Here is a 144179-nt window from a genome sequence, read left to right on the forward strand (position 1 = left end):
GCGTGTAGGAAGGATCTGACGGGGAGGGCCTTTCTCACCACCAGCCAAGCTACGTCTTGGTGCTTGTTGGAAAGTTCTGGCGATGAGGCATTCTGCCAAATGACTTTGACAGTCTGCTCGGGGAACCATCCCACAGGGTCCACCCTCTCCTTTTCCCTCAGGGCCTCTAGGACGTTACGTGCTGACCACTGCCTGATGGACTTGTGGTCAAAGGTGTTTTTCTGCATAAATTTTTCCACCAGGGACAGGTGGTACGGCACGGTCCAACTACTTGGAGCGTTCCGCGGCAGCGTGGCCAGACCCATCCTTCGCAACACCGGGGATAGGTAGAACCTCAGCACGTAGTGACACTTGGTGTTTGCGTACTGAGGGTCTACGCACCGCTTGATGCAGCCACACACAAAGGTGGCCATCAGTATGAGGGCGATGTTGGGCACGTTTTTTCCCCCTTTATCTAGAGGCTTGTACATCGCGTCCCTGTGGACACGATCCATTTTCGACCTCCAGATAAAGTGGAAGATGGCTCGAGTGATCGCCATCGCGCAGGAGTCTGGAATGGGCCAGACCTGCGCCACGTACAGCAACAGCGGGAGTGCCTCACACCTGATGACCAGGTTCTTACCCGCAATGGAGAGGGAGCGTCGCTCCCACATGCCCAGTTTCCTTTTCACCATAGCCACTCGCTCCTTCCAGTTTCCATCTCTGCCAGGCAGGCATCAGCACAGATTCTAGCACCTTGGTGGGAATTAAATCGTTGGCTAGTGTCCCGGGACACAGCGGTGAGGGCACTTCACACTTGCTTGAGGTGTGGGCGGAGACAGAGAGTGCCCATGGCGCCAGCAGTTGGAGGACTGCAGGGGGCCAGGAACATGCTCAGCCGGTGGCTGATGGTGTACCTCTGGAGTCGCCCCTGAGGCAGCAGATGCTGGAAGTCCAGCAGGGTGTGCGAGAGGATCTGGCGGAGATACATGAGGGAAGGTGTGGAGTCCGCACGGAGCATCACCGATGCTATGCTCCTCATGGCCAAGCACCGTGCTTCCTCCATGGAGAGAGTGGCGACTCTTGTGGATCGGCTCCCCCAGGAGAACAATCAGGGCTTCCTGGGGATGTGCTCTGACCTGCAAGCCCTCACAGCGGCATTGACCTCAGCTGGTCAGTACCAGTGTGTGAGATGGATTGGGCACCAAGTATCCCAGCTCGATGCCCATCCATCAATGGTGACCAGGGAGGTCCAAAGTGATCTCATGTCGGCACAGGAGCTGCCTGTCATCTCTGCGGGCTCCCCTCAGGGTGCTCCAGATGAGGGTAGCAGCTCCTCTGCCTTTCTGCCAATGACCATGGGATCCGATGAGGCTGCTGCGACTGGGGAGATGCCAGCCATAGAACTGACCCCTCCCTCCTAGGCGGAGCCATCAAAAGGCTCCATGGGCCAGAGGACGCCCGCCAAGATAATCGAGGCCAACAGAACAGCACAATGAGCAGGCTGTCTCAGATGCCAAGGCCAGCGAGGGGGGGAGCACCGAGACGTAGCACCCAGAAATGTACACTTAAGGCACCTTAGGCATACCATGGGCTTTGCATTGGTGGTTTTATGTTGCCCTGCTATGAGTTGATGACAAGTTGGTGTGATGCTGGACACCTTTGCATTCAGTTTCTTTTCTGCTTTATTTTGTTAATTCATTAAATATTTATATGTGAGCATGGCTCAGGGTGATTCCTACTTCTGCAGGTGGTTGGGAACCCATGATGTTATGAGGGACTTATGTGTCATTGAGCTTTATTGACAAGGCACATAGTTAATGTTCCGAACCAGACAGATGTTGCTCTCAGGTATCGAGTATGGAGCCTGCAGCCCTGACGTGTGTTGGAGGTCCATCTCTGGTGGGCTAGCTGAAGGTTCGTTGGATTAAAGCCTCCCATGTGTCCCTGCCTCCCTGGAGGATGCCTGGGTCAGCATCTACCCTCTCAGCGTTCTCCTATGCGTGCTCATCCTCCGACTCACTGCTGGACTCACCGTGTGCAGTCAGAGCATCCGCGTCTACATCTCTTTCTCCACTGCGTTGCCCCTTTCCAGCGCCAGATTATGGAGAGTGCAGCATGCAACCACTATCAGCGACACTCCATCTGGGGGGTACTGGAGTGCGCCCCCTGTACGGTCCAGGCATCGGAAGCGCATCTTGAGAGGACCGATGGTTCTCTCCACCACAGCCCGTGTGGAGCCGTGGCTCCTATTGTACTGCTGCTCAGCTTCTGTTCTCGGATGGCAGAGAGGCATCATGAGTCATCTTCTGAGGGGATAGCCCTTGTCACCCAGCAGCCATGCATCCAGCCTCGCTGGAGCACTGAAGAGCCTCGGCACCTGGGGGTGTCTGAGGATATAAGTGTCATGGGAGCTGCCTGGGTACTTTGCACAGACCTGCAGGATCTGCATCCTGTGATCACACAGTATCTGCACGTTCATGGAGTGGAAGCCCTTCCTGTTGACACAGGCACCAAGCTCACTTGCTGGCACCTTGATGACCACATGTGTACAGTCTATAGCACCCTGGACGCGGGGGAAGACAGCAATGGCCGTGAAGCCTCTGGCTCGCTCTGCCTGGCTGGCCTCATCCCAGGGATAGTGGATGAAAGTCAATGCACGCCTGAACAGAGCATCTGTAAACTGTTTGACACAAGTGTGGACAGCTGACTGGGAGACTCCGCAAAGATCACCCACCGACCACTGGAAAGAGCTGAAGGCACAGAATTTGAGGGCAGCCGTGACCTTCAGCGCCACTGGCCTGGAGTGCCAACCCATAAAGTTGGTGCAGATCTCAGGGCCTATCATCTGACAAATGGAGGTCATTGTCTCCCTTGAGAGGCGGAGCCTCCTTCGGCACTGCACCTCAGACATGTTGAGGTAGTTGCTATGCTGCCTGTAAACCCTGGCAGCAGGATAGTGGCGTCTTCTGCCGTCCCTTCTGCCTTGGACTACCTGTTGGCCCTGCGCCCCTTGTGCCTGCACCTCTCCTCCCAAAGGTGGCTCCCCTGGAGGCTGAATGTGGACTCCTGGCTTCCTCCCCCTTCTGGCCCTCCTTTCCTCCTCAGAGGAGGTCCCTCCAGTGAAGAGCACAACTCTCACTCCCAGGCTAAGGGAAGGCTTCCTGAAACCAGCAAGGCCCCAAAAATGATGGAAACTCCAGAGTCCTGCCCTGAATCCTGTTACTCCTGTCAAAGCAGCTGTGAAGAGTTTTGAAGTATTCCCGCTCACACAGGCAAGCAGCAGTAAGTTTAAGCATTAAATGTCTGACAAATAACGCTCGCAACCCCACTCACCCCTCTTATCCTGACTGTGGATGAGGTTTATAAAAATGTGGCCTACCCACCTGCCCGTTGCGCCCATGCGACGACCTGAAGATGGCACGGGCCCCGAAAAATCGGTGTCAATTACTGGCTCAAGGGCCTTAAGTGGCCCGTTAATTAATGGCGAGCGCGCAACGGAGATCATCGCATGCCCGTCAAAGAAATATCATGATGGCGAGCAGTGACATCGGGACGCTCGCCCAATGTCACCAACGGCATCATTTTACGCGCCGGTGTGAGGGGCCTGCACATGCTGACGTGAAAATTCTGGCCCAAGTCTCATTCCAAAGACTGAAATCTAGGCTTCCAACTCAATGCAGCACTGAGGCCTTGTCTGCCATCTCAGCTGGGCCTAAAAGATATAAAAGCACTATTTCGAGGAAGTACATGAGAGTTTGTCCCCAGAGGCCTGGCCAAGATTTAACCATCAATGATAATCACTATTGCAAATTATCTGGTTATTATCTCATTGTTGTTTGTGGGACCTCGTTGTGTGTAAATTGGCTGCCGAATTTTCTACCTTACAACAGTGACTACACTTCAAATGTACTTCATTGGCTGTAAAGTGCTTTGGATCATCACTAGGTTATGAATACAAGAGCAAAGGAAACAGCAGCAGGAGTAGGCCATTCATCCCCTCAATCCATTCTGGTCATATGGTCATGACTGGTCTTCTACCTCAACTCCACCTTCCTTCGCTATCCCCATAGCCCTTAACTCTAGAGTATCCAAAAATCTACTGATGCCTGTTTTGAATATATTCAACAACTGAGTATCCTCTGGAGTAGAGCATTTAAAGATTCACAACCCTTTGAGTGAAGAAATTTCTCTTCTCAGTTCTAAATGGGTAGTCCTTTATCCTGAGACTGTAGGCCCCTAGTTATAAACTCCTCAGCCAGGGAAGCATCTCTCCAACATCTACCTTGACAAGCCCTTAACAATTTTATTTGTTTCAATAAGATAACCTCTCATTCTTCTAAATTCCAGGGTAAAAGGCCTAGTCCACTCAATCTCTCCTCACTGGACAATCCTCTCACTTTGGAATCAGTCTAGAGAACCTTTATTGCACTTCCTCCTAGGCTACTATATGTTTCCTTAGGTAAGGAGACCAGATCTGAACACAATATTCCAGGTGTGGTCTCACCAAGCCCTATACAATTGTAGTAATACTTCTTAACTCTTATACTCCAATCCCTTTGCAATAAAGGCTTCTATACCATTTGATTTTCTAATTATTTGCTGTACCTGCACGTTAATTTTCTGTGATTCACATACAAGGATCCTAAATCATTCTGAATATCGATATTTTCTACCCTCTCACTATTTAAAACATATTCTGCCTTTCTATTTCTTCCTTCCAAAGCAGCTAACTTCACACTTCGCCACATTATATCCCATCGGCCATGTTCCTGCCCAATCACTTAACTTGTATGTATCCTCTGCAAACTCATGTCCTCCTCGCAGTTTAATTTCCTGTCTAACTTTGTATCTTGTCAGAAAACTTGGAGACTTTATGCATAGTCCCCTTATTTAAGTCATTCATATAGATTGTAAATAGTTGAGGCTCAAGCACTGATCCTTATGGTAACCCTCTAGTTACAGACTGCCAACTTGAAAATGACCCTTTTATTCCTACTTTCTGTTTTCTTTACATTAACCAGCCCATGATCCATTCTAATATTTTACCCCAGTCCCACGAGCCCTAATTTTGTGTAATAGCTTCTTGTCTGGCACCTTATCGACACTCTTTGAAACACCAAATACACTAGATCCACTAGTTTGCCCTTATCCACCCTGCTAGTTATAGGCTCAAAAAACTCTAACATATTTGTCAAACACAATCTCCCTTACATAAATTCATGTTATCTTTGCCTGATTAAATCTCTAAATGTTCTGTTACCACGCCCTAATAATAGATTCTAGCATTGTCCTCACTAATGCTGTCAGTCTTACTGACCTACAGTTCCCTGTTTCCTCTTTCCCTCACCTTTTTCACTAACTTGGTTATGTTTGATACATTTCCATCCATGGGGATCATTCTAGCATCCAGGGAATTCTGCAAGGTCAAAACCAATGCAAGCAAAATCTCTGTAGCAACTTCTTTTAAAACCCAAGGATACAGGTCATCAGGTCCAATGGATTTGTCAACTTTAGTCCCATTAGTTTCTCTACCAATGTTAAATAAAGTGAAAGGCAAAATATAGACACAATTATTTAATTCTTTTTAACAACATTGTTTATTTATAAGTACACCTGCCTCCTGGTCAGAAAGTGGTGGATTCAAACACCTCTCCATGCACCTTAGCACAATCTATATTGACACTTCAGTGCAGTAGTGAGGAAATATTGTGTTATTAGAGAAGATACTTTTCTTTGTACTTTATTAATGTACCAATCCAAATCCATTATATCTATAAATTACAATTAAACAATCAGATACGTTAAATGGTTATTCTTTGTATCATATAGGTAGGTGAAAGAACCCCTGGTGTTCGGAATGTTGATGTTGAGGTGGACCTCCCAGCAGAATTGTCCAGGAAAGCTAAGGAGCAGTATAATGATCTATCAAGGATCATTTTCATAATCTTTAATGATACAACGCAGTTTGAGGTAAAAATGTTTACAAACTGCACCCAAGTCTGTAAAAACGCATAATTATGGAACAAAATGAACACTTTTTGTCATCCAACATCACAACAACGCAATTCCAAAAAGAGAAAATAGAAAAGAGTTTTTTGTAACACAAGGAGGGGCCAATCAATCCACAGGCTGATGCCAGCCCACCATCTTATTTTTCTGAAGTATTTTTTGACTTTTCTTTCCATATTCCTGTACAGACAAAGTGAATGCTAATGGCTAACTGTTGTATGTCACAATTGGCTGGGGTAAGTAGTTGCCATCTCATTTAGTCTCCTTTTTATTGACTTTTAGGAGCATAGGGAGACTGAGGACAGGAAGGAAATCCATATGTTTGAAACCCTAGAGGAAATGCACTAGAGTAGGAGGCAATTTGATGAATCATAACTTCAACAAGGAGGAGCAAGCAGGATGTAGAGCGTACATTATGTTGTATTTGATGCTTATGAGAGGAAAATTAAGATAACTCCTGACCTAAAGCTTTCATCCAGATCATTGATAAAGATGTTCAAGAGCAATGGTTCTGACACTGAACCTGCAGGACAAAAAATAAATAAATCAATAGAGCAGGGGAAGAGGTCTGACTGGATGGACCAACATGGACTCAATGGGCTGCCTGGATTCATTCTGAACCATAATAACTCTATGACCAGTGGCCAGGCCCTATGCAAAACCATTGATGGGTACTTTCTGTCTATGAGTTGGCATCCAATTCCGTGCCCACATCAAAACCTGTTTGACATAGGAATCAATCTTATTAAGTAGTCTCTTATGCAGTGCCTTGCCAAATTAAGATGTACAATGTCACCTACATGCACCAACCGAGTAACTTCCAAAAAATTCCCTCAGTTTGATGAGATAGACCTTCCTCTGCAGTGGACAAGTTGGACCTCTATAACCCCTTCTCTGTCAGGGTGTTCAGAGTATTTCTAATGTTCACTTCTAACAACTTGCTTATAACCAAAGTCAAGCTAATGTGAGCATAATTTCCAGTTCAGATACAGTGCTGCTGTGGAATATAAGCATTACATTTGCCTCTTTCCAGCCCACGTGACATTCGCAGATGCCAGTAAGTAAGGTGCTTGTAGAATACAGTCACCATTTTTTTGAGTGTCCTTGAGTAAATATCATCAGGATCAGTGTCCCCTCCAAATTATTTCTGTTATGCCCAACCTGTTCATCTGAATGCCCGGTACCCTTAAATTATGTTGTGCATACGTACGTATATGTGCAATATCTTAAAGGGAACAAGTGAGCAGCCTGCACAGTGCACTCAGCTTACAGGGAACATTGGTCAGGGCTACATCCGCAATCTGTTTTGAGATTCCTTATTCAACCCAGGATTATATCAGTTTCCACTTTGACGCTTTCAAATTTAACATTGACTCTACAATGTACTATTAGTAATTCAGCACATTTTTCTGTACCAATTAAAATCTGTCACATTCTGGGAATCCAAATCACTGATAGTGACAGATAGATGTGAGAAGTTAAAGAGAAAAGATGAGCTTGCCATTAGTGAGGATATTGTGCTCCTTAGAGAATGTATAAATATCAACAATTATAAAATGATAGAAAATTAAAACTTTGGACTGTGTAAGGCTTACTATATGCTGTAGAAATGGCGACATGTGTGCATAAACATGTGTGCTAAAGTGCATGACAGGTACATGGATACAACATCTCCCTACTCCCCTAAATGCATGCCAGTGCATCCGAATAAATAGCAATCAGTAACTTTGTCACAAGGTCATAAAGTAAACCCGGATGAGAAAAGCTTTTCAGCTTATCTTAGCTCACAAATCTACCAAAATCAAGGGGGAGAATTTTCTCCCCATCGGGCAGGCTGGGTGAGAGCGGGCATGGGCAGGCGTGCAGCTGATCGCCGCCCGCAGTCAGCTGCACGCCGCCATTTTACGTGGGCGGGCCAATTAAGGCATGTGCGCAAAAGAGCGCAGAAATCTCCCTGAGGCACAGAGCTGCCTCAGGGAGGTTACTTTGCTTATGAAAAATTGAAATTAAAAAAAAAATTATTCAAACATGTCCACTCATGTGAATGTCACATGAGCTGGAGCATGTCAATGAATTTTAATAAAAAATTTTATTATATTTAAAAACCATTCATGAAACCTCATCCCGCCTGTGGATGAGGTTCTATGAGAAATGTGAAGGCTGGCTGGGCTCTTCACCTGCCCACCAACCTTAAGGTTGGACAGGCAGCCCTGTTAATTATTTTAATTGCTATTTAAATGGCCTTAATAGGCCCGCCCCTGCACACCGACCAGAAGATTCAGGCCAAGGTTCCACAAAGTATCCATCTCTTCTGATTCGAAGGATTGTGCCTCCACTTTTCCTGCCATGGGTCCACTGAAACTGTGATAATTCTAGGTATAAAGAAAAACCTTGACATTTGTCCAAAATGTTTCTTTCAACGGTTTGAATCTTTCACCTTTGCCCTAGTTTCACAGCACACTCTTACATAGTACTTCATATATAGCTTTTCTATATTGTTCAGTGCCTTGTAAACTCTTTAAAACTGCTCCAACTTGTCTCTATACAAGGCTGCATTGAGGGTCTCTTACGTTTTATTTGAAAGAAAGTCCATTTAAAAATATAATTCCAGGATAGAAACGAAAACTATGATCCAGATTTTCATCCCCGGGTTGGGTTTGCCGAGTGAGGAGATTTCCTGGCTCAGGAAAGAGGAAATGGGAATCTGGGTGGGTGACCCTGGAACTAATGTGGAGGCTGCCAAGTGCGGACTCAGCTTGGGTGCAAAACCTGCCTCTGAGCCCCAGCACTGTGTTTAAATAAATGAAAAATAATAATAAAACAAAAAAGATCCCTCCAGACCTCACCCATCACCCCACTGCCCTACACACTCCCTATGCCTCACGCATGCCAACCTATACTAACCCATGCCACCATCCACCCCATGGACTTTCACACTCCTATGCAAAGCGCCCATCAACCCATCTCCATTTCCACAAACCACCATGACAATTTAGTGCCAACTCATGCCAACCCATGCTCCCACCCACCATATTTGACCGTAGGCTCTCCATGGCAACTTACCTAGGATCCTTGGACAGTTCCTTGACGGCTTTGACACTTGCTGGACAACTTTGACAGCTGAACAGCTATTTAACAGTTCCTTGACAACTGGTCAGTTCATTGACAGCTGGACACTCCTTGATAGCTGGTCAGTTCCAATCAGTTCGTGCGTAAAAAGTGGGTAATCATGTTCACTTTTAACAATCTTAAATGGTGCCTTACCTCTCCCAAAGGTGTCCTGGGGCCCTATCCAAAGGAGTTCATTATCTCTCTAAAGGTATACGCTGGCTGTCCAAACTCATCCACCAAGTCCAGATCTCCTCTCCCCAGTTCTAATCTGCACTGTACGGATTCCACACTCCTGTTCTTCCAAAACCCAACTTTAGAGGAGGCAGCAGGTGATTTAAGTCACCAGCTGCCTCTGAATTGCGCATGCGCAAACCCCAGACTGACTTGAGACATAACCTCAACGATGGAAAATGACATGTTCAGGGGTGGGATTTAGAAATTTCAGGGTTGTCGTCACAACAGCGAGCCTCTCTGTTGTGGTGAAAATCCAGACCTAGGATTTTCAGGTAAATTTGGAGGGGTTAAGGAGAGATACGCTCATTTCAAACTAAATAGGAACTATATGTAGAATTTGGGAAGTACTGAAAAATCAGCAAAGAATGTAAAACATTCTTAAAATTTAACACGAAAACATGCTAATAAAGTCAAACATGATGATTGAATACAGGGAGGGTAATGGCCCAGGGGAAAAGCCAGCAAAAAACAAAAACCATATCATACCCACTGTGCATAGAGATCCAGCTAATACATTTTCCCATAATTTCACCCTCGGTGCGATTTACACCAACACTGGTTTGATTCTTTCTTGGTTATTGGTATGAAGATTGTAGGTGTAACTTTGCAAACAAGGCACTGGGTTTTTGGGTCAGGTAGATCATGCCACGGTGCTGAAAATCAGCAAAGGCTTCACCTTGACTGAAGTGTTGGAATGTTCCCATTGTGAACACTCTGCCATTAACTCTGGCTTTCAGAGATTCGGGAGCCTGGGACACTAACAGGGGCAACATACACTATTTTTTTAGGGCGGAGTGTGTGGGTGCTTTATCTAAGTGCACACTATCTTTAAACATTTTTGCATGACCACAGATATGCAGTAATTTAAAGGGACCAACTTGAACGTGGCCTACATGGGGACTTTTGGGTTACAGGGAGCATTGCTAGTAAGTGATCTGGCCTGGATCGATAACCCAGGCCTGGGTCCTCAGGTAGGTTCTAGTTCTGCCATTCAGTGGGTCAGTATAACTAGTTTTAGTCAATGTAACAATCGTAACTGATCTGTCCAGCTCTGAGAGCCATGGGATGTGGATACCCCTGTGATTGGGAGTCTTGGTCTCCTGAACTCAACCCCTCCTACACTAATGGCCTTAGTAACAGCTCATATTTGGGGTATGAAGAGGAGACTCCAACCCTTACAGACCATCAAGAAACTCCCACACTATTTTATCTCACACAGGAGTACACTAGGTTGGTCAGTGATATTTGGCCCTATTTACATATTCTAGAGGTGTTATAAGTGCCTGTTGTCATATTCTTCACCACTGTGCATCATTGACACTTCTCATGGCTTATTTCTCCACAGGATTTAAATGACACTAACCTTTTAAATGGAAATGTATTTGAAGTTATGGTAGGAAACTCAAGCTTTCAGAATCTTACAGAATATATGAATCTTACGATTAATCACAAGGAAAAGATGCTGGTAAGAAATCATTCAAGGATCAGGAAAGTCCTTTACATTGAGTTAATTTTATTTTTTTACCACACTAACAAACACCTGAACTGCTGCACTGTCTCGTACTGAAGCATCTCACTCAGGATGCAGATAGACTGCCACCTCCGCATTGATGTGAATCAGTTTGGACGTGCATCAAGTGTCTAGTTCAGACATTTTAGTGCAGTTAAGCAAGAGATTTCAGACCACCCAGAGTAGTTAGATCTACTCCACTTTACATGCACACTCGGTGCAATCGAACTCCAGCCCTATAAAACCATGTGCTCAGAAAGTTTCTCAATTTTCTGAGGACTTTCTAAATTCACTTTTGGTCTATTTGATGATATGAGGAAGTGTCCGTTGTTACCTATGATCATTTTATACATTCCTATTCTTTTGTTCAGTTTTGAAAGGTCCAAAAGTGACAGATTGTTCTAAACATTTATCACCCTGGGTAAAATATGAAGTAATGTTCTTGGTTGATCCTGTCCAAACAATTTAAGCTTCAAAATTCAGCTCCTAATCACCTGCTTTTTTGGAGCTTACTATGCTGATTTAGCTTCAAAATGGCATCAGTGCCCTTTGTATGCACTTCTGATATGAGTCATGTGAGGCACCATTTTAATGGTGGTGTCAGTGTGAACATAAGGAGCGTCTGCTGGAAGTTTGCAGAGTGCATCAATCAGCGTGTCAAGCAGATTTCCCACCTGCACGGCCATTTTGAAACAGAACCCTCCAGCCATCTCTTAAATACAGACAGCTGAACATGTCTTCAGCAGCAGGAAGGAACACAAACCAGTGCTAATTAAACTGATCATCAACAACTTACATGTTATTTGCTGATTCATTTCCATGAGTTGCTACAATTATGGGAGCATTAAGTGGCTTCTGAGCATCTGAGAACCTTGGAACATGGTCTCTGTCCAGTTGCACCATAATTTATTCTTCTTTCCCACACTCCTTCTACAACCAGATCCAGCACCTTATCCAACCAGAATGTCCCTTCTTTTTAAAAGGTGCAAGCTGGCTTTAAGTAGCACAGTTTGTCAGTGTCGCACAACATTGAGCCCCCTGCTGAGGATCATTCCATCTGTTTTTCTCTGTTGTAGGTGGCCTATTTATGTAAGTGCTCGAGCCCTTTCATTTTTTTTGCATGGCTTCATATGCACGTTAGCTTAAATGGGCCGGCCTGTGCTCGGCCTGCGCGGGAACTTTCCCAGCCTGCGTGGGTGTGTCAGTTAGGATATTAATTACATTATTTATGGCGTTGCAAAACCTGCACCCATTTTTGAGGGTTATTCAAATCATTCATCTCAATATTGTAAATACCTCAATGATATACCAATAAACACCTTCTAGGCTATGGGCAGTGGCCTTCTGAAACTTCTCATAATTTCCTTCCTGCACATCTGATGTGCTGCACTGCCTCGTACTGAAGCACCTCACTCAGGATGCAGATATACTGCCACCTCCGCATTGATGTGAATCAGTTTGGACGTGCATCAAGTGTCTACTTCAGGCATTTTAGTGCAGTTTAGCAAGAGATTTCAGACCACCCAGAGTAGTTAGTTCTACTCCACTTTACATGCACACTCGATGCAATTGAACTCCAGCCCTATAAAACCACGTGCTCAGAAAGTCTCTCAATTTCCTGAGGACTTTCTAAATTCACTTTTGGTCTTTTTTATGACATGAGAAAGTGTCCATTATTACCTATGATCATAGAACATTGAACAACTGCTAACCAGGGAGCAGAGCTCTGAAAATATGCCTGAGTATGGAAGGACATAGCTCAGTTGTTATTGATCCCAGTGTGAAATGCAAATAGGCAATATATTCCGGTTGTAGACTGAGCATTGTATTCAACAGACCTCCAAGGTGGTGTAGCTGTAGCTTAATAGACATTCCAAGAGCTTTACCGTAAAACACACACAAACTAACCAAACAAATGTGTTTTATTTCAGAATAATTGCTCTCATCGGTGTGTATCGTTGTCTGAAAATGAAGATGGTAAGCAAAAGGTCGGTTAAAGTCTTTTAGTTAGTTTTAGAAAACCTACTTAAACTGTAATTTTTAAACCATCAATTTGTGTTACAGATAACATAACAGGTCACTGGGATTCTGCTGGTTGTAAAACAACAGTGCACGATAATCAAACCATATGCCAGTGTAACCATCTGTCTTACTTTGCTGTGTTACTGGTAAGTTATAGACTTTTGATCATTGTATGTGATCTGAAGATGAGAAGTGGTAGTGTGTCTGTCATCGCCAGTCAGCACCTCAGTCTATCCCCTTAATCCCCTCAAACGTTTTCCTCATGTGAGCATTTCAGCCCTTCCTTCTAAGTCTTCATTGCCTACTGCTTTGCCAAAGTTTCTGTGAAAATATGTTGAGATTTGTGAATCATCCTACTCAGGCCCCAAGGACTGAACTTATCCTGGTAGCTCAGCTTTCAATCCGCTCTGAGACAACAATGTTTCTGAAGGTGCACCAGCTAAAATTGCACACGACAGGGAAGATATTCTCCAATGCAGTCGTGCCACTGGAAATGATGCAGGATGCAACTTCTGTCCATGGCTTTCAACTGGCAAACTCCCAAACCCGGACACAGGGTCATTTAAATTTCGGGGCGAGCATCTGCACCGATAGCAGAGCAGCTCACCTGGCAGAGACAGCAGAACCTCAGAGCTGTATCTTCCGTCCTGAGGGGAAAAGCCAGAGGTTTGTCCAGCCAAAGTCAGAAACACCCGATATTTTATAAATGGTAAATTCCATTGATATGAGGCACCGGTTACAATTAGCTTCAAACTTTCTGTTACAATTTGAAGCTAAAGTAGAATTTACATCTGCTGTAAACCTGTGCGCTTAGGAGGCAGGTCTGATGAGATTCATGGGTTAGCCCATGAATGCCCACAAACACATCCCAAAGTGGCTGATTGTCAGTGATGTGGCTAGAAGTGTCTACAATCACTCTCGCCAGTTAACTTGTGGAGGCTTTTGGATCCAGGTTCCACCACATTTCACAATTCCTCTGCAGGAATTGCCCCAGAATATGACTCCCAGAATGACCCAATTTCTGACTTTATACCCCAAATATAACTTCACCAGGGATTTGCACAAGGTTACGATACCTTTTCCAACTCACAGTTACATGCACTTGACCTGCTCCTAATATTCAAGTAGCTTTATCCATAAGTGTTTTGAACTGGCACCAGAAACAGGCGATTCTGAGTGAAACAGATTTAATCGTTACGCAGTGTTGTCTATGCTTTTGTTTCCCAAAGGACTTTCGTGAGAAGAACACTTTGGATGAGAATGTTTTGATATCTCTGATGTACATCTCACAGATTGGTTGTGGGTTTTCTGCCATCTTCTCAGCTGTCACAATAATCCTTTACTGTGCATTCAGGTGAGACACACAGATCTGTTCAAAGAGTACCATCAGGTTATCTCCAATGGGACTGTCTTCCAGTATTCCAATAACTTCAGTTCAAATATCAATTTCTGTGTTTTCCATAAAAGTTTTACTTATTGATCTATATATCATTAAAATAAATGGAATGTTGCTCAGTCCATCTGCATTCAAAGATCTGATTGATCCATGGAAGCCATGTGACTGCTGAATCTCCCTTGTCATTTTTGCTAGTAACTTGTTCTCATTGTTTAAATGTTTCAAGTTAAGGAGCCAAAAGAAAATAGGAAATTGAGACCTTTTTTTAGGAATAGGGTGCAACATTATCATCAGTGGTGACAGATTGGATTACCAGTTTTTGGGGAGGAGGGGTTGGGGTGGGGGCAGTGGAGACCATTGGACAGAACAGATTATTTGCCGGAGTGATGGAACCAAAACTATGGCAAATTTTCTTTTAAAAAATGATGGAATGAATTCCTTTAACGAAAGTGGATACTGCTCCAGGGGCCAAAATCTTCTGCCCGCCCCCCTAGCAGGCAAGGAGGAAAGCGGCGGGTTGGTGTCAGGACAGATACCCCGACACTTTCCTGCCTCCACTAGAAGTAATTCTGGGTGGGAAGGCTCACGGTCCAATTATCAGCCACTTAAGAGCCACTTCCCACGTCCGCTGCTGTCGTCCCAGCTCTAGGCGGGCTTGCCGACGTGCACCTGTACAGCCTGGTAAAACTGCATGGGCTGCAGGTCAGCTGGGGTAGGTGGGGGTATCCCTCAATCTTGCAACCCCTGCCCATGCTGCTGACCCGCTTGGCCCCCTCGTATCGTGACCCCCATCCTGCAAGACCTCCTCCCTCCCCAACAGCACTTACCTCTTTCCTGGGTCACTCTGTGATCCTTGGGCTCTGGGGGTGTGTTGTTCTGGCAACAGCCATGCCTCCTCCATGGCACTGCCAAGTGCAAGAGCTGCTAGCTTCTGATTGGTCTGTAGCTGTTGGCGGGCAGGAAGTCGATTCCGGGTTCCTCAGTCTGGAGGAAGGCCTGCTGCTGTCCAGTGCCTGATGGGTAGAAGATATGGTGGACATTCCTCCTCAGAGTTAACGTGGGTGTCTCACCACTTTTCAGGGAGAGAGCAAGACACCCACCAAGAATGGAACATTCTGCCCAGAGACACCAAAAGGAAACTGCAGTCTGATTTAAAAGGGTAGGCTTGCTAGACCAAGCCTCTTCTGCTGTCTAATAATAAAAGTGACTATATTCATCACTGTTCTGATTGTGTTCATCATCTATGATTGATATCAAATTTAGAGTTTACTGCTCCAAGCTCACTTTCTGACCCAAGGCCAGCCCTGCCAAATCTGGATCTGATGCTTGGTCTAAGCTTGTAACCTATCCAAGCCAAATCCATTAACCAGCCTGGTCTCAGAGTCAACTCATTCTGCAGCCTCCCCTGGGATCCATTATGCTAATATCATAGTCAACCTCAACCTGGGACCAACCAGCATCTTTTGGAACTGTCAAATTAAAGTAAATTCCACAAAATGCTCATTTCCCAATCAGGTTCCGAATTTCCAATATTTCCTGGTCTCAGCTATTTACATGGCCTGTGGGCTCTTTCCCAGACTGAAGCAAAATGTCAGTCATTGAAGATCAGGACCCTGAAATATGAACAATCGAAATAGGTGCAGAAGTAGACTATTCAACCTCTTGAGCCTGCTCTGCCACTCAATAAAATCATGGTTGATCTGCTTGTGTTTCGAATTCTACATTCCCATCTACCCTGGATAACCTTTGACTCCCTTCCCTAACAAGAATCTATCTTCTTCCACCTTAAAAATATTCAGTGACCCCACTTCCACTGCCTTCTGAGGTGGAGTTCCGAAGTCACACAATCCTCAAAGAAAAATATTCTCCTCATTTCTGTCCTAAAAGGGCAACCCCTAATTTTAAAACAGTGTCCCCTAGTTCTGGACTCACCCACAAGATGAAACATCCTTTACACGTCCACCTTGTCGATACCTTTCAGCATCTTATGTACTTCAAGCACGTCACCCTTCACTCCTCTAAACTCTAGTAGAAATAAGCCCAGTCTGTCTAACCTTTCCTCACAAGACAACCCACTCATTCCATATATCAATCTCATAAACCTCCTCTGAACTGCCTCCAACACATTTAGATCCTTCTTTAACGAAGGAGACCAAAACTGCATGCAGTGTTCGAGATGTGGTCTCACCAATGCCCTATATAACTGAAGCATAACACCATTATTTTTTCTTTAGCTCTGAAGAAGAGTCATACAGACTCAAAACGATAACTGTTTCTCTCTCCACAGAAGCTGTCAGGCCTGCTGAGATTTTCCAGCATTTTCCATTTTTATTTCAGATTTCCAGCATCCACAGTATTTTGCTTTTATCCTTATTTTTATGTTCAATTCCTCTTGTAATAAAGGATAGCATTCCATTAGCCATCTTAATTACTTGCTGTACCTGCATATTAACTTTTTGTGACTCATGCACTAGAACACCTAGATCCCTCTGTACCATTTAAGTAATACTCCGCTTTTTTATTCTTCCTACCAAAGTGAACAACTTCACATTTTCTCACATTATGATCCATCTTCCAGACTTTAGCCCACTCATTCAACCTATCTATATCTGTCTGCAACCTCCTTCTGTCCTTTTCACAACATACATTCCTACCTATCTTTGTGTCATCTGCAAACTTAGCTACCATGCCTTCACTCCCCTCACCTAAAACATTGATATAAATTGTAAAAAGTTGAGGCCCAACAAAGACTCTTGCAGGACTCCACTTGTCACATCCTGCCAATCAGAAAAAGACCCATTTATGCATACTCTCTATTTTCTGCCAGCTAGCCAATCCTCTGTCCACGCTAATATGTTACCCCCTACACCATGAGCTTTTATTTTCCACAATAACCTTTGACACGGCACTTTATCAAATGCCTTCTGGAAATCTAAGTACAGCATGTCTACAGGCTCCCCTTTATCTACTATGTATGTTACTCCTTCAAAAAACTCCAATAAATTGGTTAAACATGATTTACCTTTCACAAAACCATGCTGACTCTTCCCAATTACCTTGAGTTTCTCTAAGTACTCAGCTATAACCTCCTTAATGATCAACTCTAACTGTTCCCCACGAGAGATATCAAGCTAACTGACCTATAGATTCCTGTTTCCTGCCTCCCTCCCTTCTTGAATAGAGGGGTTATATTTGCTACTTTCCAGTTAACCATGAATAGTGGGTCCTCCCCTCAGAATTTTTCAGTCAATTGTCATTTTAATTTCCCACCCCACTCCCATTCTAACCTCTCTATTCTCAGCCTCCTACAATGTTCCAATGGAGTTCAATGTAAGCTTGTGATACAGCAACTCAGCTTTCAATTAGGTATTTTACAGCTTTCTGTATTTAACATTGAGTTCAAAATTTCAAATCATAAACTTTGTCCCTTTTATTTGTTTTTGGATAGCAGCTGTTGATGATTCCATTTTTCCCACTTATACCAACTCTAGTTCCATCTTCTGTTTCTATATTGGTCCCGTTACCAGCTCCCTTTACCTTGCACCATCAGCCCTTTTGTTATCTCTTCTGCCTTCTTCCCTATAACAGGCCTTCACTTTAGTTCTCCCCCCAACCCAGCCACACCTTTGTCTTTGTACTCACTTAAAACCTGTTACCGCTCTAACTTTTTCATGTTCTGGTGAAAAGTCAGTGACCTGAAACATTAGCTTTGTTCCTCAGATGTTTCCTGGCCTGCAGAGTATTTCTATCTTTAATCTCTACCCTCTGTTTTGTAAAGCGCTTGTTATCCATTCTGCAACTTGCCACCTGTCTCCACACGTTCTGACGAGTCAACTATGCTGCACCTTATCAAAGACTTTTTGGAAATCTACATATATCACATTTACTATGTTATCCTTATCTACCCTTTCTGTTTTCTTCAAAGCATTCAATAAGGTTGGTTAAGCATGGCTGTCCCTTTTCAAACCCATGCTGACTATTCTTTAGTATATTTTTAGTTTCTAGATGTTTTTCTATTGCACTTTGGATAAAGATTCCATTAGCTTTCCTACTTCTGTGGGCGAAATCATCTGGTCCCTTGGTGGCGAGCATCATGGCTGGTGGTGGGGGGCCAATTTGGTGTGAGGGGCATAAATCGGTTTCATGCCAGCATGAAATCACAGCTGGATCATCCGATGGTGTCTGCCATGGCAGAACGCCAATCCCACTGGACGCCGGCATGAACGCGATTTGCATTCCGGTAATGAGATGCAAAGTAAGGCCAGACCGGAATCATCCCTCACGCCCGATTTACCATTACGCTGATGGGAAAACTAGCTGACCCAGAACACGTCTGGTCAAGCAAGACATGCAGAAGTCAGGACTCACTTTTAGGGCCTTGCTCAGATCACGGACATCCAAGAAGATGATGCTGGAGCCCTACAGCTACCAGACCCTGGAGAACACGTGTATTGCATGCTGGAAGGATCCTCATGGACATGGCTCTGCCATGGAGCAGTTCTCGGAAGGTGGGAGGTCTCTGTTGGCACTTCGGGTCTACTTTGGAACATCACGATCTTGGCCACAGGCTGCCACAGATGATCAGTGAAAGGCGGGGAGAGGAAGGTCTAGCTGTGAGTGGGTAGGAAGGTGCATCGGGGGGGTGGGGGGTAGGAAGGTATAGGTGTGAGAGGGAGAGGAGGTTTCCCGGACTGGGGGGAGGGGGAAGTAAAGGTGTCGCGGGATGAAGTTGGGAGGGGGGGGACGAAGGTGTTGGGTGTTGGGGGGGGGTAGTGAGGTTGGGAGGGGGAAGGAATGTGTCTGGGGGAAGGATGATGTAACGGCGGAGAATGCTGCAAGTGGGGAGGTAAGTGTAAGTTGGGAGGGAGAAGGGGAGAAAGTGTCCAGGCGACAGAATGAGTTTGGTGGGCAGTGGGGGGTGGGCAGTGGGCAGTGGCAGGAGAAGATATCCAGGGGGAGGGGGGAGTTCAGAGAGGGGAAGGTGTCCCATGGGAGGAGGGATGTCAAAGAGGGTAAGATGTCCAGGGAGAGGAGTGATTTAAGGGTAGAGAAAGGCATAAGGGGGAGGGGGGCTGTCCAGGTGAATGTGCAAGAGAGGTGCCTGTGTAGTCATTAGTTGCCTCCTGGGATCAAAATGAGGGTGGGCTTGGTAGGAGGGAATGGTGAATGTGAGGGGGCACAGAGGGTGCGTCGGTAACGGTAGAAGGGATGGCAAGGGTGGGCGGTGGGGACTCGGGAGACAGAGACAGACCCTGGGGGTGGAAAGGAGCAGGTTGGGGAGGTCAATGTGGATGAGGGTGGGATTCTCAGGAAGGTAGGGAACCTGCACATTCACCTGGACATCTGAATTGACAAAGGTTCTGGTTGGTAGATGGTGGTGGGGAGGTGGAAGATGATACCACGCGAGTGAACAGTGATGGGGGAAGGTCATAGGTGACTGAGGGAGGGGAAATAACGGGAAGCTGACAAGATACTTGACCACAGCCATGGTTGTCAAAATTGAGAATGAGCGGAGTCTCGTGTTGGACGAGCACAGGTTCTGCATGAGAGTGCAATCAGTGGGTGGGTGGAGATGCAGGTCAGCTCAGATGGACAACTGAAAGAGAACCCCAGTGGGCAGCACTGAAAATGCTCAAGACAGTGTGATGAGAATGATGGATGAAGGATCTGTGTGCATGGGAGAGTGCTTGCACAAGGCTCTGAAAGACCCTGCCAATACACACTTTGCCCTGTAGAATCATTCGTGGGCCAGCTGCATGCAGCTGAACTCATAGTGGTAGGAGGGATGTAGTGAGAGGACTCGAAAAGCCTGTCAATGAAGCTGAAAGACAACATTACACTTTATTCAGTGGAAGTAAAAATATTTTCAGATTATAAAGCAACAAAGTGTGTTAATCCATGCAACCACTTGTGATCAGAATTTCTGAACTTTTCTAGGCTAACCATTTCTTCTAGGTGCTGCCCTGACATCCGCAGCAGGAGTGGAGAAAGCTTATGCAATGGTTGGCTCTGTTGCCTCTGATGACCTCTGGAGAGCAGAGACCTTGGGGGCCCCGGCTTGCTTTGGCAGTCCCCCTGTGGTTCAGCTGCTCCCTCCGCAATAACAGAGGACGAGGTTGAGGGGGTCAGAGGCAAAGTGGACTCAGAGGGAGGGGACAGCCTCTGAGATTCCTGAGTGGATGACCCAGGGGTGTCCAGCTGCCGCTCCTCCTCCCTAGTTGCCTGAGGGCCCCGGCCTGACTCCTTGAGGGGAAGGGACACCTGGAGGGGCATCGAGGTGCCCCATTTCCCTCTCGCGTTCCCACTGCAAGAACTCACCCGTGGCTACCGCGATGGAAGTGCAGGTCTGCGTGTAACTTTGTGTTCTGCTGGACCAGGGTCTACATGGCATCTGCCATCCTCCCCATGGAGACCGCCATACACGCACATGTGGGCACCACCCCATCAGAGAGCAGGCTGACACACGCCTCTGACTCATGTGCCAATCTGTTGAAGGCTTCCAACATCTCTGAGTGATGTTCCCCCACCTTATGCTGACTCTGTGGGATGAGTTGGAAGGCTGAGTCCAGAGGCTCGATATTTGACTCGGACCTCACAGATGCCTGATCCCCAGCAGTCCTCCGTGTGCCAGGGAGCTCACACGAACCTGCCTTCTGCTGTTGCAGACATGTGTCCATGCAGGGACCACCAGGTTGTGAACCCAAGTCTGCTCTAGGTCCCACGGAGATGTGTGTCTCTGCACTGGTAAAGGGTGTGGGTAAGCGTTGTAGTGGGTCTTCCAGGCTGCTTGTTTCCAGCCCTTCAATGGAGGAGGCAGCCTCTTAGCTGGAGGAGAGGACGTGGATAGAGCTGAGGGACTGACTAGCTGAGAGTGTCCATCGCCTGGCAGAGCTCCCTGTGAACCAAAGTAAGGATAATTAGTGCATGGCAGCAGAGTCAAAGGCAGGAGAGAGTGCTCACAGTTATGTTGAGAGGGATGATGTGGTGCAGGATCTTCACGTGGGTGTTCGTCGCCGACCTCCCTGTCGCCACAGGCACGGTCCATGTTCTCGCCAGTTGGCGCGATGGCACATTCCTCGAGGTGCATGAGGGGCCTAATGTGGGCCACTCCAGCCCAAGTCTGGGGCTGGCCCTGCTGTTGTGAACCAGCTTCTCCTGCACAAAGATGGAGAGGGTGTGAGCAGGATACATGGCACTGCATGGAATGTTTGTGTGGTGAGTGGGACATGGGCAGGAATGAGGATGTGAGCTCCGGAGGATATGAGCCTGATGGAGATGTGCGGTTGTGTGAGAGTTAGTGGTGTTATCCTTTGAAGTGTGAGATCCCTGTGGATGTGTGATGGGTTTGTGAGTGTGAGAGTTGAGAGTGATGAGATGGTTGACTTACCTGGTGAAATGGATGAGAGCATTCATTCTCTCCCTGCACGGAATGGCTGACCTCCTCTGTGCTCCAGTGGCACTGACCACCACTGCCACTACCTCCCAGGCCAGATTGGTAACTCTGGTGGACCTCCTGCGGCCAGAGCGAATTTAGATGACATCACAGCGGCCTTCCACTGTGTCCAGCAGGCACCCCGGAGAGGTGTCACTAAATTTGGAGACAGTTGCCTTCTTTGCTTTCGGGGCCATCCATCACGTGGAGCCATCCTGGTTTGTAGCCATGAAGCACGTTACGTTCTGGTGCACTTTAAATATGGCACCCAGAGCAAGGAGACACCGAGATCACAGCATGGAGGGCAAATCCGAGCCCAACCGCCTGTGATCTGGTTTGTTTCCCATGAATGCATTATCAATGAGGCAGAACTTGCCAGGAAGGGAACAATATGGCGAGAAAATCTGTCATTGCGGCCAGCGGGGTTTTTTCCACACCTGCTACCGCACTTAGTGCAAATCTGGGACAATTCCACCCTGCGACTTTATCTTATGCATCACTTAGTCACCCTATCTCAATGCTGGTTTTTCTTTTCCTATATATATATGTGTGTAGGATACCTTACTATCTATTTTCAATTTCCTTGGTAAGTTAATTTTATGGTTTATCTTTGTCTTCCTAAATTGTATTGAATTCTTTCCTAATCTTTTCCTTTTTCCTTATGTCACCCTTGCCTTTGTTCTCAATGTACTTAGAGTGTGCCATTTTCTTTAGTTTCAATTTTGTCCTTATTTCTTTATTCATCCATGTTGTGACTTAACTGGATAGTTTGTTCTTCTGTTTTTCGCGACATTTTCTCTTGAACTCTAATGATCAACATTTTTAATGTTTCCCACTGCTGTTCTAATTCTATGTTTGTCAGCAAATGTTCGAATTTACTTTCTCTAGCTCCATTCTCACACTCTTAAAAACAACTTTTCGTCTAATTTATTACTTTGGTTTTATTAACTTCTGATCTCTGTTGCCTAGATGTTCCCCTACACTTCTATCATTTTGGTTCATACTAATACTAGATTAAGCTCCTTCCCTTTCCTGTCCTTCCACCATCCTGATCTGCCTAACTCTATGCCAATTAGCATGTGGCTCAAGTAGGAATCACAGAATCACCACCCTCGAGGTCTATTTTAATTATTTTTCCCTAACTTCTGATAGTCCCTTTCCAGGATCCCTATTGTCCCAACATGCATTGCAACTATGGGATCCTCCCTCTCCCTTTCCAAGTTCTTTCCCAGTTGTTCCGAGCTATCCAAAGGCAGGCAACATGCCCTTCTGGATTCCCGGTTGTGACTGCAGAGGACACTATCCATTCCCTAATTACTGAATTCTTTATGATGACAGCCTTTCTATTCTACTCCCCTCCCCCAAAATCCCTTGGACTGCCTCCTGCTCCATATTGCCAGGGCACAGGCTGCATCCTTTTCCTCATAGGTAGCAGTTGGATAGACTGGTGTCTGTAGGACCTCTCTCCCCTTCTCCCCTTGGTTCCATTTTACCCTGTTAACTGAGTCACACTCTCCTTTTTCTGCACCTCTGCTTTCCTTTGAGATGTGACAACTTTGGAGAAAACTATCAAGAAATTCCACCCCCCTCCCTTATGACTCGGAGTGTTTCTAACTCACACGCCAACTCACAGACTCTGACCTGGTGTGTCTCAAATCAGAAACTTTCACTGTAGGTGTGAGAATACAATCCAGGACAATCTCACTGTCCACAAACTCTCACCTCTTACAATCCTGACACATTCATCATTCCCATTTGCTTGCAATAGCTCACCCAGACATAAAACCAAAAAGCTAAAAGCTACTGCGGATGCTGGAAATCCAAAACAAAAACAGAATTACCTGGAAAAACTCAGCAGGTCTGGCAGCATCGGTGGAGAAGAAATCAGTTAACGTTTCGAGTCCTCATGACCCTTCGGCAGAACTGAGTATAGTTAGGAGTCACCCCTCTCCTAACTATACTCAGTTCTGCCGAAGGGTCACGAGGACTCGAAACGTTAACTGATTTCTTCTCCACCGATGCTGCCAGACCTGCTGAGTTTTTCCAGGTAATTCTGTTTTTGCTCACCCAGACATGGTGGGTGTATCTTACAGAACTGTCTCCACCTGCAGGAAATCAGGATGCACATGAATTGATAGCAACGTAGTGAATTGTGTCTTCACTCATTTATCATCCCTACCTATACCAGTTACATTAAAAATCAGCTGAGGGGATGCCAGCATGTCCGCTTGAGCACTGTTGGGTTCTAATGTTCAATAAAAGCAAACTTTTGGCTCCCCTTGGATGTTTTCAAACATTTTCCTGGAACTTTTGTAGGAATTTTCCCAATCACGTCTCCTTTTTTTAAACCGATCACACTAATTCTTCAAGAATTCCATTGATCTTCCATAATTATCATGACTGGACATTGAAGCAAAGGTCTTTATACATGAATAGAGCTGATTAGAGTAATGTGAGCAGGGCGGTAAAAGTGAACTGTCTGCTTGCCCACATATATTGTACCATTATCGAAAAGGTGCCTGAAGTATAACTGTGTAACTACCCTCACATTGGGTAAAACATTGGTAAAACATTCTCTTTGTTTTGTTGTTGTTTTAAGGAAGATTAAAAGTGATCAAGTCACCAAAATCCACATGAACCTTTGCACTGCCTTATTTCTTCTAAACGTAAACTTCTTGACCAATGTATGGCTCAGTATGGTGAGAAATGATGGTTTCTGTAAGACCATTGCTGTTTGTCTACATTATTCGTTGCTGTGCACTTTTACCTGGATAGGAATCGAAGCATTTCAGCTGTACCTGATGCTGATCAAAGTGTTCAACACCTATATAAGCCACTACTTACAAAAACTGGCTTTAATTGGTTGGGGTGAGTAAGAATTATTCTCCTTACACTTTTTGTGGACTGATTTATTGACCCCATTTTGTGCTTTACATACAGAACATTAGCTGCCCTCATACAATATTTTTTGTAATCGTGTGAAGAGGTGAGGTGCCCAATTGATAGTTAAGAACAGGTATTCCCTAAAGATAATACTTTTATGAAGCCTACCCATCTCCCATTGCTATCACAGATTTCAGTTAGAAGATTACAAACCTTAGATGAATTGGTGTTATGTGAGACAAATACTTGTTACCCAAAATCATCCAAATTTTAAAACCAGTTTCATTGGCTTTTACTGGGTTATTTGTTATTATTTCACTACTGTTGGTAACAAACAGTGTAACATTTAGAGAAGACGGCTAAATTACAGTATGAGCTCACCTTACACATTCCCTGATCCGCCTGCTCACTTGCTCTGGCCTGCCCGACTTCAGTACTTCCCGAGCCACTTACTTCCTGCTGGTGCACAATGATATCTAACTTGTTCAGCCTGCCCAAGTGCATTCTCAGTTACTGGTGTGTGAAAAGATCGCAAGCAAGAAATGAAGGAGGAGCGCAAAAGACAGCAATGGATGAAGGTGGAGAATGAAAGAGGGAGGTAAAGCAGGAAAGAAATGAGAGCATTTATTTGGCATCTTTCCACATCCTCGGGAGGCCTCAAAGCACTTTACAACAAACGGATGAACTTTGAAACGTGGCCTGAATATTGCGCTTGACGGGTGCACGTGATCAGCGGGCCCGGGAGCGGGCGGGAAATGGGCCCCCGACCACGATTTCATGCTGGCTGGCCAATTAACGGCCAGCCAGTGTGAAACACACCCTGAGAAAGGCTCAGCATTGCCTATGGGGACGGGAAGAGGGCGGGCACCGACATCACTGCAGGTGCTGGTGAGTGCATCCACTGAACCCCCTGAAGTTGCTTCAGGGAACTGCAGACCTCTAAATAATAAAAGAAAGCACCAAAATGCTGCAAAAAAATGTCCATGCAGCACAATCAAGCACCTGAAAGCATGCCTCATTAAAGAAACAGTCCCCAGATATTTCTTATTATTTTATATCCTGGCAGAGAATTTCATCCCACCCTTGGATAAGGAAATGATTAAAACATTAATTCCACCCATCCATTTTGCCCATGCGATGAGCTAAAAATTGCACAGGCAACATAAAATCACGGTCAATAAGTTTTTTAATGACCTTAACTAACCCTTTAATTGTCGGCGGGCGCTGCTCCAACTCCCGCACGCTCTCACTGACTTCAAGATTGCACGTGTGTGCGATGACCTCGGGACACACGCCTAATGTCTTTTCGTGCTATTTTATATGCGGTCGGGTCAGGTGCGCACCCGACCTCAGAACGAAAGATTCAGGCCATGGTTACTGTTGTTATAGGCACAAATACAATCACCAATTTGTGCAAAACATTCAAATGATTGAATGAAGCATTATTGATTAAAGGAGCAATGTTAGTCAAGACACTGGGCAAACTGTATGCTCATCTTTGAAAATTCCTATGGATATTTTAGAATTAGTTCAGCAGGAACCAAGGGGCCTCAGTTTTATATCTCATCAAGTTTATAGTGCAGCTTTAATCCAGGTGGGGATAGCGCTGACAGGGGAGCGAGAAGTAATTCTGCTATCTTTTCTTTCTATCTATCTTCAGCCAGATCCCTTTTCATTCAACTCAAATTTGCCTTTTCCCAGTGCAGGACCCTTATCTTTGTCCTTTTTACCATATATGTTCTTATATTGAACCAAAGTATGTTGTGGCTTCTATTTCTCAACTATTCTCCTGCTCCACATCAGTTCTGTGATAGAATCTTTCATTAACACTGGCAACACCTCTTTTATCCCATTGCTATCTCTCCTGAAAACGTTATTACCAGCTTACTAAGTGAACCCTCCATTATACCTACAGTAACATGTTTCTCCATAGATATTAATGCTTCTAGCTATCCAAATTTGTTTTCAATGCTTTGTGTATTCATATATATACCGTAGCTGTACAAGTTGACCTTTGAAACCTTGAAATCCCTCCAAAAACAGTGGCCAACTTGTACGCTGAGTAGAAAAGTGAACCACCGGCATGGCTGTGGGTGATTACAATTTTGAAATGTCATCGGCATCCAATGCAAAGAGTGGTCATGCCTTAAACTCTTGCACATCTTTGCAACACAGCCCACATCACCTGTTTGACCCTTTACACTCAGTTATAAGGTACCAGTAAATAAAACATGCATTCGTGGAGTGAAAAATTGAGGCTGACTACAAATGCAAGTATAGCATGTTGTGCTGAAAAGGGATAAGACTCATACACTGAATATCTGCAAAACTATGATTTTTGGGCTGAGGAAAATGGGGTCATTTTATATGCTGGGTCGACTTATAAGCCATGATTTCTGGTATCTCTTAAAACTGACCTGCGATTTGGAAAGCTTACTATTATTTATTTCCCTGATTTTCCATTTGAATTTCTTCATATCCATGGCCCCTTATAAATGTGTTTTTAATTCCTCACTACCTCAAAGCTTTTTCCCTTTCCTCCTCAAAGATTGCTTCACTGGAGGTTTTTTTTCAACCTAGTGCTTAAACTTTTAAACTCTGCAAGATTTCAAATGTAATTCAATCTACACCATTGATTCTAACATGGGCCATGATTTTCAGCTGCTGTCCAACTCTTCGCAGGAATTTTGGACTGTTCTATAACATGTTCTATTTATTTTAACAAAACTTTGTGCTTTGTATTCTAACATCTATATTAATCCTCAAGTTCTGTACTAATAAGCGACTATAACTCTGTAGTCTTCACCCGGAGAATTAAGGTAAATGTTACTTTAATAATTGATGGATATCCTACTTACATATTCTACTGTAAGAATACTTGAAGTTAAAAACTGAATTCTTTATCAGCAATAAGATTGTAATTTTTATCCTTTCATAGAACCATTAATGTTGCAATTGACTGTGTCAGTACCTGTGAATTTCATGTTTGGTCCTTTAATAAACTTCCATATAGTTTAGAATTTATATTGTTTGACATAGTTTTCTGCATCACAAACTCATGAACCTGACACTGTACACTCTTTACTGGGGAGGTACATTACTGAGGAGAGATTTCCAGGTCCTCATAATATCCAGAATATTATAATCTGGCTGCAACTTGTTAAAAGGGCTATCTGGAGGATGGTAATACTCCATAAACTCCCTTCCTTTGTGGAGAGATAGATCAGTCTTCCAGACCTATTTAGCATCCTTAGGATCTGTCTTTCACAAGCTAAAGCTGAGAGGGATCATCTGAGAGGTGATGCAGAATTGTCCCAAAAAGGGGCTAGGATTATAATCCACCACAGTTTAAAATATGTTCCTTTCTTTTTAGAAATTTGTCAAGACGCTTTATTCTGCATTTAACATTTCGATTCTTGAACTGAAATTGAATGCCAAAGATCCAAAATAATTCTCTAGCACTGGCAACCCTCAGCTTGATGAACCCATCCTTCGCTAAAATTCTTAATAAGATATATACTGGATTGATGTTCTAAGAGATTTAGATGTGTTTGTACAAGGAACGCAGAGGGTTAGCACGCAGGTATAGCAAGCAATTAGGAAGGCAGATGATATGCTGGTCTTTATCGCAAGGGGATTGGAGAATGAAGAAGTCTTGTTACAATTGTACAGGTTTTTGATGAGACCACATCTGGGGTAGTGTGTGCAGTTTTGGTCTCTGCATTCAAGAAAGGATATACTTGGAGGCAGTGCAGCAAAGGTTCACTAAATTGGTCCCTGGAATGAAGGCGTTGTCCTATGATGAAAGGCTAAGTAAATTGGGCTTATATTCCCCGGAGCTTAGATGAATGAGAGGCGATCTCATTGAAACCTACAAAATTCCGAGGGGCTTTGATACGGTAAATGCTGAGAGATTGTTTCTGCTGGTTGGGGAGTCTAAAACACTGGGCCATTCATTTAGGACTGAGATGAGGAGTAATTACTTCACTCAAAGGCTTGTGAATCTTTGGAATTCTCTACACGAGGGTTGTGGATGCTCCATTGTTGAACACATTTGAAGCTGGGATAGACAGATTTATGGCCTCACAGGGAACTAAGGGATATGGGGAGCATGTGGGAAAAGGAGTTGAAGCACAAGATCAGCCATAATTGTATTTGAGTGGCAGAGTAGGCTCGACGAGCCATATCATCTACTCCTGCTCCTAATTCTTGTATTCTTTAAATGTTGATGAATGTAAACCATTTTCTTCTATTGACAGGTATTCCTGCTGTAGTGGTGTTTGTGTGTATTGGAGCGGACAAAGATAATTATGGCCTGTTTGTGACTGAAACCCAGGACAAGAACAACACTGTTTCAATGTAGGTTTTTCATTATTCTTTCTTGCAATGTGGCTGTCGCTGGCAAGACTAGCAGTTCTTGCCCATCCCCGACTACCCTTGAACTGAGTGGTTTGCTAGGCCATTGCAGAGGGCAGTTAAGAGTCAACCACATTGCTGTGGGTCTGGAGTCACATGTAGGCCAGACCAGATAAGAACAGAAGATTTTCTTCCCTAAAAGACATTAGTGAACCAGATGGCTTTTTATAACAATCGATGATAGTTCCATGGTCATCATTAATGATACTAGCTTTATATTCCAGATTTCATTAATTGAATTCAAATTCCACCAGTTACTGTGATGGGATTTGAATCCATGTCACCAGAGCATTGGCCTGGGCCCCTGAATTACTAGTCCTGTGATATTGCCACTACGCCACCATCTCCTCCATCTTGGTAAAAATGCCAGAAGCAATAATGTTGGTATTTTATTTTCTTCTTCTGCCACTAGAGTCCATTGAGAAACTGGGCCAGAAGTTCTTAGGGTCAATCCCAGATCTGTTGTGTGTTACCAGGTTGGCAAACTGTGCTTTAATTTGCCTGAACACTGTAATGATTAGAAGGAAATCTTCTAGTGCTCCTGCTTCTAATGGGTACCCAGTGAGCACTGCTGGGAAGGCATGAACCTCAGTAAAGACAGGAGCAGACTTCACTGTGATGGATCCTGCTGTCAGATAGTCTACTGCCACTCATTATCATGACAGGATATTGAAGGGTGAATGGTGTCTGTGCAACTGTAAGCTAATAAGGGAACAACATCTTTGTAAGGCAGGAAAGAGAAATTAGTTCATTGAAAAGCTGCATAGAACAGTAAGTGACTATTTCCTGTTCTTTGCAGCTTTAACAGGATTCAGTTTTAGATTGTGAAACACACTACAATTTCTGCTATTTCACCACTGAATAAATCGCACTGGTTGTGACTAATTGCCTGTGAAGCGACATGTAGTATATTGGTGTTTACCTGCTCAAATAAACAGTATTTTGACCCTATTACAAACCTACATTCGGTCTGAACCTACAAGGAAAGGATTAGGATGAAGCCTCAGCTGTCCAAAAGCACTGCTACACTATATCTCAGTTTGCAGTGTCCATGTGATGAACAAGAATTTGTCCAACAGTCTGCATGTGATTGGAAAATACATGGACAAGCACCAGGTAGAAACAGTGGCATGCAATGGTATGAAATCAAAAGTAAAGTTCAATATTGAATAATTCAAGGCTTCTTTCTTTTTGAACAGGTGCTGGATAACAAACAACGTGGTCCATTATGTTACAAACTGTGGCTATTTCAGCATTATATGCTTTGGGAATACAGCAATGCTAATCACTGCCTGTGCCAAGCTAATGCATCTGCAAAGAGGGAGCAGTACTGAGCAAGGGTCTGTTTGGAAGGATCTATGGACAGTTCTTGGTCTCTACTGCTTATTGAGCACAGCCTGGGCTTTAGTTTTCTTTTCGTTCGGACCGCTGCATGTGATTCAAATCTACCTGTTCTCCATCTTTAATTCCTTGCACGGTTAGTTAGTACTCTAATGCTAGATGCACATTTTAGTGGTCAATTAATGGCAATAAATAGTCAACGATAAGAATGTTTGTGCAATTTTGTTAATTTACTTCATCTAAATGCCCTTCTCAAGGGCAATTAGGGATGGGCAATAAATGCTGGCCTAGCCAGTGATGCCCACATCCCAACAACAAATTTTTTTTAAAAAGAACTTGGATTTTCAAATCAGGAGCAGGACACTTGGATAACTTCCTAGGTCTCAACCCTGAGTTGCATCTGTATCACTCACACAATGCCATTTTAGAATGTAAATATCCTAATTGGACTGGAGGTGAGCTTGGCACCCAATTAGTGTTGCTGAACGTAACCAGGAAATGAGAGCTGCCTGCAAAGCATGAGCAGCGAAGGCAGATGGCATCCATAATGGGGCCTGCCGTTGTCTTGAAGAAGAGAGCAGAGAATACCTCGGAGGGCCAGCAGCCTCACCAAACACAAAAAAGTGGTCAGACGGCCAAAGGGAAGGTAAAGCACAGGATCCAACAGAAGATCCCCCAGCTCCTGAAATTCTTCAGCATAAAAGAAAACATTAACTTCTGACTGCTTTGAACCCAACAGCTGTACACCAACCTGCACTGGACTATTTGGGTTCGGCCAATTCCATTTTGAGAATTCCTTTCTGACCCTTCACAGCCCAATTAACCAGCTCCTCAAGAAGTTTAATGGGCTGTTAATTGAAGGTGAGCAGGTTCCCTGTTCCCTCCTTCACTTGGAAAATTCCGTTACGTTCTAGTGGCAGCTGGATCCAGTGCTATCCTCTAGGATTGCAATTTTCAAATCGCACCTGCACCTACTCCTTGAAATCCAGTCCAAGTTCATTGAAATCAAATGGAATTAACTGGGAATGCCTTTTGTATTATGCAGTCCCCAGAAGCGATCTTTCCCTCAATCATCATCAGCCTTACATTTTCAGCAATTCTAAACAACTAAAGGGCAGCTTGTGTAGACAAATACAAAATGGAGTAACGAACACAAAATGGAGTAACTAATGACCCTGTCATTTTTTGAATATTTACAGGATTTTTCATATTCTTGTGGTACTGTGTGGTGAAACGACCATCCAAAGAGGAATTAAGCTTCACAACAACATAGAAAAATGAAGTGAAAGTGGAGCTACTTGTGCTCCATTCACCTTTCTAACGGGTTTCAAAACAAGCTGTTCTTAAAAGGCCCCAGTGTTTGTAAAGTATTTTAAATAAGAGAATAAACTTGTTTGTTCCATTTATGGTTTCAGCATGTCCACAGAATTTTCAACATCTCTTTGCTTGGAATTCGATTTATTCTGAATATCATTACCCATATAATTAAACAACTTGCATCAAGCATGCCTCATCACATCACACCCCATAGGAGAACAAGTGACTGCTTGAAATGAAGAGTTCTCTGTTAAATTACCAACCAAATTCCAGTTGATGTAACATGAGCAAAATCAGACAGTAAATACCAAGCAGCAGAAAGTTGAGCATTCAGATTCTTCAATTTGTTTGCAAGCTATACATTCAAACTGGAAAGTAGCAGAAAGCAGCCAAATTGTTCAAATACATTTGAACTGTCATCTCCAGTTTTTCACTGACCTGGAAATTTACTGAACAAAGTAACAATTACGTTTGTAAGAAACGTAAAAGTGAAAAGTTAAAACAAGTTGGAATAAGATGCTCATTCACAAGATTGCCTGCATATCCCAAAATATTTCCTCATATGTTGGAATATTTGCCTTAAATTTTGCCTCTATTTTTCAGTATTTTCATTTATTCTTTCATGGGATGTGGGCATTGCTAGCAATGCCAGCGTTTGTTGCCCATTCCTAATTGAGGGCTGTTAAGAGTCAGCCACATTACTGAGGGTCTGGAGTCACATATAGGCCAGACCAGGTAAGGATGGCAGATTTCCGTCGTGAAAATGACAATGATAGTTTCATGGTCACCATTACTGAGACTAGCTTTCAATTCCAGATTTTTAAATTAATTAAATGAATTTAAATTCCACAGGCTCCTTTGCTGAGAGGTGAATCTGTCCCCGCAGGGCATTTGCCTTTGGATTTGTCCAGTGATATTACCACCATGCCACAATCTCCCACTCCCTCTTGACTGTATTCTATGTCAATCACAACAGGCCCTCCTTTTTACATTTTGGCTGCACCAATCGCCTCTATTAAATTTATAAACCCATTCCTTTCAACTTCCCATCCTGAGTGAATGAGAATCAGAGTCTGTGAGCAATGCCATGGGATATTAAATATACATTACACCAAGCGGTGTAAAGATTCTCCTATTGAAGCGTATATTCTGACTCATGTGTGAGTAACATCACGTGAAATATGCAAGTTTTTTTTCTTACTTTCCCATAGAGTTATGATAGTTTACTTCCTTGTGCCCCTCTCCAAGGGGCATTTAATCAGGCGGAAGGGTAGTGGTTGAGGGCACCACCATCTCCTTGCCTTCACACCGATTAAGTCCTTGGCATGGACGACCTTCCTGCTCCACCACCAATTAAGGCCCTTAGTGGACAATTAATGCATGAGACTCACCATGTGGGGGGGCGGGGTGGGGGGGCATGGCAAGCAAATCGTGGCATGTTTACTTGCGGGCATCGAGAGGTGTCCACCGTTCAAAGGCACTCGGTGCCTGATATCCAGGGACCTGGCATCAGGAAGGGGGGCCCGCTGAAAGCCACCTCCTGCCCTTGCTGCAGAGGCCCTCACCCCCTACATTAGAGACTCCCACCCTGTAAACCCTTCCCGCCATCACTCAGCCATGCCCGAGTCCCTCTTTGATAAAATGCCTCGGGCGGATATAGCACTGGCAGTAGCAACTGCCTCCTCCTCTAATTGGCTGGCAGCTCTCAATGGGGAAGACCTCTGGCCCTGGGATCTTTGATTTCCAGGGAAGGTGCACCGCCGGCCTGTTAAGTGCCTGAGTCTCACAAGATGCAAAGGCCTTCTCAAAAAGAGGCAATGCAGGGGTCTCTAAACAGTTGCTCATTTGTCAGATGCAGCATGTTCTGTAATAAACTCAGGTGAAACCACCACAATTGAACCTCATTCAAAGTTGGTATGACATTGAGGCCTAACTTTAGAATGGAGCCAGTAGACAGCAGACAAGATAAAGAGTTCAAATAGGCAAAACTGAAAATTCACCGACAGAATAGTTGGCATTTTAAAAACCAGGTACTGTGGAAAGTTTTCAACTCTACTTCGTGTACTGAATAATATTTTATACTTTGTGTAATTGTGTGTATAACAGAGGTTCTCATCTTTAACATGCAATTAAAGTAGTGTGAGAAAGCATTTTCTGCAAGCTACTGTATAAATTATAGGAAGCATCAAAAGGTCTTGTCTGGAGATCATGTACATTGTCTGTTTGGTACATTCTTCATGAACCTATGTATGAATCTACTCTCTCCCTCTATCCAGTTGTTAGTTTGTGTTTATGAGAACATGACATGGGTATCATTCGTTGAATGTTTCTGCTTATCATGGAATGTGCGGGTGTGTTCTTCGGTGGCTGCTTTGCTTAAGAAATATTGAAATTGATTGGCCTGCTGTTCTAAAAGCAGCTAAGATCCAATAATGTAATGATTAATCTAAATAAGCTTTACTTAAAATATAGATTTTAGATTGTTTCTTGAAGGAAACCAGGCATGCTCAGGCGATTGCTAGGGAACTTAAGTTTGATCACTTTTGAAGATTATGATGTTAAGCAGGTTGTATCCCAATGACTTATGTAGAATATTGTAAATGTAACCCTTGTATTTTAGTGTCTTATATTTCCTGTAATGTGGTTGTTTTATAACTGTAAAGCATGTATACTTTGGACCGAAGTTCCCTCTAGTCTATGAGTGCCAAAGACCAAATCTAATATGCTCAGTGTCACACAGTAAGGCAACGCTGAGGGAAAAATAATTAAGGGCTGGAATTCTGAAGGAGGATTAGTTTCCTCAGTGTTCCATTGTTTCCTCAGTGTCTTAAAAATATTGGAACTTTAAGGCAAATAATGGACTGGGGATGGGGCCTCCTTAAGTAGAACTCCCTGCTCCATCCTATGAGTAAAAGTTCCTGTTCCATTCTGCAGCAGGAGTCCAGTGTGTGCGTAGTGGTCAGTACTGTTACAATTGTGAGGTTTATAAGATTATTATATTTAAAGAATGTTCCTTTAAATTTAGGGTGAATAGAGGGGTCATATGACCTGTTCAGCAGTCTGCCCTGACAGTAAGCCTGTGGTTGAATTGTTAGAGATCACAGGAAGACTCAGTTTGTTTTACTGAGAGGAAGGTGCAAGGTATTTTCGCTTAGAAACAATGACTACAGTCTACGAGTTTACCATGAATAAACCATGAGCCTCCCAAAGTCCCAGAAAGGTGTTATGGACTTTGAGTTGTAAAGTGATGCTGTAAACTATCCAATTATTTCTAAGATGAAAGGAAATCCGATCAAGAATAACTAATTAGCATTTCTACATAGATACAAAGCTAACATGCTTCCTACTGCCATTGGGAAGAGCGTAGAGTCAGCCATTTTAGTGATTAGGTTATGCACTTCCCTATAAACCCATGAATATCATTGACAGGCAGCATTTTACAGTTTTGTCTTGTGGTCTTCAGGCATCTGAGAGGTAGAGAGCAAAAGATAGAAGCTGCCAGGCCTGCACCTTAAGCAGATAAAATGCTGACTCTATTATTCACCATGCAGAATGTGGATGGAAGCTCGTGCTCAGACTGAAGATGGAGTTTGTGAGGATTTAAAGGAGGCTGGAGGATTTGCCTAGCTTGGAACTAGAGGAAGCGACCTACACCGTAACTGTCACAGTGAAAGGCAGTTCTGAGGTTAGGAGTTACCAAAGTGGGAAATAAAGAGGAAACAAACCATAAGGAGCTGAGATAATTTTGGACTGGTTCCTGGAGGATGAAGTCCACTTAAGGGACAATGTAATGAAAACCAGAGCAGGAGATTTTCAGTCATGCTATAAGTTAAATGGGGGATAATTTTTTCTGTTGTTTAAAGTAAAAGTTGTGTACAAAAAGAAAATGGTGTTTGGTCAATAGTGTTTCTTAACCATTTACTATAATAAAGGTTTAAAACCTGAAATTTTGATGTGTTATTCTTTCAGCTGTTAACTGAATCACAGAGCAGAAGAGGCCCTTTGGCCCAATGAGTCTGCAGTGACACATGAGAAACACCTGACCTACCTACCTAATCCCATTTACCAGATCTTGGCCCATAGCCTTGAATGGTATGATGTGCTAAGTGATCATCCAGGTACTTTTTAAAGGATGTGAGTCAACCCGCCTCCACCACCCTCCCAGGTAGTGCATTCCAGACCGTCACCACCCTCTGGGTAAAAATGTTTTTTCTCACATCCCCCCTAAACCTCCTGCCTTTGAACTTATATCCCCTCGTGACTGACCCTTCAACTAAGGGGAACAGCTGCTCCCTATCCACCCTGTCCATGCCCCTCATAATCTTGTACACCTCAATCAGGTCGCCCCTCAGTCTTCCCTGCTCCAACGAAAACAACCCAAGTCCATCCAACCGCTCTTCATAACTTAAATGTTTCATCCAGGCAACATCCTGGTGAATCTCCCCTGCACCCCCTCTAGTGCAATCACATCCTTCCTATAATGTGGCGACCAGAACTGCACATAGTACTCCAGCAGTGGCCTCACCAATATTCTATACAACTCCAACATGACCTCCCTACTTTTGTAATCTATGCCTCGATTGATAAAGGCAAGTGTCCCATATGCCTTTTTCACCGCCCAACTAACATGCCCCTCTGCCTTCAGAGATCTATGGACACACACGCCAAGGTCCCTTTGTTCCTCAGAACTTCCTAGTGCCATGCCGTTCATTGAATACTTCCTTGTCAAATTACTCCTTCCAAAGTGTATCACCTCACATTTTTCAGGGTTAAATTCCATCTGCCTCTTATCTGCCCATTTGACCATCCCATCTACATCTTCCTGTAGCCCAAGACACTCAACCTCACCGTTAACCGCCTGGCCAATCTTTGCGTCATCCGTAAACTTACTAATCCTACCCCCCCACATAATCATCTATGTTGTTTATATAAATGACAAATAATAGGGAACCCAGCACAGATCCCTGTGGTACGCCACTGGACACTGGCTTCCAGTCATTGAAGCATCCTTCTGTCATCACCCTCTGCCTCCTACAACTAAGCCAATTTTGAATCCACCTTATCAAATTATCCTGTATCCCATGTGCATTTGCCTTCTTTATAAGTCTCCCATGTGGGACCTTGTCAAAAGCTTGCTGAAATCCATATAAACTACATCAACTGCACTACCCTCATCTACACACCTGGTCACCTCCTCAAAAAATTCAATCAAATTTGTTAGGCATGACCTCCCTCTGACAAAGCCATACTGACTATCCCTGATCAAATCTTGCCTCTCCAAGTGGAGATAGATACTCTACTTCAGAACTTTCTCCAATAGTTTCCCTACCACTGATGTGAGACTCACTGGCCTGTAGTTCCCTAGCTTATCTCTCCAACCCTTCTTAAATAACGGAATCACATTAGCTGTTCTCCAGTCCTCTGGCACCTCCCTTGTGGCCAGAGAGGAAATAAAACTTCGGGTCAGAGCCCCTGCGATCTCCTCCCTTGCCTCCCACAGCAGTCTGGGACACAAATCATCCAGACCTGGAGATTTGTCCACTTTTAAGCCTGCCAACACCTCCAATACCTTGTCACTCCCTATATCAATTTGCTTAAGAACCTCTCAGTCTCTCTCCCCAAGTTCGATACCTTCATCCTCATTCTCTTGGGTGAAGACGGACGTGAAGTATTCATTCAACACTCTAGCGATGTCCTCTGGCTCCACCCATAGATTGCCCCCTTGGTCCCTTATGGGCCCTACTCTTTCCCTGGTTATCCTCTTCCCATTGATATACTTATAGAATATCTTGGGATTTTCCCTACTTTTACCAGCCAGAGCTTTCTCATATCCCCTCTTTGCTCTCCTCATTGCTTTCTTAAGCTCCATCCTGCACTGTCTGTACTCCACTAATGCCTCTGCTGATTTGCTTCCCTTGTACCTGCTAAAAGCCTCTCTTTTCCTTCTCATCATCACCTGAATATCTCTGGTCATCCATGGTTCTCTGGGCTTGTTACGCCTTCCTACCACCCTAGAGGGAACATGTTGAGCATGTACCCTCCCCATTTCCTTTTTGAACACCCCCCACTGTTCCTCTGTAGATTTCCCCACAAGTAACCATTCCCAGTCTACCTTGGCCAGATCCTGCCTTATTTTACTAAAATCCACTCTCCCCCAATGCAAAACATTTTTTTGCAACTTGTCTATTTCTTTGTCCATAACAAACTTAAACTGTACCATGTTGTGGTCGCTATCGCTAAAATGCTCCTCCACCACCACCTCAGCCACCTGTCCGGCTTCATTCCCCAGAATCAGTTCCAGCAATGCACCGTCCTTTGTTGGACCCTCTACATATTGACCTAAAAAGTTCTCCTGTACACATTTCAAGAAATCCACTCCATCCAAACCCTTAACACTATGTCTATCCCAATTAATGTTGGGAAAGTTGAAATTGCCTAATATAATTACTCTATTGTTATTGTTTTTACACACCTCCACAAATTGTGCACATGTTTGCTCCTCAATTTCCCATTGACTATCTGGGGGTCTATAATAAACACCTAATAATGTGGTTGCCCCTTTTTTATTCCTAAGCTCTACCCACAAAGCTTCATTCGATGCCCCCTCCAAGATATCATCTCCCCTTACTGCAGTAACTGACTCCTTAACTAATAATGCAACGCCTCCTCCTCTTTTACCCCCTCCCCTGTCTCCCCTGAAGATTCTATATCCCAGAATGTTGAGCTGCCAATCCTGCCCTTCCCTCAACCACATCTCAGTGATTGCTACTATATCACAATTCCACATGTCAATCCGCACCATTAACTCATCCATTTTACCTGTAATACTCCTGGCATTGAAGTAGAGGCCATCCAGCCTTGCCTTACTCCCTTGAAGCTTATTGCAGCTGTACTCCCTCTGACTTGATTGTTTTACTGTATTATGATGTGTCCCTAATCTGCTAACATTCTGAGTCCCCTCCCCCTGCTGAGTTAGTTTAAATTCCTCCCAACAGCACTAGCAAACCCGCCCGCAAGGATGTTAGTCCCGCTCTTGTTCAGATGTAGACCGTCCCACTTGTACAGGTCCCAACTTCCCCAGAAACAGTCCCAGTGATCCAGGAATCTAAAACCCTCCCTCCTGCACCAACTCTTAAGCCACGTGTTCATCTGCGCTATTCTCCTATTTCTGAGCTCACTAGCACATGGCACTGGGAATAATCCAAAGATTACAACCCGAGAGGTCTTGCTTTTTAGTCTGCTTCCTAACTCCCTGAATTCTTGATGCAAGACCTCATCCCTCTTTCTACCTATGTCATTGGTACCAACATGTAACCTCTGCCTTATCACCCTCCCCCTTCAGGATGCCCTGCAGCCGTTCAGTGACATCCCGGACCCTGGCACCAGGGAGGCAACATACCACGCTGACGGTCACAGTAGCGCCTATCTGTTCCCCTAACTATAGAATCCCCTATTACTATTGCTCTTCCTCCCTTCCTGTACAGACAGGCTGCTTGTGGTGCCACAAGCTTGGCTCTGTCCTGACTCCCTGAAGGAACCAGCGCCCTCATCAGCCTCCAAAACGGAATACCAATTTGCGAGTGGGACCCCAGGGGACTCCTGAACTACCTGCCTGTTTCTCTTGGACTGCCTGGTGGTAGGTAACCCATTCCCTTCCTCAAGTCCCTTCATCTGCTGTGTGACCACCTCTCTAAATGTGCTATCCACGATGCTCTCAGACTCGCGGATGCTCCACAGTGTCCCCAGCCACCATTCCAGCTCTGAAACCCGAGCTTCCAGGAGCTGCAGCTGGACACATTTCCTGCACACATGCTGGTCCCGGGCATTGGAAATGTCCCCGGCTTCCCACATGGAGCACGAGGAGCACACCACAGCTTTGAGCGCTCCTTCCATGACTTACGCCTTTAAATTAAACCTTTTAAGTCAATTACTCTAGGGGCCCTTCTTTCTTGATCCTCGTTACTGTAGAATATACAAACTGTAAACCACAAAAAGACCTTAAACTATAAGCGATTAAAGTAGTAAATACCTTACCCACTACTTACCAGTGATTCCTTTCCCTTGTAGCCTCTCCTGCTGCAGCACGCTCTGAAGATTTAAGAAGTTGGATAGCAAGGAAAAAATGCAAAGAGCACCTCGTCCCCTATGCACTGAATTCCCGCTTTGTATCAAATTCCGAATACCCACTCTGGCTGTGCCCCACTCAGGATGTGCTCTATCTCCTGTTCCTGTGCAAGCAACTGGAAATTCTAATTTCTCTTTAAAAGTTCTCTTTAAAGTTATCATACTCTATGGAGATCATAACAGTACGTCAAGTGAATGGAGACATAGCAACCTCTATTAGGGTGCATGTGGGCCTCACTGGTGGGCTGCAGACCTGGAAAGTGACCTGGGCCCCAAAGGATGTACCACTTGTTTATTTAAAAAACATCAATGATTGGCCCCCAAGCTCAGAAGCTTGGGGAGGGAGGATTCCTGGCAACCCAAAGGCAAGAGTTTTTACTGGCACGGAGGAGGTGGCTACCACAGATACACTCAAAGCAGCTCATGCATCCTCATATTAATGGGGAGGATTTTACCATTGTCAGGCTGGCACGGCGGGCGGGCCCGGGAGAGGCTGCGAAACGGTCCACCGCCCGCGATCGGGCCCTCACCGCAATTTCACTCAGCTGGCCAATTAATGACCAGCAAGCGTGAATCGCATGCCGAAACGCTCAGCACTGCCTGGGTGTGAGTGTGTTGGAGGGGGGGTGGTGGGGGAGAGGGCGAGCACAGAAGTCAGTGCATGCACGTGGGTGTGCTCAGTGAAAGCTCCCTGAAGGCACAGAGCTGCCTCAGGGAGCTGAAGATTTCTAACATTAAAAATAAAGATTTTAAAATTACAGTAAACATGCCCCCCTCATGTGACTCAGTCACATGAGCAGGGACATGTTAAAAATGCGATTTAAGAATGTCTATTTTCTTTTTAATTAACATCAGAAACCTCATCTGCCCATGGATGAGGTTTCCTCAAAAATCCAAAGGTCGCTTGGCCTATTTACCCGCCCGCCAACCGTGAGGTTGGGCGGACAGGGAAAAATTCACTCTTTTTTTTTGTTTTGATGTTTTAAGGATTGATAAGGATTTGCTTCCCGCCGCCCTCAGGTGCTGCCCTGTATCTCCGCGCAGGTGTGGCTGGTTTTCTCAGAGGTGGAGATTTCCTCTGGAGCCAGAGCTTTGCTCCCCACCTCGGGGGGGCTTGGCTAATTTCCTGGGCTTTGCCGGCTGGCGCCTGCCCTTCCCAGGGCTCCTAGCCACCTTCCTCCCCTTGGGGCTTCTGGCTTTGTGGCTAGCCCTCGCCCCTCTCCTGCCACCAGCTCTCATCTTCCTGGGGGTGACCCTCCTCTTAGGTCTCTTTGCCTCAGCTTTCTTGCCCCTTTCCCAGCTGAAGGTGCCGGTGGAGGACGAGGTGGGCTCCATCCTTGGCTTCTTCTCCGCCCAGGTGGCCATCTCCTTCTGCCCCTTACAGCTGAGTTTGAAGGAGCCTGAGGCGCCACTGCCCAAGGTCTGCATCAAGGAGCTGTTGCTGACCAGGCTCTGGACCGTCTGCTTGAGCCGCCACTTGTTGGCGGCCACATCGAAGCCGCTGCCCAACAGCATCTCTTCTCGAGGGCGGCCAGCAAGAGGCCATGGCGTCCCTTCTTGCTGGCCGTCACCATCTCTAGGATCCACTCGGACACGGTGCCCGAGCTACTCCTCTTGGCCGGCGGCTGAGGGGCCTTGGCCCTCCTCCCCTTCCTCCTGGCTGGCAGGGTGTCAGCCATCACTGGGCTTGGTGGATTTCCCTCCTCTCCCTCTGGTAGGCTTAACAGCCCTCTTAATTGTCGGCGGGCGTGCTGCTGACTTCCGCATGCGCCCGCCAACCGAAATATTGTTCGAGTGCGCAATGACGACGGAACGTTCACCCAAAGTAGTCACATGTAATTTCACGCTCGTGCGTGCATGCACACAGAGCTGAAAATCCAGCCCAATGAGTTCCACTCCCATTGACCCTGTAGCAAGCGTTGGGTAGATCAGAACTGATGGGCATCATTTGTTCAGAATCAGATTTGATTAACTTTTTGAGCGGAATGACTTGTCTCAACTGAGGCACTTTGTTGTTTCTTGTTCCTTCTTGAGTTTGCTGAGACAAAGTAAAGAGGCTGACGTTTCAGAAATTGCCTCAGGCATTCATTTCTGGGCCCAGATATTGCTCAGCAAGGGTCTCTTTTCATGTGGACAAGGCAAGGATTGGGCCATCATTGAAGGGCCAAGTGGATATAACATGCTTGGATTTGACAAAGCCTTTGAAGCAGATGTCTGATGCTAATTAGATAACTGATTTAAAATATGTAACAGCAACTAGTCATAATGGGAATATTTCAGGATAAAAGGAGGGTATGAGCAGAATACACCAGGAATGATCCTTAGAATTCAATATTATAATATATACCAGGGTTTCCCCCAAGCCATGGGTCATGACCTCACTGGGGTCATAAGTCAGGATTTTAAGGTAATAATGGCTGCTGTGGAGCTCGGGCTGATTTCTGACAGTTGCAAGGCTCCTTTAATTCTCGAAATTATTTGTTGGTGGGTGTGGCCTAATGGACTGCTCTGTGAGGTCTGATTGCTGCTGCAGAAAAAGCCTTTGCAAAGGTAGGTGTTCATTTTTTTTCAGAAATTCTATTCCTTCAATAATCAATTGTGTCAATAATCATAATCCTATAAGATTAATAATCAGGGTACTATTACATTAATAATCAGAGTCCAAACAAAATAATTTGTACACTTTTTCAATGCACTACTGCATCAATAGTGTGGATCCTATTACATTAGAGTTCTTTGACATTAATAACCAAGCTCCCAATACATGAATAATAAGGTTCTTATTATATTCATAATAAGAGTCATATTACTTTATAATACAAGATGCTATTACATGCCTTTTCATCAATTCCCCCCATACTCAACTCCTATTCCCCTACACATCCCAGTCAAGAACTAAAATCCCTCATCACCCCACTCAACTGCTGAAGCCTCACCGCCCTCCCCCACTCTACAATTATTGAATCCCCAAAATTTTCACTCTGGGGTCATATGAAGTTTGAGGCATTAAAATGGGGTCACACCAGGAAAACGTTTGGGAAGTGCAGATTTAAAGGTTAACGTCTTAAGTTACTTCAGGGTTTAAAGTGTAAACGCCCTGATTCATTCAATCCTGGCACATGTTGGGAGTCCAAATTGGAAATATGCTGCCAATGTCCTGCCTGTAGTTTACCATCTACTGACTTCAACGGATGACGGATTGCATGCTGGTATTGCATAGTATTGCGATATGGATGAGCACATGGGAATTTACATTATTGTATTCCTGAGTTGTTGTCAAAATAAGATGCAGCCAAATGTATTCTAAATAATTTCATTTAATTGCACTTCTTCCCACCAAAGGTTTATTAATAGTTGTTTGCTGTTTCTTGATTGGTATTTTTCATACCATTCATTAAATGAAGAAATCTGAAGTCAACAAAAAATCCACTGAAATATCTAAAAGTTAAAACGTGGAAGTATGTCATTTGACCTAATCAGTTGGCATTAGCATACGGTGCATACAGTCCACAAATGATGGGTCATTCAACAGGAATGTTAAATCTGTCATAATGTGGGAATGTGAAGCAGAATGGATTTGCAGCAGAGATACACTTAGAAAGGAGAGCTACAGCCTTAGGAGAAAACAGATTTTCCTACCTGATTTTTATTGTAACAGTGAATCATAGCGATGATAAAAATGAAAAAAGCGCCAACAACAATCAATACAATATACTGAATTGATAAAGCAAAAGGTGAGGTATTGTCACTGTGATGATCCTTGGAGGAAAGAAATATGAAATGTTATCGTAACAAAACACCATTAAAGACCTCGTCATAATAAGTATTAAAAGGCTTTCAATGATAAAATCATCAGTTTTAGTGCAAGCTATTTGTTTTTGTGTGTATATAGTTCCTTCACTGTCGCTGGGTCAAAATCCTGGGACTCTCTACCTAAGAGCACTGTGAGTGTGCCTGCATCTCATGGATTGCAGTGGCTCAAAAGGCAGCTCACCAATACCTTTTCAAGGTGTTAGGGATAGGCAATAAATGCTGGCCTAGCCAGCGACACCCACATCCCATGAATGAATAATTTATGGCTCATGATTGCCTGGCCCAGAAGCAGGGCTGGCCTGTTCCTGTCAATGTTCAAGAGAAAAGAATACTTTCAGAAAACAGTCACCAGAGCCAGGACTTTCCCGTCGTCGGGCGGGCTCAGCGGGAGCGGGCAGGGGCGGTCGTGCAGCCGACCACCGCCCGTGATCAGCTCTGCACTGCGAATTCACGTGGGCGGGCCAATTAAAGCCACGAGTGGTAGCTACCTGTGCAGGCGGGGGGAGGAGGGAGAGTCGAGTCCAGTGCTCTTTCACGCATGCGTGCCAAAGGATGCTTCAATCTCCGAGGCACGGAGCTGCCTCAGGGAAATTGAAGCGCTTTTTAAAAACATAGTTAAGGACATTACAAACTTAATGAACCATGTCTCCTCATGTGGCTGTGTCACATGAGATGGGACGTTTTTATTTTCAAAATGAAGTTTTTATTTCATCAGTATTACTTTAGGAAACCTCATCCCGCTCGTGGATGAAATCCAGCGTGCACACGCCGAACAAAATATCGCACGAGTTCGTGATGACATCAGGACGCATGCCCGACGTCATCGCGTGTCATTCAACATTCCAATGTGTCGGGCGTGCACCCGCACGCCAAATGTAAAATTCTGCCCAATGATTTTAAACTAACACATTCAGTGAGAATTCAGGTCCAACACCCCATTTACACCTGACTCAATTTCCAGCTCTGTTGAAATACAATCAGGCAGAGTGTAAATGAGGTGTCTAACCCAAAAGCATCCCATTCCCATGTGATCAAACAGGAGATATTGGGCAATCTATAGGCAAAATGGCATAGTTGCTGAATTTTTAACTCTTTTTCAGTAATTCTCGGTTGTTATATCTGTGACGATAACAGTGACAATGTGACAACTGTGACAATGCCTCCTAAATTAATTAATTTTCCAACACTGTACAAAGAGTGTCAAATCAAAATGTAGCAATTCATAGCTAACACACCTCACAGAAACAAAGGTATTAACCCAGAAGGCAAAAAACAGTAAGAACTGGGAAATAAGAAAACTGGTCCGAACTGGTCTTGTATACCTTAAAATGGAACACCAATAAAAACTGGGAAATGAGAGTACTGGTCCAAACTGTTTCCACTGATATTATTAAAGAATGATGCAGAGGCCAGGTAAGTAGTGGCCCAAGGTGCGGCCCTGCCCTGGGAAACCAATGTAAGTCTGCTTAGCAGCACTATACAAACAATCCTCTCTCCCATCAATACTAACATACGTAACATAAGGAATACAAAAAGCAAATTATGGCACAAGTTCAGTTCAAAGATTAGAGGTCTGTCTACAAGCTGGGCATGAAGAGCAGCTTCATATTCTTGGCTGTAAGGCCTTTAGAAAGGACAGAAACTAGAGAAAGGAAAAGGAGAAGCAATATTGCGAAGAGACAGCGGGTGGAATCATCCCAGATTTGCACATAAGCGCAGTAGTGGGTGGGAGAAAGGGCATTTTACCCGCCGGCCGTAATGACAGCTTTTCACACCATGTCGTCCCAAACCCAACTCATTAATCACGCATTCCCGGGAAACACGCCGTTTCAATGGCAGACGACCTCCAATTTGCCCGCCACGCCATCACCTCACCACTTCCTCACGCCAGGCACCACATTTAAAGTACAGTCGCACGTACACCTTGCAGCCCAGGACTGCTGCAAAAGAGACATGGCCCCGAAAGGCAAGAAAACTGCAGCCCCCAAGTTTAATGACGCGTACCTTGAGCGCCTTTTGGACGTCGTAGAGGCCCGCCGTGATGTCCTCTACCCTTGCACTGGCACAGGGGGGACAACAACATCACTAATCCAGCATGGGAGGCGGTGGCAATAGTGGTCAGTGCCAAAGTCCGACAAAAGCAGTCAGCTACCCAGTGCCGAAAAAGAATGATCGCCTCCGTTCCGCCAAGGTAAGTCACTCTTCTCATCACTCTCAACTCACAAACCCATCACACATCCACAGCGATCACACACCTCAAGGGACAACACCACTAACACATACCCTCATATCTACAGCAGGCTCATATCCTCCCGAGTTTGCATCCTTATCCCGTCCATAGCTCAGCTCCTCACAAAAACATTCCATGCAGTGCAATGCATCCTGCTCATGCTCTCCCCATCTGTTTTCATGAAGAGAAACCTGCTCACATCAGCAGGGAGAGGTCCCAGACCAGGGGATGGAGTGGCCCACATTAGGCCCCTCGCTCACTTTGAGGAACGTGCCATCGCACTGACTGGTGAGGACGTGACTGTGACAATGGTTAGGCTGGTGGTGAACACCAACATGAGGATCCTGCACCAGATCATTCCTCTCTCAACACAAACATGAGTGCTCTCTCTCCTGCTTTTAACTCTGCTGGCATGCCCTACTTATCACTACTTTGGTTTACAGGGAGCTCTGCCAAGCAACAGACGGCCTCAGCCAGTCCCTCAGCTCCATCCACATCCTCATCTCCAGCCAAGAGGGCTCCTCCTCCATTGAAGAGCTGGAAATAAGCAGCCTGGAAGACCCACCACAGCGCTTCCCCACACCCTCCACCAGTGCAGAGATACACACCTCAGTGGAACCTAGATCTAGAGCAGGCTCGGGTTCACAATCTGGTGGTCATGGCATGGACACGTGTCTGCAGCAGGATGAAGCAGGTGCAGCCAAGCTCCCTGGCACTCAGAGGGCTGCTGGGATGGAGGCATTTGTGAGGTCCAAGTCAGGTGACAAACTTCTAGATTTAGCCTTCCAACTCATCCTGGAGAGTCAGCAGAAGGCAGGAGAACATCATGCAGAGCTGTTAGAAGCCCTCAACAGAATGGCACATGAGTTGGAGGAGTATGTCCGCCTGCTCTCTGATGAAGCTGTGCCTGCATGTTCACGTATGCAGGTCTCCAACAAGATGGCAGGTGCCATGGAGACCCTGGTCCAGCAGAACGCAGAGATGCGCACAGACCTGCACTCCATCGCAGTAAGGATGCAAACTCTGGAGGATATGAGCCTGCTGTAGATATGAGGGTATGTGTGATTGTTAGTGGTGTTGTCCCTTGAGGTGTGTGATCACTGTGGATGTGTGATGGGTGAGTTCCTGCAGTGGCAACGTGAGAGGGAAACACAGCACCTTGACATCCCCCCAGGTGCTCCTTCCCCTCAAGGGGTCAGGCCAGGGACCTCAGGCACCCAATGGGAGGAGGACCAGCAGCTGGACACCCCTGAGTCATCCACTCAGGAATCTCAGTGGCTGTGCTCTCCCTCTGAGTGCCCTTTGCCTGTGATCCCCTCAACCTCATCCTCTGTTACCGCAGAGGAAGTAGCTGGCCCATAGGAGGACAGCCAAAGCAAGCTGGGGCCCCCGAGGCTTCGGCTCTCCAGAGGGCTCACACCAAAGTCATCAGAGGCAACAGAGCCAACCATTGCACAGGCCATCTCCATCCCTGCTATGGATGTCAGGGCAGCACCTGAAATTCTAAGGCGTTCAAAAGTAAAATTCTGATCACAGTGAACACATGGGTGAACACATTTTGTCACTTTACAATCTGAAAATATATTCACTTTCACTGAATAATGTGTAATGGTGTCTTTCAGCTTCATTAACAGGTTTCGCGAGTCCTTCCACTGCAGCACCACCCTACCCCGAACCCCACACTAGCAGTTCAGCTGCACGCAGCTGGCCAACGAGTGATTCTGGAGAGAGAAGTGTGTGTGTGTGGCAAGGCCTTTCCAAGCCTCGTGCAAGCACTCTCCCATGTGGGCGAATCCTTTCTGCATCACACGTATCTCAATGCCCTGAGTATTTTCAATGCTGCCTGCTGAGTTTCTCTTTCAGTTGTCCATCTGAGCTGACTTGCATCTCTGCCCATCCACTGATCACACTCCCATGCAGAACCTGTTCTCGCCCACCACAACTCTCATTTCACTTTCATTTTAACAAGCATGGTGCAGCTAACATTTTTCTTGGCTCCCCCATCCTTTCCCTTCTCCCAGTCACCCAGTTCCTTTTCCCCATCTCTGTCGACCCCCCGGCATCACCTCCCACTTCCCCACAGTCACAAGCCTTTTCTTTCGGGGATGTCCAGGTGAACATGCATATTCCCTTCCTTCTCGAAAATCCCACCTCCCGTCCACATTAACCTCCCCGACCTCCTCCTTCCCAACCCCAGGGTCCGTGTCTGTCTCTGAGTCCACACCAACCACCTTCGCCGTCCCTTCAACCGATACCATCGCAACCTCACCCTCCCGCCTCTTTCTGCCCTCAGTCATTCTCACCATTTTCTCCTTTCACACCCACCCTCAGTTTGCTCCCCAGGAGGCAGTCATGAACTTGACAGACCCCTCCCTTGCAAGCTCACCTGGACATCTCCCCTCCAGACTCCTTCCCCCTACCTTGGAAATCCTTCCCCTAACCCCTTGGAATCTCTTCCTGCTCACTTTGACTACCCCCTCCCCTTTCATGACTCTTTCCTCCACCCTTACTTCATCAGCCACCCTTACACCTTCCCCTGTCTGGGGTCTTTCCTCCCCCGCCACCCCAGATTTCTCCCACCCCCGCCAGACTCCTTCACTCCCCCCCGGCCTATTTCCCTTACATCTTTCTCCCCCCCTTACATCTACCTTTCCAATTGCTGTTATCCTCTCACCTTTACCCCCTCCTCCCCGTACTCCCTCACCTCCTCCCAACCTCACCCCCCACCGACACCTTCGTTCCCCCCTACCAACCGCACCACCACCCCCCGATACACCTTCTTCTCCCAGTCAAACCTAGAACTTTCTCTCCTACCCACCCCCTGCCCCCAGTACACCTTCCTCTCCCAAACACAACTGGATCTTCCTCTCCACCCCCTCGATGGTCATCCATTGTGAGCAGACTCTCAATGGTGATTTTCCACCTTCCGTGAGCTGCTTCGTGGCAGATTCATGTCCATGAGAAGGATGTTCCTCCAGGGTCCCAATGCTGTTGGGCTCCAGCATCTTCTGCTCCTCAGATGTCCGCGATGTGAGCAATGCCCTGACAATAAGTCCTGACTTCTGCATGTCACACTTATCAAGGCATGTTCTGCACCAGCCTATTTTCCCACCAATGTCCTCGGATGATCCAGCGTGGGGGGTATGATTTCAGCAGGCTAACCTTATAATGATATGCAGATGTATTACAATGAGGTTCCCAACATCCAACGGCAGGAAACGTGGCCCGCCATTGACGGGCAGAGCAGATGACAGCAAACTGGTTTCACGACATCGTGAAACCGATTTTTGGCCTTCTCGTCATGTTGTCCGCTCACACCGCCAAACATGCCCAACACCAATGAGCACAGAAAATTCCGTCCAGTATTGAGCAGTTGAAAGAAGATTATTTAAGCAAACAATGGAAACACTGAGAAGAAACAAGAAACAACAAATGATGCAAGGTTTTGGCAGCAGTTCTCTACAAAGTATTGCAGTTGTGGGGTTGCATAAACAGAGATCAGACAAGCGTACAGCAAAGCCTAGGCTGTTATAATGGGAGATTTTAATTTTCAAAGCAACTGGGATGTGAAATACAGGTCAAGTTGTAAAAGCAATGAATTTCTACAATGCATCCAGATCAGCTGACTGAAAAAGAGAACCAAGAAGGCAACAGAACACAAATAGTATTGAGTAAGGTGCTCGAATTAATCAATAATCTGAAAGTAAGGGAGCATCTTGCAAACAGTGAACATAACATGACAAGAGTTTGACACTAAATTTGAAAAGAAGAAATATCACACATTAACTGAAGTTTTAAACTTAAGGCTGACCTGGAAGCAATGAAACATCGACTAAACATGCTAAGTGGGCCTGAACTATTAACAAGTAAATCTACAGAAAAACAGCGCAAGTTAATAAAAGTATTTACTACAAGGCCAATATATACCACTAAACAGCAAAATTCCCACTTGCACAACCATGCAATTGCAGAAGTGTTAGTAACAATAATTCAAAGCTCTCCTGATTCATGAATTGTGCTGTTAGATAAAAATTTTCTAATGCCATTCCACTACCTAAGAGAGAGGGAAGGAGAAACCAGGTAAATACAGACCTGTCAGTTTAATGTTAGTTATGGGGAAGCTATCAGAACCTGTCATTTGGAATAAAGTAACTGAACAATTGAACAAACATTCCATAGAGCCAGTGTGGCTTCATTAAGAGTAAGTCATGTCTAAAATATTCCAGTTGGAATTCTGAGTAGGTTTCTAATGAGGTAGATAAGGGTATGCCAATGTATGTTATCTATATTGACTTCCAGAAAGCATTTGATAAGGTTCTACACTTGAGATTAACAGAAATGAGAGTGCAGAGATTTGGAGACACCTTTTGATGGGTTTGAAATTGGGTAGGAGTTTGAGTCAGAGAGTGGGGATAATGGCTATGTGCACTGATTGGTGGGATGTTACAAATGGTTTTCCATAGTGGTCTGTTCAGGAGTTTCAAAGTTTCACCATGGGTGGAATTTTATGACAACAGGATTTTATGTTCCCGCCGAAGCCAATGGAGTTTAGAAGGGCTCGTTGCATTTTACAGCCTCGTCCCCAGCGTGACAGTGCCGTAAAATTCCGGCCCATATTAATTACTCACTTGGCTGAAGGAATCAAGTTGTACATCCACATTTATAAATGACACTAGGTTAGGTGGGGCAATAAGTATTGCAGGTAGGAGCAGGAAGATGCAAAAGGACAGACAGATTAAGTGAACGGGCACAACTACAGCAGGTGGAATTCAATGTGAGAAACTGTGACGTCATCCACTTTAAACCTAGAACCACAATAATGGAAATCTTGGCCTGCACCTCAATGGGGCCGAAATAAAAACTGGAGGAAGTTATTCTTGGTTTGTGTAGAGTCTTGTATAGCTCAGATCCTATCTGGGGAACTGCATTCAATTTCTGACACCATAAAGTTCAGATGGATATCTTGGCCTTGGAGTGGGTGCCATGTAGGATTATGCCAAGGTTGAGGGGGTTAAATTATGAGGACAAGTTGCATTAAGTTGGGTTATATTTTCTTGAGTGTATTGAGAGGTGATTTGATGGAGGTGTTTAAAATGTTAAAATTATTTGGTAAGTTATATATGAAGAAACTGCTTCATCTGCTGAGAGGATCAAGAACAAGGGGACATGAGGCTGAAGCATAAACCCCAAAAACAGGTGGGTTGGTGTCAGTTGAGATGTTAAAACTTTTGAAAATCTTAAACCTGACCTCAAGTCACCTCCAACCCAACCAATTTCCAGTTTAACCATGATGGAACATGCAGTGGACAGTCAATCGACTCTCAGGCAGAAGGTTGGCCAATTAAATATTTTAATGAGGCTGGCAGCCTCTGATTTAACTGGCTTCATAGGTTAACCTGACTGGCCAGGTTTCCCAGACTTTGCGAAACCCAGAAGCTGAACAGCAGCAGGCACAGCTTTGGGGAGTAGGTAAGTGTTTTTCCCCTAGCCTGGTCCCAAGGTCACCCCCATGCAGCTCCCTGCAATACCAAGGGGGCTCCACCAACCACCTACCACCCCCCACTCACACAGGGCTCCTCCACCCCACCCCCAGCCCAAACTGACCTGACTCAAGGCCCAACACCCACCTAGGCCAGACACCCTCGCCCCCAGCCCTGAACCGACCCCCAAAAACCCCCCGCCAAGGCCCAACCCCACTCCGAGTTCTGCCCATCCCCCACAAGGCCCAACCACCGCTTCTCAAGGCACCCGACACACTCACCTCCATCTGTGAGGCCCAATGTTCCCTCTCCTAAGGCCCAACCCATCCTCCCCTGACACCTCTCCCCCCCGCAACATTCCCGAGGCCCAACCCCAATCTATTTCCTTCTTAAATATATTCAGTGATTTGGCCTTCACAGCCTTCTGTGATAGGGAATTCCATAGGGTCACCACCCTCTGAGTGAAAAAATTTCTCATCATCTCAGTCCTAAATGGCCCATCCTGTATCCTGAGACTGTGACCCTTCATTATAGACCCCTCAGACAGAGGAAACCTCACCCCTATATCCAATCTGTCCAGCCCTGTCAGAATTTTATACATTTCAATGAGATCCCATCTCATTCTTCGAAACTCCAGTGAGTACAGGCCTAGTTGACCCAATCTCTCCTCATATGAAAACCCTGTCATCCCAGGAATCAGTCTGGTGAACCTTCGCTGCACTCCCTCTATGGCAAGTGTATCCTCTCTTAGGTAAGGAGACCAAAACTGCATACAATACTCCAGGTGAGGCCTCACCAAGGCCCTGTATATCTGCAGTAAGACATCCTTGCTCCTGTACTCAAGTCCTTTCGCAATGAAGGCCATCATTCCATTTGCCTTCTTAACTGCTTGCTGCACCTGTATGCTTGCTTTCAGTGATTGGTGTACAAGGGCACCCAGGTCCCTTTGTACATCAACATTTCCCAATCTATCACAATTTAAATAATACTCTGCCGTTCTGTTTTTCCTACTGAGATGGATAACTTCACACTTATCCACGTTATACTGCATCTGCCATGTATTTGCCCATTCACTCAACTTGTCTAAATCACCTTGAAGCCTCTTAACATCCTCCTCACCACTCTCATTCTTCCCAAGTTTCATGTTATCAGCAAACTTGGAAATATTATAATTGGTTCCCTCATCCAAATCATTGATACATATCTTGAATATCTGGAACTCAAGCACGGATCCCTGTGGTACCCCACAAGTCACCGCCTGCCACTCCAAAAAAATCTATTTATTCCCATTCTCTGTTTCCCAGCTGCTAACCAATTCTCAATTCATGCCAATATATCAACCCCAATCCCATGTGCTTTAATTTTGGACCTTATCAAAAACTTTCTCAATATCCAAAAGCAGCACATCCACTGGCTCTCCCTCATCTATTCCGCTAGTTATATCCTCAAAAAACTCCAGCAGGTTTGTCAAACATGATTTCCCTTTTTTTTTAATCCATGTTGACTTTGACTAACCCCATTGATATTTTCTAAGTGTCCTGTTATCAAATCCTTTATAATAGCCTCGAGCATTTTCCCTAATACTAATGTTAGGTAACCGGTCTGTAATTCCATTTTCTCCCTCCCTCCCTTTTTAAATAATGGGGTTATATGTGCCAACCTCCAATCTGCCAGGACTGTCCAGAATCTACAGAATTTTGGAAGGTGACAACCAACGCATCCACTATTCCATGGCCACCTCCTTTAGTGCCCTGGGATGTAAATTATCAGGCCCTGGTTTTCAGTCTCATTAAATTCTCCAGCACTATTTTTTTTTAATAATACTAATTTCCTTCAATTCCTCCTTCTCACTAGACCCTTGGTTCCCTAGTATTTCTGGGAAGTTATTTGTGTCTTCCTCCGTGAAGACAGAACTAAAATAGTTGTTTAATTTCTCTGCCATTTCCTTGTTCTCTATTATAAATTCTCCCGTTTCGAACTGTAAGGGACCTACATTTGTCTTCACTAATCTTTTTCTTTTTAAGTACTGATCTCCCTATCCTCCCTCTCCTTCTTTTCTTGCAAATAAATGAGGTACAATGTGATTGGAAAAGGTACCCTTCATTAGGGTCTGCAACTGCAAGTCTCACCCACAAGGTGGATTCAGGTTTTTAAGGTACTCACCTTCAAACTCAGACAAAAACCTTCTGCAAATTCATTGCCAGCAATCTCTGGGCAATTCCCATTTGCTTTCCCCCAATCTACAATGCAATGATATTACCAATTGCTGAGATGTGTGTATGGCCTAAGTACCTGGCATTGCACAAAATTTGAACAACAGTTAAGAGTCATTTCACACTGCTACTATGCAGTGGCTACGTGAGTGGCATTTTCCACTAACAGGATGCTGTCGCCAGTCCAAAAAGACATTCTTCCTACCACAGAATTGAGCAATGTCACGCATGAGTTTCAGTGCCAAGTACCGGTGCAATGCCAGGTACGTAGCCGTACATCCCAGTGATTGACTCATCGAATCAAACAACGTGTTCCTTCAGTTGTTTGTAATAGGCAGAGTACAGACCATTACAACCAGCTGATGCTTGCAAAACTCAAATTAAAATGTCTATTGATAGATGTGATTCCGCGATTGGGCGTCACGTGTTAAACAATCCTGAGTCTGTTAACAGCTTCATCGACAACCAATTTAAGATAATTGGTCAAGCTCATTTACACTTGCAAATAGCAACATACATTCATACTTAGGGGCCCATTCTCTGCAAACTAAAGGAATATGTTCAAGCCTTGCACCTTTTTTGAATTATCTGGTAACCCTGTTGCTTTCTCCATAGCAACACCTCAGTCAATCAACACCCTTTTCTTCCATAATGTAATGTTGTGATCATTTGAAATTTGGCATTCTTACATTTGTCCTGAGTGCAAGATGAAAACCTTCAGCAACATGTCTCTTTTCAGCAATAATACAGATCTTTTTTCCGATGTACTTGTTCCATTATCATCATCTTTTGTCTTGCACCATCACCCCTTTTGGTACTTAATCACTACTGCTTTCCACCCTGCCACAGACCTTCCCCTTTGTTCCTTTCTAAAAATAATCAGGAGATGGACTAACATTACTGGAAGTCAATTCAGCCTATGGAATTACAGGGAATATGCAGCAAAGAAACAAGACATTCGGACCAACCAGTTCTTGCTAGCATTTATGCTTCAATTGAGCCTCCTCCTGTCTTTTCTTATCTCGCTCTCAGAGTAACCCTCTATTCTTTTCTCCCTCATATGCTTTTCTTGCCTTCCCTTGAATGCACCTATATTATCTGCCTCAGTAGCACATTCCATATTCTCACCACTCTCTGGGTACAGAAGTTTCATCTGAAAGCTCTATTTGATTTCTTGGTAACTATCTTACATTGCTGGCCTCTAGTTCTGCTCTTTAACAAAAGTGGCAACATTCTCTTGGTGTCCTTCTCTCAAAACCTTTCATCATTTTGAAACCTTTATTAAGTCACCCCTCAGCCTTCTATTTTCAAGAGAAAAGTGACCCAAGACTGTACGTCCTTTCCTGATAACTGTAACCTTGCATTTCTGATACCATCAAGTAAATCTTTTCTGCATCCTCTCCAATGCCTCCATATCCTTTCAATCATATGGCAACCAGAACTGAAGTGTTGATATGTCCAAAGTTCGATATAACTTTAGCATAACTTCTTTACTTTTCAATTCTATTTGTCTGGAAATAAATCCTAGTATTTATGGCCTTATTAACCTGCATTGCCACTTGATTTGAGTATTTAGACTCTGAGATCTCTTTGTTCCTCTATCCCACTTAAACTCTTATTATCGAAGTAACATGTGATGTCCTTACCAATGACAATACCTCACACTTATCTATGTTGAAATTTGTTTGCCAATTACATGCCTATTCTGTAATTTATTGACGACTCAACTTGTCGCAGTCCTCAACAGTATTGGTGTCATCCACAAATTTAGAAGTTGTGTTTTGATTGTAAATTATAAATCATTAATATAAATTGTGAACAACAGTGGTGCACCTCCTGATGACAAATTCAAGAGCAGCTTTGGTGGACATTGGGATCCGTTCAACTATTCATCCTGTTAGTCAACAAATATTGAATGGAATAAAGGGAAGTCTAGAATACTATACAGTGACTATGTGAATTTAAAAGTGAGGCTAACAATAATTTAAGAAAAAAAAATACTGAGAAAGGCTCAACGGACATCTCCCTATACTTTCTCTAAAAGTGGTGACAAGTATCACCACACTACAGCCAATGCCCACAATAACCACCTAAGGACAACACTTACCACATCTGAAGAAGGAAAGTCAAGCCCTTTGAAATTTTCAGCTTCTATTTTTTTGAACACGAGCAATAAGATTTGGTGTTGAGAAGGGTTGATTTTCTCCTTCAATTTCTGGTTCCATGAGTATTCTCTCCAGAGTTTGACAGTATAACAGAAAAGTAAACGGTTGGGTTTTATGTCAAAATCCAGGTTATGTCCATGTCAAAAAAAAAGGATCAGGAAGCTGCTTCTCCTGTGTCATTATTCCAGGTGGACAAAAGAGGAGGATAATTGGGCAGTGAACCATTTTACTGATTCCTAACCACCTGATGTCCAATGTTTCCTGTAAGCTGCACTGTCACACAGAAACCTGAGCGTTCCCTCACAAATCGACCCCTTTAAGTTACTGCACGCCTGCACAAAAACATTTAAAGAGGTTGCATGTTTAAATAAATCACCCCTGCAAGCCAAAAAACAAATCAGAGGGAACTTACTGGTGACAATAGAAATATATGAGGTGAAAGAATACATCTTGCAAAACATGTGCAGAATTATTAAGCAAATGATGGGATGAAACTGCATGATATGTTTCTCATAATATGAGCCCTAGAGGTGCTCAGTGCCTGGCAGCCAGCATCGCCAAGGACTGGGCAGGTGTGAAGGGCATTAAATTTAAATGATTAGCTTGCACAATCGATCACAGAGCCTTAGTCAACCTGGGAGCTTTGAAAGGTTGAAAGTTTAAAGAAATTATTACATCTATAGGCGACAAAACAACAATCAGCAATATTAATGATCCTGATTAAAATCCCCAGTATGGAAATGGACCCTGGTCTGACTTATGGTTGCCAACCCTCCAGGTTTGGCCTGGAGTCTCCAGGAATTGAAGATCAATCTCCAGCACACTGTTGTGTGCAACCCTGCAGAAAAATTATTTAAAAAGATCATTTTTCTTTAGTTTGCTTTAAACATTTCTTTTTAACATATACAAAAATGTTGAAGGGGCGGGGAAAGGCTGTTTGGCTGACAGTCAAGCATCATCCAATTGGTAACGAGTCTTTTTGCTTTTCAGTTGACATAGGAAGACATTGTAACACAAAGAAGGATGTGCTGGCTGACTATTGACTGGAGCATGAGGGCGATTCCTGTGATAAAACCGCAAGGGATACATTTAATCATGGTTGGAAACCCTAGGTATGAGGAAATTAGTCAGTTCCAGGAGCACAGGTGAGGACAATAAAATGATCCAATGTCATTGTGGCAAGAAAAACAATCCTTCAACTGGCTCCATGGAACATTTCATGAGCACTGGTGGGCAAGGTTTAAAATTGGGATTGTGGGTAAATGGAAGTGAAAATTAGATGGGGCAGGATTTTGCCCTTGTTGGGCTGACTCAGCGGGGGCACTCAGGCAGCCAACCGCCATCCACGATCAAAGCCAGGTGGCAATTTCACGGTGGCGGGCCAATTAAGTCCCAGCCAGCGTGAAACGCGAGCGGCAGCGTGCAGGAGGGGGGGAGAAGGGCGAGCAGGACGAGTGTGAACTTTGTGCATGCACACCCAGAATCACATGAGGGTACATGTTAATAATTACATTTTAAATTTTTTATTTTATTTTAATTTGCTTTAGGAAACCTCATCCCGTCCGTGGATGAGGTTTCCTAAAAGGTGCAACGGCCGCATGGCCTTTTCGCCTGCCCGTCAACCATTAAGGTTGGACTGGCAGTGAAAAATTTCATTCAATTATCTTTTTAATGGCCTTAACAGGCCTTTTAATTGACGACAGGCATGCTGCCAACTCCAGCGTGCGCCCACCAAATTAAATAACGCGCGATTGCGCGTTGACGTCGGGACTCTCATCCGATGTCAACGCCCGTCATTTTACACTTGAGCATGTCGGGCGCACGCCTGCCCGCCAAGCTAAAAATTTTGCCCATGGTTTTATAATAGGCAGCTGATGGGAACACAATGGTCATCACAGCCTGAAATGTGAACTGTTTCTCTTCACAGATGCTGTCTGACCTGCCGCGGACTTCCAGCATTTTCTGTTTTTATTACAGCTGACTAGGAATACGAGTTTTAACCCCATAGCGACAAACTGAAAATCTATTCCACAGATTCTGTTCTCAGATGAACATCACATTCTGGAAACATTGATTGCTACCTATCATATTGTTCTGTGATTTTTTTTTACACTGCATCAGTGTTGCTGATATTTTTCTCTGTAGAAATCAGTTGCTGTTCCAAGTCACAACACATCTGGCTGGACTCTATATTATGGTTGGTCGGATTTTTACCTGAATGGTGAAGGAATAGGAAAGGGTCAAAATAAAACAAGTGAACTGTTTGAATTTATTGATGAGTAATTTCAATGTCCAGTGGACTGAATGTAAGAAACCTTTACGTTTTTGAGGATCTACCGTTTTCTGTGTCACACAGGAAAGATACTCCATACCAATGGGGAAATATCATGGTGCAGCTGGCAATAATTTTGTAACTACATTTTCTTGTACAGTCATTGTTGACAGATGTGTTAATAAAGTAGGATCAGCTTTCAGGGCAACAGGGTCTACGGCACCAGCAGCGAGCATGCACGCAGGGATAAGATTTGTGGATATGTCACCCTGTGCAGTGCCCTACTCCCCCTCCCTCATCGTCTGGAAGCTTCCCCTGCTCCCCCTCATCCACCAGCGCCCAAAAGCAGCCCTATGAGAGCACCCAGTCTGCAGCCTGGGTGACTCACATGGAAAGAGGCTGCGGGAAGGGAAGGGAAGGGGAGGGGCTGTTGGGGTGATTAAGGAGTGGACCAGGGTGTTGCAGAGGGAATGGTCTTTTCGGAATGCTGAAGGGCAGGGGAGAAAATGTGTTTAGTGGTGACATCATTATGGAGGTGGCGGATGGTGGAGGATGATACGTTGAATGTGGAGGTTAGAAGGGGTTGGAATGTAAAGACAAGGGGAACTCTATCATGGTTCTGGGAAGGAGAGGAAGGGGTTAGAATGGAAGTGCAAAAAAATGAAACAGGCACAATTGAGAACCCTATCAGCCACTGTGGATGGGAATCCTTGGTTGAAGAGGAAGGAAGACATTATTAGCATTGATTTGGACAGCAACCTTGTGAAAATAGATGCAATGGAGACAGAGAAACTGGGAGTCCTGACAGGAAGCAGGATGGCAGAAAGTTTATGTTAAGAAAGCTGAGAGGGCAATTAGGAACTCAGAAAATTGTAAATTGAGATTACAGTGAAAAATAGCACAGGCTTGACTTATCATTGTTAAGGTGGTGGCCATCTCAATCTATTTAGAGAAAAGAACAAAAATTACTTTCTAATAAAGAACATTAGGATGGATTGCTGGTTAAAAGGGACGGTAGGACTGAATGTTGCCATCTGGGGTGGGGTGGGGGGTCCATCTGAAGCCAGGCTGAATTGTGAAATTTTATTAGGGAGGCAGCCAGACAGCTGAACGTGATGCTGGTAGTGGTTACAGAAATAAAGGTGAAAGCAAGAAATAAAAATGGAAGGCCTAGTCGAAAGCATAACATACTTAAAATTAAAACAAAAACAGAAAATGCTGGAAAAACTCAGCAGGTCTGACAGCATCTGTGGAGAGAGAAAAACAAAGTCCATATGACCTTTCTTCAGAGCTTAAACCTAAAATTAAAGAGTCAAAGATTTAAAAGCAGATCAAGAAGTCAGGTTTGAAAATAGGAAGCTAAAATTCAACGGTTAGACTACCAACTCCCCTCCTGGCCCCAAGGTCATGAATATTTCCTTTTCCTCAGACACCATCTCCTTCCTGTTCAAAACAATCATCACTCACGTCCTCATTTTTAAAAAAACGAATTTTCCAGGCCCAACGTTCCCGCCGGAACTCAACGGACTTTTGGCGGGTCCGTTAAAAAAATTTTTCCCACTGCTGGTGAGAGTGGAAAATCCCGGCTGAAATCTCAACACAGCCTCTCTCTCTCCCCCGCCCCCCCAACCTTCCCTTCTTTCAAATATGCTGTCAACTCTCAGAGTCATCTCCATCTCTCCCTGTCTGAATCCCCGGCCCCCAGTTCAGCTTCCAACCTTCTCAAAGCACCAGATGTACCTTGGCCAAAGTCCCAGATGAAATCCTCTCTGGTTGTTGTGCACCGTCCATTCTGCTGGTCTTTGACTTTGCTACAGCATTCTGTATTGTTAGCCACTCCACCCTCCCAATCCCCCAGCTCCACTGAACTGTCCTTGCATGGTTCCATTCCCACCAATCCCAAACCAATAGGTACATTTTCAGTTATGGTTTTTTTATTTAGCATTCTCGCTTGGCAAACACCATCTCCGCTTTGCAGTCCTTGTGACTGACTGAAGCAATTGCCTCACCTTTTACTTTGATGATAAAGCATGACATAACCAGAAAGGATTTTATTGTGTAATAAAAATATATAGCTAATTTTTTTTAAAAACACAGAGGATGACAATGAATCATAGACAGTTTTGAACAAGGTGTGACATTACTTCGGTCCGGCCTGTGTTAAGCTTTGCCTTGTGCCTAGCAGTCAGAAAGAATCTTCCAGAGGAGACTGCAGAACTTCAGATTGAGGCTTCACATAGAATAATACAGCACAGAAGGAATTAATTACACTGCCCTGCTCCTTCCTCATAACCCTGAAATTTTATATCTACCGTTAGTTCCCTTTTATTGAATCTGCTTTCTCCATCCTTCCAGGCAGTGTATTCCAGAGCATAATAACTATCTGTATACAAAAAAAAAATCCATTTGGTTACCAATAAATATTGAAAATCAGGTTTTTCCCCAATGGTTAGTGGGAAAGTTCATGAATAGTGATGTGGGTGCAATGTAATAGGGCCTTGTACTCTGAGAATGCTGTACAACTGGTAAAGTGGGGCTGTGTCTTCTGCCACCATTAAATGTTATTAATGGCCACACAAGGAGGGAGAGGGCATCTTCTACCCCAGTGATACAACAGGGATCTGTGTGCTAACTGATCTGAGCAGGGTAACCAATCGGTGTTAGGAAGCACCCAGTGACACAAAGCTTCAGTGCGGTGGACACTTCGGGACTTGTACCATGATTGCCATCACAGTGGGATTCCCTAACCACAGGTTTGGTTCTAGAAGCTGAGGAATAACAAGCACTGAGGGGTTGGATGATACACTACCAATTCCCTCTGGCGATTCCGTAGCAGCTTTAAAGAAATTAATATAATGCTGCAAATCAAATAAACCTAATGAAAGGAAAGACTTGCATTTCTGTAGAGCCTCATCATGTTCTCAGAATATGCGAAAGTGCTTACGTTTGAAGTACAAAATGGTGTAAACTGGGCAGTCAATTTGCAAGGTCTCACTAAAAGTAAAACGAATGGCTGAGGGAGGAACATTGAGCAGGACCGAGTGAACCCTCTTCTCCAATTAATGCCATGGAATAAGTTATATTCTCAAAAAAAATCAGTATCCTGCTCCGCCCCACCTAGATTATGTGCTCGAACCCACAATCGCTTGACTCAGAGAAGAGAATGCTGCGAACTGAGGCAAAACTAATTTTCATGTGGCACATTAATATACATTAACTCTTGGCAGTAAACAAGAGTAATTTACGAGCTTGGGCTAAATTCCACAACATCTTTGGCGACACCATGCAAGAATGACGACCTTTTCATTCAAAACTTACATGCATGTGTCAGCTCTAACACGAGGTGTATTCCATTTCCAGTTAATTTTGAAAGAAAATACAAATCTTTAACCAAAGAAGTAAAAAAAGAAATATTCTCCAAGCTTGCTATTAGTTAAGACAAACAGTAAATCTATAAATCTGTCACAACGTCAACTGCATCACCAGGTCATTCCTCTTCATTTTCTTCAAGTGGAACACTAACTTTCCTCGATTGGCATTCCTTCCTTGCTGCTGTATCCATTTCTGAAGCACCTGATAGGCTTTTTCAATCAAGCCATCCGAGTTATAGTCATAATCAATGGCACGGATATCTCCTTCAGTCAAACCCAAGGATCTGCCTAGCATCTTCCAGTCTTCATTGACCAATTCAGCCAAGTTCATACATTCATTTGAAGTAACAATGGATAAAGGACCTGCAACCAAATAGAAAGCTTAAATATAAAACAGGGTACAAAGAATCCAACAAATGCCCTCAAGTGTGTATTGAAACCCACAGAATTAAAAGACTGGGGTCAGGTTCAATATTCTGTAGCAATGCCATCAGAATGAACTATTCCATAATTTTTAAACCACTTTTGTTCAGTGGTTTTTTTTCAATTCATTCATGGGAAATGGCCAAAAGTTGTATTTGTTGACCATTCCTAGTTCCCCGCCAGAGAACGAAGACCTCAGACCCTATATTTTTATAAAATATATACAAATATCATGACTAATCTCTAAAATTTTTAAAACTGGACAAAGACCCTTTTGAAGTGGCTGAAGCTGTGTCTGTATATGACCTTCAAAAATAGGAGCTGACATGGAAGTATCACACAAATTGCACCTCGTTATTTTCAAAGAGACTCTAATGATTCCTGTGGGCTGCAGAGACCAAATTCATAAAGAATCACACAAAGGCCACCTGCATTTCATAAGCCAGGCCTGGCAAACCAGAGCCTATCCATCTGCTAGGACAAAGTACCCTGCAACCTTCTTTTCAGGTCTTAATGGTTAGAACATTTAACAATCTCAGGAACCCAGCTGGGGGATACACGCCTTTTGTCAAAGACACTGAAAGAAGAAGTGATGTCACATGGAATCCTCCAGCTTGTATAACCAGTAATATTTCCTTGCTGTACTGAAAAAAACTCCAGTCCAACATTTTACCATCTACAATCAGCAGCACAGAAAAGGACTATGCCCAGATTGAATACCTGGCCCCATCTACACTGTTTCTATTGGAGCTTCTGTACCATCATTTATAAGACTGTTCATCTCAGTGTCTCTCCTCATGTGAAGTCAACGCCACTGGAAAAGTGAATTATACAGCATCGGTTTTCAACCTATTCCTCAGTGAAGGAATACCTCAGTCGACTTTGATTCTGGACTCATGTGAAACAATAATCCTTTTCTCTGTGGTCTTTGCCCTGTAAATCTTTCTTTCCTCTATCCCTCTTTTAATGTATGAGTGTACAGGGGGTTACATGGCAACCCACTCCCTTGCATTTCGAGTGTGTGCAAATAAACTAACTCTTTAAATTCATCCTATCACAAGTTTGCTGTGAGGTTAGTAATAGAAATTGGATCACACCAAAACAGTCAGGAAATACACCATTGCCTATAAAGGGGAAAGCAAAGCAAAATGCCTTACTGTTTACAGACAGGTGGCAAGAGGAGAAATCAGGGCTGTTTAAATTAACCCCCTACTGTCTGTAACATCACCTAGAAAAACTGGGGTATGCTGCCTTCTTGAACCCAGACTTTCAATTCTGATGATACCTTGCCAAGCGTGGCTGGGGAGCTACAAGGAGTTTACCAGTAAATTGAATAAATGTCACAGAGAAATGACACTATATCACATTTGTGTATTAATGTTTATAGCACTCATTTAAGATTTCTTTGCTAAATTAACATAGGTGTTAACTGTTTAAAATAGACTTGTTAATTCAGATGTAAACTGAGGGATGGTAATCGCTGAAATTAGTTGGGAAATGCCGGTCACTGCCCAGTAAGGAGGTCAGCTGTGGCAATTGCTGCCCAACATAATGCCAGTCAGTGTCCAACAGCTAATCAGGTGGCACCAGTCATCGACTCCCAGATAAGCAGCCAAGGTGTGACAACTAGTTGGACAGAAATGAAGTGACACCTGTTGGTATCTGCCAACTAGCCAATGAAAACCAATTACTACCTGACACTGCCTTGGAAACTAGCCTAGTGGTTCCAGGCATTGTCAGGTGGTCAGCAGGCCAGTTTCCCAGTGGTGGCATCAACAGTGATTGTTTAAACATTTTCTTGTTTGTGAGCACAATGCCAGAGATAGGGCTCTAATACCACAGGACTGACCTTCCGATCATGGCTTGCCTCCCAAGACCCTTCTCTAGGCAGGGAATCCTTATGAAATGACCCCAGCAATGTTAGATTCACTATGCTGCAACGTAATAAATGCAATTTGGGACACCAAAGAATTGCGTGAAGTCAAGGGGCGGAGGGGTTATTGTCAGCATCCCAACTGAGCACTTCACTGATCCTACAGTGTCACGATAGGCCAGACCCTCCTATACAGGGTAGCAGAGGACCGTGAAAGAGGAAGACGTCACTCAACTCACTGAAAGAGAAGGGATATTCCTCAAGCACAATGTCACAGTAGAAGACAGTCAGTTCTGCTACCTGAAGATTTGGAAATGGTGTTTAAATGAAGAGAAATACTTGCATTTACATAGCACCTTCCACATCTCAGGATGTTGAAAACCACTTTACAGCCAATAGAAGTACTAATGAACTTAGCCAGTGGTGTAATTCAGCAGGTCCTACTTTAAATTGGCCCCTTTCCATCTCCTCTGGTTTGACAGGGAAGCAGCCTTTTCAAGAGTTTCACCAGACTGGCGCTGGAATACCCACCTCACAGGACCACACATCACAGTCAGTGACAATAGAACAACGTCATCCCATCAGTCCTGCCTCATCCAGTGACCACCTGTTGTATGGAGATAATACAAGAATCACCTACTCCCACTTCTAGTGAAAACTGGGAGCACATCAACATGGTGCAACTGCATCCTTCCTCTAATTCCTCCTCCTTCCCACTCGAATATTGACAGCCAAAACCCAGGAACGTTTTGCAGCTAACAATTTTGAAGTGATATCTCAGGATCGCAAGCTGCATTTATCAACACTCTCTCTGAGCACCATTAGAGTGGGTAGTAAACTGACAGAATGATTTATGTCAAACATTTGGGCTGAGACAAGGGTGCTCACAGTCACCTGATTTATATTAGTCTAGTCAGGAAGCAGCAATAAATCCTGCACTAAAAGATGATATCGAAAGAGTCACCCAAAGTGGCAAAATTTTAAATAATTTCAGATTTGCCTATAAGGTATATGTAACAAGAAACAGAGGGAAGCCAAGAACACATTTGATAAACATTGCCAAGTGGGACTAGTTACAGAAAGGGTTACAGGTTACTAAAGCAACTGGTCTAGTTCAGATTCTTCAGATTTCATTGTCGACAATCAGCTCACGGACAGGGAATTTCCAGCTAGTTATAGTATTTACTATTCAAACAGTGTAACAGAATTACTCACACTTTACATTTTCTTCTTGGCTGGTGGTGTCCTGAGCTGGTTTTACAAAGAGATAAAATGAAAAACACAAGGTTATTATGTTTAAGGGTCTTAAGAGGATCCAAGCTGGTTGGTGAAGCAGAAACCAAGACAAAGAGCTTTTCATCATTCAACAAGTTTATTAACTTTGTTCAGTTTTACATCTCTCCTCCCACACAACCAGTGTCCCAGCTGTCCCCGATTTATAGGTGCTCAAGGAATAAATTAATGCCGTTCACCTGTACATCCCAATATAATTAATATATCATTAACAAAGGGTACTGGCCTCAATTCCCACCTCCAGCCCAATCTTTACTCAGTTATATGCTTCCTGAGTGTCAGAGGACGAGGTGAATGGCCCTGCTATCAGCTGATACCATCAATCTGCAGAAGAGATTTTGTTCAGAATCAATCCTCCAACTATTCCTGTGGTCAATTCCCCTACATGCTCCCCACTCACTGTTTCAAACAATAAGGCTGCTTATTGGCAGCTCGGTGTTAATGGGGGTGTTGGGTTAAGTGAGCTGGCGTTGCTCCATGCCTGGATGACAGCTGGCTGTGCTCTGGCTTGTAACTGTGGTTGCTTCAAATATCTGTTCTCGCCATTTCAGGCACTCAGGCTGATTCTTTTCACTTCAGTACTCGGAGTGCTTGTCAAAAAATTCCACATCACCCCAGCCTCTGATTTCTTGGGACCATTCGTGTGAACAGGTCTTGGGGGAGGGGGCAAATTGCTGACATCTGCTCCCAGCATGCACCAGGACAGCAGAGGCAGGAAATCCCACAATCCAGTGTTCTCAAGTCAACTGGGGTTCCGTCAAAGGAATTGTGAAGCTGCCCAGCCCCAAATACAGTGAAGCAAGCCTTACTGAAACAGTACGGCAATAGGTTTCCCACACCAGACATCCTGGGATCTATCTGAGTGACAGTGCCAATTGAGTCCCAGTTATTGATTATTACATAGCATCAACTCACACCAACTGGGTTCAAATCTATCCTAGGATGGAGTAAATAAAGTTAGTTCAATAATGGCCGCCTGTAATTGAGCATGTGTTAATCTTCCTCAGAACAATACATAGCAATGTGGACAGGAGTTAAGTGCACAGTCTGAGTATGTAGGCAAGTACACCCCACTATCTTGACAAGAGTTCTATGATCCACATGATCATTGTTATCCTCAGATTAAATTCCTGTAGTGATGATACTGTAATTAACCATTGCTACAGATATTAAAATAATTGGGGGTCAGGTGATACATGCTTCAAATTCACTCTCGAATTATAACATCACCCACCCTCCCCTCAATTCCCAAATATCTTTCTCACTACTGACCCACTGTTCTCTTCAGCAAATTGGAGTCCAGGACATAAGGCCAGGAGCACCGGCTGTCTACCTGACTATGCACAGGAGCATCATCAGTCTACCTGACTATGCACAGGGGCACCATCTGTCTACCTGGCTGGCCACAGAAGCACCTTCTGTCTAACAGAAGCACCGTATGTCTACCTGGCCATGCACAGGAGCAACATCTGTCTACCTGGCTGGCCACAGGTGCACCGTCTGTCTACCAGGCCATGCACAGGAGCACCATCTGTCTACCTGGCTGGGCACAGGAGCACCGTCTGTCTACCTGGCTGGGCACAGGAGCACCAGCTGTCTACCTGACTGGACACTGCAGCACCGTCTGTCTACCTGACTGAACACTGGAGCACCGTCTGTCTACCTGACTGGACACTGGAGCACCATCTGGCTACCTGGCTGGGCACAGGAGCACCATCTGTCTACCTGGCTGGGCACAGGAGCAACATCTGTCTACCTGGCTAGGCACAGGAGCACCATCTGTCTACCTGGCTGGGCACAGGAGCACCAGCTGTCTACCTGGCTGGGCAGAGGAGCACCATCTGTCTACTAGGCCATGCACAGGAGCACCATCTGTCTACCTGGCTGGGCACAGGAGCACCGTCTGTCTACCTGGCTGGGCACAGGAGCACCAGCTGTCTACCTGACTGGACACTGGAGCACCGTCTGTCTACCTGACTGGACACTGGAGCACCGTCTGTCTACCTGACTGGACACTGGAGCACCGTCTGTCTACCTGGCTGGACACTGGAGCACCATCTGTCTACCAGGCCATGCACAGGAGCACCATCTGTCTAACTGGCTGGACACTGGAGCACCGTCTGTCTACCAGGCCATGCACAGGAGCACTGTCTATCTACCAGGCCATGCACAGGAGCACCATCTGTCTACCTGGTTGGACACAGGAGCACCAACTGTCTACCTGGCTGGGCACAGGAGCACCGTCTGTCTACCTGGCTGGGCACAGGAGCACCGTCTGTCTACCTGGCTGGGCACAGGAGCACCGTCTGTCTACCTGGCTGGGCACAGGAGCACCGTCTGTCTACCTGGCTGGGCACAGGAGCACCATCTGTCTACCTGGCTGGGCACAGGAGTACCAGCTGTCTACCTGACTGGACACTGGAGCACCATCTGTCTACCTGACTGGACACTGGAGCACCGTCTGTCTACCTGGCTGGACACTGGAGCACCGTCTGTATACCTGGCTGGACACTGGAGCACTGTTTGCCCTTGGGGAGGCTTTCCTCGTCCTTACACCTGGAGGATATTTAATATCCATACACAGCAAAGGAGAAAATGGTGACGGGGACAATTGCACCAGGTCTTTGCACACCCCACCTCCTACCTCTAACACTGCCCCACGGTTCCCTGGGCATTCTCAAACTGGAGTCTGTAAATACAGTAAACACAGACTCATTAGTCTTGGGTGGGCGAGGGAGATGCCCACTGCTGCACGCTCCTCCAAACGCAGGAGAAACTTGCTCTTAAAGCTGGTGCTGATCTCCAGAGCTTGCAATCGAATGCCAAAGATTCATGCAGAAGAGTTTTATTTCTTCACTTCCACACCACCACTCAGACTATCTTCAGGCCTAGAACAGTCCCTCTCTCCTCACAGGTGCTGCAAAGCTCGGACACATTGTGTCTCTCAACTCTCCTATGAGGGTCCAGAGAGGAAATTTGCCCTTCTTATTTCTTGTTACCTCTCCATCCTTTAAAAGGGACTGGGAGACTCTGGCCGACATAAAGCATCCCACAGACCTCGATCAGTGTAGGAAGATAACATCAAACTCACCAGCCATCCACTTCGGAAAGTTAGTTTCCTGCACATGTTCTGTATTGTAAACAAATTTTAAAAATGGAAAGAATTGGTTAGAAGTGAGAACTCTGACATACCAATCTCATATTATTCTCAGTGCAGAAATCCACAGATTTTGCTATGTTAATATGTAGGTGGATGGGGTTGCTTGTAGAAAGATATTATAGAATGATACAGCATCAAAGGATGCCATTTGGCCCATCTTGCTAGTGTTGATTCTTTGGTATGCTGTCCAATTTGTTTCTCTCCCTTGCTCTTTCCCCATAGCCTTGCAAATGTTTCTTTTTCAAGTAGATAACCCATTTCCTTTTGAATGTTATTATTGAATCTGCTTTCACCATCCTTTCATTCACCACTTTCCATATCACAACAACTCTGAGAGTAAAAAGAAATTATCTCTCCGTTGGATCTTTGGCCAATTACCTTAAATTGGTTCCTATGGTTACTGCCCTACTGCCTGCGGAAACTGTTGCTCCTTACTGAAACTCTTCAATAAAATGTGTTGCCCCATATACTTCATGGTTTTATTTATTGTTTCATGGAATATGGGCATCACCTAGTGATATTACCACTATGCCACCATCTCCTTATCAGGACAAAAGTTGGCCAATGAGCCAGTAAACTAATTGAAACTGTCCAATCAGATTCATCTGAACTAAACCACGATACAGCTTTTGCGATGGGATTTTTGTTTTGAATCCGAGAATTTTCAAATCTAAGTTTCCTGTTATCAGGTCAAAATGTTAAAGAGCGAGGTGAAGGTCACATGTTCACTAGTGAGTGATGTAGCACTATCCTGTGATAGTACAACTCACCACAAGCCAGGGGCATCAGGTAACCCTGGCAGTCACATATAATCAAAATGGTAAAAGCACAGGAAGCGGCAATTTGGCCCTGGTGTCCATGGTGGCTCTCTGCAAGAACTATACAGCTAGTCAAACACAAACACAAACCACCCACCCTGCCTCAACCCCCTACCTTGCTCCCACTGCCCCTATGGTTGAAGTGAAGACTTTAGGAAACACAGTGTCAGCGGCACCCAGCTTAACACTTGTTTTAGCGAGACAAACACTGACTCACCCACAAAGCGTTTGGGTTCACTCTGTTCCTCAACTGATTCTAAACAAAACAGAGAATTGTTAGCAGTCAGAAGGCAATATTGTAACAGGATTTCATCTTTGAACAGAAGGACCTCTGCGGTCCTGATTGGGGACACTTTAAAACACAGATCACGTTATTTTTGACTCTGTACAATTTTCTTGTAATTCTGTGCAATCTGAAAGAATGGGCCTATAGTGCTGCCTAGTGGTGTCTCAGAACAACTTCAGCATGTGGACAACATGAGATAAAATTTTTCATAGGCCAGAATTTTTCGCACAGCGTGCGGGCATGCGCCCAACACGCTCGAGCGTAAAACGACGCGTGATGACATTGGGCGAGTATCCCAATGTCATCGCGCAGTCATGCAATATTTCAGTCGGCATGCACATGTTGGAGTCGGCAGCACGCCTGCCGACAATTAAGCAGCCTATTAAGGCTCTTAATCAATTAATTGAGTACAATTTTTCACTGCTCGTCCAACCAATCGGTTGGTGTGCGGACAAAAAGACCAAGTGGGCATTTTTGGTGAAACCTCATCCACAGGCGGGATGAGGTTTCGACCAATGATTAATAAAAAAATTAAAACTTTTTACACTCATATTTAACACGTCCCTGCTCATGTGACAGATTCACATGAGGGTACATGTCTTCATTATTTAAAAAATCTTTATTTTTATTGATAATATCTTCACTGGAGTGTTGCGTTTGACTGCAGTAGAAAGTTTCAGTTGGAGATTGGTGACTGAGGGAGTTTAAGGGTTAAATGAAGGGTTAAATTTTATCTAAAGTCTAGTCTTTCTTTAATTTAGCAATTAACTAAAAGTCGCTGTTCGGGTTGGAAGGTGAGTTTTAGTCCAGCCTTAAAACGGGGCTCATATAGGCTCTGCTTGCAACTGCAGCTAGTTAGTTAGATAACTGGCTTAATCAGGATTTCAGAGGCTAGGTTCAGAGAGTATAAAAGTAGGCTATTTTATTGTGCTGACTTTGTCTGCACTGGAGTGCTGTGTTTGGCTGCAGTAGAGAGCTTCAGTTGGAGATCGGTGATTGAGAGAGTTTAAGGGTTAAATTCTATCCAAAGTCTAGTCTTTCTTTAATTTAGCAATTAACTAAATGTTGCTGTTAGGGTTGGAGTAAGGTGAGTTTTAGACCAGAGGGGAGAAGCCAAAGAGAGCAGTATGAAAGGGTGCAATAAAAAGAGGTAGAGACCGGAGAGGATGACTTCTCAGGGTAAAGCAGCGGGAGCCAACTCCATAGCACCACGGGTGGCTCTGCTGCACAAGACAGGAGGAAGAAGAGTGGTAGGGCTATAGTGATAGGCGATTCAATAGTAAGGGGAACAGACAGGCGTTTCTGCGGCCGCAAAAGAGACTCCAGGACGCTATGTTGCCTCCCTGGTGCCAGGGTCAAGGATGTCTTGAAGAGGCTGCAGGGCATTCTGAAGAGGGAGGGTGAAAAACCAGTGGTCATGATACATATAGGTACCAATGACATAGGTAAAAAAACGGCATGACGTCCTACAAGCTGAATATAGAGAGTTAGGACATAAATTAAAACGTAGGACCTCAAAGTAAGCTCAGGATTACTATCAGTGCCATGTGCTAGCGGGAGTCGAAATAACAGGATATATCAGATGAATACATGGCTGAAGAAATGGTGTAGAGGGGAGGGATTCAGATTCCTGGGAGATTGGGACCTATCCTGGGGAAGGTGGGACCAGTACAAACAGGATGGGTTGCATCTGGGCAGAACCAGGACCAATGTCTTCAGATTGGAGTGGGGGGGGTGTTTGCTAGCGCTGCCGGGGAGGGTTTAAACCAGAATGGCAGGGGGGTGGGAACCTGAGCAGGGAGACAGAGGAGGGGAAAACAAAGATAGAAACAAAAGACAGAAAAGTAAGAAGCAGAAGTGGAAGGCAGGAAAAACAAGGGTGAAAAACAAATGGGGTCATAGTGCAAAGTAAAGCTAAGATGACTAACAAGGTTAAAAAGACAAGTCTAAAAGCATTGTAACATAATGCACAGAGCATTCGCAATAAGGTAGATGAATTAACAGCACAAATAGATATAAGCGGTTATGATATAGTTGCAATTATGGAGACATGGCTGCAGGGTGACCAAGGATGGGCACTGAACATCCAGGGTTATTCAATATTTAGGAAGGACAAACAAATAGGGAAAGGAGGTGGGGTAGCATTGTTAATAAAGGAGGAAATCAATGCAATAGTGAGGAAGCTTATTGGCTCGGAAAATCGTAATGTGGAACCTGTTTGGGTGGAGATAAGAAACACCAAGGGGCAGAAAATGTTGGTGGGGGTTGTCTATAGGCCCCCAAACAGTAACGGAGATGTAAGGGAAGGCATTAAACAGGAAATTAGAGATGCATGTAATAACAGTACAGCTGTAATCATGGGTGACTTTAATCTACATATCGATTGGACAAACTAAGCTAGCAATAATACTGTGGAGGAGGATTTCCTGGAGTGTGTACGTGATGGTTTTTTAGATCAATATATTGAGGAACCAACTAGAGAGCAGGCTATCCTAGGCTGCGTATTGTGCAATGAGAAAGGATTTATTAACAATCTTGTTGTGCAGGGACCCTTGGGGAAAAGCGACCATAAAATGATAGAACTGTCCATTAAGATGGAGTGTGAAGAAGTTGAATCTGAAACTAGGGTCCTGAATCCAAATAAAGGGAACTACGAGGGTGAGTTGGCAATGATGGATTGGGAAACCTTATTAAAAGGGTGGATAGGCAATGGCTAATATTTAAGGAGCATATGCATGAATTACACCAATTATTCATTCCTGTCTGGCGCAAAAATAAAACCAGAAAGGTGGCTCAGCCATGGATTACAGAAGAAATTAATGATGGCACTTGATCCAAAGAGGAGACATATATAATTGCCAGAAAAAGCAGCAAGCCTGAGAGTTGGGAGCAGTTTAGAATTCAGCAAAAGTGGACAAAAAGATTGATCAAGAAGGGGAAAATGGAGTATGAGAGTAAACTTGCAGGGAACATAAAAACTGACTGAAAGAGCATCTATAAATACGCGAAGAGAAAAAGATTAGCAAAGATAATTGTAGGTCCCTTGTAGTCAGAAATGGGGAAAATTATAATGGGGAACAAAGAAATGGCAGAAAAATTGAACACATATTTTGGTTCTGCCTTCACAAAAGAGGACACAAATAATTTCCCAGAAATGTTAGAGAACCAAGGGTTTAGTGAGAGGGAGGACTTAAAGAAAATCAGTATTATTAAAAAAAATGGTGCTAAAGAAATTAATGGGGTTAAAGGCTGAAAAATCCCTAAGACCTGAATCTACATCCCTGGGTACTAAAGGAAGTGGCCCTGGAAATATTTGATGCATTGGTAGTCATCTTCCAAAATTCTATAGACTCTGGAGCAGTTCCTACAGATTGGAGGGTGGCAAATGTAATCCCACTATTTAAAAAAGGAGGGAGAGAAAAAACAGAATTACAGACCAGTTAGCCTAACATCAGTAGTGGGGAAAATGCTAGAGTCTATTATAAAAGACGTGGTAACAGAACACTTTGAAAGCATTAAAGGGATTAGACAAAGTCGGCATGGGTTTATGAAAGGGAAATCATGCTTAACTAATCTACTGGAGTTTTTTGAGGATGTAACTAGTAGAATAGGTAAGGGAGAACCAGTGGATGTGGTGTATTTGGATTTCAAGAAGGCTTTTGATAAGGTCTCACACAAGAGGCTAGTGGGCAAAATTAAAGCACATGGGATCGGGGGTAATATACTAGCATGGATTGAGAACTGGTTGACAGACTGGAAACAGAGAGTGGGAATAAATGGGTCTTTTTCCAGATGGCAGGCAGTGACTAGTGGTGTACCACAGGGATCAGTGCTGGGGCTCCAGCTATTCACGATATATACATATAAATGACTTGGATGAGGTAACCAAATGCAATATTTCCAAATTTGCTGATGACACAAAACTGGGTGAGGTTGTGAGTCATGAGGAGGATGCAAGGAGGTGATTTAGACAAGTTGTATGTGTATGGGCAAACACATGATGCAGTATAACATGGATAAATGTGAAGTAATACGCTTCGGTGTGAAAAACAGAAAGGCAGAGTATTATTTAGATAGTGATATATTGGGAAATGTGGATGTACAAAGGGGCCTGGGTGTCCTTGAACACCAGTCAATGAAAGTAAACAGGCAGGTGCAGCAAGCAATTAGGAAGGCAAATGGTATGTTGGCCTTCATTGCAAGAGGATTTGAGTTCAGAAGTAGGGATGTCTTTCTGCAGTTATACAAGGCCTTGGTGAGACCACACCTGGAGTATTGCATGCAGTTTTGGTCTCCCTACTTAAGGAAGGATATACTTGCCATAGAGGGAGTGCAGCGAAGGTTCACTAGGCTGATACCGGGGATGGCAGGACTGTCGTATGAGGAGAGATTGGTTCGACTGGGCCTGTGTTTACTAGAGTTTAGAAGAATGAGAGGGGATCTGATTGAAATGTATAAAATTCTAACAGGATTAGACAGACTGGATGAAGGGAGGTTGTTTTCCCTGGATGGGGATTTTAGAACCAGGGGCCACATTCTCAGGATACGGGTCAGGCCATTTAGGACTGAGATGAGGAAAAATTTCTTCACTCAGAGGGTGGTCAACCTGTGGAATTCTCTACCACAGAAGGCTGTGGAGGCTGAGTCGCTGAGTATATTCAAGAAAGAAACTGATAAATATTTGGATATTAGGGGCATCAAGGAGTATGGAGAAAAAGTGGAATATACCGTTGAGATAGAGGATCAGCCAAGATCATATTGAATGGTGGAGCAGGCTTTAAGGGCTGAATGGCCTACTCCTGCTCCTAATTTCTATGTTTCAGCTCCCTAAGGCAGCTCTGTGCCTTGGGGCACTTTTAATGTGTGCACCAGCGCACGCGCTTCTCCCACCCCAGCGCAGAGCGTTACATCACGTGTTTCACGTTGGCTGGCCGTTAATTGGCCAGCCAGTGTGAAATCTTTTGGGGCTGGATCGCGGGTGGCGGGCCGCCCAACGATCCCGGCTGACGAGGTCAAAATTCTGGCCGTAAAGAAGTTTATCCCCAGGGTTTTGCATGTAGCAGAGCAGGTATCTCATTGTGATCTATTAAAAATCATCCCTCAAGCCAAACCTTTGTCAGTACCGAGTACAAGAATCTCAAACTCTCTCCTCTATTAGGGTCGAACAGCACAGGAGGGAGGAAATAGCGCAAATAGAAATAAATAAATACAATCCAATAGCCATTACAGAGACATGGGTGCAGGATGACATAGATTGGGACCTGAATATTGAAGGGTATGTGACATTCAGGTAGGACAGGAAGCTAGGAAAAGGTTGAGGTGTGGCTCTCAATTAATTATGGTATTAGCACAATAGCACAAAACAACCCAAGTTCAGGAAACCAGGATGTAGAAGCGGTTTGGGTTGAGATGTGGAATGATAAAGGCAAGAAGTCGTTTGTGGGAGTGGTGTACAGGCCATTAACAGTAAGGAAGAGATAATGGGAGCTTGTCAGAAAGGTATGGTGATAATCATGGGGTATTTTAATCTATACATAGACTGGAAAAATCAGGTAGCCTAGATGAGGAGTTCATAGAATGTTTTCAGGATAGCTTCTTAGAACAGCATGTTCTGGAGCCAACCAGAGAGCAGGCTACTTTAGACCTGGTGTTGTGCAATGAGATAGGATTCATTGATGACCTATTAGTGAAGGTATCTCCAGGTAGCAGCAATCACAATATGATTGAATTTTACATTCATTTTGAGGAAGAGAAGAGTGGGTCTAAGATTAATATTTTAAACTTAAATAAGGGCAATTATGAGAGCATGAAAGCAGTGTGAGTTAAAGTAAAGTGACAAGTTAGATTAAGGGATAGGTAAACAGAGATGCAGTGGCAGACATTTAACAGAAAATTTCAGAATACGCAGAGTAGATAGATTCCAACGAAAAGGGGAAATTCCAAGGGGAAGACCCACCATCTGTGGTTAACTCAAGGAATTAAAGACAGTATCAAACTTAAAGAAACAGCATGTAATTGTGCAAAGATGGGTGGTAGGTTAGAAGTTTGGACAGAATATAAAAAACAGCAAAGAATGACAAAAAGATCGATAAGTAGGAAAAATCAGAGCAGGAGAGAAAGCTAGCTAGAAATATAAAAAACAGACAGTAAGAGTTTCCATAGATATTTAAAAAGGAAAAGAATTAACAAAGCGAGTGTTGGTCCTATAGAAATGAGTCTGGGGAATTAATAATGGAAAATAAGGGAGATGGCAGTTGAATTAAACAGGTATTTTGCATCAGTCTTCACCATAGAGGATACAGGTAACATTCCAGATATAGCTGTAAATCAGGAAATAGAAGGGCGGGAGGAACTCAAAAAAAAAAATTACAATCACCAGGGAAGTGGTATTGAGCAAATTGTTGCAGTTGTAGGTTGAAATGTCCCCGGGTCCTGATGCACTTCATCCTAGGGTCTTAAAAGAAGTGGCTAGCGAGATAGTTGATGCGTTGGCTTTAATTTTCCAAAATTCCCTAGTTTCAGGGAGGGTTCCACTAGTTGGAAAATAGCAAGTGTAACTCCTTTAATCAAAAACGTAGGGAGACAGAAAGCAGGAAACTACAGGCCAGTTAGCTTAACATCTGTCTTAGTTTCACACATTTTCCCTATTAGTAAGGACATTATAGCAGGGCACTTGGAAAAATTCAAGGTAATCAAGCAGAGTCAATGTGGTTTTGTGAGAGGGAAATCATGTTTAACCAATTTATTGGAGTTCTTTGAAGAAGTAACATGTGCTATGGATAAAGGGGAACCAGTGGATGTACTTGGATTTCCAGAAGGCATTTGATAAGGTGCTACATCAAAGGTTATTGCAGAAAATAACAGCTCACGGTGTAGGGGGTAACATATTGGCATGGTTAGAAGGTTGGCTACCTAACAGGAAACAGAGGGTAGGCATAAATTGATCTTTTTCTGGTTGGCAAGATGTAACGACTGGTGTGCCACAGGGGTCAGTGCTGGGGGCCTCAACATTTTAGAATTTGTATAAATGACTTGGATGAAGAGACCGAAGGCATGGTTGTGAAATTTGCTGATGATACAAAGATAGATAGGAAAGTTAAATGTGAAGAGGACATAAGAAGGTTACAAAGGGATATGGACAGGTTAAGTGAGTGGGCAAAGATTTGGCAAATGGAGTATAATGTGGGAAAAAAGTGAAATTGTCCATTTTGGCAGCAAAAATAAAAAAGGATATTATCTAAATGGTGAGATGCAGAGGGATTTGGGTGTCCTAGTGCATAAATCGCAAAAGGCTAGTATGCAGGTACAGCAAATAATTAGGAAAGCTAATAGCATGTTATCATTTATTGTAAGGGTAATTTGATTACCAAAGTAGGGAGTTTATGCTTCAGTTGTACAGGGTATTAGTGAGGCCACATCTGGAGTACATACGAACATATGAATTAGGAGCAGAAGTAGGCCAATCAGCCCTTCGAGCCTGCTCCGCCATTCAATAAGGTCATCGCTGATCTGATTTTAACCTCAACTCCAAATTCCTGCCTACCCCTGGTGACCTTTCACCCTTTGCTTATAAAGAATCTATCTACTCCTGCCTTAAATATTCAAAGGTTCTGCCTCCACCGCCCTTAGAGTAAGAGTGTTCCTGAGACTCAACCCTCAGAGAGAAAATTTCTCCTCATCTGTCTTAAATGGGCAACCCATTATTTTTAAACAGTGACCCCTAGTTCTAGAGTACAGAGTGCAGTATTGGTCTCCTTATTTAAGGAAAAATGTAAATGCATTGCAAGCAGGAAACAGTTCAGAGGTTTACTAAACTAATACCTGGATTGGGAAGCTTGTCTTATGGGGAAAGGTTGGACAGGCTAGGCTTGTATCCACTGGAGTTTAGAAGAGTAAGAGGCGACTTGATTGAAACATATAAGATCTTGAGGGGACTTGACAGGGTGGATGTGGAGAGGATGTTTCCCCTTGTGGGAGAATCTAGAACTACGGGTCACAGTTTAAAAATAAAGGGTCACCTATTTAAGCCAGAGATAAGAAACTTTTTCTCTCTGTGTGATGAATCTTTGGAACCCCCATTCTCAAAAGGCATTGGAAGCAGAGTCTTTGAATATTTCTAAGGCATGAGGTAAAAAGATTCTTGATAAGCAAGGGTGTGAAAGGTTATCAGGGGTAAGCGGGAGTGTGGAGTTGAGTTTACAATCAGATCAGCCATGATTTTATTGAATGGCGGAGCAGGCTCATGAGGCTGAGTGTCCTACTCCAACTCCTAATTTGTATGTTCATACGAGGAGGCAATTTAGCCCTTTGTTCTCCATGCCGACTCTCTGCAAGAGCTCAGTAAATCCAAATTGCCCCCCCACCCCTCCCTCCCTCCCTCCACCATACTCTCAGGCAGTGAATTCCAGCTCCTAACCACTTGCTGCATAAAAAAGTTTTCCCTCGTGTCACCATTGCTTCATTTGCCAATCACTTTAAATTGGCGTTCTCTGGTTCTCGACCCTTATGCCAATAGGAACAGTTTCTCCCTATGTACTCTGTCTAAACCGCTCATGCTTTTGAACACCTCTATCAAATCTATCCATGTAACTGAAGTCTTTCATGCCTGGAATCATTCTCGTTAATCCTTTCTGCACCTTCTCTAAAGCTTCATGTCCTTCCTCACGTCATAAAGCTCTTACAATACTCAATTCACACTATGTTATCAAACCCCATTGGCAAAGCACCATTTACCTTAGTCACTTTTTCTCTGTTCTCACCTCAAGGCACAGACAGGTGGCAGAGATAGTGTTGGCAGACCATTTGAACACAGCGAGGCCCCTCCAGTCCTCACCCACCAATAGGTTCAAAGCTTGAGCTCCTGGGTCTGAACTATACTGTCAGTCCCCCATGCTTCAGGGTAGCAAAGTTCTGTCCCAGGGGTGCCACCATGCTGAATGAAGTAGCCTCTGGAGTACACACTCGCACATGTGCACACACATTGACACAGTCAGAAACAGGGATCATAAACCAAGACCAATTACTTTGACACTAGAAGAGACCGGCTCAAGCAGCACAGACAGGAGACTAGAAGGCCCCCAAGGTTAAAGTGAAGACTTGGGAAAACACAGTGTCAGGGGCACCCAGTGTAACATTTGTTTTCTGGGAAACAAACACTGACTCACCCACAAAGTTGATAGGTTCATTTTGTTCCTCAACAGGTTCTAAACAAAACAGAGAATCATTAGCAATCAGAAAGTGGTATAATAACAGGAATTCATCTTTGAACAGAAGGACCTCTGCATTCCTGAATGGAGACCCTTTAAAATACAGATTAAGTCATTTTTGACAACACTGCCATATGTAATTCAGTGCAATCCGAAAGAATGGGCCTATAGAGCTGCCTAGTGGTGACTCAGAGGAACTGAAGCATGTGGGTGACATCACATAAAAAAATTTTATTCCCCTCCTTAAAGGCATACATGAACAAGAAGCTGGGAAAGTCCCAGTGCTTAAGACATGACTCTCTCCTAAAGCACTCAAATTTCTGCACACCATTTACAGTGAACAGTGGGCTGACCATCCAGTGCTAGTATCAATCAAAGGAATATCCTTTAAGCAAACCTGCTCAGCATCACTGGAGCTTGCTGTGTGTAGGCTAATATTGAGAAGCCTGTCAGCAGAGACTGGCCTGTGCTTATTCTGTACGGAAAATACATGTTCGAGTCTAAGGGAATCCATCTGGCTGAAAGCATCCACACCAGGTAGAGAAGGACAGTTTATCCCAGGAAAAGCCCATTCAGGTATCATATCCAAAAGTAATCTGATGGATACTGTCAAGAAACAGAGAAATACAGAGTTTTGTATAAAACACCTGACACTGAAGGAAATAGTTACAGAAACAGCAAAAGCTAGAGTTCTTGACCTTGCACTCCCTCGTACTCATACAAATTAAACTGACTCTAAATAGGAATACATGAAGTCTTGTGGCGCAGTGGGTAGTGTCCCTACCTCTGAGCCAGTAGCTCTGGGCTCGAGTCCCACTTCAGGACTTGATGGCCACAGTAGGTACATTAATAATGTGGCCAAACAGGTTGATTATCAGCCAGTAAATCCCCTGATACTGTGAGGGTGGGAGCCTGGTCAGCAAGCTTGATGTGGAGTGGTGCTCTTCAAGCTATAGCCTCTGGCAACAGGCTGGCGACCGGTTCCAGGAAAAATTAGCTAGCGAAATAAGCATATGCTTTGCCTGCCTGATGTGCCATTGGACATGGGAAGAGAGGGGAAGTTGAAATAGTTAAAAAGCAGTTTGGACAAAAGGTAATCGGCCTGAAACATTGGGCAGGATATTTTAGTCGGCGTGCAGGGACGGGTCCGACAACTTACGCGTAAAACGACGCACGATGACATCAGGCATGTGTCCCGAGTAGCAATGTTTCATTCAGCGGGTGCTCGCCGGAGTCGGCTGCATGCCCGCCAATATGTAAACGGCCTATTAAGGCCGTTAAGGATCTAATTAAGGCTATTGTAAACGCTGCCCATCCAACCTTAAGGTTGACAGGCAGGCGAAAAGGCCAAGCAGCCTTCGCATTTTTTAGGAAACTTCATCCATGAGTGGGATGAAATTTCCTAAAGCTTTTATTAGATAAATAGAAAAATTCCCATAAATATAAAAACATTTTTCATCTCATGTGACACAGGGGACACGTTTAAATAAATTTATAAACCTTTTATTTATTAATTTCAGAAGCCCTTCAATCTCCCTTAGGCAGCTCCACGCGCGAAAGAGCACTGGTCCTGACTACCCTCCTGCCCCTTCCTGCACAGGTTGCACGAGTGCTACTGCTCACGTCTTACACTGGGCGGCCCTTAATCGGCCCCGTAAAATGACGGCGCGGAGCCCATTACGGGCGGCAACCAGCTCTGCAACCGCCCCCGCCCGTTCCCACCTAGCCCGCCCGCCAACTGAAAAATTCTGCCCATCAACTCTATTTCTTTCCCCACAGATGCTGCCAGGCCTGCTGCGTGTTTCCGGAATGTTCTGGCTTTACTTCAGATTTCCAGCACCCGCAGCATTTTGCTTTTGGATTGAACTGCAACCTTCTGAAGATTCATAGATTCTTTTGTTAAAAGCTTTGTGCAGCTGAAGAGATACACAAAATAGATTAACAGGTTTCAAATCAGTAACAGCTTCCTCTAGCTGGCTCAAATCTAGTTTTGCAACTCCGGTGAATGTTTTTTCTGGCCAATTAGCCTTTGGTTGTCTCACTTTTTAATTTGGTCAGTATTTATAGTCAATCCTCAAACTAAGAGCCCTTGGTACTTGGTACCAGATTAGCACAACTAGTCGGTGCCATGGAAATGTGAGTAGCCCATTTCTGTGCTTTTGTTTTACACTGGAGGTGATTTAATTGGCTCAGCATTTCTCATTGTCAGGAAGAACTGATTAGAAGTCAAAGCCCCTCATGGGGGGGACCTGATGAGAGTTCTCCTCATCATCCCTGCAGGTTCACCAATCATTTAAGACATTACCCTGGGATCACCTCCTCCCCCACAGATTTTTTTTTCATTCATTTATATGGATGTGAGCACCACTGGCTAGGCCAGCATTTATTGCCCATCCCTTATCAAAGGGAATTTAAAAGTCAACCACATTGCTGTGGGTCTGGAGTCACTTGTAGGCCAGACCAGGTAAGGGCAGCAGGTTTCCTTTCCTTTTAAGGCAGCCAGCAATGGTTTCATGGTGATCACCAGACTTAATTCCAGATTTTTATTGAATTCAAATTTCAGCCATCTTCCATGGTGGGATTCAAACCCGGGTCCCCAAAGCATTACCCGAGTCTCTGGAATACTAGTCCAGTGACAATACCACTATGCCACTGCCTCTCCCTAATGCTGCCTGACAATGATGCTGCATAACACAGGAAAGGTCAGAAACATAAATATTAATGAAGTTCAAGGGGGGCTGAGGGGCTGAGCTGTAAATTTAGATATCAGAGAGCAAGGTCAGTTCTAAATTCTCTGCTTCCCTCAATTTGGGCCAAGCTGATTAGGAGACACACTGGGGATATGGCACTCAATGGTTGGTAGTCTGCTCTTGGTTATGAAAAACATTAAAAATTATGGATCTGAAGGTTAGATTGTTGTCCAGTGATTGATAAGGTGCCCCACGCTGGTACAAGTATATTGTTCCTTAATTTGGACAGTAATGTGAGTCTGGGAAAGCAGTTCCTGTTGGTTACCACAGAGGACACTGAGGTCTTCACTATATCCTGGAGTGCTCAGGTCTAAATGTCCATCCACACACTGTGACTCCTGCATAGGAAAAAAATAGTAATAAGATCAAAAGAAACAACATACCCACAACTACGATCAGAGCTATTTGCAGCTCTCCTCCCTGGATGCTGCTAGGCTGCAAAAAATCTCAAACTACACATCCTTCCTAACCCTCCAATTTCATGACTACCTCAATCAGACTAATTACACTGTCTTCTTTTCTAATTCACTCCTCGCCAGGTCTTCAGAGCCTGAACCTCCTCCCTCCCTATTACAATCTACAGACTTTACAAACACAAGCTTAATGTCACCCAATCACTTCTTAATTTACCTAGTGCGAGCAAGTCTTATTTCATTTTTATCGGGGAAGCTTTTTTAATTGCAGTCGGTGCCTACAGTGAATAAAACTCCTGGGTTGCAACGTTTTCTGCTCCTTCATTGGGAAGAAGCATTTGTACTGTAATAAGATAACACTGGTGCTAATCCAATGTGGTGTTCTGGAAATTTTTACTGCGATGACCTGGGAAGAGGCTGCAGTAATGTTAGTGTCATTGCTAAGGAATCCTCTTGCAATATCGCAAGAGTAAAATTCAAAAGCATACTTACTTACTCACTCGCTCATTCTCACACTTTTCTTGTATGTCACTAGGGTGAGCTCTTAACGCTTTGTAGTGGTTGGTAATAATGCAGCAATTTGAAGTGCTGAGCTAAGAGCCACACAAGAAATGTGTCACCTGTCATTAAAGTATCATTTCTCCTACTGTACATTGAGTGAGTGCCATCCTCACTAGGGGCATTAACTTTGACCTCACAGCTATGGAGGAAAAATTAAGCCAGGATTCCCACTCCTGGCCCCCGCTGGGTGTTTGTTAGGAACTGGGTGAGGTCAGAATCAGGTCTGAGCTCAATGCCCACCATGGTTAAATAGCACACCAACATTCAGTACTGCCCAGGTCCACAAGGAGAACTGGCACTGCAGGGTTGTACAGAAGGGTGCCCATCGCCTGAGGAACAGGGCCTCAAGCAGGGCAGTCAGTGCCTTCAGAAGAGAAGAGGGGCAAGTTGGCTGAAAAAAGGAGGAAATAAACAAATTGAACAATGCCATCAGAATCAAATCAACAAGAAACAAATCACTAGTTTGGTAGAAGCTCCATGAGGGACAAGGCCAGCACAGTGCTATGATAAACTGTACCTGTTGTGTCAAGGTCTGGATTGCAATTCGAAGCTCCTGCTCATTTGACTGCTTTGGTTCAAGCTCATAAACACACTCTGTGACAAAAAAGGTAGAAAAACTGTAAATCTGCACATATTTGCAATCACTGTAATCAACCACTGTAACCACTCCACAGATTTCTCCAGGTTGAACTGAGGCCAATTTGCCCACAGGCTGACTGTCACTCATTCCAAACCTTTAAAATTGCAGTAGGGGTCCTAACTATATCATAAGACCACAATTTGCAAAATTAAGAGATTGATCCTATGAAACAGGCACTATTTTCAAAATGGCAGCATCTGGGCTTTGTGTTAATGAGGTAGTAAGTCCATCTTGAGGCTGTGATGGAGTGAGTCAGAGACTGTGCAATACACAAGGCCAGGAGTATATATTTTCCACAAGGAACTACATTACAATTAGAACCATAGAACACTACAGCACAGAAAACAGGCCATTCGGCCCAAGGGATGGCAGCGAAGGTTATGAATGGAATCAAACATAGCAGACATGAGGTGAAAGGTACACCCATGGCTGGCGATGATGGAAGTGGGAGGTTGTGAACACCACTCCTTGGCAATTATCAGGATAATTATTGCCGCAGGTATGCCATGGGCCTGAATTTTACCCTTAGTGGGCGCTCACAATCAGCAGGCCCAGGACCGGTTGAGAAACATGCCCCCACCCGCGATCGGCCCATGGCTGCGATTTCACACTGGCTGACCAATTAACGCCCACCCAGCGTGAAACACAGCTTCCCAATGGTCGGGAAGGGCCGGGCAGGGGCCTGTCAGGCGCCAGGTCCAATGGCGACCCGGCTGGTGGTTTAAAAATGGCACAGGCAGCTCCTTGAAGGCTGCCAGGGAAGAACATATCTTCTGCATTCCGGAGAGTGAAGCTATGGCCTCAACAACGGCTGGAGACGCCAGGCGGGAGGGCAGGTCTGGTGGGCGCTTGCCCCCTGGTTTTTGAACGTGCGCTTTACGGTGCTATTGGAGGAGGTGGCTGGGACCCTTGTCCCAGAAATGGAAGGAGGAGGCCACCACATCAGACAAAAAAAGCTTGGGAGGAGGTGGCAGCCGAGGTCAGCAGCCACGACGTTGTGCGGCGCACGTGGATGCAGTGCCACAAAAGGTTCAATGACCTGCTGCGCGCTGGAAGGGTGAGTACGTGTTGGCATGGATCAATGTGAAGTAGTGCTAAGGGCTGGCAGCCACCGCTCCCCTACCCCCCACCCAATGGAGCTCAGGGGTGTTAGAGTCTGAGTGCCAATTGTCAATGACGCCAGAGCTGGCCAAGGGGGTGAGCCCCGGCTCCTTGGACTGAGTGCCTTGCGGCTCAAGGGCCATGACTCAGATGCACTATAAGGTGTTCTTCAGGAGGGGTTGGCCAGGCTGCAATAGCACTGCAGGCAGAGAGTGGACTAATCAATGCTCCTCTGCCTTTCAGGAGAAGACAAGCCATAACAACATTGAGAGATCACAGACTGGTGGAAGCCCCCCAAACCTCCTAATCCTGACCAGATTTCAGCAGGATGCCCTGGAGTTGGAGAGGCGCCACACACATCATTCAGCCGATCGTGGAGAGGCCGGGGTGTCAAACGAAGGTAAGAGTGCAGTGCAGAGGTGAGAGTTTTGGATAGTGCAAACGTTCTTGTGTAGTCTTTTTATTGATGGGAGCCTCAAAACTGGAGTCCCCATTGATCATTGAAAGACGATGGCACCATGATGCAGATCTCCATTGTCTCACCAGGATGCCTGCCATGCACAGTGACAGCGTGATGACTTAAACTAATGACATATTGTTGTTCTCCCTTAGTTTCGCCAGCACACACTCAATCACAGGACCTCGAAAACCCTGACACCTGAGGACCACCAGGCTTCAGCTGCACCTGCATCACACCTGCTCTCTGAATTGGCACCAGTGCAGATACCAGCACTTCGGTGGGCGTTAGATCTTCAGCTAGCATGTCAGTGCACAGCGGTGAGGGCACTTCACACTCGCTTGAGGTGCAGGCAAAGGCAGAGAGTGCCCAGGGTGCCAGCAATCTGAGGACTGCTGGAGACTAGGAAGATGCTGAATCGAAGGCAGATGATGAGCCTCTAGAGTCATCCATTAGTTGGCAGAAGCTGAATGTCCAACGGGATGTGCGGGAGGATCCAGCGGGTATGCGTGCCTTGGTCTCCGTTGTGGAGGAGTCCATGCAGAGCATGAGCACTGCGTTAACCCTCACAGCCGAGCACACTGCTTCCCCCATAGAGAGAATGGCAACTCTCATGGAGATGCAGCTCCCAGGGCAGAATCAGGGGTTCCTGGGGTTGCGCTTGGACCCGCAAGCCCTCACACAGGCACTGACTTCAGGTGGTCGCTACCAGTGTGGGAGATGGATGAGGCATCCACTATTCCAGCTAGGTGCCCGTCCATCAATTGCGAGCAGGGAGGTCCAGAGCGACCTCACGTTGGCACACGACTTGCTTGTCATCTCTGTGGGCTCCTCTCAGGGCACTATTGATGAAGGCAGCAGCTCTTCCGCCCCTCTACCAGTGACCGTGGCATCTGATGAGGCTGCGATGACTTGGGAGGATGCCAGCTGTGGCACTGGCCGCTCCCTCCCAGGTGGGGCCAGCATGGGCTCCACTGGCCAGAGGACGACAGCTAAGGTCATCAAGGCCAACAAAACAGCAGAGTCAGCAGGCTGCCTCCAATGCCACTGCCAGCGAGGGGGGCACCAAGACATAGCACTCGCAAGCATAAGTTGAAGGTACCATGAGCACAAAAGGAACAGGACACAGGTGATCTTCGGCTTTGTAATGTTTTATTTATTTTTACTGGTGTGGAAATGAACACCAGAGATGTTAATGTTAACTTGTTTTGATTGTGAAAATTACAAAACTTTTGTTTTTGTTGTAACACCTGAGTATGCTTCACCTTTTTTTTTGGTGCAGGGTATGCCAGTATGTAATGCTGGACGTGAGTGGCTCTAAACTTTATTGCACAGGCACTGAGTGGACTTTGGGTTCAAATGAAAAGGTCATTTCAGACATCCTGGATGGAGGAGGCAGCCCTGGCATGAGGTGGAAGCAGATCTTTGCCAGCCTAGCTAAAGAAGCGTTGGATCAAGGTGCCCCTGGTGTCCCTGCTTCACTGAAGGATACAGAGGTCTCGCTCAATGCCCTCAGCGTTCTCCTCACCACTCTTCTGAATCGCTACTGGATTCATCCTCTGTGGCAGCCTGAGGGACTGCGTCAAGATCCTCTTCCTCCAATGGGTCCCCCCTTACCAGTGCTAAATTGTGGAGAGCGCAGCATGCAACCACGATCAGTGACACCCACTCTGGGGGGCAATGTAGTGCTCCCCCTGAATGGTCCAGGCATTGGAAGCATGTCTTCAGAAGACCCACAGTCCTCTCTATCACCGCCCTTGTGGAGGCATGACTCCTATTGCAACACTGCTCTGCCTCTGTTCGTGGGTGGAGAGGTGTCACAAGTCACCTTTTCAATGGTTAGCCCTTGTTACCCAGCAGCCATCCATCCAGTTGGGCTGCAGCACTGAATAGCCTTGGCATCTGGGAGTGTCTGACGATATAAGCGTCATGGGAGCTGCCAGGGTACCTTGCACAGACTTGCAGAATCTGCATCTTGTGGTCACAAACTATCATGGAGTGGAAGCCCTTCCTGTTGACGAAGGCACCCGGCTGACCTGCTGGCGCCTTGATGGTCACATGTGTGCAGTTGATTGAACCCTGGACATGGGGGAACCCAGCAAATGCTGCAAACCCTCTGGCTCACTCAGCCTGGCTGGCCTCGTCCATAAGGAAATGAATAAATGTCATTACCCAGCTGAATAGAGCATCAGTCATCAGCTTGAAGCAACTGTGGACAACTGATTGGGAGACTCCACACAGACCCCCTACTGACCCCTGGAAAGAGCCGGAGGGCATAGAAGTTGAGGGCCACTGTGACATTCAGAGCCACTGGCATGGGGTGTCCAGCCACATAGCTGGAGGTGATCTCAGGCCCAATCACCTGACAAAAGGAGGTCACAGCCTCCCTGGAGAGGCGGAGTCTCCTTCGGCATTGCACCTCTGACATATTGAGGCACTGCATCGCCGTCTGTAAACGCTGGCAGCAGGATAGTGGCATCTTCTGTGGCCCCTTCCGCCTTGGATTGCCAGCTGGCCCTGCGCCCCTTGTACCTGCGCCTCTCCTCACACCAGTCACTCCCCTGGAAGCTGCATTGGGAACACCTGGCCTCCTCACCCTACTGACCCTCTCTTCCTCCTCCTCGGAGGTGCCACCAGTGGAGAGCATAATCCCCATTACCAAGCTTACAGAAAGCTGCCTGATACCTGGGAGGGTCCACATGGTCAAAATCCTCCGGGGACCTTGGAGACACCAATGAGTCCTGAAATGAAGCCTGGAAATGCTAAGAATGAAGCTCAGAACTGAGATGAAGCTGTCAAGTGAAAATAAGCAACCAGCAGCAAACTATCTCCTAAGCTCCTCACTACTCACAATGGCAAAGCTGCTGACCTTTTTTATCCTGCCCTTGGATGAGGTTGTGCAAAATGTGGGCTGCCCACCTGCCCGTTATGCCCGTGCGGTGAGCGCGAAATCGCACAGGCAATGTAAAACCTGGACCAATTGGCTTTTTAATGGCCTTAAATGGCCTTTTAATTGGTGGCAGGCATGGCTCCAATACCCACACACGCTCACCAACCTGAAGATTGCGCGTGTGCGGGATGACGTCGGGACACTCGCCCAATGTCTTCTCGTGCTATTTTACGCCTGATCAGGTCAGGCGCGTGCCCGCCCGCAAGGTGCAAAATTCTGCCCATGATCTTAAATGTTTCATAATGTCAGTGACTGTGAAAACATACTTAACAAGGTCGGGCGTTCATCAGGGTTCTCATCCCAACACTTTTTCATCAGGTCAACGAGTACATCAGATGATTCTGGTCTATCTGCAGGAATATCCCGAAAGTTTGGCCTGTCACCCTTTTCTACGCAGAGTTTTAAATGCTGAGAATTTAAAGCAACTGAGAAAGAGAAACTTCATTGAAAACAGGGTACAAATTAGAGAGCTACAGTTCAACAATGAGAGACCAGTGTTTCTGTTCAACTGAACAAGATAATATAACACATTTCTAGTCACAATTAGAAATTGCACAAATTCTTCTATGCTCGCTGCTCAGCAAAAAAGTTTGCTCTTCAACTTTGGATTTTTAAAATTTGGCCATTTCCACAATGTGTTTCTTGACAAGTGAATTGTTGAACACAGAGCCACAGCTTCCAATTACAATGGAAAGTAACGTCCATTTCATATTACAGCACTGCTACCAACCCCCAGTCTGACCAGCCTGACATCGGTGACAGCAATGTGACATAGAAAGGAAACACTGCTGGTTTTTGGAGGAAACAGGCACCTCAAGAGGCCATTTATCTGAGATATAAATCAACAGTGTTGACTGCAATTTATTCAGACTAAGGCCAAGTTGCACAATCCACCCACTGTGATAGGCAGTGGCAGTGACATGACCTTCATATCCTTGGGCCTGTATAACCTTTCTGCAGACACTGGCAAGGTTTTTTTTTTAAATTCACTCACAGGATGTGGGCTTCAATGGCTGGGCCAGCATTTATTGCCCATCCCTAATTGCCCTTGAGAAGGTGGTGGTGAGCTGCCTTCTTGAACCGCTGCAGTCCATGTGGTGTAGGTACACCCACTGTGCTGTTAGGAAGTTCCAGGATTTTGACCCAGCAACATTGAAGGAACAGTGATATATTTCCAAGTCAGGATGGTGAGTGGCTTGAAGGGGAACTTCCAGGTGGTGGTGTTCCCATCTATCTGTTGCCCTTGTTCTTCTAGGCGGTAGCAGTCATGGGTTTGGAAGGTGTTGTCTATGAGCCTTGATGAGTTCCCGCAGTGCATCTTGTAGGTGGTACACACTGCTGCTACTGTGCATATGTAGTGGAGGTAGTGAATGTTTATGGATGAGGTGCCAATCAAGCAGACTGCTTTGTCCTGGACGGTATCAAGCTTCTTAAGTGTTTTTGGAGCTGGACTCATCCAGTCAAGTGGAGAGTATTCCATCACACTCCTGACCCGTGCTTTGGGGAGTCAGGAGGTGAGTTACTTGCCACAGAATTCCTAGCCTGTAAGCTGCAGTTGTAACCACTGTATTTATATGGCTAGTCCAGTTCAGTTTCTGGTCAATGGTAACCCCCAGGATGTTGATAGGGGGGATTCAGTGATGGCAATGCCATTCAATGTCAAGGGCGATGCTTAGATTCTCTCTTGTTGGAGATGGTCATTGCCTGGCACTTGTCTGGTGCAAATGTTACTTGCTACTTGTCAGCACAAGCCTGGATATTGTCCAGGTCTTGCTGCATTTGTACATGGACTGCTTCACTATCTGAGGAGTCGCGAATGGTGCTGAACATTGTGCAATCATCAATGAACATCCCCACTTCTGACCTTATGATGGAAGAAAGGTAATTGATAAAGCAGCTGAAGATGGTTAGGCCTAGGGTGTGAGGTCATAAAATTAAAATTGTTCTTGTGATTCTTAACCCAACATTCCTCTATGACTGCACATGGACACAGTCATGAAAAACACTCAGTAATGATGAGTGCACCGATTAAATTGCACCAGAAGCCCCAACCACAACATGGAACCCATTCCAGTATAATATTTACATCAGAATGAGATGTGACACTCTCCACAATCTGGTGATCACTTAAAAATCCCAGTCTAATGTAAAACCGATGAGCTGCACGCAGCTACACTGCAGAAAACTGCGGAATACACAGCAGGGGAGGAGAGAGATGCCGGATGATGCAAGAGGTCTCGGGGAAGAAATTGAGAAATGCACCAATCAAGTGGGTAAACATGTTTTGCTGCATTAAAAAATAAATGCAGCATTGTTCTTCTACAATTCTAAATCATGGCTTCAAATACAGTATAATTGTTTTTCCCATTAATGATCAATTAAAGGATTAGGTACAGTGGTTCCAAAATAGGGTCCATGGTTTAGATTATATGCAAATATATATATATATATATGTATAATATATGCAAACATGGATTATTCACACATGGAAAGTGCCTGAAAATGGATCCGTTGTATCACACTGTATGTGTGTAATGAAAAAGATACAGTTAAAATATACTTAAATAAAATTCAGTGCAGGATTCCCTTTGTTTCTTAATAAGCCCAGGCACCTCGTTACCATTGATCAAGACTGACAAATGCTCCTTATAATATATCAAAAAGAATAACTTCTCCACATGCCCTAAGCAATTGAAATGCATACTCTGTTGTACTTACATTTATAAGGTTTTTGGCAGGTTAGTATTTCCCAGATGACAATTCCAAAGCTACAAGATTATAAATAGAAAAAGATCATAAAGTTATTCATTATTTGTTATAATTTGTTTCAAGAATAAATAGCATCACAACATTAAACTCATGAGGCCAGGTTAAAGGCTAAGCAATCAGATTGACAATGTTATGATCCCCATGGGAGAAGCATAAACCAAAATAACCAAACTTACCAAACAAACCGTTGAGGGGGATATGATCAGGTTGGGAAACAGTAAAAAACCCACCTTCACATAATCCCAGTAAGTGGGGCAAATGGAAGAGAAATCCTCCAGGGACCCAGGCATTTGCCCACCCCACCACAATTTGCATGTGGCAAGCAAGAAAGAAGATAGCCAGCAATGGACTCAGTGAGGTTGGGGAGAGGGTCATCCTTGTCAGTCTGGTTGGCCTCACCACCTGCTTTCCCCATCATTCTCTACAGTGATCTCAAGAAGGATTTTCAATGATATAACAGAATAGTCAGTGCCTCACCAAGGTCATATTCTATCATAAGCCACAGTGATACCTAAACTAGCACATGCAAAAAACTAGTCTGGTTACAATGATTTTTTTCTATAATCTGCTGCTTAATAATTCCAACCATAAGTATTAAAGTAGCTGAAGCATATCACTTTTCCTGGTTATAATCAAAAGGCAGACAAGTAATTTCAGTCAAATGAGCCTTTGCATAGTTGGTCACAAAACAAAACTGCAGTTCAGAAAGTGAAAGGAAAAGTCAGATTCTCAAACACATCAGCACCATAAACGATACTATTGTATAATACTTCCAGAGCTGCTGGCTCATTGATCTGACAGTACGCTGTAAGCCATGTTGGGTATGTCATTACTGCTTACAATTCAGGAGCCTGTTGTGTACATTCCATGATATTTCCATTTACATTCCATGATATTTCCATTTAATGATTTAACAGCTTTTCAAAATATCTAAAAGCAAGCTATAGTGATCCTTTCAGTAAACTGGAGGATGTGCTATTTAAGGACCACAGCGCTATACCACAAATCGCACTGCATATTATTCAGATATTAAGGTGTCTTTGCATATAGTCTGGTGAGTCCCTTTCAGATCTAATTAGCATGCATCCTGAGGTTCTTTAAAGGTTAATTCATCAGGAAGATGGCAAAGGAAGGGGTGCATGCGTGCATGTGTGTGTGTAGAGCTGGAGACAGTTATCAAAATATCTCCAGTAGGAAATGACAGGCTTTCATTCTTGGACAATATGTGCCACATGAAGTGTGACAGGCATATGTCAAAACTTTTACATATTAGCAGATCTCTCATGACATTGCTGCATTGTGGATGAGTTGAGGAAAAAAGTAAAAATAAACTTCTAATTGCTATCTAGGAGGTGGAGCAATGAAGGCTCACTAGACTGGGTCCTAGGATGAAGGTTGTCTTATGATGAAAGACTGAATAAATTGGACCCATATTTTCTGGAGTTTAGCAGAATGAGGTGTGATTTAATTGAAATATACAATATCCTGATGGGGCTTGACAGGGTAGATGCTGAGATACTGGAGAATCTGGAATATGAGGGCTGTTATGACCGATGCGGTTGGTAAAGCGGAGTTATTTAAAATTCCCAGAGGGAAACCTTAAACAACTGTCATAACCTATAATTTTAAGTGTTATGTTTCAGATGCGACTCTAAATTCAGGAATCAGACCATCAGTTCTTGAAGTTTTACATTAAACTAACTGAAACATTTTATTAAGTTAAATAGGTTAGAAATATATGTACCCATGGCTACAAATGACTACTATCATAACTTTTAACAAATTCCCAAACTAATCTCCATTAAGGGAACAGCAACCCATAGACTTAACCAAACACCAGGCAAAGCATTTTCACCTTACCAATTCAAAATGAGGTTCTTTCACTGTGGAGCCAATCGGAGGCTTGCAGCTGCCTTTTGATTTTACATTGCCTCTCCTCTGCACACCCAAAAGTTATGGAAATTAAACGTACCACCACTGACTGAATTCAAATTCTCATTGTCTTACCAGCCTCTTTGAAATTCACCTTTTAACAATGAAAACCCTTTCATAGTACCAAATTCTATTAGTAATATAAGCATATTGCTTGGTAGCTGCTAGAAAGGCGTCAAGTTTTCACCCCACTTCTTGAATGCTCTATTCAAAAAAATACAAATACACGCTGTCTCTCTTCCATATCAAACTAGTACATAACAAAGCACCCAGACTAGCTGACTTTAATCTAATTAAGACATACCCGCAGGCTAAACCTCTATTTTAAAAGAAAAATATTTCCCAAAATATTATATACATTATTAGCTTCATGACATCCCTCTCCTTATCAGAAAATGAACTGTCATAATTCTAAAAGACGGCTTCATTTTAATAACCCATCTCACACTATCTCCTATACTCATTACACTATTACATTACCAGAAACATGCAGTAACATAAATATATATATACACAAGTCCTTGGTAAAAACAGAAATCACTCCAGTTCAGTGTCCAGGTTTTTTTTAAATGTCCCATTTTCCTTTAAGCTTCAAACTCTTGATAATGCATCAGTGAACATGTTTTCTCTTCCAGCAATATGTATAATACATGGATTATATGGTTGTAACAATAGACTCCATCTGAAAAGCCTTGCACTTTTGCCACGAAATTTGTCCAAAAACTTCAAAGGATTATGGTCTCTATAAACGATTGTCTCTGACGAATTGTTTGCAACAAAAATTTCAAAAACGCTGCAATGCTAGCACCAAACTCAAAGTCTCTTTTTCGATCGTTGAATATCTTCTCTGTTGTATATTCAGCTTCCGTGAAAAATACCCTATCGGTTTTTCAATTCCAGTGTCACCTTCTTGTAACAGTACAGCCCCAAAGCCTATATCACTTGCATCAACTGCCAACTTGAATTGCTTTGCATAATTGGGTACTGCCAACACTGGTGTCCTAGTTGTTACAGTTTTCAAACTATAGAATGACTTCTGACACTCCAGTGTCCATTGAAACTTCTTGTTCTTTTTTAGTTCAATCAGTGGAACAACCACTTGGCTAAAGTTTGATACAAAATTTCCAGTAAAACCCACTCATGCCCAGAAATCCCAAAACTTCTCATTTTGTTCTAGGCACTGGAAAATCCACCATAGCCTTGACTTTCGCATCTCTCGGAGCCACCTTACAATGTCCAACGGTATGGCCTAGATATGTAACTTGCGCTTTTGCAAATTCACTTTTAGCCAAGTTCATCACCAAATCAGCTTCTTGTAGTTGAGTAAATAAATCTTCCAGATGCTGTAAATGCTCCTCCCATGTCTGACTGAAAATAATTAGATCATCAATATAAACTGCACAGTTACTTAGACCCACAATAACTTTGATTGTCAGTCTTTGAAATGTCACAGGTGCATTCTTCATACCAAATGGCATGACTTTAAACTGAAATAGTCCACTTGGCATTATGAAAGCTGATATCTCCTTTGCCCTCTCCGACAATGGCACCTGCCAGTATCCTTTTGACAAGTCAATCTTTGTGATAAATTTCAATTGTCCCACTTTCTGAATACAATCCTCCAACTGTGGTATGGGATATGAATCTGCTTTTGTCACCATATTCACCTTTCGATACTCCACACACAGTCTTTATGTTCCATCCAGTTTCAGTACCAGTACAACAGGCAAACTCCAGTTACTGCAACTAGACTCAATTATATCATTTTGAAGCATGAAATCAATTTCTCTTTGTACTTGTGATAACTTTGCCGGATTTAATCTATAAGGTTGTTGCCTCACTAAAGATGATATTTCTATACATACATCATGTAAAGCTAAATGTGTCTTTCCCAACTTATTTCCACAAATACGTTTGTGTGAATGCAATAGCTTTTCCAAATCACTGACATTTGCTTGGAAGGCAACTCAATATTGCATTTAAATTTTCAGGCACCCCTCATTATCCAATTTGATTAGAGGAAAATCAATTTCAGAGTCATGCACTTCTACCTCTTTCTCATCATCCACCTTCACTAACACCTCTTTTTGTTCCTCTTCTCTGTCAAAGTACTTTTCAAGCATATTTACATGACACACCCTCTGCTTCTTTCTTCTATCTGGAGTATTCATTAAATAATTTACCACACTCAATTTCTTTTCAATCCTGTAAGGCCCACTAAATCTTGCTTTGAAGGAATCCCCTTAGTACTGGTAACAAAGCTAATACTTTCTCTCCAGAAACAAAACTGCGAATTTTAGCCTTCTTATCTGCTTTCATTTTCATCACTGCTGTGATATCTTTAAATGTCCCCTAGCCAACTCACATGCTCTGTTCAATCCTTCCCTGAAATTTGATACGTAATCCAAGAGAGTAGTTTCTGAATTTTGACCCACCAATTTCTCATGAATCAATTTCAGTGGTCCCCTTACCTCATGACCATAAACTAGTTCAAAGGGGCTAAAACCAGTCGATGCATTAGGAGCGTCTCTAATAGCAAATTACAAAAATGGAATTCCTGTATCCCAACCCTGCGCATAATTCTGACAGTATGCTCTTATCATGGTTTTTAAAGTTTGATACCACCTTTCCAAAGCTCCTTGTGACTCCGGATGATAAGCTGTTGACTTAAACTGTTTTATCCTCAGACTGTTCATTACTTCCTTAAACAGCTGTGACTTGAAATTTGACCCCTGATCTGATTGTATTTCTTTAGGTAAACCATATTTTGTGAAAAGTTTAATTAACTCCTCCATAATCTTCTTAGTTGTAATATTTCTTAAATATATCACTTCAGGAAACCTGGCAGACAGATCCAATATTGTTATTAAATACTGATTTCCACTTTTAGTCTTAAGGAGGGGTCCTACACACTCAATCATGACCCTATTAAAAGGTTCTTCAAATGCTGGTATTGGGATTAAAGGTGCAGGCTGAATCACTGCTTGTGCTTTTCCTGTTATTTGACATATATGACCGGTTCTACAGAATTTGACTACATCCCTATGCAATCCTGGCCAAAAAAAGTACCTCTGTATCTTTTCCTGTGCTTTCCTAATTCCTAAATGTTGGAATTCAATGAGCAATCCTCATAATCTCATTTCTATACTCTAATGGGATAACAATCTGATGCACCTCCCTCCAGCTTTCATTTGCTGAGACGTAACCTGGCTGCCATTTTCTCATATTCCCTCGAAGATAACAACATACTGGAATACATTTTGCTTCTGTTTCTGAATAAGCTTTCTGATATAACTGTTTTAATTGCAAATCATTTTTCTGTAACTCTACTAACCTCTTTTGAGTTAAACACTTCAACTGAACTGTCCTGCATTTCTTCCTCCTGAACAATGTTATCAAATACAGTGCCAGCTAATTGGATTTCAACACCTTCTTCTTGCCTTTGAACTGCCTGCTTATCTTGTTTCTTTTGTTCTTCCTTGTGGGCTTCTGATCTCGTTATAACACAATCAGGAAACAATCCAGGATAAAAACAAAAAACTACTGCAGATGCTGGAAATCCAAAACAAAAACAGAATTACCTGGAAAAACTCAGCAGGTCTGGCAGCATCAAACTTCCGACTTCATCTTCCGACTAGGCACTTTACAGCCTTCCGGACTGAATATTGAATTCAACAACTTTAGATCTTGAACTTCCTCCCCCATCCCCACCCCCTTTCCGTTTCTTCCCCCTCCTTTTTGTTTTTTCCAATAATTTATATAGATTTTTCTTTTCCCACCTATTTCCATTACTTTTAAATCTGTAATGCCCTGTCAGTCTTTCCACCCCACCCCCACTAGAGCTGTACCTTGAGTGTCCTGCCATCCATTCTTAATTAGCACGTTCTCTTAGATATCACCACCTTTAACACCTCTTTGTTCCTTTGCCTGTGACATCTTTTGATTATCTGCTCCTATCACTGCTTGCTTGTCCCCACTAAGACCGCGCCCCCCTCAAACTTCTCTCCCCCCACCTTAAACCAGCTTATATTTCACCCCTCTCCTAACTTTACTCAGTTCTGCTGAAGGGTCATGAGGACTCGAAACGTCAACAATCCAGGATGCTCCTTCTGTAGCACTTCTGTTGAAAATGCTTATACAAGCTGCTCAACTACCATAGGTATCGCCCACATTTGTGATCCAGCTATATCATTACCCAGAATAAATGGGCAATTTTTCCACCACTCCAACTATAACTTCACCAATCTTCCTTCTGCTCTTTAAATTTACCTTCCACAATGGAATAGATTTAGCATCTCCATGAACCCCACTTATTATTACCTTCTCCTGTAACACTCCCTTTGAACAACAAACATCACTATCCCACAACATTAAGGATTGACTGGCCCCCGTGTCTCTTAAAATTTTAATATATATATCTACTCTACCCTGTACACATGGAAAGACTTTCCCTTCACATACAAATTCTTTAAACATTTCTACAACCTGCTCCCCAAAATTCTCTTGAATAAACTGTGAACACATTCCCACTTCTTCACCTATCAGTGTTTCTCCGTTTCACCTATACACAAACCACTGGTTTCTCCTGTGCCTGAACCTCGGAACCCACAGCACTTTCATTTCCAGTGCTTTTCTGTACCCCAATAATTCCTACAGATTTTTCCTGCAACCTCCAACACACTGACTTCGTATGCCCCACTCTATTACAATGAAAACACCTCAATTTTTGAACGGCACTTCTACCTTCATCACCTTCCTTTTTGTTCTGAGAAAAAACTTCCTGGGAACTTCCAGCTAATCCTTCTCTTCTCTAACTACTTGCCTTCCTTTCACCTTCCCACTTTTTATCCTTTTCCAATTTGAAAGGGCGACAGAAAAAAGGTTTAGCTCTATGAACTAACTCATAATCATCAGCTTTCTCTGCTGCTTGTCTTACAGAATCAACCCTCTGTTCCTCAACGTGAGTTCTCACTACAGAAGGGATTGAATCTTTAAATTTTTCCAAAAGAATGACTTCCCTAAGAGCTGCATAGGCTGTCTCTATTTTTAACACCCATATTCACTGGTCAAAATTACTTTGTTTTACTCTTTCAAACTCAATATAAGTTTGTCTAGGCTGTTTTCTCATATTCCTAAATTTCTGCCTGTATGCTTCATGAACCAACTCATATGCACTCAAAATAACTTTTTTCACCGCACCATAATTCACCGACATTTCCTCTGAAAGTGAAGCATATACCTCAAGACCCCTACCTAATAACTTAGACTGTAATAACAACAACAACCCATGGCTACAAATTACTACTATCATAACTTTTAACAAATTCCCAAACTAATCTCTATGGGTTGCTGTTGCCTTAATGGACTTAAACAAACACCAGGCAAAGCATTTTCACCTTACAAATTCAAAATGAGGGTCTTTCACTGTGGAGCCAGTTGGAGGCTTGCAGCTGCCTTTTGATCTTACATTGCCTCTCCTCTGCACACCCGAAAACCACTGAAGTTATACCCACCACCACTGACTGAATTCAAATTCTCATTGTCTTACTTTCTGAACTTCACTTTTTAATAATGAAACCCCTTTCATTGTACCAAATTTTATTAGAACTATAAACATATTGCTTGGTAGCTGCTAGAAAGGCGACAAGTTTTCACCCCACTTCTTTCAAAAATTGCAAATGCACGCCATCTCTCTTCCATATCAAACTAGTACATATCAAAGCACCCAGGTTAGCTGACTTTAATCCAATTAAGACATACCTGCAGACTACACCTCTATTTTAAAAGAAAAATATTTTCCAAAACATTGTATATATTAATAGCTTCATGACAGGGCACAGCCTCAGGATAAGCGAGCAAGCATTTAGGACTGAGATGACAAGAAATATCTTCACTTGGACTTCTCTATCCCAAGTGTTTATGGATGCTCCATCCCTCCATTTAAGGCTGGGAAAGACAGATTTTTGATTTCTCAGGGAATCAAGGAATATGGGGAGTTGAAGCTCAAGATCAGCCACGATTGTATTGAATGGAGGAGCAGGTTTGAGGAGCCGCATGGTCTACTCCTGCTCTATTTCTTGTGTTATTATCTAATAGTGTGTGCTAGAAAATGTGCATGTGCAGATGTACAACAGTTAATTTTCAACTTGCCATTTAGGCATAATGCTGCTGTTTTAAAAAAATGAGACAATCTCTGTAATCAGCCATTGGTCCACAAGGCCAGGTTTACACCTGGGCAGCAAAATGAAAATCTGTCCCATAGACAGGTCTGAGTCAGAGTCAGCTGTGCTGACAATGTAGCCATGCAATCTCACAACAAAATGGTTCCAGCAAGAGTAAGTATCTCAAGAGGAGCAAAGAGAATTGGAAGTGCAGCCAGGTAGTGCCAAGAAACATCAGATGGTTGATGTCACTTTTTGTATTTTCAAATTGGTTAAATAACACTAGGGTATTCATTAGTCAGAAGTAAACCTGATGAACTGTTAAAAACAAATTTCAGAAACAAGACAAATTTCTATCATTATTGTAATTGAGGAACTTTTTTTACTTACCTGTACACATCATACTTCACATCTCTTCTGGCATTGATGTTGTTGAAGCATTCAGGTGGCATATAAAAAAGTGTGCCCTCAATTTTGCTGCATTTATAGTTAATCTGACCTGTGGACTGCCGCCATTTTGCCAGGCCAAAATCACAGATCTAGGAAGAAAGAAAGATTGAACATAAGACATATGATTTGAAAGACAACTTGGAGCAAGAAGGTCCCTTTTCACTTAGGAAGGAGTGTAGAATTGTCACAAGACAATTGACATTGTGGAAACTGTTCCACGAATATAATGGGACAATTCCATGGCAATCACTGTGCAAGCCTCACCCTCCTTCCCAACATCATAGTGTAGTTCCTGCCTCCAATACCTAGGTTCATGTTACAGATTGTGATGCAGTTTATTTATCCAAAACATTAACTTGTCTTTTCACCTGGTTGATGCTGATTGACTGGCTGTGCAGCATTTTCTGGTGTTATTTTAGATTTTTGCCATTCGCAGTTTCTTTTTCTCCTTTTATTTTGCAGGTATTGACTCCGGAGGGAAACCACCACTTTTCAAACAGGTACTTGATCTTCCCAAGGCAGGCTGCTGAGATCGCAGCAGCAGTCTTGATGGTAATATTCAGGTAACATTTATGTCTTTTTAGAATTGCGCATCAAGCTTGACATTATATTCAATTTACCTTAATGCGATAGTCCTTGTTCAGTAGAATATTGGCAGGCTTCAAGTCATGGTGAAAGAGGGCCGGCTTCAGGTTATGTAGGTAGTTCACTCCTAAAGCAATCTCATACGCAAAACGTAGACGAAGAGGCCAAGGGACTTTACAGTGCTCAAGGAGTTTATCCAATGATCCATTCTCCACGAATTCAATTACCAAGCCAAGCGATGGGTTTCCATTTCCCAAGGACCATTTAGTGACTCCATACAACCGAAGAACGTGTTCAAATTGTGCTTTGTGCATCTTCTTTGCTTCTTCCAATAACTCACTCGCATCACTGTAATAGTAAGCAGGTCACAAAGAGATGTCACAGTAATGCCATTTATCACCATCAAAGCTTAAACGGGTAAAATCTCGCTCAGTTCCCATCCTACTCACTCCTACAAACCTACCACAGTACACTGAAAGCTAAGCACAAGATAAGGCAATAGTATCAGAACTCAGATCTGTGAGGAGTACGAATAGAAACAATGCAATACATTATTGCATTAAAACATCAAAACTTAAAAACTGGTGGACGGCCAACAATTTCTTGAGTCTATATGGCTCCTTTCACATCTTCAGAATGCCCCAAAGCTCTTCACAGCCAATGAATTACTTCTGAACATAAGACATTTCTATAAGGCTGACAAATCATGGCCAAAGTTCTACAAGTAGTAATGAAATAAATGATCAAATAATCTGTTTTTTTAAATGATGTTGGTTCAGTGAAAAATACTGGTCAGAATACTGCTATATCTGTGCTGTATCTCCAGTATTTATTTGATTGTTAAAAGTGAGTGGCTCATTATCCATCCTCTCATTGCAGCTGACTCATTCTCCTTTAAAGTTATTTTAAAAACAAATACATTCATGTTTTTGTCAAGTTTAAATTCTACCCTCATAAGGCATAATATAATGCAGCTTATCTTTAAAAGTCTGATCGTCAGCAATTTTTCTTTGACCACAATAGCATGACAAAAGTTGTGTCAACACATAATGGGCCAAAATTTACTGTCAAGTAACAGTGAGGCTAATGGAGTTTGTCATGCACAAATCATACAGCAATGTCAGGGGAGGGCAGATACTTGGTTTAATACAAAACTCCAGATGTTGTTGTGTGAGATGCATTGTTCTGCCATTAGCTTCCCAAATCAGCCCCTCACTGTCTGATTCACCATTCAAATGCATTGAACAGTGTGATGTTTCTGTACTTGGATGGCAGCTATGGACCAAACTCCCCACAGAAAGTTAGGTTTTGTCCATTTCAATCTAATTATCAAACAACCTTTCTGACATTGAAAATTAACTATTGCAAATGTGAAATCTCAATCCTTCAGCTTTTAATTGCTGTTGGAGATTTCTTTTAAATGTAAATTACTTTGTTTACTTTTTATCTGATTATTTTATCTCTCTCTCAAACCAATCTTATGGAGATCTTGTAGTGGGTAGTGTCCCTGCCTCTGAGCCAGAAGCTCCAGATTCAAGTCCAGGGCTTAATGGCCAAGGAAAGTGTGTTTATGATGTGGTCAAACAGGTTGCTTATCAACTTGTAAAATCTCTCCACTACGGTAGATGGTAAGAATGGGAAAGTATCTTGGACAGCATGTGATAGCTGCAGCCTTCCCACCTTAAAGTTCTCCATGTGCAGGTTCTTGCCACAGGCTCCATGGCAAGTGTCCTCCTCATTACGAGAGACTACCAGAAGAAGAATCCAACCTTGCTTTCCTTCACTTTATTTTGTTTTCTGGATCTGATTTGACATTGTATTCAACATTCTAAGTGGCACTTTCCTGGTTAAGGTCCTGCACTTTTCTCTAATGATCCTTCAGTCTGGTTGGGATACACAGTTATCTGCCCTGTTCAGTTAAATCCCAGATGGGCTGTAAGGGTACAATGCCATTTCCAACTCCCACATATAGCAACTTTCTGTGCAAAATCTCATGGAAATTAGAAAGGGCAGGTCTAATAAATAGTACTGTCAGCTACAGTAAATTCTGCCCCATTGCAAATAGCTCTTCACCCGTTTCAAACAAAATAAGGCAGTGGTTCCTGTTTAACTCTATAATTAGAAATGCAACAACAAACCCACCAGCCCACAAGAGGGACACCTCTGACTTGCTCTTTCCTGCGACGTAATTTAGGATTTTGAGAGATAAGCAGATATTATCTGTTTATTAAGAGGACATTCGCGTCCAACATTAGCTAAACATTTCCCTCACCCCCAACATACAAAATCCAATTAAGAGGTTAAACATTTACAGAAGTCGTGTAGGGTCAGTGTGACTGTTCAGCTCCCTTTAAGTATTGAGCCCTGGAGCTGAACCTGGAGCTTCTGGCTCAGAGGCAGGGACACTACCCACCCCCAAAAGATATTTCCGTTTAAATTACAGAGAACAAGCTCTTCACCCAATCATCACACAGCGTTTTACAAGCTGTGATGGGAAATAGCTTCTTGTATTTGCGGACTTACAGTAAATCCACGCCATTATTGCAGAATGGGACAATTTGGTGGCTGTTCATTCCGTACTTTCGGTTCATTCTCAGGCACTTTATCGCTACCGGAATCCCCCAGGTCCGGTGCCGGGCTTTGTAGACGTCGCCGAAACCTCCGGAGCCGATACGCTTCCCCTCCAGCAAATACTCGGGGCCAATGAGAATGAATTGAGAAGCCGGGCTGTCCGGGGACCTGTCCTGAAACCTCTCCTGCCCCAGCGCTCTGGCTCCAGGGGTTCCCCCCTCTCCAACTTCCCCCTCCATTCTCAGCAGCGCCAGCAGCTGAGACTCTTTTTCTCCGGAAATTCCCTCCCCCAAACTGCTCGTCGCTTATTACAGTTTTTAATTCGTTCTTTGGATGTGAGCGTCACTGCCAAGGCCAACATTTATTACCGATCTCGAATGGCCCTTGAGGTGGTGAGCCAGTTCCTTGGACAGCTGCAATCTGTGGGGTACAGGTACGCTCAGTGCTGTTGGGGAGTTCCAGGATTTTGACCCAGTGACAAAAGGCAACTTACAGCTTTCCCCTGTTTAACACTCCTAAATGTGTTCCTTAAAAAAAAAAGCAGCGTGTAATAAAAAAATGCTAAAATCACTTCCCCAGAAGTAAATGACATTCCTCACCCTTAATTTTTATATCAAAAACCTATTAGCTGCCTCAAACCAACTAGCCCAAAAAATCCTAACCTCCAGTTCCCCCTTACTACAACCCACTTACTGCTTCTCACCCCATGACCCTTTGCTCCTTTCTGCTCACCATTTCCCTTTTCCAGTTGCTCCCACCCTCTACCAACCCCCAGTCATGAGGGCTTGGGAGACCAGCAGTGAGCAAGTTGGCAAGGACAATGGAACAAGGGGAGTAAGAGTGAGAGCCAGACAGCAGCAGCACAGACCAAGCATGCTGTTACAATGTGGTTGGTTCTTGCTGCATGCACAATAACTATGCTAACAAAAATGAAGACAGAGCTATTTGATTAAGCTTCATTACTTACATACTACAAATAGGAAGAGATAGTTTTAAGTCACAATAGTGAGACTCAGGAACTTACAGGTTTATGTGGGCCCATGTATCTGCTTCCCTTGCCCTTCTAGATTGTAGAGGTCACAGGCTTGGAAGTTGCTGTAGTGCATCTTGTAGATGGTACACTGCTGCCATTGATGGAGGCAGTAAATGTTTAAGGCAGTGGAGGGTAGGAGTGCCAATCAAGTAGATTGCTTTCTCCTGGATGTCATTGATCTAGTGTTGTTGAAGTTGCACTCATCCACACTTTGGGGAATCAAGGTACTCCCTACAGAACTCTGCCACTTCCCTACTCACATAGCTACAGCATTTATAGCTTGTCCAGTTTCTGGTTCATGGTAAGCTCCCAGAATATTAATAGTGGGAGATTTAGCAATGGTAATACTGTTGAATGTCAATGGAATGGTTAGATAGCATTGGTTATCACCTGACACCAGGAGCATTGGTGCCATGCAATCTATCCATGACCTGATATTGATCTACATCCATCCCTTAGTTGATTGTTGTAGCTGTATGGTGCCCTGGCCTTTTGTGTATACACTGCTCAGATCAAAAGAATGCACACTTGTGTTGTGAATCATCTTAGACCCTCAATACCAACTGGCATTTGTACTAAATTCAGAAAATCCCATGTGCAATCTACTCAATTTCAAAACTAGTTGCCATTCACCAATGAAAATCCCTTCCTTACCTGGTTTAGGTCCTCAATTATGAAATGTACTTTAGTACCTGTGCTGTAGGAATAGTGTATGGTTTGTAATTTTAATTCAACATTAAAATAATATCCCATCCACTACTTCCCTGTTTCAGCTTTGATATTTTTAATGTAAGCTATACTAAAATTCCATCTTGTCAGCAAATGTATCTCAAATAAAATACATAATTGCAATCAGTGGACATCTACTTGTGATCTTGCATTGGGGAAAGGTTATTAAGCAGCATAATATCCTACAAAAGCAGACAGATCATGTTTTATTGTGGCAAACAATGTTTTGTGGCACTTTTCTTTAATCTCAGAATGGGGATGAAATGCAGGTTACCTCAATACTAGTGCACTCTGGGAGAGACATGAGACTTTTTTTCTTGGATCATTTACAAGTTAGCACAGCAATAACCTAAATTAACCAGCTCTGTAAAAGAAAAACCCCAATTAGTCAGTCACACTCCAGCTCTTTCCCCATTTCCTACTATTTAGTCTTCATTTATCTCATCCCCTGTTGATTGTTACTGAAACCCATTTCCTCAATGCATTCCAAATCCTGAGCAATTGTTGGTTTAAAAAACAGTATTAGCAGAAGCAACATGCTCATATTACTCAGTCTGGAGCAGCTGTAACTAGATCTGGCTATTGACTGCTAGAATTACAGCAGAATATGCATTGTTATTGGGTGAAAGCTGTTGCCCAAGTTTACAGGACTACATGCAAGTTGATTTCCAAAACACTCCCTAGTTTTGGACTTAGGCCAAGAATAGTTCTTTCCTGTCCAAGATTTAAAGTATGCATTCCATCTAGATGAATGGATTTTCATTATGCAAAAGAGCAAAAAGCAATACTAATTGCATGCACTGCAACAAAACAAGTAGTCAAGTAGTCTCTGTTCTCAATTACAGGCCTAGATTATATTTAAAAACCAAAGCTCCAAGCAAGGGTGTTTAAACCACAACCAGCTCACACCAGGTGTTAAAAATAAATTTATAATATTGTTCAGCAACTTATGCCAATAGGGTCAGTGCACAGTAACAGCAATGAATCAATGTTAAAAGCATTTCATTTGTTGTACACATACCATAGGATTAATTATGCATATGAATCATTTTATTTTGGTTTGTTCTTTACATTTGTCTGAAAAGCTTCAAATGGCTCCAGCTGGTCTTTTCTTCATTACTTTAGCCAAAGAAATTGCAAGGACAAGGAACACCATGGAAGATATCACAGCAATACCAGGAACAGCAGCCAGCAACAAGTCTGCAAAAGGAAAAAAGGAATTATGCTGGTTGTGGTAGGATCTGGCATTGCTGAGTACATAAAACACAGGAAACAGTTGGTAGCCAATTCCTCACTTGTTTTATAATAGTCTAGTCAAGTAGATGACATAAATGGCCCAAGAATTCCAATTCAAATGAAATTGCTACATTGTAATGTTGAACTATGTAATAGATATCACACCCATATAAACCAGGTGGAGGTGAAAGTACAGCTTGCTTGGTACATTTGATAAAGATGTTTTTGCTGTCTCCTGTTTGAAGATAGAGATTTCTGGACTCCAAAGGCATCAAGGAGTATGGGGAAGGTGCAGGAGTACAGCATTGAGATAGAGGATCAGCTATGGTCATACCAAATGGTAGAGCAGGCTTGAAGAGTCAAATGACATACTTCTGCTCCTATTTTCTAAGTTTCTGTTAATACCCGACAACAGAGAATAAGGAGCCACCTGGGAGTAGAATGTCATTGCATGTAGTGACTACCAACCTCCTGTTCAGTTGGACACTGCACCCCCACCGGTGGGTTTGTACCGACCTCCCATTCAGACAAATGGGACAAGGGGTGAGGGAGTGGAAAGTGACACTGGCCAAATGTCAAGTACTGACTTGAAACCCACAGGAGACAAATTCAACTAATATACAAGGGAAAGGATATCATCTCTGAAGGGGAGATCAATAGAAAAACTTGGAAAATATATAGGAGTGCAAGTTTGGCTTGTTGTTCCAGTCATATGAAATTAAGAAAACTTACTGGGTTTACCAACTTCACGCACATGTTTCCTAGAGTAAGTCCTACGAATTGGTCCATAAGTCAATAACCCTTCATATTGAGTGTTAGCATCCCTTTTGGTCTTCAGTGATAATAGGTCAGGACAGTCCTAGCAAAAGTAAATCAAAAACTGTTAAATGCTGTTTTATACATAATAGGTTGTTGGTAGGAGCAATTTACAACTGGAGCATAACTCACAATCATACAAGGCTCCAGGCTGCCAGGTGCACAAATTTCAGTTCTGCAATGCAAGAACACGACTGGATATTTAACAAATTGAAACATCTGCACACTGAAGTTGGCCATAGTCTCATTTCCAATTTGATTGTGATACTGCACAGTGTCATCAGCAGGACATCTAATGAGAAACAGCAAGTTAACATTTAGTACATGGAATAGCTCAAGTTTTAGAATATTTACAGTACCATACTCTGTTGGCATGTCAATGACTAAATAATTGATCTTTCTAAAACTAAGATGCTTCTGCAGTTGAACATTGGTTCTAATTACTTGAAACAGCTCAGCTAAACAAATTTGCCACCAAAAATTTACCCAAAACATTTTGTTGAGGTTTGCAACTAAGGCTAGATTAAAGCTATAATTGTGCCTAGTGATACCATGATCACAGAACAAGTTACTAGTGGAAATTAGTCAGATTGTACATATTAGGCCAAAGTTGAGGGATTACCAGCAAAATTCCAAACCATTGACAGCAGGGAGCAGACCAGCAGAACCTGTTTTGTATTAACTAAGACTTGTTTAATGGAAGCTAAACATGCAACTGCTAACCCCAGAGAACATTGAGGAGCTCAAGGAGGGATTACAAAGGTTGGAGAAGCGTGAAACCCCTCTTCAAGTTCCTGACACACTGGTGGGAAGCGATCAAGGGAAACATAGGTTTTTCATCCTCAAAAAAGGCATCCAGAAAGCTAGAAAGGAACAAGGAAATGTCCCGACTCCAGAAAAACATGCAGACCCTGCACTGGCTGCAGTCGATGGGGGTCGATGTCAAGGAGGAACTCCAAGAGGTGAAGAGCCAGCAAGCCTCGCTCTTTGCTGCGGAGGCCTCCAAGATCATCTTCTGTTCCAGAGTCCGCTCCGTGGAGCGGGATGAGATGTGCTCACGTTTCTTCTTCCAAAAGGTACAGAGAGAGCTCTGATGAGCAGCCTGAAGGAAGATGGCTCAGTAAAGTCATCGCAGTCTGACATTGAGGATCAGCAAATCCTTTTATGCCGGATTGTATGACGTGAAGCCCACAGACAGCATGGCCTCCCAGTCCTTCCTGTCCTCTATCATGGAGGTCTTAGACGACAGTACACAGGAGAGCCTGGACAAACCGCTAACTCCTGACAAACTGACTAAGGTCCTCGAGTCCTTAGAGAAGAGTAAAACTCCCGGAAGTGATGGCTTGCCAGCTGAGTTATATTCGGCTCTGTGGGACTGGATTTACCAGACCTGCTAGAAGTGTACGCGAGTATGCTTCTGGCCGGCAGCATGTCAGAATCCATGAGGAAAGGCACCATCACCCTCATCTACAAGCACAAGGGGGAACGGGAGGAAATTAGAAATTGGTGACCCATTTCACTGTTGAATGTGACTAAGATTCTGTCCAAGGTCATCACCAATCGGGTCAAGTCCACTCAAATTGGTGACCCACCCTGGCTAGACCTGCACTGTGCCTGGCAGGAAGATCTGACAGGCAATTGTATCCCTGAGGAGTGTGAGGCTATGTGCAGGCCAGGGGTGTGGACACCTGGCTCATCAGCCTGGATCAGGAGAAGGCCTTTGACAGAATATCATACACCTACATGGTGGATGTGCTCCCCAAAATGGGGTTTGGGCAGGGAATTCGCAATTGGATCCAACTGCTCTACACTATCAGTAGCATAGTCTCAATCAATGGGTGGGAATCAGATAGCTTTCCTATTAAATTTGGAGTCAGGCAGGGCTGCCCTCTCTCCCCTGTCCTTTTTGTGTGTTGCATAGAACCCTTTGCTGAGTCCATCAGGAACGATCCAGGCATAAGAGGAGTGATGATCCTATGCAGTGGAGGTGCTCAGGTCAAAGCCTCCCTGTACATGGGTGATGTCACTGTCTTCTGCTCAGATCCACTGTCAGTGCACAGACCGATCCACATCTGTGACCAGTTCGAACTGGCCTTGGGAGCCAAGGTAAATTGTGGGAGGAGTGAAGCCATGTTTTTGGGAACTGGGCTGACCGATCATTTGCCCCCTTCACAATTAGGGCTGATGGCCTGAAGGTGCTGGGGATATGGTTTGGAGGGACTGGGGCATGCATTAGAAACTGGAAGGAGCGAGTGTCTATGGTGCAAAGAAAACTGGGCATGTGGGAGCAATGCTCCCTCTCCATTGCGGGAGAGAACTTGGTCATCAGGTGTGAGGCACTCTCGCTGTTGCTGTACGTGGCGCAGGTCTGGCCCATTCCAGACTCATGCGCGATGGTGATCACCCAAGCCATCTTTCGCTTTATCTGGAGGTCGAAAATGGATCGTGTCCGCAGGGATGTGGTGTACGAGCCTCTAGATAAGGGGGGAAAACCAATGTGCCCAACATCACCCTCATACTGATGGCCACCTTTGCGTGTGGCTACATCAAGCTGCGTGTAGACCCTTGGTACGCAAATACCAAGTGTCACTACATGCCGAGGTTCTACTTGTCCCCGGTGTTGCGAAGGATGGGTCTGGCCACGCTGCTGCTGAATGCTCCAAGTAGTTGGACTGTGCTGTACCACCTGTCCCTCATGGAAAAATTTATGCAGAGAAACACCTTTGACCACAAGTCCAATCAGGCAGTGGTCAGCACATAACATCTTAGAGGCCCTGTGGGAAAGGGAGAGGGTGGATCCTGTGGGATGGTTCCTCAAACAGACTGTCAAAGTCATTTGGCAGAATGCCTCATCACCAGAACTTTCCAACAAGCACCAAGATGTAGCTTGGCTGGTAGTGAGAAAGGTCCTCCCCATCAGATCCTTCCAACATGCCAGGAGTCTCACCCCCTCTGCACGTTGCCCTTGGAGGTGGCTGTGGTGGGGAGCAGACCATTGTTCACCTTGTGGATTGTGCCTTTGCAAAGAAGGTCTGGAGAGAGATGCAGTAGTTTCTGTCGAGCTTCATCCCGAGCAGTTCTGTGACACAGGACTGTGCTCTACGGGCTGTTCCCAGGAACACACACCGAGACAAACATCAACTGCAGCTGGAGGATCATCAACTCTGAAAGATGCTCTTGGTCTGTCCAAAACCTGTTAATCTTCCAGCGCAAAGAGTTGTCCCTGACCGAGTGTTGCAGACTGGCACATTCCAAGGTCCAGGACTACGTGCTGAGGGACGCACTAAAACTTGGGGCAGCTGCCGCAAAGGTGCAATGGGGAAAGGTCGCTGTCTAAGACTGTTCTGCCATAGTGCACTGAGGGGCTGGGAACTGTTGAACCCCTTGGGCTGTACAGCTCACAATGAACGTATGCATCAAATACTAATTGTATTATAATTGTATTGAAGCATCTCAGTGCAACATGTTGATAACTCCAATACCATTGTCTGCATTGACTATACGGAAATGATTTAATATACTGAAATGATTGTAATATTCATCGATTGTATTGATGCACCTTGTGATCCATGTGTAAAAGTTGAATCTGATTGTACTTGTGATGGTGATTTTGAAATGTTTTTCCAGATATTTTATGAAGTATATTTTTCTAAAAAGGACTTTATTTGATTTTGCTTCTGATGAAAGTATATTTGAAACAAAACAAGAGTAGAATGTCTAGCTAATTAAGTAGTTTTAAATTTCAATCTCCAAATTGCAATTTACAAATCAAGTTCAATCCTACAATGCTAGTAGATGCAAGCATTTGGAAAGTGGTGCTCAATTGCTGATAGAAGTTGTACCAGCAATTCTAGCTAGTAATGTAGGCCACTATATACTTTTAAAGCCAGGTAAAAGTACACTTACCCATTCTTAATTAGGTAATACTGGGGCAAGTCATCTGGATTTTTTGTTGGTGTAGCCCAGCAATCACTTATAGTCAAGTCAAAAAAGTTATTTTCTCCAGGTTCAATTTTCACACTGATGTACAGCCTCTCTGCCCAAGACAGAACTGGCAACTCCACATAAGCACTCTCATACTTAGCACTTTTGTATAGAGTCATTGATACAGTGACTATTCCTTCTTGCACATGTAGCACTGCAATACTAAAAAATAGTGCACATTATTAAATGTCATCACTTCCACTCATACTTTACAGCAACAGCTCATAAGCCTCTTCACCCATATGTTTATGTGGCTTGCATTGAGTGGCAGAAAGTGATGAGGCAAATTGATGACTAACTCAGGACAACTGAAAAAACAGCCACGAGGGGATTAGGTTAATATTGAGTGGATTCCCTTTTCCCTAAGATTTTTTTCAGAGTAATTATAATTTTACCCACTATAGTTTTCTACAGAAGTGGAAACTAGTCAGAGGAAAAAAGCCCAATGGTATTGAATTTAACCTTTCAAATATACACAATTTTGAAAAGTCATGTTTTGGAATTGGAGATAAATGGAAACACTTGATAAAACAAACCTAATATAAATGCATGAGTTACAGCTAAGGTCAATTACTGAGAAGCTAAAACAATGGATGACCCATCAGGTAGAGCTATGTCTACAATTATTCCAGCAAGACATTTAAATTATTCATGTTTCCAGATGAGCAGCAGCTACAAGGCAGTTTGTAAGCAAAGCTGTTCCTGGGTGGACCCTCCAGATTTCCTGGGAGGACAATTGTATCCATTAGGAGATGGAAATTATTCATGCAGGCCACAAAATCAAAGTTGTGGTTGAAGGAAATAAGTCAGTTTACATTTGTTGTGAGCATCCCACCTGGTCATGGAGATGGGCTGTCAGGTTAGGATAACTCCTTTGTTTAATTTGCACATGTACATTTTTGCTCAGAAGGCAGTCTCTGCCAGTTCCAAGATGACTATCTGCTAAGAACTGTAAACAAGGTGTGGGATTAAGATTTTAAAGAAAGTCATTAGGGTTTGCCCAATGTTTAAATTCCTAAGCAAGGCAGTGAAGTCTGTGCTTGAATTGAGCAAGGAGTTGGAGGGTCACTTAACCAAAAATTGTATCTCAAAGAATAGAATAGCTGGAATACCAAGACACTGACAAGTAAGTTCCAGGGAGCTGTGGCACACCTTTAGTTTGTCACCAGGAAGTGTGAAAGAATATTAATGTAAAGTGTAATAAATGTGCAGGGAAGTGAAAGTAGAACTTGATCTAAAGTTAAGTGATGCTTGAATTTATATAGTAAAGTTTGTTTAAAAATGGTTTAAAAATGTGAATTCTTGGTGTAGTTCAGTCAAGTGAAATTAGACCAGTGTTCAACTGTCCCAACCAGAAGTTCCAACACAAAACAAACCAAACCAACTGGCTGTAGAGAAACTGCTGCCAAATACAGAAAGCTGTTTGTGTACATCAGCACAAGGATCCTTACTGGGTAGATTAGTATAGTATTAATCTATACACCAAATTCACAAAGAAATCCATACAAGTTCATATTTTGCTCAATTGCTATCTATATATCTATATATCTATATATCTATATATCTATATATCTATATATCTATATATCTATATATCTATATATCTATATATCTATATATCTATATATCTATATATCTATATATCTATATATCTATATATCTATATATCTATATATCTATATATCTATATATCTATATATCTATATATCTATATATCTATATATCTATATATCTATATATCTATATATCTATATATCTATATATCTATATATCTATATATCTATATATCTATATATCTATATATCTATATATCTATATATCTATATATCTATATATCTATATATCTATATATCTATATATCTATATATCTATATATCTATATATAGTTAATAGCAATATTTGCTCATTCTACATGCACACCTAGGATTCATCATAATGACAAAATCATGATTTCTTGCACATTATGGCTTTTGCAAGCAAAGTTAGACATTTCAGAACTAAGTTTGTGAATCTATTAAAGTTGCTTGCAACATTAGCTTTAAACAAGTTGGATTTTTTTGCTGCACAAGATTTTAGAAAAATCCATCTGCCATTCATTCTTTTAGAATGATGCTAAATGAAGACTCCCTCAGCTGGTTGAAGCAGTCTGAAAGCCAGCTGATTTGAAGAAGTGCTCATTTTCATGGACAGTTAACCTTTTGTTGAAAAGCAGGAACTTGGGGCAGCTGTATTTCCATAATAAAGTTAAACAAATCACACCAAGTAACAGTACAAGTTTAAGGGATGATTAAAACTTACGTTTTTGGTTGTATTGGGAATTTAAGCTGTACTGTTCTTTCACGATAATATGCACAAGTGAAGTCAATTGCTTCAGAAGGAAGCCTGGTGATGATTCCTGTCATATGTCTGGTCTGTAATCCATTCATATACATGATGTGTGTAGCATTAGTCTATGAATGAGCAAACTTTCCATTAGAAAACCAAACTGAATTTCCAAGTGGTTCTATGTTCTGCTCAAAAAAAAAACACATTTTAGTAGTTCAGTTCCAATATCAAGAGTGATTGCAATTGAAAGTCACCGAGGGACGAAGAGTCCACTTCCTCCCCCCAGCTCCATAAATATTTTAATCAAGGTCAACATCTATATCCAAACTAAATCATGCTAAGATAGTGCTGTGTGTTTTAATAATACTTTGTTGCTTTCAAGAGAAATAGGTGTGCCTGTTCCTCACTATAGAATATATAGCCTCTGACACCCAGTATCAGCACTTAACTACCAGGTCTACCTAGCCATATTAATGCCACTCTGTACTCCTCTAGGGAAGACAGCCAGCCAGTGCACTGCAGATAAGGCAGCCCTTCCTCCAAGTCTCTGGCTATTGCTCAACTAATTCAGACTCCCTGGAAAGGCCACACAAGCCCCCAATGAGAATCCCACAAGAACCACTGGTCATGCAACCACTTATTTAACCCTTGGAACCTCATCTTTCTAGTGAATCTGCACTGCATAGCCAATGTCAGAAGATCCTTAAATGGAGCCCAACTAGATCAAACCTGATTTTTAATACCAGGTCAGTGAGTTTGACAGCATAACTCGATTATTGCAACATTTAAAAAAAATGTAGTTTTTTGGATGTAGTGGTTTAATTTCTTTCAGAAAAGATAGAAAGATATGCAAAATAATCTAAATGGTTAGAGGTGTTAAATACCATGTATTTAAAAACCTCTATTGGCAAATCAGGAAACAAGCTATTGTTTGGTGATTTATTTTAATTTTTGTAAAGACCTGTACACAGACCCCCTCCCTTGCACATTCACCTAGTGTAGTAATTGTAAGTTAAACCTTTTCATACTGTTTATGGGGGATCATGTGGCTGTATAGGCAAATCATCCTCAAGTGCAGATAATCTTAGGGGCAAGATTTCTAGCCTCAGATACAAACACTAACTTTGTCAGTGAGCTCAAAAAATAAAGTTTCCTGTTTCTTACAAGAAACCAGCTCAGTGACAAGTTCATTACACCTGGGAATCCCCCTCCATCCCATCTACCTCACCACATTCTTATTACACACTCCTCCCAACCTCACCACTGTTCAGCCATTTCCCCCCACCCCCTTTAGAGGATTGAGGGGTTAATTTATTGAAGTATACAAGATCCTGAATAGTCTTGACAAGGTAGATGTGGAAAGGATGTTTTCTCTTGTGGGAGAGTCTAGAACTAAGGGGGCACTTAATGTCCCATAAGAGTGACCCTTAATTTTGAGGCAGAGAATTCCAAAGTTACAGGTGGCAAAAACAGGATATTGAATATCAACAGTGGAGGTAGATAGATTAGTTTTAGGCAAGGGAGTCAAAGGTGATCAGGGGTTTGAGAGAACGTAGAAATTGAAACAAACAGATCAGCAATAATTTTATTGCATGGCAGAGCAGGCTTGAGGGATCAAATGGCTTACTTCTGCTCCTGTTTGTATGTACAGTAATGTCTCAAACAGTGGCAGCATATGTGGCACACTGTTCAATTATTTTGCAGAACCCCTGTAAGTTAATTAGTCCTAGTCGAGAACCATTGGTTTACACCATCACAAATTGAGATATTCCAAAAAAGTACTATCCCAGATAGTCAAATGGTGAACTTTAGCTTTTAGGGAGGACCACTGTACCAGTTTCTCTTTCTACAATAGAAAGCTTCTATTTTAACTCCAGTTTCATGAGCAGCATTCATGTCACCTGCAAGTAGAATTGGAAGGAAAAGGGTGTGCAATTCCACTTTTTCCTCCCTCTAAACCAAGTTGCTTTAGTGATACTAACCCACAAGCTTAATGTGGTGACTGCCTATGTAGCTGGTCTCTAACCAGCTGGCTTCTAGGATTCCTATGGACATTTGGCTGATCAAATAAATAGATAGCAAAAGGTTGCACGTTCAATTAAATTCTTACCACAAGAACAGTACCACAGCTGGAGTAATTATTATGGTGAATGGTGATAGAGTAGTATTCTTCCCCACTTATAACTTCTATTGCAGCTTTGCAGGCACCCTCAAGCAGCTGGACAGAGTCCTTGGTTACATTTTTCCAGTCAAAATAATCCTTTACAACCAAGACTTTTATGTAGGTCTGCTCACACATCACCTCCATTTTTAGATCTATAGAGAAAAAAGTTGCTTATAAATCCCCCTACCACAGGTATTCTAGGCAGTTATATTTATAGTAACTACAATTTCTCATGTGGAATCCTTTGTAAAATTAATACAACACCAAGGCTCTTTACAGGCCTTAAAACAAAATGCAGATATTTGACCAAACCTCTGGTAACCTGGCCTAAAAGTTAGGTAATTGGTGTCCAAAAATCAATAGAGGGACAAATTTAGGGAGGCAACTTAAGACAACAGCTGAAAGCAGTCACAAATGACAGGCTAAATCCAAAATGTTCAGGAGGCCAAAATTGGCAGGAGCAGAAAGAGAACTTGATGTTGCTCAACTGGGAACCAGCGTAGGTTAATGAGTATAACACAAATAGGCAAGCAGGACTAGGTACAAATTAGCACAGGGGCAACTATTTTGAATGACAAGTTTACAGTGGGTAGAACTAGGAAGACCTGCCAGGAGTGTATTGGCAGAAGGAGGGCTTCAGCAGCAATAACCTGAGGCAAGGATGGAATTGAAAATAGGCAGACATGGTGCAGGTGTGATGATTAAGACTCATCATTGGATGAAATTTGACACCAAGGTTATGAATAGGCTGCCATGAACAAAGCAATTGATAGACTTCCAGGAACAGATTTACGAATTCAGTGCAACATTTTAAACTTTTTTTTTTTAAATCTTCATGCAGTTTTAAGTCTAGTGATTGAAATCATTCCAATTCATGCACCACTATCAATGAATACCATAAGTCTGGTGAAACACAGATGCAGAATGAAGTTGCCTCTAACCTTTACCAATTTCAGGTGATCTTGCACTTTCCATATAAATTATCCTTTGGCTAAGTCAAATCGGCAATTAGTGCCAAAATAGCAGTTTTGTACTGGAGCTGGATAAAGTTTGCCTGAATACATTTCACACAGGATGCTGACAGCCAACAGAATTTTCTCTCATCAGTCCAGATTGCAGTCAAACCCAGGTAACAGTACTTAATTCACTGCACCACCCAGGCCCCTTAAATTTAAAGTTTTGAAAAACTAAATAGGCAATAATTTTCATTATGTATGAACATAATTATGTAACCTACTGTATTAAACTAAAAAAACAACTAAATACTTAAGATAATATCACCATTAACACCCCTTTGTTCTTTTGTCTATGACATCTTTGGCAGTCTCTTCTTGGCCTCCACCTATCAAGCTCTACTTGTCCCACCCCTTCTACCAGTTTATATTTAATCTCATTTCTATATTTTTTAGTTCTGATGAACAGACTCAAAACATCAACTGTATCCCTCTGCTTTGCTGTCAGACCTGCTGAGTTGTTCCAGGTATTTTTGTTTTTATTATGAATAGGCTGGTTTAACCTCAGTTACTGAGAAGAATGGATAAGGAACAAAGACAATGACTTCCATCTTGTCAATGGTTGAAATTTCTGCTTATCCGTATCCACTGCTGGAATTCAGACAAGTTGTCTGACAATTGAGACAAAGGAGGGGAGAGGTGGAGGCAACCTAGATCTGGTTATCAGCCACATTTGTGAAAACTATTTTCAGATGTTGCTGAGGCAGCATGTGAGAAACAGGAGGGAGCAATGAGTGGTAATTCTGATTGCAACTGTATTAAAGATTAGAACTAGGTGAGAGCAGTCCACCCAGCTAGGCAATGCAGGAAAATTGTGGTCAAGACGTAGAAAGCAGGGTAGTTTACATTTGTTGCAGTAAACGTTGATGCCATCTCTTTACATACTACATCTGCCCGAATGAAAGTCAGGCCACCCATTGCTCATTCGATTTCAGTACACAACTTGCATTGAAACATTAATGCTCAGCCTGGTGACTACGCAGATCAAGTAACAGGTCAGTTTTACCTTCACATATCGCTCCTTTAAGCCCATGAACACACTTGCATTGGGCATCATCATTCACAATAATGCAGGTCCCTTCGTTCTTACAAGGATTAGGATCACAACCTATTGAATAAAATTAGTACAAATTAGGGCTGAACTACTCACTTCCCGTTCAATTTATAAACTCGTATTCGCTCATGTAGTGAAAATCGAGTCAAATACATACGATAGTCGTCACCTCAAAATTTCACCGAGAGCCACATGTATGGCATTTATAGCAATCCCCGATGTGCTCCGTCTGGTTTCATTCTTACCCCAGAAGAGTAACTAGGGACTGTGTTTTTGCTCTAGATGAATAGTCCTGGAAAAGCTACCGCTACTGGGAATTCACTTGTGACAACCATGAACATTGGTAATCACAAACAAAAATCACCCGATGTAGATCACAGTGGAACAGTTACGCATTTTCCCAGTTAAAGTCTAGACTTCCCTGAAGGATTACGTCCCACATGCAACGCATTCTAGTTGAAGTTTGCGTTTCTTACTTCTAGATCCTCTCCCCTCGTTTGACCAGGGCCATTTACCTCATCACTGAATAAAAGGTTAGAGGATCAGGATGTTATATCATTTACTCCCGCGGCAGCAGAGTCCAAAGTTAGTTTGCACAGCATTACCTTAACAGACTAAATGGTAGAATTAAGTGTGAAGTTTACGTGGAAAGCTCTGGTAAAAAAGGGACAAAAGAAAACATTTTGGTATTAACTAAAGGGCCGAGAATGAGAGTAGCTAGTAAATCGGTTTGAGATTTATAGACGTTTGCCGGGATAGGAAGAGATGGATCACTATCGGGTTTTTAAACCAGCAATCGGGTGAGTGGCATTCGTTTTTTAACTTCACTGTGAAGTATTTCTCTTCACATATAAACTTACCAGAACTATAAGTTGTAACAAGGACTCCACAAAATAACAGCATCAGTACCTTGAACAGCGCCTGCAAAAATACACAAGACATCATTTCCTGTTCTACCGTTATATTTTTCAGAATATATTAAAAATACGCTTAGACACACCATTTGTATACTCCTCCTCCCCAGTTTCCATCTGCGAGCAGTCAAAGGGATTTAAAGGTTTCCTTTGCGGGTTAGCGGGAGGGGCATTAGTCAAGGATATTAGTCTCAGCTGTTCTGTGTCAACTCTTCGAGAAGACAATTGGTTAGTTTTGATGAATTCGAGATTTTTTTAAAAACTTAGTCACTTTAGGAAATTTTTGAAAGGGGAAGGCACAATGTTGACATCGTGATAAACGCTTACAGTTCATTCCACTGCTGATCTATTGATTAGCTAGGAGAAAGATGGTTACTGGCGTTACAATCTACACATTGAGTATTTGAGGTGTGGTTAAGATTAATTGAGGACACGATTACCTGGAAGAGATATTCTAAGACCTCGTGCAATTGTAGTGTCGAAGGGGATTATTTTACATCCATTAGTAGGGGTGGCCTGTTTTTTTTGATTGAACCTATTTCACCATCCCAAAAAGAACAGTTCATAGCACCCTCGCCTTTGAATCAGAGGGTTGTGGGTTCATGTCCCACTCCCGGAAAACCAAGAACTGTGATTGTACTCGAAAGAAGTTGCAATCTGTGACTGTTGGTAACTCGAAAGAGTTTCCCGGAAACCAAGAACTGTGATTGTACTCGAAAGAGTTGCAATCTGTGACTGTTGATAACTCGAAAGAGTTTTCATCTAAGGAGACTCCACCAATGTAATAACCTGTAGAGTCAAAACTATAGAAGTTAACATTGAAATAAATATCATTTGCATCCATCTTTCACAACCTCAGAATTTCCTAAGGTGCTTTATGGTCAGTAAAGTACTTTTTAAACAGTAGTCATTGTGGTAATGCAGGAAACAGGGCAGCCAATTTGTACACAGCAAACTCGCACAGACAACAAAGAAATCTCTGCTTTGGTAACCACAGATAGCCTGTACCAATGTTATGATGTGGCAGATGATATGTGCCAGGTGGACCAAATCCATGAGGGAAACTTGATCACGGGGTCACAATGGTTTTGCAATGTGTATTTATTTTGAGGTGCGTGCCCTGAATTGAGTAGTAGTAAGTCCACCCAGACTTAAGGGATTATTTTAGAAAAATAAATTAAACATTTATTAACAAAAGTAAAGATTTCAAGCACATACATAGGTCTACAAATTACTACTATGATAACTCTGAAAACCCATAATTAATCTGGCTTCCAGTTACATCCCCATTAAGGCAACAGTAAAAAAAAAATAGATTTTAAACAGATCCAGGCAAGTCATCACAAAACCCTGGACAGTAGAATTCAAAGTGGCTTTTCCCAGCTTCCATTTCTGTAGACAGCAGTTTAATGCACAAATACTGGAGGCTTTTCACACTTCTGGTAGACCTTAAAATGCCTTCCCTGGCACATAGCCTCTTCTCCTTTAGACTTGTTTCTCCCTTTTAATGCAAATACCATTTTTCCCATATGTCTTTGGAACTTTACTTTTCTCATAATATACATCTTATGGTGCAAATATTATCAACAACCTTTGGGAAAAATAAACACACTGCTTGGCCTAGCTTCTCTGGCTAGATGTAACATCCTACCATCTCTTTGAAATCAAACTACACTGATTTATCTAAAAATGCAAATTCTCCTCGCCTCACATTCTAAAACTTCAGCCACGTTTATGTATTTCGCATTTCAAACCTAACTTCTTTTGATGAGTCAAAGCCTCCAGACCAACTGCCTACAATTTAAATAAATCCCCCACACACACGCACACAGAAACTATCCAAACCCCACTATTAACCTTCCTTTACAATAAATCACAATAACATTATGAGAATTATTATATTTTCATGACACCAATGTAAGGTTATGCCAGCTACAAAGATTGACAAATCAAGTAATTGCTAGGTTATACAACTGTATTCTGTATATTGATGAGTTTTTGGCTTGGTCTGTTAGTGGAACTTCCCATTAACTTTTTATAAAATTGATCTTGCTAACAAAATCTGAACTTCCTACTCTATCAATGCAAGCCTCAAGAAAGGGAATTGGATCAGAATCAAATTTTCTTACAGCATTAACTTTCCTGTAATCAATGCAGAATTTTAGTGATCCATTAGGTTTTGGTACTAGAAAATGGGAGAACTCCAGCTACTTTGACTTGGTTCAATGACAAAATTGGGAAGAACATGTGGAATTTCCAACTGCACTATTTGATAGACTACAAAAAGTTGATCCGGTGATAACTTTGGTGAAATTTGTCATGGCCAAGGTCTCCTTTTTGGGACATATTGTGGGCAAAGGTCAAGTGTTGCCCAGAGGACCTAAAGTTGAAGCAATTATGGGCTTTCTTGTCCCTAAAACAAAACCAGAAATATTATGGCTTCTCAGAATGTATGGGTCTATAGGAAGTTTGTCCTGAATTTCAGTGCAGTAGTCACTCCATTAATGAACTTTTTGAAGAAAAATATAAAAGTTAACTGGACAGAGTCTCGTCAAATCATATTAATAAGTGAACCTGTTTTGACTGCTCCAAATTTCAAGAAACTATTCAAAATAACTATTGGTACTAGTGATGAAGGTGTAGGAGTGGTGTTGCTACAAGATAATCATACTGATAGAGAGCATCCAGTCAGGTATTTCTGAAGAAAACTTAATTCATATCAACGAAAGTACTCCACAATTGAGAAGGAAATGTTAAGGCTTGTCTTCGCTCTTCAGCAATTTGAAGTATATGTTTCAAATATTCAAACAGAAACATTAATGTACACTGATAATAATCCATTGGTATTTTTAGAGAAGTTCCCTGCAAAGAATCTTTGGTTGTTTTTCAGGAGTTTGATGCAAAAAATCAAGCAAGTTTCCGGGAACAACAAAGCAATTCTGATAAAGGCAAAATACGGATGCTGGAAATCTGAAACACAACCAAAAAATGCTGGAAAAACTCAGCAGGTCTGAAAGCATCTGTGGAGAGAAAGACAGTGTTAACGTTTTGAGTCCATATGAAGAGCATCCTGCAGTCAGTATCGCGGTGAGGCAGCCTGGGAAGAATGTCCTGCAGTTGGCATCGCTGTGAAGCAGCCTAGGGAGAGTGTCCTGCAATCAGCATCAAAGTGTGCACTGGAGTACTGTTTTGGGAGTTCGATGAGGAGGGAATGAGGTGATCCTTTGAGTACCATGAGTATGGTCCGGTAAGTATTTACTACTTTTATCGCTTATAATTTTTAAAGTCTTATTTTGCGGTTCATTCTTTGTATGGGCTATATTCTGTAACAGGGAAGTAGGGCCCTAGAGTAATTGATATTATTTGATATTAAGTATGTTCCAAAAAGTTTAATTTAATTTAAAGGGGTAAGTCATGGCAGGAGAGCTCAAAGCTGTGGTGTGCTCCTCCTGCTCTATGTGGGAAGCCAGGAACATTTCCAGTGCCCGGGGCCAGCATGTGTGCAGAAATTGTCTCCAGTTGCAGCTCCTGGAAGCCCAGGTTTCAGGAAACTGGGGACACTGTGGAGCATGTGTGAGGCGGAGAGTATCGTGGATAGCATGTATACAGAGGTGGTCACACCGCAGGCTAGGGAAGGGAATGGGTGACCACAAGGCAGAGAAAGAGGACTAGGCAAGCAGTGCAGGAATCTTCTGTGGCTATTCACCTGAAAAACAGACATACCACTTTGGATACTGTGGAGGGGAATGGCCTCTCAGGGAAAAGCAGCAATAGTTGCACCACGGTTGGCTCTGCTGCACAGGGGAGGAGTAAAAAGTGTGGGAATACAACAGTTACAGGGGATTCAATTGTAAGGGGAATAGATAGGTGTTTCTGTGGCCGCAAATGAGACTCCAGGTTGGTATGTTGCCTCCCTAGTGCTAGGGTCAAGGATGTCTCAGAGCAGCCACAGGACATTCTGAAGGGAGAGGGTGAACAGCCAGTTGCCATGGTACACATTGGTACAAACGACATAGGTAAAAAAAAGGATGAGGTCCTAAAAGCAGAATCTAGGGAGTTAGGGATTAAGTTGAAAAGTAGGACCTCAAAGGTAGTGATCTCAGGATTACTACCAGTGCCACATGATAGACAGAGTAGAAATAGCAGGATATATCTGATGAATACATTGCTGAAGAGATGGTGTGAGGGGGAGGGTTTCAGATTCCTGGGACATTGGGACCGGTTCTGGGGGAGGTGGGACCAGTACAAACTGGACGGGTTACACCTGGGCAGGACTAGGACTGATGTCCTAGGGGGAATATTTGCTAGAGTGGTTGGAGAGGGTTTAAACTAAAATGGTAGGAGGATGGGAACCCATGCAAGGAGTCAGAGGAGAGGAATCAAGGTAAAGAACAAAAGACAGAAAGAGGAATAAGAAAAGTGATAGGCAGAGAAATCAGGGGCAAGAATCAAACAGGGCCTCAGTGAAAAATAGTGGGAACGGGACAAGTAATGTTAAAAAGACAAGCCTTAAGGCTTTGTGCCTTAACACGAGGAGCATTCGTAATAAAGTGGATGAATTAACTGCACAAATAGTTGTAAACAGGTATGATATAGTCGGGATTACGGAGACATGGCTGCAGGGTGACCAGGGATGGGAACTGAACATCCAGGGGTATTCAGTATTTAGGAAGGACAGACAAAAAGGAAAAGGTGGTGGAGCTGCATTGCTGGTTAAAGAGGAAATTAATGCAATAGTGAGGAAAGATATTAGCTCCAATGATGTGGAATCTGTATGGGTAGAGCTGAGAAACACTAAGGGGCAAGAAACGTTAGTGGGGATTGTGTATAGATCCCCAAACTGTAGTGGTGATGCTGGGAATGGCATTAAACATAAAATTAGAGACGCATGCAATAAAGGAACATCTGTAATTATGGGTGACGTTAATTTGCATATAGATTGGGCAAATCAAATTAGTAACAATACCGTAGAGCAGGAATCCCTGGAGTGTGTACAGGATGTTTTTCTGGACCAATATGTGGAGGAACCAACTAGAGAACAGGCCATCCTGGACTGGGTGTTGTGTAATGAGAAAGGAATAATTGGCAATGTAGTTGTGCGAGGCCCCATGGGGGATGAGCGACCATAATATGATAGAATTCTTAATCAAGATGGAGAGTGACGTAGTTGATTCAGAGACTAGGGTCCTGAATCTTAATAAAGGAAACTACAATGGTATGAGACGTGAGTTGGCTATGATGGATTGGGAAACATTACTTAAAGGGATGACGGTGGATAGGCAATGGCAAACATTCAAAGAGCGCTTGGGTGAACTGCAATGATTGTTTATTCCTGTTTAGCGCAAAAGTAAAACAGGAAAGGTGGCCAAACCATGGCTTACAAGGGAAATTAGAGATAGTATTAGATGCAAGGAAGAGGCATACAAATTGGCTGAAAAAAAACAGACCTGAGGATTGGGAGCACTTTAGAATTCAGCAAAGGAGGACCAAGGGATTGATTAAGAAGGGGAAAATAGAGTATGAGAGTAAGCTTGCGGGGAACATAAAAACTGACTGTAAAAGTTTCTATAGGTATGTGAAGAGAAAAAGATTGGTGAAGACAAATGTAGGTCCCTTTCAGAAACAGGGGAATTTATAATGGGGAACAAGAAATGGCTGACCAACTAAATACATACTTTGGTTCTGTCTTCACAAAGAAAGAAACAAATAACATACCAGAAATATTGGGGAACACAGGGTTTACTGAGAGGGAGGAACTGAAAGAAATCAGCATTAGTAGGGAAATGGTGTTGGAGAAATTGATGGGATTGAAGGCCGATAAATCCCCAGGGCCTGATATTCTACATCCCAGGGTACTTAAGGAAGCGGCCCTAGAAATACTGGATGCATTGGTGGTCATCTTCCGAGATTCTATAGACTTGGGATCAGTTCCTACAGATTGGAGGATAGCTAATGTAACCCCACTATTTAAAAAGGGAGGTAGAGAGAAAACAGGGAATTATAGACCAATCAGCCTGACATCGATAGTGGGAAAAATTCTAGAGTCCATTATAAAAGATTTAATAACTGAGCACGTGGAAAACAGTGGCAGAATCGGACAGTGTCAGCATGGATTTACGAAAGGGAAATCATGCTTGACAAATCTACTGGAATTTTTCGAGGATGTAATTAGTAGAGTTGATGAGGGGGAACCAGTGGATGTGGTTTATTTGGACTTTCAGAAGGCTTTTGACAAAGTCCCAATAAGAGATTAGCGTGTAAAATTAAAGCGCATGGGATTGGGGGTAGTGTATTGAGATGGATAGAAAACTGGTTGGCAGACAGAAAACAAAGAGTAGGAATAAACGGGTCTTTTTCCGAATGGCAGGCAGTGACTAACAGGGTACAGGAGGAATCAGTGCTGGGACCCCAGCTATTCACAATATATATTAATGATTTAGATGAGGGAACTAAATGTAATATCTCCAAATTTGCAGAGGACACAAAGCTGGGTCGGAGGGTGAGCTGTGAGGAGGATGCAGAGATGCTTCAGTGTGATTTGGACAAGCTGAGTGAGTGGGCAAATGCATGGCCGATGCAGTATTATGTGGATGAATGTGAGGTTATCCACTTTGGTAGCAAAAACGGGAAGGCAGATTATTATCTGAATGGCTATAAATTGAGAGAGGGGAATGTGCAACGAGACCTGGGTGTCATCGTACACCAGTCGCTGAAGGTAAGCATGCAGGTGCAGCAGGCGGTAAAGAAGGCAAATGGTATGTTGGCTTTCATAGCGACAGGATTTGAGTACAGGAGCAGGTATGTCTTGCTACAATTATACAGGGCCTTGGTGCAACCACACCTGGAATATTGTGTGTAGTTTTGGTCTCCTTATCTGTGGAAGGATATTCTTGCTATAGAGGGAGTGCAGCGAAGGTTTACCAGACTGATTCCTGCGATGACAGGACTGACATATGAGGAGAGATTGAGTTGGTTAGGATTATATTCGCTGGACTTCAGAAGAATGAGCGGGGATCTCATAGAAACCTATAAAATTCTAACAGGACTAGACAGGGTAGATGCAGGAAGGATGTTCCCGATGGTGGGGGAGTCCAGAACCAGGGGTCACAATCTGAGGATATGGGGTAGACCATTTAGGACTGAGATGAGGAAAAATTTCTTCACCCAGAGAGTGGTGAGCCTGTGGAATTCGCTACCACAGAAAGTAGTTGAGGCCAAAACATTTTATGTTATCAAGAAGGAGTTGGATATAGCTCTTGGGGCAAAAGGGATCAAAGGATATGGGGATAAAGCAAGAGCAGGCTATTGAGTTGGATGATCAGTCATGATCATGATGAATGGCGGAGCAGGCTCGAAGGACTGAAGGGCCTACTCCTGCTCCTATTTTCTGTGTTTCTATGTTTCAAAACTGTTTCAAAGAAAACTTTGCTACGGTGAAGCTTTATTTCTCCCAAGGGGGAACGTGTGATAGAAAAGGAAAGTGAGAAAGGAAACTATCCCTTCCAGCTTCTAAGGAAACTAAGACTGAAACTGAGATTGGGAACCAAAATTCGTGGGGTGATTGAAACTGGTTCCATCATATAAAAGGACACAAAGCCACCCAAGCTTAGATGATGATCCCAGTGGTGCAGTAAAGCAGGCTGAAGAAGATGAAGGTCAGATCCAAAAGCTGGGAATAGGCAAAGATAGAAATGCTGCAGCTTTTTCTGTTACTTGAACATAACATTGGTGGATCTGTGCCATGCAGACCATCAAAAGCAATGTTGAGGAGGTTCTGTAAAGGTGCGCCATTTTTGGTGAAGACCATGTATGTGGAACTCGGGTTGGTTGCGCCTTGCTGTTGGCTGGGGTATCAGACTAATCCTTGAAGAAGATGGGCTGAAATTATTCGCAAGGAAGACAGAATTTTGAATGACTTTGTGACTGAGATTGATGACATATGTGCTGAGTGGACTGCTGAGTCAATTCGTAAGATCTATTATCTTCGTTATATCTGCCATTTAATGTGTAATTTATAGTTTATAATTGACCACAATTTTCCTGTTAATTCATACTTAAATTATGTTGATTCTGGGTTTGAGAGTATAGGAGGGTACCTAATGTCACCTGGTTTGCTTTGTTTGACTCTTGTAAAATAAAAAATTCTTCTGTTTTAAACTGTGGAATCTAGTGGCTGCATTCTTTCAGCAAATAATTGGGATTTCAGGTTTCTTATGTTTAAAAAAACGTTACTGGTCTCTACTGAGATCGTAACAAGGGGAACTTGCAGATGGTGCTGTTCCCATGTGTCTGCTACCCTAGGTGGTAGAGGTCACAGGTTTGAAGGGTACTGTCGAAGGATCTTTGGCAACTTGCTGCAGTGCATCTTGTATATGATGCACTCTGCTACCAGTATGCATAGGTAAAGAAGGGAGTGCATGTTTGTGGTGATGGATGGGATTTTGTTCAATCAGGCTGCTTTGTCTTGAATGGTATTGAGCTTTTTAAGTGTTGGAGCTGCACTCATTCAGGCACATGGAAAATATTCCATAACACTCCTGACTTATAGATGTTGGATAGGCTTTGGGGAGTCTGGAGGTGAGTTACTTTCCATGGAATTCCCTGCCTTGGCCCTGCCCATTTAACCACAGTATATATACAGCTGGTCCAGTTAGGTTTCTCGTAAATGTTAACCCTCAGGATGTTGATGATGGAGGATTCGATGATGGGAAAGTCATTGAATGTCAAGGAGAGATGGTCAGATTTTCTCTTATTGGAGATAGTCATTGTCCGGCACTTGTGCGTCGGGCATGTATGTTATTTGTCACTTATCCTGAATTATGTCCAGGTCTTGCTGTATGTGGGGACAGACATTATCTGATGAGTTGTGAATGGCACTGAGCACTCTGCAATCATCAGAGAACATCCCCACTTCTGACTTTATGTTGAAGGGACAGTCATTGCTGAAGCAGCTTGTTGGATCCAGTGCCCTTGGTCTGTTGAGGCTAAAGGATCCTGGTTGCACGCTTGTTTCAAGATGACAGAGTTGGTACAGAGGTCGTTGTTAGAATAAACACGTGCTGTTTATTTACAAATGACTCAGCAGCTACACATGTGTGCTCATAACTCAAAACTCTGTCTTCTTTCTTCAATGTCTAACTCAAGACTCTCTCACAGAGGTAGCCCATGCTACTCTACTATTGGGTATTAAGATCATGTGATCTTACATTACAACACTTGTCTTAAAGGTATATTACACATCAGATTACTACATCCCTCCCCCTTTACTGAAAAATACATTTTACAATTTTTTCGATATATCAAGGGCAGGATTTTCTCCCCCGTGAGGGGGGACGTTCAGGAGTGGACGCATGCAGATGCGCCTCTGATTGGCCCTGACGATCGGGGGTGTGCCACCATTTTACATGGACATGCACGCGAAAGAGTGCACTCATCTCCCTGAGGCTAAGTGCTGCCACAGGGAGATCAGCGCCACATTTAAAAATGTTAAATATAGAAAAATAAAATTTCCCTGACATGTCCCCTCATGTAACAGTCACATGAGTTGGAACATGTCCATCACTTTTAATTAAACTTTTATTAAATTTTCAAAAACCTGCATGAAACCTCATCCCGCCTGTGGATGAGGTTTCATGCTTTTTCTGAAGTCCGCCAGGGCTCCCGGCCTGCCCGCCAACCTTAAGGTTGGATGGGCAGGTCCTTTAACGAGTTAAATTACTTTTTAAATGGCCTCAATTGGCCGTTGACAAGTCGGTGGGCGCACAGCTGTTTCGGCTGTGCCCCTGCCGACCTGGAAATTGAAATGACGCAGGGTGACGTTGGGAGTTCCGCCCGACGTCATCCAGGGTCATTTTACACGTCGACGAGCGGGCCCCGCCCTCCGCTCGCCAACCTGAATATCCTGCCCCAAGTTATATACACAGATCAATAATTTACAAAGTCAGTCTTTCTGGGGGTTTCCTTATGCATGTAGAACATCTCAGGTCTTCAGCTTCTGATGTTTGATTCGGAACTACTTTTACTGCAGTTGTCTGAGCATCTGGTTCTTCAGTAGGTACCTGCAAATCGGTTTCTTCGACTCTTTCAGGTACAGTCGGCCCTTCAGACACATTTGTACTTTGTTGAGTTCTTTCAACAGGAGATGTTGATTCAGTCTCGAACACTGATGGAATCATTTCTGGGTATTTGGTTTCTCCTCTTCTTATATGATCGACATGTCTCCTTATTACTCGATCTTTGATTTTCACGTGGTAGGAAAGAGGTCCCATTACAGCACTTATTTCACCGAACAACCATGCTAGTCTTTCTCTAAAACTTTTCACAAATACTTTCTCTCTTACATTAAATGTTCTGTCCCGACTGTGACGATCATGACCCATTTTCTGACTTTTCTGTCTTTTTCTACCTTCCCCCCCGCCGCCAAGTTTGGCATAATTAGGCTCAGTCTCGATCGGAGACGACGCTTCATCAACAATTCTGCAGGTGTGACATCTGTTGTCGTATGAGAGGTCGTTCAATATTTGAAAAGAAAATGTACTAATTTAGTTGCAATAAAATCCAGACAATTTCTTCTTACCAGATTTGAATGTCTGAACTGCTCTCTCGGCAAGTCCATTTGAGGAAGGATGGTATGGAGATATTTTGACATGAACTATATGTTGAGGCTTGTAAATTGGTTAAATTCAGCACCGTGAATACTGTTCCATTGTCTGATATTAGCACTTCAGGTAGTCCATTAATTGCAAAACTTTGTCGTAGTTTGTCTAGTATAGAGTAAGATGTGGGTGATCGCACTTCATATATATCCATCCATTTTGAATGAGCATCTACGGTAAGTAGAAACATTGTTCCCATAAAAGGTTCCATATAATTGATGTGTACTCACACCCATGGCCTTCCTGGCCACTCCCAAGGGTGTAACGGAGCTGTTGCAGGTAATTTTTGTACTTGTTGACACTGCATACAACTTCTCGCTAAGTTTTCTATTTCTCCATCCATTCCTGGCCACCACATATAGCTGCGTACTATTGCACTTCATGCTGGAAATTCCCGGATGTGCATTGTGAAGTTCAGATAACAATGGCTTTCATCCTTTTGGAGGAACAATCATTCAAGCTCCCCACAATAAAATACCTTCTTGGCTGGTTATCTCATATCTTCCCTGGGAATACAGTTTCATTTCATCAGATTCTTGTTTTTGTGACCAACCATGACGAACTTGATTATTCACTTTGGATAAGACTGGGTCTCAGTTTGTCCATTTAATTTGTTTTGCACATTTCGGTGATGAGTCCAGAAAGTTCAATAACAAAATGAATTCCTGAGGAATTGGAACATCCTCATCTTTTACTTGCAAGGGTAAACAACTGAGTGCATCTGCATTGGCAATTTGACTTCCAGGTCTATAAATTAAAGTATACTCATCTGCTGCCAAGATCATTGCCCATCTTTGTACTCTTGCTGAGGCTATAGGGGGTATGGCCTTGTCTTCACCGAATAATCCTAATAATGGCTTGTGGTCCATTATGATAGTAAAATAACGACCATGTACATATTAATGAAACTCTTTAACACCGAAAATGATTGTCAGGCCTTTTTCAATTTGAAAGTACTTTTTCTCTGCAGTACTAAGTGTTCTCGACACATAACCTATAGGTCGTTCTGATCCATCATCCATTCGATGGGAAAGTACTGCTCCCACTCCATGAGGTGATGAGTCACAAGTTAATATCAACTCTTTTTTTGGGTCAAAATGTGCTAGAAGTGTAGATGATTGTAACAACTTTTTCACTTTTGTGACAGCTTCTACTTGTGGTGTTTGTCATGACCATCTCTGGTTTTTCTTGAGCCAGTAATACAGGGGTGTCAGTTCTGTCAACAAATTAGGCAAGAAGCGTCCATAGTAATTGATCACCCCCAAGAATGATTTCAGTTTGGATGTAATCTTTGGCGCTGGGACTTCCCTAATGGCTTTCACTTTTTCATCAACTGGATGTAGGCCTTGTGAATCTACCTTGTGACCTGGAATGTGAACTTTTCCTTTTTCAACTTCACTCCAACCTATGAAAAACATTTCAAAACTTCTTCCAATGTCATCAAAAGTTCTTTTTCAGTGAGTCCAGTCATGAGAACGTCATCCAAATAAACTACAAAATGGGGCAGTCCCTGTAGTAAACTTTCCATGGCTCTTTGGAATATGGCGCAAGCTGAAGATATGCCAAATGGTAAATGGTTGTATTGGTACAATCCCTTATGTGTATTTATGGTGACAAACTCCCGGGATGCCTTCTTTAATTCCAATTGTTGGTAGGCATGACTCAAATCTAACTTTGTGTAAGCCTTTCCACCTGCCAATTTAGCATATAAGTCTTCAATTTTAGGTATGGGGTGTCTATCCAATTTTGCCACTTTATTAACTGTTAACTGTAGTACCCACATATTCAAATGCTTCGGTCAGGTTTGAGAACAGATATAATTGTTGCTGCCCACTGTGAAAATTGTACTGGTTGTAATACTCCCAGTTTTTCTAATCTGTCCAGTTCGGTGACTATCTTATCCCGCATTTCATAAGGTACTGGCCTTACCTTCATGAATCTTGGCGTTGCCTCTGGATCTACATGAATTTTTGCTTGTAGCCCCTCAATTTTTCCAGGTTCTTCCTTGAAAACTGAGGCATATTTTTGTAGTAGCTGTGATAGCCCATTAGTTCTCAATTGGAAGATTTCAGTCCATTTCAATTTAATTTCTTTCAGCAATTCATCCGAGGAGACTAGGTCCCTTGCCTGCTACTACCATCAAGGGTAATTTCACTGTTTGAGCTCTGTAGTGTACTGTGGCTTTACATACGCCCTTGTCTTGTCTTCTCCTGTGTAAGTTTTTAGTTTTTCATCAGTTTCTTCTAAATTCAGCTTACGTTCTCCATGATTCAGGTATTGAAAAATATGCTTACCAATCACTGTAGTGGCTACACCAGTATCCACCTCCATTCTGAGAGGCTTCTCATTCACTCTCATGGTTACATAGATAGGCTCCACTCTTCCTACCTTTAAATTATTTGACAAATAGATATCAGAATCTATTACTTCAGGCTTTTCTACGCTGTTTATCTCATTGGGTTTTTGCCTTTGTTTGACAGTCTGCCTGGTTCTATCTTTACAATAACTCATGAGGTGTCCATATCGATGGCAGAAGAAACATTCAATCTTTTTAAACTGTGTTTCGTTACAGGGCTGTCTGCTTCCACCTCTGTTACTATTATGCCATGTTTTTGCTGCTAAGTTATCTCTTTTAATTTGTCTCTAGTGGTGGTTGCTTCCTGCTTCGGAGTAAAGCTCTGCACTTCCACGCTCTTTTTGGTTGAGGCTCCCTACCCAACCTGGAGGACGGCACCATTTTGCGCTCTTCATATGGATTCTGAGTCTCAAACTGCACCTTCCTTTGCCAGAGCGATTTCCAATGCCCTCTGAAAATCTAACTTTGTTTCAGCCAGTAATCTCTTCTGAATCACATTTTCGTTTATACTGCACACCAGACGATCTCTAAGCATATCGTTAATAGATGTACCAAACTCGCAATATTCAGTTAATTGCTTCAGACTGGCCACATAACAAGCAACTGTCTCCCCTGCAGCTCTGTTTCTTGAGTTAAATTTAAACCGTTGCATTGTCACCAACGGCTTGGGCTGGTAATGATTCTTTACAAGGTTCACTAAGTCATCAAAACTTTTCGAGTCTGGGGCACTGGGCAACAACAGATTTTGAATTAATCCGTACGTCTTACTCCCACACGTGGACAGAAGGATCGTGCGCTTCTTTCCCCCCCCCCCTCCCCCCTGCAATGTCATTCGCCTGGAAGAAGAACGTGAGGCGTTCAACATAGTTAGACCATCATCCGAGGTTGGATCCAAAGGCTCCACTCTTCCAAATTGCGGCACACTCTGAAGGGATTACTTTGATGATCAAGAAGGAAATTTTCATTTACTCACGACTATCATGCGACGTACGGCCCGATTTCGGTTCTTCTGCTTTCCTTCGGTCTTCCTCGCTTTTTACCTCATTTTTTCCATTTTTTTGTGTTTTTGCTCTCATTGCCAGTTTGTTGGATCCAGTGCCCTTGTTTGTTGGGGCCAAAGGATCCGGGTTGCATGCTTGTTTCAGGGTGACCGAGTTGGTACAGGGACAGAGAACGTCAGGAGATCATTGTTAGAATAAACACCTTGTTTATTTACAAACAAAACTCAGCAGCTACACTTGTGTGCTCACAACTCAAAACTCAGTCTTCACTCTTCAGTGTCTAACTCAAGACTCTCTCACAGAGGTAACCTGCGCTACTCTGCTATTGGGTATTAAGATCATGTGACCTTACATTACAACACTTGTCTTAAAGCTATATTACACATCAGATTACTATACAGCTGAAGATGGTTGGACCCAGGACACTACCCTGTGGAACTCCTATAGTGATACCCTAGGGCCGAGATGATTGGCCTTCAACAACCACAACTATCTTCACTTTGTGCTAGATTTGAGTCCAACCATTTGAGAGTTTTCTCCCTGATTTGCATTGCCTTTAGTTTGCTAGGACTCCTTGATGCCACACCCAGTCAAGTACTCCTTGATGTCAAGGGCAGTCACTCTCAACTCACCTCTTGAATTCAGTTATTTTGCCCATTTTTGGACCAAAGTTGTAATGAGGTCAGGAGCTGAGTGGCTCTGGTGGAACCCAAGCTAAGCATCAGTGAGCAGATTATTGTTGAGTAAGTGACACTTGATAGCACTGCTGATGACACCTTCTATCACTTTGCTGATGATTGAGACACTGATGTGGTAGTAATTGGCTGGATTAGATTTGTTCTGATTTTGGTGACCAGAACATACCAGGACAATTTTCCACATTGTCAGGTAGATGCCTGTGTTGGAGCTGTACTGCAACAGCTTGGCTAGATTCCTCCTTTCTGTGCCAGTACTGGTGCCAGTGCCCCAAGCAAAGGAAGTGCTTGTTCTCACATCAGCCCTTTAGCCATGTGTTAATTCTCCTGATCTGTCTGTTTCTATGCCAAACTACACATGGTGTGCGCAGTAATCCAGAGATTATTATGATGGCTAACCTGCTTTTTAATTTAGTTCCTAACTCTTGATAATCCCTCAACAGGGCTCCCTCCCATTCCTACCTGTGTCATTTGTTCCAACATGGACCACAATGACTGGATTTTACCTTACTCTCAAGCTGCTTTGAGATATCCTTTACCCTGACATCCAGGAGAGCAAAGAGGGGATATGAGAAAGCTCTGGCTGGTAAAAGTAGGGAAAATCCCAAGATATTCTATAAGTATTTCAATGGGAAGAGGATAACCAGGGAAAGAGTAGGGCCCATAAGGGACCAAGGGGGCAATCTATGGGTGGAGCCAGAGGACATCGCTAGAGTGTTGAATGAATACTTCACATCCATCTTCACCCAAGAGAATGAGGATGAAGGTATTGAACTCGGGGAGAGAGACTGCGAGGTTCTTAAGCAAGTTGATATAGGGAGTGACAAGGTATTGGAGGTTTTGGCAGGCTTAAAAGTGGACAAATCTCCAGGTCCAGATGATTTGAGTCCCAGACTGCTGAGGGAGGCAAGGGAGGAGATCACAGGGGCTCTGACCCAAATTTTTAATTCCTGTCTGGCCACGGGGGAGGTGCCAGAGGACTGGAGAACAGCTAATGTGGTTTTGCTATTTAAGAAGGGTTGTAGAGATAAGCCAGGGAACTACAAGCCAGTGAGTTTCACGTCAGTGGTAGGGAAACTATTGGAGAAAATTCTGAAGGAGAGAATCTATCTCCACTTGGAGACGCAAGGTTTGATCAGGGATAGTCAGCATGGCTTTGTCAGAGGGAGGTCATGCCTAACAAATTTGATTGAATTTTTTGAGGAGATGACCAGGTGTGTAGATGAGAGTAGTGCAGTTGATGTAGTTTACATGGATTTTAGCAAAGCCTTTGACAAGGTCCCACATGGGAGACTTATAAAGAAGGCAAATGCACATGGGATACAGGGTAATTTGATAAGGTGGATTCAAAATTGGCCTAGTTGCAGGAGACAGAGGGTGATGACAGAAGGATGCTTCAGTGACTGGAAGCCAGGGTCAAGTGGCATACCACAGGGATCTGTGCTGGATTCCCTATTATTTGTCATTTATATAAATGACATAGATGACTATGTGGGGGGTAGGATTAGTAAGTTTGCGGATGACGCAAAGATTGGCCGGGTGTTTAACAGTGAGGTTGAGTGTCTTGGGCTACAGAAAGATGTAGACGGGATGGTCAAATGGGCAGATAAGAGGCAGATGGAATTTAACCCTGAAAAGTGTGAGATGATACACTTTGGAAGGAGTAATTTGACAAGGAAGTATTCAATGAACAGCATGACACTAGGAAGTTCTGAGGAACAAAGGGACCTTGGCGTGTGTGTCCATAGATCTCTGAAGGCGGAGGGGCATGTTAGTTGGGTGGTGAAAAAGGCATATGGGACATTTGCCTTTATCAATCAAGGCATACATTACAAAAGTAGGGAGGTCATGTTGGAGGTCATATAAAAAATATCCTGAAATGCCTCCCCCTGCCTTATGTGCTGAAGTGTCTCTAATTCGCACTGCTCCTCAATGACTCTGGAGGCAGAGGTATTTCTTGCAGATATGTCAATTCAGGATAGTCTCATTGTCCACAATGTCTTATTACCGTACCACCATAATCACAGTCCTGATATATAGCCTGTCCTTTCATTGTTAGTCTTTTAATTTACTTATTAAAATTAGGTTGACTGCTTTTGCTAAAAAAAACAAATTATTTACTGTTTAGTCAGCTGATGTACGCAGCACTCTCCTTCCATGCTCACTGTGACTTTACTTTTTCACGCTGCCCCTTTTGTTAGTTTCAATGCTCATGTTTTTTGAACTATGCTTTATATTAGCTATTAATTTTATGAATATTTATTTAACTAGTTATTTCTCGTTCATATAGGGTGTTAGTGAGTGAAAATATACAAATGCAGAGAAGTGATAGTACAACATGGAAAAGATCATCTCAAGTAATAGAACCACTGAACAACTAAAATACATTAGAGAAACAAAGGAATGTAAATCGGAAGAAGTAAGAGAATAATGAAGATCGAAAACATAAAAAAATGGGGGATTGACGGTTTACATATTAAGGTCAATTAGGTTTGAAAATGAAGAAAAACAAAAGTTTTTTAAAATTCATACATTGGATGTAAGCGTCGCTGGCTTAGCCAGCGTTTATTGCCCATCCCTAATTGTCCTTGAGAAGGTGGTGGTGAGCTGTCTTCTTGAACCGCTGCAGTCCATGTGCTGTAGGTACACCCACAGTGCTGTCAGGGAGGCAGTTTCAGGATTTTGACCCAGCGACAGTGAAGGAATGGTGATATAGTTTAAAGTCAGGATGGTGAGTGGCTTGGAGGGGAACTTACAGGTGGTGGTATTCCCAAGGGTCTGCTGCTGATGTTGTAAATCTGACATAAAGCAGATAATGCTGGAAATACTCAGCAGATAAGGCAACATCTGTGGAGGGAGAAACAAGAGTTAACGTTTGACCTTTCATCAGGATATTAACCTGAAACTTTAACTGTTTCTTTCTGCACAGATACCACCTGCCCTGCTGAGCATTTCAGTGTTTTCTGTTTTTATTTTTAAAACTGAAGATATCACTGACATCTGAAGTTAGTGATGCCAATGGTCAAAAGTATTCAGGAGAAAGATTAGATATTGTTTACAAAGCGCATTTTTCATTGGGACACAGAGAGGTCAGAGCAGGTAACATTTTGTTGGTTGGCCTCCCCAGTGTAAAGAAGATCCCACTGTGAACTGTATGATAGATTAGAGGAATCACTGTCTCAAAAGGAAGAAGCATTTCCAACCCTGGATAGGGCTAGGGGTGACAGGATATGAAGCAACAAGTATTTCAACTCTTGAACTTGCACAGGAAGGTGTCGGAGGTTGGAGTTGTGAATAAGAGAAACATGGGACAGGATTTTCCCTCTGGGAGCAACAAACAGATATTGGGACTGTTGTGGGGTCCTGAGCCCACCCTGGGGTAAAGCAGACACAGCTCCCCCTCCACCCCTGATTTTTGAGTGGGGAGCCTGATAATTGGCTGGAGGGTAGGTTGAGTGTCTAATTAGCAGCCATGGGGACAGGAATGGAGGCATGACTGAAAGGAGTGGGCATGATTTAAACACAAGACAGCCACCCACATTAAGACAGTGGCCAACCTCATAGAGAGCCACCCCTCCCAGGGCACCATCTTCATCATTATCGGCCTCCTTGGCCCTTCTGACTGCATCAGTGCAGTGGGGCCCAGTGATAAAGGCTTCCCCTGAAATAACACCAGTGCAGTAGCCTCTGGAGGTGCCCCCACTGGCATCTCCACAATAAGGATGACCACCATGTGCACCTCAGCCACAGGCAGAGAAAGTTATTTCCAAGGCTACATGTGGAGCACTGTGTACAAGTGACAAAGAGTAGATGCCACCACATCGTTCAGAGCACCGAGTCAGTCACTGGGGTTTCTATCGCTTATAAATATCCATTTTCTATCTTTTGGAGCATCGTGTAAATATTGACACATGAAGCCAGGTGTGTGAGCCTCATTTTATTAATGAGCATGGGTCCATGAATGGTGACAGTGAAACCTCTGGGCAGATGTCCTTCCATCATTGGCATTGAGAGTTGAGCTGTTGCAAGCTGTGTCTTCAATGGAAGTGTTCTCACAGGCAGCTCAAAATGAACTACATACCATGCTGGTCTGCCTGGGTCAGAGGGGCTCAACTGAAATGAGCCTGAATCAGATGATCTATGATGTCAGTGGCATCCGAAAGCAAGAGCAACTCAGATAGCCCCACTCATCCACCCTTTTCCCCGAAGCCCTGCAATTATTTTCTCTTCAGATAATTATTGAATTCCCTTTTGAAAGCCGTGATTGAATCTGCCTCCACCACGCTGTCAGGCATTCTGGATCCTAATCACTTGCTGTGTAAAAGATATTTTCTTTATGTCAGTGTTGATGCTTTTGACATTCATCTGAAGTTGGTGTCCCCTGGTTCTTGACCCTTCCAACATTGGGGACAGTTTCTATCTACTCTGTCTAGACTCCTCATGATTTTGAACACCTCGACTCAACCTTTTCTTTAAGAAGAACAACCTCAGCTTCTCCAAACTGCCTATGTAACTGAAGTCCCTCATCCCTGGAACCATTCTCATAATCTTTTTTGCACCCTCTCTAAAGCCTTCACATTGTTCCTAAAGTTTGTTGCACAAAATTGAATGTATACTCCAGTTGAGGCCAAACCATTGTTTTATAAAGGTTCATCATAACTTCCTTACTTTTGTACTCTCTGCTTCTATTTTCAAATATGCCCCCAGGTCTCTCTGTTCCGGTTCCCCTTTAGAATTGTATAATTTGTTTCACATTGTTTCTCCTTGTTCTCCAAAATGTATCACTTCACAATTCTCTGCATTAAATTTCATCTGCCGCTTGTCTGCCCATTTCACCAACCTATCTATGCCCTCTTGAATTCTACCACTATCCTCCTCACAGTTAGCAACACTTCAAGGATTTGTGACATCTGCAAATTTCAAAATTGAACATTGTACACCCAAACCAAGGTCATTAATATTTAACAAGAAAATCTGCCTATAACTTAAACTAGATTAAGTATTTTGTTAAAAGACCAAAAACGATAAGCTGTGTTGATTAAATACGTAAATACATAGAGGGCGCTGTGCTGCAACTGCAGAACGTGGGTTTTTGTGGACAGCATTGAAATCCTGGACAACCAATCTGTACTTAGTGTCTGCATTTCAAGGAACTTCAGTTTAGAGTTGTTGAGTTGGAATCTGAGCTGCAGACATTATGAAGCATCAGACTTACCTGGACACTTTGATCCAGGAGGCCGCCACACCATTTAGGTTAGGAAATGGTTTGTGTCTCATTAGTGGTCGGGAATAGCACTGTATAACTGTGAATCAGGCAGGTAAGAGACCCCAGGTGCAGTGCTGGAGGAGCCTTGGCCTTTGCCCTTATTCAACAGGTACAAAGTTCTGATGAAAAGCCATTGACATGAAACATTAACTCTGTTTCTGTCTCACTGATGCTGCCAGACCTGCTGATTATTTCCAGCATTTTCTGTTTTTATTCCGATTTCCAGCATCTGCAGTATTTTGCTTTTGTGTAGGTACAATGTTTGCGATGCCTGGGCAAAGGGCAAAGTCTGCAGGAAGGATGAGCAAACTGAACAAGGCACCATGCTACAGGGGCCTATTCCATTGGGGAGAGTGAAAAGGAACATAGGACGGGGCAGTATAGTCTGGGAAATAGATACTGTTCTCTGCAAATGCAACCAGGAATCCCAAAAGGTCTGTTGCCTACCCAGTGCCAGAGTTAAAGACAGCTCCTCACAGCTGAAGAAGAAGCTGGATTAGGAGGGGGGAAATCCAACTGTCATGATCCACATGGGAATAAATGTCACATGTAGTAACAGGAATGAGGATCTTCCGAGCAACTCATTTAAAAGGTGTCTGGATATGCTCCTCAAGTGCTGTTACATGTAAGGCTATGGACCAAATTCTGGAAAGTGGGCTTAGATTGGGTGGCTCATTTTTCAGCTGGTGCAAACGTGATGGGCCAAGTGGCCTTTTCCTGTGTCGTAAACTTTCTATGATTCTATGATTTTGAGGAGCTAGGTTTCAAATTAATAAACAGAACCTCAAAGGTAATAACCTCTGAATTTTTATTGAGCCATGTGCAAATTGGCAAAGGGTCAAACAGATCAGAAAGTTGAGTATGTGGCCAAAAGAGTGGCGTGGGAGGCAGGAGTTTTGATTCATGGCCCTGATACCAGTAGTGGGGAAAGAGGGAGTTGTTCCATTGGGATGGGTCCACTTAAACTGGGCTAGGAGCTAATGCCCTGGCAAATTACATAACTAGGGCTGTAGATGGGTTTTTGAACTGACAAAAGTATAGAGAGGGCTCAACAGAGGGAAAAATTATAAATCTAAGGACTGAAGTCAAGGTCACAGAGCAGAGTAGTGAGGTGATTTGAATAAAGATAAACAGCGTCAGGAAGGAACAAAAAATTTAACTGCAATATTGCATTGGTGAATAAGGTCAAATCAGGGAAAATTAAAATTAAAGGCACTTTATCTGAATGAATAAAACAATTGTAACAAGATAGATAAATGAATGAGACAATTAGAGATAAGTACATATGATCTAATAGCCACCACAGAGACATAATTGCAATGGTGACCGAGGTTAGGAATTAAGTATTCCAGGGTACTTGATGTTTCAAAAAGACTGGCGAAATGGACAAGGTCTGATACTAAAGTATGGACTTCAGGTAAGTAATGAGGAAGGAACTTGGCTTGGAAGAGCACAAAACAGAATCAGTGTGGATACAAACAAGAAATAACAAAAGTCAATAAGCACTGATAGTGTATAAGCTTCCTGACAGAAGTTATACTGTTGGACAGAGTATGAATGAAGAAATAAGAGGAAACTAGCAGAGACCGCAAGACATTTACACTCAAATTAATATCTTTGCTGTAACAATGCTTCTTTAAACACAGGATTTCTAGTAATTCTTTCATTAAAGACTTTAACAGAATCAAAACTTCTCACTCTGGGAAAAACTACATAAAACTGTCTATGTGTAAAAACAGGCCTAAGAATATAAATACATATTTTGTCAAGAGTCTGGCCTAGTGACTTTTTAATAGTCTAGAATATGAACTCTGATTGGGAACTGCTATCTCCTGAGTGGAAAAGGCAATTTTCCATCTGAAGGGCTCAATATTATTCGAGGAATAAACACATTATTTCCTTGATATTTACCTGTTATAATTTCAGATTCTATCATCGAAGAATTTGTTATCATCTTGATCCACAAGAAAGTCCTTAATAAGGATTCAAGTTTCATAACATTATAATTGCTCCTTCCTTGACTTTAAATTTGTGAGATGGCATGCCCATTGATGTTAGACTGTGTAGAAACTCTGGAGGGCATAGATTATCATCTTCTTTGTCTATAGAATCAACATTGGTGTATTCATTTAATTGACCCAACAACTTTTCTAAAACCATTTCATTCAAATCCAGTCAATCTTCATTTTAGCCCAAAGAATAGGCTGTATCAAATAATTGTCCTGCCATTTTACCACACGTAACCAATTCCATTGTTTATCCACCCCTCCCATGCCATCCACCCCCACCCCAAACCATCCCATCCCATTTCTTCCATCCTACCCATTCTGCTCTTGATCCCCATCCTCCCCCCACCTACATCAATTCTGCCTCATCCCTTGTGGGAAACAATCTCTCCAGCCAGGTTAACTTTGTTGTTGGGCCCCCCTTACCCACTACTGTTTTTGTTAACACCCATCACCCCACTGCTGCCACCACCAATTGTTCTGCTCCAAGCATCCAGATGCCCCAGCGTGCACCAGGCACCACCCACCAAATAAACCCACCAAAAGACATGCGCCTCAAACGCCAATCAAAACGTCTATTCAGACAAAAACTAACCATTTTATATTTACATTTGAACAAAAGCAGTGCAATTCTCATGGGGGACTTCAATCTTCTGATAGACTGGACAAATCAAATTGGTAAAAGTAGCTTGGAAGACAAGTTCATAGAATGCATTTGGGACAGTTTCCAAAGCAAAACATCATGGAACAACACAGGGAAGAGGCTTAGATTTTGTTTTGTGTAATGAAACAGGGTTAATTAGTAACCTCTTGTAATGGATCCTTTGTAATGAGTGATCATAATATGATAGAATTTTCACTGAGTTTGAGTGACATATCTAAGTCCCAAACTAGAGTATTAAACTCAAATGGAGCCAATTACACAGGTAGGTGTGGGTATAGAGTTGGCTAAAGTAGGTTGGGAAATTAGATTAACAGGTATGATGCTAAGTGAACAATGGTGAACATTTTTAATAAATATTTTCTTGGCGTAGGTTCATGCAGTTAGAGAATTCATGGATCACTGGCATCAGCACTCACGAAAGAGGGATCTGTTCCGTTGGGATGGGCTCCAATTAAACTGGGATGGGATCACTGTCCTAGCAAATTGTATAACTAGGGCTGAGAATGGGCTTTATATTAAAAGAGGATGGGGAGGGTTCAGGTGAAGGAAGACAAGACAATAAAGCACTGTAACAATATAGATAAAGACAAGCAGAGTGGGACAGAGAGTTTAATGGTAATAGTGCAACAGCAAATAAGGACCATGCAAATAATATCAGTAAAAAAATAAAATTAAAGTCTCCTTATCTGAATGAACAAAGCATTTGTAATAAGATAGATGAACTAGTGGACAAATAGAGATAAACGGTTTAGATCTTATTGCTAGTACAGGAACAGGTTACAAGGTGACCAAGTTTGGAAAGTAAATATTCCAAGGCGCACAACATTCCAAAAAGAGAAGCCAAATGGAAAAGGAGGAGTAGCCATGATAGTAAAGAATGACATAATGACAATACATACGAACATATAATTTAGGAGCAGGAGTAGGCAACTCGGCCCCTCGAGCCTACTCTGCCATTCATTAAGATCATGGCTGATCTGACTGTAACCTCAGCTCCACATTCCTGCCTACCCCTGATAACCTTTCAGCCCTTCTTATCAAGAATCTATATACGTCTGCCTCAAAAATATTCAGAAGAGAGTTCCAAAGACTCACGACCCTCTGAGATAAAAAAAATTTGCATCTGTCTTAAATGGGTGACCCCTTATTTTTAAACAGTAACCCCCTACCTCTAGATTCTCCCACAAGAGGAAACATCTTTTCCACATCCACTCTGTCAAGATCCCCTCGGGATCATTTATGTTTCAATCAAGTCACCTTTTACTCTTCTAAACTCCAGCAAATAAAAGTTTAGCCTATCCAACCTTTCCTCATAGCTTTCCTAATTACTTGCTGTACCTGCATACTATACTTTTGCGATTCATACACAAGGACACCCAAATCCCTCTGCATCTGAGAGCTCTGCAATCTCTCACCATTTAGATAATATACTCCTTTTTTATTTTTCCTGCCAAAATGGACAATTTCCCACTTTCCCACATGATACTCCAGTTGCCAGATCTTTGCCCACTCACTTAACCCATCTATATACCTTTGTAACCTCCTTATGTCCTCTTCACAACTTACTTTCCTACCTATCTTTGTGTCATCAGCAAAGTTAGCAACCCCACCTTTGGTTCCTCCATCCAAGTCATTTATATAAATTGTAAAACGTTGATGTCCCTGCACTGGCCCTTGTGGCAGACCACTTGTTACATCTTGCCAACCAGAAAATGACCCACTTACATCTACTCTCTGTTTCCTGTTAGCCAGCCAATCTTTTATCCATTCCAATATATTACCCCCTGCACCATGAGCTTTTATTTTCTGCAACAATCTTTGATGTGACACCTTATCAAATGCCTTCAGGACATGTTACTTCTTCAAGGAACTCTAATAAATTGGTTAAACATGATTTCCCTCTCTCAAAATCATGTTGATTCTGCCTGATTGCCTTGAAATTATATCAGTGCCCTGATATCACGTCTTTAATAATAGCGTCTAACACTTTCCCTACGGCAGATGTTAAGCTAACTGGCCTGTAGTTTCCAGCTTTCTGTCTCCCTCCCTTTTTGAATAAAAGAGTTACATTCACTATTTTCCAATCTAATCAAACTTTCCTTGAATCTAGGGTATTTTGGAAAATTAAAAGCAACGCATCAACTATCTCACAAGCCATTTCTTTTAAGACCTTAGGATGAGGTCCATCAGGACCAGGGGACTTGTCAACCCGCCGCTCCAACAATTTCTCAGTACCACTTGCCTGGTGATTGTAATTTTCTTGAGTTTATCCCTCCCTTCCTTTTCCTGATTTACAGCTATTTCTGGGATGTTACTTGCATCCTGTATAGCAAAGACTGATGCAAAATTCCTGTTCAGTTCATCTGCCATCTCCTTATTTTCCCTTATTAATTCCCCAGACTCAAATTCTATAGGACCAACACTCACTTTGTTAACTCTTCTCATTTTTAAAAATATAGAGAAACTCTTACTATCTGTCTTTATATTTTTAGCTAGCTTTCTCTTGTACATATTTTTTTCCCTCCTTATCAATCTTTTTGCCATTCTTTGCTATTTTTTGTAGTCTATCCAATCTTCTGACCTGCCACCCATCTTTGCATAATTATATACTTTTTCTTTAAGTTCCATACTATCTTTAACTTTTTTAGTTAACCACTGATGGTGGATCCTCCCCTTGGAATTTCTTTCTTGTTGGAATGTATTTATTCAGTGTATTCTAAAATATCTCCTTAAATGTCTGCCACCATATATCTATTGGCCTATCCCTTAATCTATCTTGCCAGATCACTTTAGCTAGCTCTGCTTTCATGCCATCATAATAATATTTAAGTTTAAAATAGTAGTCTTGGACCCACTCCTCTCTCTCAAACTGAATGTAAAATTTGTTACGACTGCTCCCAGGTGAGGTTCCCCAAAGTTGTTGATGCAGGCGAGACCCCTCAATTTGTCACTGTCTGGCTGGGACACCCCCAGATTGTTATGCCCCAGGTGACAAGGGATGAACTGGCTCCCTGGGGAGAATCTTTCCTATGGCAGGCGGGCTGGGCGGGAGCGGAGTTGATCGCCGCCCGCGTTTGGCTGCGCACCACCATTTTACGTGGGTGGGCCAATTAAGGCCCACCTAACGTATCGCATGGCGAGTAGCGCTCAGCGCTACCTGTGTGGGCGGGAGAAGAGGGAGAGTCGGGGCCTGTGCTCTTCCATGCACGTGTGCAAAAGAGCACAGCAATCTCCCTGAGGCACAGAGCTGCCTCGGGGAGATTGAATAGAGAATAAAACATTTTAATAAATTATGTAAAAATGTATTTAAACATGTTCCCTCATGTGACAGTGGCATATGAGTTGGGATATGTTTGTGAAGTTGGGTAAAATTATTTATTTATTTTATAAAAGCTTCAGGAAACCTCATCCCACCCGTGAACGAGGTTTCCTGAAAAACGCAAAGGCTGCTTGGGCTTTTCGGCTGCCCACCAACCTTAAGGTTGGACGGGCAACGTTCTCAATTAGTTTAATTACTTTATTAATGGCCTTAATAGGCTGTTGACATTTAGGCGGGTGCGCAGCAGCCTCTGGCGCGCACCTGCCGAACGAAATATCGAGATGACGTGCAATGACATCGGGACGCACGCTCGACATCATTGCGCATCATTTTATGCGTCCGCGTGTCAGACCCGCCCCCTGCACGCCGACTGGAAGATTCAGCCCCGTCTTTATTCAGCACCCCTTCCCTCCCCAATCCTTCTGTTGGTCACAACATGATTTAATCTAAACAGGATCCCTTTCGCAGATACCTTTTTCCCCAGACCGAAACATTCTAATTTTGAAGGAGCCAATTTGATCAGACTTTCATGAGTTAAAGGTAAGAGTAAATTTATTAACTAATAAAGGCAAGAAAGGATAAAACACAAGCATATGTGGTCATACAGGTTAAAGTAAGAATTTAGCCTGCAGCAAGTGAATATGTGTTTATGATATATATATATATGTAGATATAAAGGTATACAGAACAGTCCTAGACTCGTGGGGAGTAGGTGATTGAGCGTTGCAGCAGTTGCAATTTGATATTCCAGTAGAATTGACTCCGGTAGATGAATAGTCGGTTTTAAGACAGACAATACAGCCTTCTGGATTCTCACTGTTGGCTACAGAGAACAGTGTCTATACCCCTGACTATACTGTGCCCTCCTACCACTACATTCCTTTTTGTAACCCTAGCACCCTGCCACCCCACCCTCCCCCCCAAACCCCCTCCACTTGAACAACTTCCTGTACCATGGTGCCATGTCCAGTTTGCTCATCCACCCTGTAGACCTTGCTTTCATCCACACAGGCTGCGAGCACCTCAAAACTGTTTGACAATTACAAGATCTGAGACTCCTCCCTACTGTCTGCCCGATCCCTTTACCTCCTTCACTCATGGTGAAACCCTCCTGTCCCTCACTGCTGACCAAAACAGATGACCCTATTCTAAGAGGTGTGACTGTCTTCTGGTACTAGGTGTCCAGGTCTTTCTCCCCCTCCCTAATGTTGCACAGTCTCTGCAGTCCA

General features: G+C 43.3%; 3 protein-coding genes across 3 annotated transcripts; 1 reads left to right on the forward strand and 2 right to left on the reverse strand.

The window, feature by feature from the left end:
- The first annotated feature begins 10229 nt into the window (after positions 1-10229).
- On the forward strand, positions 10230-30497 carry LOC144682298 (adhesion G-protein coupled receptor G2-like). The gene is made up of 10 exons (XM_078544773.1): positions 10230-10307; positions 10682-10801; positions 12778-12823; positions 12911-13014; positions 14098-14222; positions 15345-15408; positions 22666-22784; positions 24296-24564; positions 28839-28938; positions 30195-30497. Exons 1-10 carry the CDS (start codon positions 10230-10232, stop codon positions 30475-30477), a joined length of 1308 nt encoding a protein of 435 aa, XP_078400899.1. The 3' UTR covers positions 30478-30497.
- Positions 30498-59986: 29489 nt separating this feature from the next.
- On the reverse strand, positions 59987-101998 carry LOC144681931 (ankyrin repeat and protein kinase domain-containing protein 1-like). Its single transcript, XM_078544107.1, has 12 exons — positions 101673-101998; positions 99185-99497; positions 98505-98653; positions 89971-90020; positions 87519-87677; positions 82622-82698; positions 81396-81468; positions 78339-78377; positions 69106-69144; positions 68002-68040; positions 64833-64868; positions 59987-61684 (listed from the first exon to the last, which is right to left on the reverse strand). The coding sequence occupies exons 1-12, from the start codon at positions 101957-101959 to the stop codon at positions 61413-61415; spliced, it is 1533 nt and encodes a 510-aa protein (XP_078400233.1). The 5' UTR covers positions 101960-101998; the 3' UTR covers positions 59987-61412.
- A 2571-nt stretch (positions 101999-104569) lies between these two features.
- LOC144682299 (pancreatic secretory granule membrane major glycoprotein GP2-like) lies at positions 104570-114151 on the reverse strand. Its single transcript, XM_078544774.1, has 6 exons — positions 113954-114151; positions 111817-111968; positions 109441-109680; positions 105667-105826; positions 105451-105577; positions 104570-104682 (listed from the first exon to the last, which is right to left on the reverse strand). Exons 1-6 carry the CDS (start codon positions 114149-114151, stop codon positions 104570-104572), a joined length of 990 nt encoding a protein of 329 aa, XP_078400900.1.
- Positions 114152-144179: the final 30028 nt, after the last annotated feature.

Source organism: Cetorhinus maximus, chromosome 6, assembly GCF_964194155.1.
Source record: "Cetorhinus maximus chromosome 6, sCetMax3.hap1.1, whole genome shotgun sequence".
NCBI lineage: Eukaryota > Metazoa > Chordata > Chondrichthyes > Lamniformes > Cetorhinidae > Cetorhinus > Cetorhinus maximus.

What these genes read in the sequence shown, in the direction of transcription:
- LOC144682299 (XM_078544774.1), bottom strand. Translation starts at nt 114,151, where the DNA reads ATGGAGGTGATGTGTGAGCAGACCTACATAAAAGTCTTGGTTGTAAAG. An exon ending in TTCCCAATACAACCAAAAAC is followed by an intron (nt 109,681 to 111,816) that starts GTAAGTTTTAAT and finishes ACTATTTTTTAG; the next exon opens with TATTGCAGTGCTACATGTGC. An exon ending in TATTACCTAATTAAGAATGG is followed by an intron (nt 105,827 to 109,440) that starts GTAAGTGTACTT and finishes GTTTCTCATTAG; the next exon opens with ATGTCCTGCTGATGACACTG.
- LOC144682298 (XM_078544773.1), top strand. Translation starts at nt 10,230, where the DNA reads ATGGGGACTTTTGGGTTACAGGGAGCATTGCTAGTAAGTGATCTGGCC. An exon ending in ACTGGCTTTAATTGGTTGGG is followed by an intron (nt 24,565 to 28,838) that starts GTGAGTAAGAAT and finishes TTCTATTGACAG; the next exon opens with GTATTCCTGCTGTAGTGGTG. An exon ending in AAGAACAACACTGTTTCAAT is followed by an intron (nt 28,939 to 30,194) that starts GTAGGTTTTTCA and finishes CTTTTTGAACAG; the next exon opens with GTGCTGGATAACAAACAACG.
- LOC144681931 (XM_078544107.1), bottom strand. Translation starts at nt 101,959, where the DNA reads ATGGAGGGGGAAGTTGGAGAGGGGGGAACCCCTGGAGCCAGAGCGCTG. An exon ending in GTGAAGTATGATGTGTACAG is followed by an intron (nt 90,021 to 98,504) that starts GTAAGTAAAAAA and finishes ATAATCTTGTAG; the next exon opens with CTTTGGAATTGTCATCTGGG. An exon ending in CTTTCCGAAGTGGATGGCTG is followed by an intron (nt 64,869 to 68,001) that starts GTGAGTTTGATG and finishes TTGTAAAACCAG; the next exon opens with CTCAGGACACCACCAGCCAA.